Source organism: Cupressus sempervirens, chromosome 1 (assembly GCF_028749045.1).
Source record: "Cupressus sempervirens isolate cs-2001-9-10 chromosome 1, ASM2874904v1, whole genome shotgun sequence".
NCBI lineage: Eukaryota > Viridiplantae > Streptophyta > Pinopsida > Cupressales > Cupressaceae > Cupressus > Cupressus sempervirens.
Window position 1 is genome coordinate 895,176,598 of NC_143118.1, and position 144,179 is coordinate 895,320,776.

The 144,179-nt window shown below is 35.6% G+C and overlaps 1 protein-coding gene across 2 annotated transcripts; it reads left to right on the forward strand.

The window, feature by feature from the left end:
• The first annotated feature begins 42,847 nt into the window (after positions 1–42,847).
• On the forward strand, positions 42,848–105,455 carry LOC149580743 (uncharacterized). Of its 2 annotated transcripts, none has more exons than XM_089793346.1 (3): positions 42,848–43,007; positions 74,075–74,271; positions 105,013–105,455. In XM_089793346.1, exons 2-3 carry the CDS (start codon positions 74,092–74,094, stop codon positions 105,091–105,093), a joined length of 261 nt encoding a protein of 86 aa, XP_089649472.1. In that variant the 5' UTR covers positions 42,848–43,007; positions 74,075–74,091; the 3' UTR covers positions 105,094–105,455. The 2 variants fall into 2 exon arrangements, with proteins under 2 accessions (XP_089649472.1, XP_089649481.1); XM_089793355.1 differs by having other exon boundaries at positions 42,849–43,007; positions 74,080–74,271.
• The last annotated feature ends 38,724 nt before the right edge of the window (positions 105,456–144,179 follow it).

Genomic DNA, 144,179 nt, shown 5'->3' on the forward strand with positions numbered 1-144,179 from the left:
GACCATTCCCTTCAAGTATAATAGCATCACAATATTCTAAAGTACAAGACTGACAACAAAATTTCCAGAGCATTCTCTCCTTCTCATCATTGGAATGCCTTCCAAAGGCCTACAACCCCTACTTAAATACATGAAATTAACCATGTTTAGGCTAAAACCACTAATTACAAAAAAAATCTCTTTCAGTTGATTAAATCTTCATAATAAAGGGTACCAATTTATGGATTTGATTTTGCTCCAAAAATAGAGGTTTTTTTTAAACATATACCCTTATTTAACTAAGGGAAGGCGAGATTCTATATCTTTAAATATAGACTACCCAAATATAATATCAAGTGCTATTAATAGTGCAGGGGTCATATCTAATTTTGGGTGGTTGGTGGTTAAAGTTTCGATTCCCACCAACCCCTATGTACTCCCTTAGCGGACTTGTAAAGGTTTAGAAATGAATTCCCTCCAAAATATTTGAAACTGCTTGTGTAGTCTAGAAGTTAAAGCAATATTGTTGGTGCTACTTGGTTGTGGGTTCAAACCTCACTGGATTCCTTTTTTCCAACTGACGACTAGCTATCATGTCAACATGATGATGTCATGCTAATGTCATTAGGATCCCATTTTTTCAATCGCAACTTTCACATACAGACTCCAATTTTGACAAAATAAACATTGTTGGAAAGTTCTTAGTGAGCTCTTTAATTTGAAATCTATTATTGACCACTTTAAAGAAAATAAAAATTTACCTTTTGATGACCTTTATTCTTGGTTTGACCAAAATTTGACTGGCCATAACTTTTGCATCCAAACTCTAATTTTGCTAATTCAAGTTGTGTTGGATTCAGAATTGCAAACACTTCGTTTAGTAATGTTAATTCTTGGAGCTTTGAGGACATTTTAAATTTTACTAATTTTTATCCCCCAGATCAATAGAGACAATATTCACTAAGATAGTAGCAACTAATTATTCAAAGGAAGCATGGGATATTCTTGAGACAAACTTCAAAGGGACTAACAAAGTCTAAGCAGTGAAGCTACAGATGATCAGAAGGGAGTTTGAGAACCTTCAAATGAAGGATAATGTACCTATTGCAAAATTCAACTCAAGAATCTCTACTTTGATAAACTAGCTCAAATCAAATGGAGAAGAGTATGAAGACAAAATGATTGTGGAGAATATATTGAGGAGTTTACCTCAGAAATATGACAATCTTGTGATGACCATTAAGGAAGCAAAGGACCTCACCACATTGACAATGGATGAGTTGATGGGAACTCTTTAAACTCATGAGCATTGGATTAATAGGTCAACCACATCTTCCCAAAAGAAATCTTTCAAAGCTCAAGAAAATTCAAGAGGAAGGGGGAGAGAATAAATGGTTGTTGTAGAGGCTCAAGAAGTAGAGGTTGTGGAAGAAACGATTAAAGGAATGTTGGTGCAGAAAGCTTAGGATGAGCACATAAACAAGAGGGAGAAAGTATCTCTCAAAACAACTCTAGAGGAGGTAAGAAGAATTACAACTCAAATAAGAACAATGTATAATGCTACTATTGTCATAAGTTTGGGCATTATGCAAGTGAATGCTAGAAGAAGCAAGGTGATTAGTGAAGACAAAATGCAAATGTGGATGATGTGAATATGAGAAATGTAACCAATCCCATAGCCTTCATCATGTGTAACATTGGTGAAGAAGGCATCCTTGAGGTATGGTACTTGGAAAATGGTTGCAGCAACCACATGAGTGGTAATGAAAGTTTATTTTCTTTCATTGATAGAAATTTCAAGTATGAAATTAAGATGGGAAATAATGGAACCATTCCCATAGTGGGAAAAGGATATATTATGGTCTGTAACAAGCAAGGTGAGAAGAAGGACATACAAAATGTATATTTTTCCCTGGGTATGAAGTATAATTTGATGAGTGTTGGATAACTCATTCAAAATAGTTACCAGGTACTAATGGAAAATGACAAGTGTGTCATTCATTAAAAGGATGGAAGTAAGAGAATACTTGCAATAGTCCAAATGACAAAGAATTGGATGTTCCCCTTAAAGATAAAGACATGTTTCTCTTCTCAAGTTAGTGTTGCACCTCCCAAGTATTCATGTACATTAGTACATCAACAATCAACTCTTAGGAGCATGATTGAAGATGCCTCCAACTTAGGTATGGACATCTTGGCTTTGCTGGTTTAAATTTATTGGCTAAGAAAAGAATGGTAGATGGTTTTCCAAGCATTGTAGATTCATGTGACAAGTGTGAGGCTTGTAGTTTGGGTAAGAAACATAGGCTTCCCTTTAATTCTAGTAATTCTAGAAGGACTAGGGCACCATTAGAGTTGGTGCATTCATATATAGTTGGCCTTATGAAAACCACTTTTATTGGGGGGAGTACTTATTTCATGACATTCATAGATGATTTTAGTTGTAGGACATGGTTGTATTTCTTGAAAAGAAAATCTGAAGCATTTTATAATTTTTTTGAATTTAAAGCCCTAGCTCAAAAATAAAGTGGATACTATGTAAAAGTCCTTAGGTTGGATAGAAGAGCAGAGTATACCTCCAATTTGTTTGTAATTTTTTGTAGGAAGAATGGTATCAAAAAGAAACTTACAACCAATTATACTCTATAACAAAATCGAGTGGTTGAGAGGAAGAATAGGACAATTTTTGAAATGGAAAGGAGCATGATGAAAGAAAAGTGACTCCCAACTAAATATTGGGGAGAGGTTGTAGCAATATCAATATACCTGATAAATAGGTGTCCTACAAAGTCAGTCTATGACAAGATTCCTCTTGAGGCATGGTCAAGACACTGATGGATAGTTGAACAATTAGAGTGTTCGGATGTGTAGCATATGCACATGTGCCAAAGGAACAAAGGAAAAAGATAGATGACAAAGGTGTGTGAAATGTATCTTTATCGGTTATAGCTCAGAATCAAAGGCTTATAGGTTGTGTGATCTAATCACCAAGAAGATAATCATTTCAAAAGATGTGGAATTTCTTGAAAAATCATTCATAGGATTTCTCAGTGGATGAACCTTCAAGCACTTCATGTAAAGTGTTGACCATTGATGAAGAAGAAGATATTGGTGATCAGCAAGATGATGAAGCAGTAAACATAGATAGTTGTAGAAAAAGTCAAAAAGGAATGTAACCTCAAACATGTAGAATTTCATCCCCTACCAGCTCAATATAGCCTTGAGTTGGCATACAAAATAGTAGCAGTAGCAATACTGAAAATTTAGATCCTACTCTTGCCTCTCTATTACCAAGAAATACTAAGAGTCTAAGGGAGATATACTTAGAAGAAAGGTGTGATGAAGATTATGATGAGAGTGTTAATTTTGTATTATTTTCTCATAGTGATCCAATCTATTTTGAAGAAGCTATGAAAGAAGAGAAATGGTGTAATGTCATAGATAAGGAAATAGATGCTATTGAAAGAAATGAAACGTGAGAGTTATCTACTTTTCCTCGCAAGAAACAAGTAATTGGAGTTAAATGGGTTTACAAGACCAAGTGTAATGCTCAAGGAAAATTAGATAGGCATAAGGAATAATTAGTGGTTAAGGGGTACAAGCATCAGTATGGCAATGATTTTGATGAGACGTATGCCCTAGTTGCAAGAATGGAAACCATGCATGCTATCATAGCAATTGTAGCCCAACACAAATGGAAGGCATATCAAATGGATGTAAAGTCTATCTTCTTGAATGGTGTATTGAAAGAAGAAGTATATGTGGAGCAACCACCTGGTTATGAAATTACATGTGAGGAAAACAAGGTGTATAGATCAAAGAGAGCTCTATATGGGCTCAAGCAAGCTCCGAGGGCATGGTACAATACAATTGACTCATACCTTATGAGCAAGGGATTCAAAAAAAGTGATGATGAGCCCACTCTTTACATCAAGGCATAAAATGGTAAGGTTTTAATTGTTGTTGTTGGTCTTAGTTTGGTTTTGACATTTGAGTGTCAACACACTTGACCACTTTTCATATAGAAGCCAAGTACATTATGTATGCCGAGCTATAGTATGTCCCAAGCCATAATTCCAATAGGTTCCAAGTGACTTCAGGTGTCGAGCATTATATATGTCAAGCTACAGTATGTACCAAGCCATAATTCCAATAGGTGCCAAGTGACTTCAAGTGTCGAGCATTATACAGATGCTAAGTGATATATAGGTGTTGATTCACAGTTGATGCCAAGCAAGTCAGAATACAACATGTACCGAGTAAATTAGAGTCATACATGTGCCAAGAAAGACAGAGTGCAATAGGTGCCAAGCAACGTAGGATAGTATATGTGCCAAGCACCAATAATCCATTATGTGTTGAGTAACATAGAATCAGCATACAAGTTTGTGCCTTTACAAACTTAGATGCAAAACCATTTTTCGATTATTCATAAGATAAGATCGAATCTTTTGTTTTACCTATGTTATCAGCATGCAGCCAATCATAAAATTAGAGACAACATGCAACCAATAGGCTAAATCTAAGGATTTGAGCAAGAAATTTGAGTTTGTGATTTCATTGCAAACCCTAAGTCTATGAAGTCTTTATAAGAAGGCTTAGAACCCATGATTTTAAGTTGCTAAATAGAAGGTAAGGAAGTTGCTAAGTAGATAGCAAAATTATAGGATAGGGCAAACATTAGAGGAATCAAAGACTTAGTGAATTGAGCAGCAATTGCATATCCAGTTGACCAAAACTGAACAAGGGCTATGATCAGATATTAAATCAAGTAAGGATCACATCAGAATGAGCAGATCAAGTGCCTAAAATCAGCAATTGAAGATTGTAAGCAATCAAGTCAAAAGATTTCTAATACTTTCTAGCAATTGTATTAGATAGTGGAAAATCTTATGTTGATAGGTTAGCTTAATAGCTATTTTGTAAATCCTTTGAAGAGGTGACTAAATCCTTTAATAGGGTGACACTTCATGTAAAGTGTTTCAAATCCTTTAACCAAGTCACTATTGACACAGTGTAAAGACTTTAACAGGGTAGGTCTTTAACAGGGCAGACCATCAAAAGTGGTTAAACAATTATTGTTGTAGTGATTTTGTGGGTATCATCCCCACCCTAGTTTTACCTTCTTATTCTTGGAGGATTTATGGGTTACCAAATTCTAGTGTTATGTCTGTTGATGCATGTGCTTACTTTATGTTTATTCAATATGTGTACATGCATGCAGTTTACTTTCAGTTTTTTTTTTTAAAGGATTTGAAAAGGTTAAAGTGTGTTACTTCTAATTCATCCCCCCCCCACTTCAAAAGTACTCTTCCCATTTGAATATTCCAACAATTGGTATCAGAGCTAAGTTCTCACAAGGAGAAGCTTAACAACTTAGAGAAAAAATCTGAAGATGGAAGTCTTCAAACTTGGGAAGATCATAGACAACCAGGTGATTGATGTGTACCTTGCTCTACACAAATTGGAGGAAGCCAAAGAAGAACTAAGAAAGTCCTTGAAAAGAAGGAAGGATATAGTCATGGCTGAAAATGACACACACTACAAGGAGATTGACACCACGCAAGTGTTTTCCAATGGAGATTCCAAGGAATTTGATGCAGCAATAGTTGAATTGATGGAGAAGAATAGAGCACAAGTAGAAGAAATTAGAATACTCGAGCTTGAACAAGAATCACAAGCCATAATGCTTTGTGAAGTAACTGAATAGAAGAAGAAAGCCATTGAAGAAAAGGCTATAATAGATGATGACAAGAGAAATCTTACCAATAGACTGGAGGAGAAGAAAATTGAGTTTGAAAGAATCTAAAACATGTAGCTTGACACCTTAAGCCAAATGATGAATGCACATCATGAGTTGAATATGAAGGACATTGAGATCTCTGCATTGAAGATATAGAATGAACAACTCAAAAATGATCTGAAAAGAGAGAAGGAAGTTGTAGAAAGCTTCAACAAACCCAATAAGGCTATCAAGTACTTTGAGCAGTTACTAAAAACACCAAAGGCCAGTAATGATACTTCAGGACTTGGTTACACCATCATTGAACAAGGAGAATCATCAAATATTGTAGAAGAAAGGAGTAATAAAGGTAAGAACACTAAACCTATTTGTCATTTTTGTGGTAAAAAGGGGCACACTGCTAATGTATGTAAGAGTAAGAAGAATAATCAACATGATAAGCCTAAGAATGAAAGCTATTGTCACAAGTGCAAGAAGCAAGGACATAAAGCACATGAATGCAGGACTAGGACTATTAGGACACCAAAATTTGAAGGTCACTGCTTCAATTGCAAAAAGTATGGACATAGAGCTTTTGAGTGCAGATCAAAGCCAATGTCGACACCTAATCAGCCTATAAAGGGAAATAATCATGGTCATCACTACAATTGGGACTATAACACCAGGTATAGCTGTCACTACTCTCAGGAATATGGACACATTCTTGAAAATTGTATAAGAACACATTTCAGAGGGGACTACAATAGGTGGTTAAGCTAAACCACATGTTTTAGTTGTTTGAAGACTAGCCATATCAGCAAGTATTGCCCAACAAGGGCCAAGGCACCCAAGTCTGAAGTCAACAAGGGAAAAGATATAGTAGATATTGACCAAGTTAGAGAAGAAATGAATAAGACATGGAAGAGAAGGGATGGAGCCATCACATCAGATGAAGGGATCACTTCACCCAAGAGGTCAAGTGATCACACCTCATCCAACTAAGCAAAGGATAGGTGTATGGGACTGATATATAAAGCTATACCATAGATCAATCCCAAGTCATACAAGTACTAAAAAGAAGAAATCAGCATGAATAAAGATGTCAAGTCAAAACTTGAAATTTTTGCAATACTATCGAGTTGTCCTTAGATGTCGAGTAGAAGTCAATGCAAACCGAGTGAAGTGGAAATCTAGTTGATGCTGAGTGAATGAAAAGCAATGGATGCTAAGTCAAGTTGAAATCTTCAAGAGCCAAGTTTATAGTTGTATGCACTAAGAATTTAATGCTAGGTTTTGAAAGGTATAAGGTCAATTTTTTATCATTTTTATGCCATTCTAACGTAGAGCAAAGATGAGAAGAGTGCAAAAGCAATCAAATAGAAACCTTGAAGCCTTTTGCACTATTTTAATAGTGATTCAACATAAATTTTGTCAATCTAACGTATTTATCAAGTGCCAAGCCATGCAGTGTTAAATTTTTAATATATTGAAACTTGAGATCAATATAATGGCTTCTAGTTCTAAAAACCCCAAGGGAAAGGAAAGTCATGAGGTCCAGCTGGTTAGTAATGAAGTAAAACAACCTGAGTTTAGACCCATTCCCAAGGTAGCCTAAAAGAATGACCCTATCGGCGCATTGTCCATTATTCCACCCAAAGTCATAATGGTGCAGGATGTGAGAAAATGTTACAATTGCAAGCATAGGAATAGTAGGAGACCTTGAAATTTTTCAAGCGTATGATAAACTGTGTGACAATAGAATATTGAAGGATGAATTTCAAATAGTCAAGAAAAAGGGTTTAACCCATGCCCTAGTTTACCTTACAGGTTTTAAAACATAGTGGATAAGAATTTTTTTAGGTAGGATACACAATGATTGTTTATGGTTAGAAGGAGGACTCGTGAAGATAAAAAAGAGGATAGTACATAGGGTTACAGGTTTCCCAACCCTGGATCAACCTAAGACCCTGAGAAGTGATTCAAAAGAGGTCATTGAAAAGAACATAGGGGCTAAGTGGAATAAGAGGGGTATGACAATTGATACTATAACAAATCCCCTTCTAGATTTTGCAGTGTGAGTGATATCTCACAAATTTTACCAATCTAGCAGATTAAACAATGTACCATGCATTGCTATGGATGTAGCCTATAAGCTTGTAAAGAAAGATCATACATATGATCTATCAGAATTGATGTTGTAGTAAATAAATGAGAACCTAGGAGTAATAAGAAGGTCAAAGGAGCTCAATGCAAGTTTGGTTCAGTCCTTGTTTGCATATTTTTCTATGTCATGGAAGAGTTTCCTTCAATTGGACAAGTAAACTAGAATTCAAACAAGTATGCTATCACTCGAATAAATGAATACATTAAACAAATGGGTGACAACTTTGAAGCCCAAATGACAAGCTATTTTGAGGATTTTAAGAAATCCATGAAGCAAAGGGTTAGGATACCAGTTTCCCTAGTTGAAAAACATATCAATGACATATACTTCCTCATAGACACTAACTGCACTTATATCCAAGTAGTAGTTCCAAGGGTGAGATGGCTAAGGCCATTACATTATGAATTAGATGTGGATGAAGCATCAACAACAATAACTACATTGCTTGCAAAAGAAATTGATAAGGAGGCACCTCACTTTGGAACATATGATGTTGTGCATTCCAAGGTAGATATGGAACTAAAAACAACCTCCACCTTAAAGAAGAAGGATAAACTGGTGAAGAAAATAAAGAAGAAATTTGGTGCAAAAATTGAAAAGGCAGCAGGTGTTGAAGAGGAAGAAGAAGAACAAGAAGGTGAGAATGAAGAAGAAGAGCAAGGGCAAGGCCCAATGGAAATCACTCAAGGCTTAGGTGAAGATAAGGAGGAAGGTGCAAAGGAAGAAGAAGTTGAGGAAGCACCTACACAAGCTGAGTCAAAGAAGAGAAAGGCTAAAACTCAGCCTCTAGCCCAACCTAAAGCAAAGAAGGCTACAGAAACCACCCAAGCCAAGCCAACACCAGTAACAAGAGCTACCACAAGGGCCTCTACTCAAAATGCCAAGGAGCAAGTGAAAGAGAAGAAAAAGGCTATTGAGGAGATTGGTCCAATGTAGAAGAAGTAAAGGAGAAAATATGTAGCACAACCACATTTTGATGAGGAGGAGAAGACTAAATCAGAGGATATCAGCCAATTTAGAGTGGTAAGTCATCCTCCCAAATCAGCCATAGATAAAATCTGTTATAATGTTAGGAAAAATGTAGATTTTACTGATTTGAAAAGTGTTGATTTTAATAAGTTAAGTAGTCAACATACATTAGTTCTAAGATAAGTTAGTGCTGAAAAGGACAAATATGAATAAAGATGCAAATCAACAAAGAAAAACCAAGGTCAAATATTTAAGTCTTTTCATCTTACTTCTGAGAGAGAAAGTTCTCTTCAATTGTCAAGTAAATTCCAGTGTGTGTCGAGTTGTTAGTCAAAGCTAGTTAAAGCTGAGTTAGTAGTATCAACCGAGTAAGGGTAATTCTAATAGCTATGAATATTTATGCTTCTAGTGAGATTGTGTGAAAGTTTATAGCATCTAAAATTTCACACAATCTCACTAGAAGCATAAATATTCATAACATGGATTGTGGAAATCTGTTACAATTAATTCTAATAGCTACTGAGTGATGGAAAATCAGTGGATGTCGAGTGAAATAGAAATTATATAGAAGTCGAGTTTACAATTGTACATGCACTATGCATTAAATGCTACAATTTGAAAGGGTATAAGGCAAAATTTCACTTATTTTTGGTCATTACAAACATAGAGCAAGAGCAAGCAGAGCAAAGAAGCGATTGACGAGCAGAGATTGAAGCTTTTGCATAGATTCCAACAAAGATTAAGCATCATTCCATTGATCTAAAGGTATTCCTCACTTGTTGAGTTACACAGTTATGCAGTTTCATATCCATTGAAACCCTAGTTTGCAAAATGGCCTCTAGCTCTAGAAATCCTAAGGATAAGGAACCTTTTGAAGTTCAGTTGGTTAGTAATGAGGTTAAGCAACTAGACTTTAGGGCTATTCCTGAAGTTGCATATAAGAATGACTCGGCAGGAGCATTATCAATTATTCCACCCAAGGTCGTAATGGTTCAGGATGTAAGAAAATGTTATAACTGCAAGGTTGGAGGGATAAGAGACATGGAGATTCATCAGGCGTATGATAAACTATGTGAGAATGGAGTGTTGAAAGAAGAATTCCAAATTGTTGAAAGGAAGGGCTTAACCCGTGCCCTAGTTTTCCCCACTATTTTTAAGATTGAACAGATACGAATTATCTTGAGCAAAATCCATGATGGATGCCTATGGTTGGAAGGAGGACCTATTAAATTGTCAAAGAGAATTGTGAATAGGGTTATAGGATATCCAACCCTAGAATGACCCAAAACTCTAATGAGTGATTCAAAAGAAGAAATTGAGAAAAATACAAGGGCAAAGTGGAATAAAAGAGGAATGACAATTGATACCATCAAAGATTCACTTCTTGAATTTGCAGTAAGGGTCATATCTCACAAATTCTATCAGTCAAGACAACTGAATAGTGTGCCATGTATAACAGTTGATGTAGGATACAAGATTGTGAAGAAAGATCATACTTATGATCTTGTAGAGCTATAGTTCTAGCAAATCATGGAGAATTTAGGAGCAATAAGGAGATCCAAAAGTGCTCAATGCAAATTTGGTTCAATTTTGATATGCATATTCTTTTATGTACAAAATGAGTTTCCCTCTTTTGGTAAGGTAGGATGGAAGACCAATAGGTCTATGGCAGTACAAATAAATGAGTACATTGAACAAATGGGAGACAATTTTGAATCTATGATGACTATTTATTTTGAGGATTTTTAGGATTTGAAGCAATCCATGAAACAGAGACTGAGAATCTTAGTTTCCCTGGTAGAGAAGTACTATAATGACATATGTTTCTTGGTAGATATTGTTTACACTTTTATCCAAGCTGCAGTACCTAGAGTGAGATGGCTAAGGCCTTTGGGGTATGAAATCAATATGGATGAAGCATCAATAGCCATCACTACACTACTTGCAAAGGAAGTTGACAAGACAACAAAAATCTTTGGAAATTATGATGTTGTCAAATCCAAGGTTGAAATGGAGTTGAAATTTGCCTCAACTCTCAAAAAGAAGGATAAAATGGTTAAGAGGCTAAGAGCAAAATTTGGTGAAGGAGCTAAAGGTGATAATGAATATGATGAAGAAGAAGAACAAGAACAAGAACAAGAATAGGGACAAGGACCTTTTTCCCTAACCCAAGGCATGGGTGAAGATGAAGAAGAAGGTGTTGAGGAGGAACATGTTGAGGAAGCACCAACAAAACAAGAGTGAAAGAATAGAAAGGCTAAGAAACAGCCTATAGCGTAGCCCAAGGGTAAGAAGATTGCAAAACCAAGCCTTGCAAAGAGTACTGCTCTAGCCACAAGAGCAGCCATAAGGGCCACCACTCAAAAGGCTAAGGAGCAAATAAAAGAGAAGAAGGCTACTAAGAAAACAGGTCCAGTGTAGAATAAATTAAGGAGGAAATATGTTGCACAACTAGAATTTGATGATGAGAGGACCGAGTCAAAAGACACAAGCCAATTCAGAGTGGTAAGTCATGCACCCAAGTCTAATATTGAAAACATTTGTGATAATATTAGGGATAATGCAAAATTAATTGGTTTGAAATATATTGAATATAATAAATTAAATAGAGAAGATCAAAATAAAGTTGAGAAATCAGTGTATGCCATGATGGAAAAATTCAAGAACACCCCTCTTGAATTTGACACTATAATGCCCAAGGATTTATATTCAATTGTTGAGAATAAATGGCATTATTGCCTAAATATGGAAAAGGAAATAAGAGAGTCCACATTAGCACAAGTGATGCCATACTTCTCAATAGGGCAAATAATAGAGGCAAACAAGAAACATGGTAGCAAGTTTGCACCTAACTATAGAGCCTTCAACATACTTCAAAATAAGATTGAAGATGTTGTCAAGAAATCAACTCAAATGTGGAAGTTGATATATGGCTTGACTACTATTAAGGAAGGAAAGGAAGATCCCTTTGAGGGAAGGAATAATGGAGAAAAGGAAGAAAATGATAAGAAAGGTGAAATTGAGAAAGGAAAGGAAGGTAACATAGTGGAGGAGGCACAACAAAAGGGAGATGAAATAGAAACAACTGAGGAGCAACAAATAGATCAAAGTGTGCAAGACACACAATTGCCACCATTAAGCCCTCCACATGACACAAACACACCTGCAGAGATTGTAAAAGTAAAAGATGTTCCTGACAGCTTAGTTTAGAACATCAATCCACTAACTGCAGAGGATCTAAAGAAGATCCTTGACCAATCTACACTATAGGAAAAATTGTGTGACAATCCAGTATTGGTCAATGTAGATGAGTTATAGAAAGTAGTAGTTGACCTAACTAGGGATAAGGTGAAAACACAAGAACCACCTTTTTCCATCCCTACAGCTACCGGTGGACAACCTTAAGAGCAAGCATCAAAAGATACATCAGTAAAGGTTGATACTACAATTAAAGTTATCATGACTAAACAATAGACTAAGACTGCAAAGGAGCCCACAAAGGAACAAAAAAGACAAACAGAGGTGTATGTTCCTACTGCACAAACACAAGGTGCACCACAAATAATTGTGATTGATCAAGGAGGATCACAAGAAGAAAAGGACATTCCAAAGGAAAAGTTACAGAAAGCAATTCAAACATTAGTTAATTTACCAACTATTGGCACTCCTAAAAAAGTTCTTCAGAAGCTGAGTATTGATGTAATGCCACTTCAAAATTCAACATCGGGCTCAAGCTCATCAAAGGTTGCAAGGGTACTTCACTATGGAGACCCAACACTAAATGAGGAAATTTTTATACCAAAATATGACTATGCAACCATGAACCTTGAACAGATCAATGAGATGCAAGAGACATTGGAAAGGAAGAAGAACCAAGAGATACTTTGAAAAGAGTATAAGAAAAGGCAAGCACTGCATGAAATCAAAGACATCTTTTTAGATGCATTTAGCTTGCAAACACCTGATGAAAACAAGCCAATATTGGAACAATTGCCAGAAATAGTTGAACAAGTGACAAATGAAGACCAAAGAACCAATGAAAAACTCATGTAATGGTCTGAAAAGAAGTTTCAAGGTAAAGTAAATGAGAAAATATCTAGTGGAATAGCACTTTCACAAGTGGAATTGGCTATAAAGAATGAAAAAGTGAAGAAGGCACTAGAGAATATATTCTCACTGTACACCAAATTGTGTGACCCCACACTCTTCACACAAGAAATGAGCCAAAGGATTATGAGTCTAGAAAGAAACTTGAAAATATCTAGCATGCAGTTACCACAAAACCCAGCTCAAAGTGAGAAGCACTTTCATTCCACGCTTCACACACAGAAGGAACTAGTTGTATTAACAATAGAAGAGGCTAATACAAGAGCCAAGTTAGTTCAGATTCAAGCCTCCCTGACCCTTCACATGGAGATATTATAAAAATAATTAGCCTATGCTAAAATAGTACTAAAGACATATCCTAATCTTTCAACATTAGATGACTTAGTTCACCTTGTAGCAGAGACAACTATCCAAATCAAATCACTAGATGTTGAAATGGACAACTAGGATGTTGCTCTCAAGATTGTAATGGAAGTTAATAAGAACTTTCTGGATAAATACACACTTAGTGTATAGACCCTTTGACATCAGTGTCAAAAAGGGGGAGAAATATTTATGCAATGGGGAGACATGTAAAAGGGGGAGTTACAAAATAAACAAAGTTACAAGGGGGAGTAAACAACAAGAAACAGGGCATATCAGAACATATCAGATAAAGAGTATCAGGAAAAGAGTATCAGCCAAGGAAAATCTACTCAGAGAGATTTTGGATACAAAAAAGACATATTAACTTAAGGGGAGTTATAGAATTTTGAGGTATATAGTTCTTTACAAAATTTTGAACAAATTTTGAAGTTTTGTATATATGTTGAATTGGATGTATATTATACTCGAGGAGATTAGATTCATCATGTATAGTTAACTATTTTTGTCACTCATGTCAAAGGGGGAGATTGTTGATCTCAAATTAGTTTTGACAATTAAGTTTCAACACACTTAAGAAATTTACTAAGTACATGTCAAGCTAGTAACATATGCCGAGTATAATATGTATAGATGTCGAGTTGCAATGAGTGTCGAGTCACTCATGTGCCAAGTAAATAGTAAGTGCCCAGCAAATCGATAGAGCCGAGCAAGTTTCAAGTGCCGAGTGAAGAATAGATGCTGAGCAGTTCAAGTGCCAAGCTAGATAGAATTATAGTATGTGCCGAGCATCAGCATTAACAAGTGTCGACTAACATAGAAATGACCTAGTTGTTTGTGATGGCACAAACAACTATGTAAACCATTTTTGAGCTGACATATGGATAGATCTCGAAGCTTTGAAGATAAGATTAAATCTATTTGGATTCCCTATGCAATCAACATGCAACCAATTAAAAAAATGGAAGGAATTGAGCAGGACTATTAGATGAATCTCAATCATAGATTCATACCTAACCCTAAGCCACCAAAGTCTTTTTAAAGGGAGACAAAGCCCCATAATTCAATGTGTGTGAGAGAGCATTAGAGAATGTATGCAAGGAGGTGATATTATCGAAGATTTGAAGGAAGTGAAAGGGATGAATTGATTAGTATACGTTCAAGGTGACTTAGAAGAAGGACAGAATTGCAGAATCAATTATTAGAATAGAGGATCGAGGTTACAGCAATTCCATATCAGATCAAAAAGGATTAAGAAGGACTAAATTGGGATCTGAAATCAACAATATCAAATTGTAAGTGTATCAGATCAAACATTCTACCGTACTTTCTAACAACTGTATCAACATGATGAAATCCTTTGTATTAAGGTTGACTTAACAATCATTGATAAATCCTTTAATAGGGTTACATTCCAAGTGAGTTTTCTAAAGTCCTTTAGCCAGGCACACTTTTAACAGGGTAGGATCTAACAATCCTTTGTAAGCCTTTAACAAGGTAGGCCCTTCATAGGGTAGATCATGAAAATGGTCAAATCATGTAACCTTAACAGGTGAACTTTATTGCTGCAGTAGTGAAGAATTGTGGGTGTCATCCCCACCCCAGTTTTACCTTCTCATTGGAGGGTTTCTGGGTAATCATATCCGGTGTCAAGTTTTTAGGTGGATACATTTACTTTACATGTTATTTCAATATGTTTATGCATGCATTGCTTTAAAGTTAAAAGTTTTATCGGTTAGAGATTGGTACTTTTGATTCACCCCCCCCCAGAAGTATACATTTCCCATTTGTATTTCCTTCATGTTTTATGGTTGATAGTGACAAAGTATTCATTCTAGGTAGTTAGACCAAGGACAGGATGGGTAGAACCTCTTGGTTATGAGGTAAACATAGATGAAACCAAGAACATTATTGAGGCATTGATTAATGAGCTTGTTGACCCTTTGCATACTTTGGCACTTATGATGAGGCAAAGGCTAGGATTGAACTTGAAATCAAACTCCCTTAGGCAGTTAACAAAGGAAAGAAGAGAATTGCCAAACTAAAAACTAGTTCCACTCTTCTATTAACTAAAGGAAAATGAGATGATATTGAAGATGAAGAAGCAAAAGATGAAGATAAATTAGAGAATGAAGGGCCACTAAAGAAGAAAGATAAGGTAATTATTACCAACCCTACCAAGTCATCTATTGTTGTGTTTACAAGAAGATCATCTAGGGAGAAAGTGGATAAAGAAGGAGGAGATGTAATCTTTAAAAGGCCTCCACCTACTTTTAAGGAAAGGATGAATGATTTAGAATCAGGATCTGGCATAACAAATTTCAAGGCACTAAAGTATGAAATTAAGTCTACAGAAGAGAAAAGGCAAATAGAAGATGTGTTAATATCTAAAATGGGTAAATGGAAGTATTCTCCAGACCAACTTGTTTAGCAGATTCTGAGTGATCTAATGGAGAATTCCATGAAAACTGCATTAGACATATATGAGAAAACCCTGAGGCAACTCATGCAAAGTTTAGATGACAAGGAGGTAAAGGAATCTCTGAAGAAAAGCTTACTTTGATATTCAAAACTTATCTTATATTGTTGAATGACATTGAACATGTGGTAAGGAATGCTACAAACACATGGAAGAACATTTATGTTCCTCACAAGCTGAGTGATTTTTTTGTCAATGTCAGTGACAAGGTTGAAGGTGATGATGAACAAGAAAAAGATGAGGAAATTGATAATGAAGAAGTTACTCATTATGACAATGTAGATGATAATGAAGAGGAACATGGGCAGTAAGATGAGGAGACTGACCTAGTAAAAATTGCTGCAGTAGTCATTACCTCACTTCCTCATTCTCCAAGCAAAGCATTGAAAACATCCAACTCAAAGAAAGCTTTAGCAGGATTGATTGTGACAAACACTAAAAGCACAAGCACTCAGTCAATCTTTGCATCCATCAAACTCAGTACTTCATTAATTGAAGTGACAAGCACTTCATCTACCGAGCAACCAACACTTCCCTCTACATCAGTTTTGGTAAATCTAGGTATTTCTACTATAAGTATTTCAGAAATAAGTGTAGTATCTACAGCTAGTCCTACTATTTCTACTATTGTTTCTATTCCTAGCATGCAATTAATAAGTACAAATATAGTTGAGACCAAGTCTCAACTGAGTACAAGATTTTTGGGTAAAGGAAAAGAGAAGGAAGAAGACATTGATCTTGATGAGAAGATTGTGATTCTAAATTGGGACATCTCAAATCTTAATCCTAATTAGATGCATATTTTTGGAGAAATTCTTTAGAAGAAAGCCAAGCAATAGAGGCTAAGAGAAGCAAGGAACAAGGAATTCCAAATAATAGAAGATGCAAATAATATCCTTGCAGAGGCATTAAATATAGAGGTTGATACTTCTCAACCAATTTTGAACCACTTAGCAGAGGTAGTCCAAAAATTCAATGATGATTTAAGTGGACATGAGAAATTGTTACAGAGAGCTAAGAAAAAGTTTGAGAATAAAGTTTTGGAACTTATTGCTCAACAAATTGCTATCCATTAGGTAGAACTATCTACTATTCTAGGCTCACTAGAGACCTCTTGCAATAATGTGTTTTCTCTATTTGGTAAACTCTGTGATATTTCAAATTTCACTAAGGAAATAAAAGATAAACTATCAAAGATTGATGAAGATCTAAAGGCAAGTGCATAATAGTTGCAACTTGACCCGAGCTACAACTCTACCCATTACACCAAGATCAGATTCCTGATGGATATGCAGGCAAAATTGTTGAGAGAAGAGGCAAGAATTAGAGCTACATTGATAGATATATAGGGTATGATTCTCCCAAATGTGGATGCATTGCAGAAACACATTGCACATGCTAAAATGCTCATCCATCACAACAACTTCTCCATTGCAGACCATGTGATAGAACTATCAGTAGAAGTGTAAATTGCATTGCACATGTGCAAGATGTTGCAAGAGAATTGGGAAAATACATTGGCATTAATTTTGAAGGTACATTTAGATTTCTTGTCACATTTTGGCATTAATGTCAAAAAGCAGGAGAAGATGTATATTGTAGAGAAAATGTATATTGTGTAAAGAGGAAAAGATGTACAAAAATGAAGAGAAAATATATATATCAGATGTAAAAATATGTATTGTATACTATATGGGGGAGTATTATAATATTATTCATGTACAGATACTCCAAGGTATATTTCTTACAAAACCAATTTTGAAAAATCTCAAAAACAATGTACTCTACCGAGTTGGAGACATAAGGTAACGGATAAAAGATGTTCTTAAACATTTTGAATTCAGTTTTGACTAATAAATGTTTTTGTCACTAATGCTAAAGGGGGAGATTTTTGACATTACAGTCATGTTTGTTATTAGTGACATACACACATTCAAATTGTAAGTATCTACCAAGCACATTGTACAGTTAACAGTGTTAACCAACCATTTTAGAATCTACGAAGTTCTACAGTTGCTACCAAGTCCAAGGGACATTATTTAGTTTGTGTCGAGCAGTTACTACCAAGGTGTTGATTAGTAGTATAAACTGAGCGTCTCAGTATATGTTGAGTTTATCAATGCAAACCAAGTTGTGTAATGCTTACCAAGTTCACATTTGATGTGATGTGAGTCTAGTGTTAATTGAGCTACTCAATGTTAACCAAGTGACTTAGTTTATACCAAGCTCGTAGTGATAGCATTGATCGAGCTATGCAGTGTGAATCGAGTGATTCAGTTTTATGCCAAGTTTCATAGTATTTGTCGAGTTACCAATGCAAACTGAGTTCAAGCCTACTTGGAAGTGATCAGTATGGACTGAGCTTTTACGTCTACTGAGTGCATGATGATGTCAAGCATTGACAGTGGATGTCAAGTATTAGAACCTCACCAAGCTAGTCTTCAAAACCTAAGTTCCTGCAGTTGGGCCGAATTTGTGGTTTTTCTGTAAACTTGTATTGTGGCCAACTTTGTAATTTGTAAATTGGATTGGTATATATGCAACGTATTTTATCACATCCAATGTATGGAATGCGATGGTAAAAAAAGTATTGTAATAAGCAGAGAATGTTAGAATCTGAAAAGATTGATAACCCGAAAAACTAGTGCAAAGAATAGATATCTAAACTATGAATGCAAATGATACAAAATCAAAATAGCAACATAGAGTTAGTCTCCAAGAGAGTAATGCAAATGTTAGAAGAAAAATAACATTGAGAGGATGCAAAAGAAATCGATCACAAATACAAGCTAGCTAGCATACTTATATAGACTAGGAAGAGGGAGGAGGTGGCAACACCGACCAATGAGGAGCAACCATCTATCAGACTAAAGATAGCAAAGTATCTTCCTAAGATAGCTAATGGATGCTCGCATGTAGGAAGTTGACACCTTGTAACCACTTTCTAAATAAGACATGCTTTATTAACCTAAGAAAAATTATTAAAAGTGTAAGAAAAACCTAGCAATATAGGGAAAAATAAATAACCAACTAGGAAATTAAAAAACTACACTAACACCCCCCATAAGCAAAGCTTAGGTGGATGGAGAAATGGGTCTCGACAAGTTAGGCTTGATGAGGTACCCATGTACATAAAACTCCCCCAAAAGAGAGAGAAAAGAGACTCCCCAAAAAAAAAGGACTCCAAGTAAGAGGAAGAGGCTCCCCCAAAAGATGAATCATCTTGCACTCCCACCAAAGCTCGCAAATTTTGTCTGATAGATCCACTTACATTGAACAAGTTTTCTTCCCTTAGGAAGAGGGACAACATCCCAAGCGTGGTTCCTCATCAAGGAACTATACTCTTCCTGTATAGTTGTATCCCAATCAAGAATACCAGAAGCCTCATGAAAGGACTATGGATCTAAGGAAATAGCAATGAAGACATGTGGATCATCTTGGAATTATGAACGAGTCCGCTTGGTGTCTGATGGATCCCCAACCCAATCACCTGTAGACTGAAAGGTCTGTCTAGCCCAAAGTGGACTAGAAGATGGAGAATCTGGAGGAGAATCATCAACTTGTGAATGATGACTAGGAGAGGAAGGAGGTGAGTCCTCTGAATTACTCTCTACATCAAAAGTGGAGGTAGAAGATAGCTCAAGTGAATCTGACTCATCAGAAGATTTGTCATGTATTCCAAGTGACTCCAATGTCAAAGTAGGAGTTGGAGAAGTGATAGAAAGGGAGCTTGATGGTCCCTCCTCAAACTAAACACTCCTCTTAATGGACAACTCATGTGTAGTAGGGTGAAGCAACTGATAACCCTTCACACCATCAAGATAACCTACAAATATGCAAGGTCTGCTTGGTGGATCCAAGGCCTTGCATTTATCTATAGGAATGTGGGCCCATGCAAGAGAGCCAAAAACTCAGAAGTGCTTAACTGATGGTTTTTTACCATTCCAAGCTTCAAAAGGAGTAACTCCCTTCAAGGCTCGATGAGGCACATGATTTTGGATATAACAAGCACAGTTAATGGCTTCTACCCAATACTGTGGTGCAAGAGATCTAGAGTGAATCATATAGTTTGGCATTTCCTTCAAGGATCTATTCTTCCATTCTACAACACTATTCTACTAAGGATTGTATGAAACTGAATGTTGTAAATCAATCCCCTCTAATGTATAAAATCTTTTAAACCGATGGTTGACATACTCACCACCATTATCTGTGCACAAAACTTTGATGGCTTTCCCGGATTGCTTCTCTACAAAAGTTTTGAAGTCCTAAAAATGATCGAGTACCTCTGACTTCTGTTTGAGAAAGTACACCCAAGTATATCGAGAAAAGTCATCAATGAATGTGAGGACATATTAGGGCTTGCTGAAAAAAGGATGCTGAAATGGACTAGCCAAATCATTGTGAACTAATTCTAGTATCTGTGAAGCTCTCCATGCCTTACTTTTGTTAAACTTTTCCTTAGGATGCTTACCAAGAATGCAACCTTGGCAAACACTTCCTGAGAACTGAACTGAAGGCAACCCTATGACCATGCTTTGCTAGTTGAACTGATGCAAATAGCAGAAGTTAAGATGGCCAAACTACTCATGCCATAATTTACTCACATAATTAGAGTGAGTGAGAAAAATAGACGAAGGAGGATTAGGAATAAAGTGAGAAAACATATAGAGTCATGATTGATGATCTACTCTTCCAACTACAATTGTAGAATTAGTGTGCAACTCACATATCTCCATTGAATCAGGAGTGAACTCAACCTGCTTGCCTGAACCTATGTGAGTGATCTGGTCTACCGATAGGAGATTAGTTGATAATGAGGGTACAGAAAGAACATCATGGAATGTGCCACCCCCCACATCAATAGACCCTCTCCCACACACCTCAACATGAGTGTCATCACCCATCAAAATAGAAGGCATAGTACACAACTCCAAGGATGCAAGTTCTTCCTTAAATGAAGCCATGTGATGTGAAGCACCCAAATCAAGAACCCAAGTGGATGGTGAAGAAGCAACTGCAAAAAGGGCCTTGCCCTTTCCTTTCCCCTTGCTATTTTCTTTTTCCTTGTTAGACCCTTCATTAGAACTTCGTTTGATAGACTCAGGAACACTGATATTATTCTTCTCAAGAATGTATGTCAAGTGATCAATTTGTTTCTTCAAACATTTATGTTCATCATGACTAGGTCTTTTACAATAGGCACATTTGACCTTTTCTTTCTTAGGCTTATTGCCCTTGGAAGATGGGGTATCAATAGTTACTTTTGAAGCAACTGGTATCTGATCCTTCTTCTCCTTGCTATTCTATTGTTGTTACTACTTTGTCCTTTTTGTTCTTTTGTGCCTTGGTTGGCAACGAAGGCATGTGACTTAGAGGACTTAAGAGTGCCCATCTAGATTAACTTATCCTATTCTCGAGTGAGATTGACAACAAAATCATCTAAAGATGGCATGGCGAATTGAGTACCAAGTGCACCCTTAGTAGCTTAGAAGGTAGAGACAAACACAAAATATTCTAAACTCAGCTTAGAGAGAATATTAAGAATCAATTGTTCATCTTGCTTTTCAATTCCACATTGTTTTAATTGCAACCTTAGTGAAGAAATCCTAGATTGAGTTCATTTTCCAACATATGACCCCTCATTGAATCTTGTGTGCCAAATAGTGTTTCTAGCTTTAACCACATTTCATTTGGTGCATTCAAAGATTCAATGTGAAATAACAAATTAGGAAAAATAGACAAACACAATGTTCCATTTGCCTCATCACATTTGTTAAACCACTTAGGCTTATCTTCGTCTTGATCAGGTTCAGTTTCAAGTCCCATAGTTATCTTATTTAATCCAGCTTTCCTTAAGTGAATTGTCATGCATGATTTCCACTCAAAGTAATTCTATGGAGTTAGGATGGACATATTTGTTTGATCCATGATGAAGAAATGTAGAGAAGAAATGCCAAAAAAAGAAAACCCAGCCACAATAATGCCCCCCGTTTTTACTCAATCAAAGACCCCCCCCCCCCCCCCCCCCAAAGAAATATGATTTGGCACTTTGTTTTAGTGTTTTTACAACTACCACTAGAAATAAATACTTAGTGGTCTTGATTTCAATACATTACAAACTCTCATGAAGAGCATATGCTGAAAGTGAAACTTGGGCACAATAATCAAGGAAACAAATAGCACCACTGCGATCTACTCAAAAAAATGCACTTTCAAAAAAAGAATTGCCTCGATATGAGGTTGTATGAGAAAGTTATGATCCTCCAAAGTTTCCAAAATGAGAACTATGCACAGTCATGGCCAAGAATCTACAATTTTTGGAAAATTTATGCATGAAAATCAAAAAACAACTCCATTAGTGGATAGAGCACAAAAAAATAGCCAAGGTCATAACAAGAATCATCAAAATTGGAGTTCGTAAGAGCAAGAATGAGGCATTTGGAAACTACGTTCAAATGTGTGACTACCAACGGAGAGGGGTACGGTTGTAGCTTTCCATGCTTGATTTTACAAAATATCTAGATTGCATGCAAAAACTAAAAGATACCCAGATGGTTTTTCAATGCTGCAAACAAAACCTAGAAAGCATTTTTCTTGGTAATGTACAGAAGATGTAGTTGTAGCATAAATCAGACACCTTTAACACTAAAAAATGGCTCCAAAAACCAAGAAACAACCCTAGCAACCAAAAGATGACATGCAAATTTTGAATCAGCTTCCTAAGTCCATCAATGGCATGCTAGAACCTGAAATACTAATTGAAAACTCCAAATATGCAAGTTGGTTGTCAGATTTGAGATTGAAACCCCAGAGATTAAAAATGTTTTTGTCAAAACTTTTATGATTCTCAAGATCATCCAAAGATGCAAGAGAAGAGCATACTTAATTTTTCAAAAAAACTACAATAATATTTATTAGCGCCCCCCCCCCCCCCCCCCCCCCCCCCCCGAATCTCTCAAATAAGGAAACTAAAATCTACTCTTGCACATAGAAAAGCTTTGATACCAAGTTAGAATTTGAAAAGATTGATAACCCAAAAAACTAGTGCAAAGAATAGATATCTAAACTATGAATGCAAATGATACAAAATCAAAATAGCAACATAGAGTTAGTCTCCAAGAGAGTAATGGAAATGCTAGAAGCAAAATAACATTAAGAGGATGTAAAAGAAATCAATCACAAATACAAGCTAGGTAACATGCTTATATAGACTAGGAAGAGGGAGGAAGTGGTAACATCGACCAATGAGGAGCAACCATCTATTGGACTAAAGATAGCAAAGTATCTTCCTAAGATAGCTAATGGATGGTCACATGTAGGAAGGTGACACCTCGTAACCACTTTCTAAGTAAGACATGCTTTATTAACCTAAGCAAGATTATTAAAAGTGTAAGAAAAACTTAGCAATATAGGGGAAAATAAATAACCCACTAGGAAATAAAAAAACTAAACTAACAGAGAAGAGTAGGAAAATGAATTACAAAGGCTACAACAGTATAAGGAGCAACAAAGATTTATCTATCACATCAAGGTGATTACTATATTCAAAGGGATCTCATTTAGAAAACCAAGTTGTAAATCAGAGATCAACTACTACTTCATACTAACAAGTGGATCAGTTAAATCCTTTCACAAGGTTGACTTAACAGTCTTATGTATATCTCTTTAATGAGTGCATACTTCATTGTATGTTTGTAAATCCTTTTGCAAGGTGGACCTAGCAGTCCTTATTGCTCCTAATAGGGAAGATCATTAGAAAATATCATTGTAAGACTTAACATGCCAACTTTATATTGCAATACTAAAACCTGTGGGTATCATCCCCACCCCAGTTTTACTTTCTATTTGGAAGGTTTATGGGTCACCAAAATTTTGTGTCAAAGTGTTATGAATGCTTTAATGCTTTCAATTTCTCATGCATGCAATTAGATTAGAATATACATAAAGGATAAATTGCTAATTATGGATTAAGTTTTATTGGTTACTGATTTACCCCTACCCTCTCAGTAACTTAGCCTATCATAATATTTCCAACACGATATTCAACTTATGAAATGGCTATGAATTCTTATGATAAGACACTTAAAAATAAATACAATATAATTATCTTATGTTTATCAATTTAATTAATGACAATAATCTTGTTGATTGCATAGACATTGAATTCAAATTACTATTTTATATTAAAAAAAAAAATCTAAATAGGTATCAAGAACATTTAAAATGTAAAATCAATAAAATAAGATTAAAACAAAGTAACTTTCATTCCAACATTCACTTAAATTTCATCCAAAGGTGTCTACTGAGAATGGCATATTAATAAGAGATCTCAAGAATATTGAAAGTATAGGAGATCTTGTTTTAATATTTCCTACCTAAATAATTCTAAAGATTAAGAGACTCTAGATTATATCTTTTTATTAGATATCATTTTTATTTATACAAGAATGTAAAACATGTCTCCCAATATGTCTTACATGAAGTGTAAGATAACAACTAATTAAATGAATAAGGGCCCATTGAAATTTTGACATTTAAGTTACTAAAATGTTGTATCTTTGTAAGAGTATTAACAAATATTCATTCAGTGTGTTAATAAGTTATTTTTTTGTCATCTTTCAAGTAATTTTTTTTTTTATCAGTAAATGGCTAAGGCCATATGATATATTTATTATTGAAAATTAAATACAGAAGCATTCCTCCGTTCAAACGGGCATTGGTAGAAAAGAATGGGGAAAGAAAACCTCCAGTCTTGCCTAGGACAATAGTCCAATATTATTACAGATTAAAAGGGGCATACCCCAGTCAAAATATCTATAAGTACATCCCAGCAGTAAGCTGTTAATATTTAAATTAAATACAACATCAACCATTATCTTCTCTTGGTGAAATCTCCATCATAAGATCAAGGCGACCCATACTAGCAAACCTGTCTAATTAACTTGCAATCAAAGGTTAAAAATGAAACCAGAACATCATATAAAGAAATGTTCTATCCTAAGTAGATAATGATGTTAACCATCATACATGGTTTTAAAAAAATTACTAAGAATCATCTTGCTTATTATATTAGATTCAAGAGGATAAACCAAAACATAAATGAAACCTTGATAACGAAATAACTAATAAATTAATATAAGTCACAAAGCCAAGACCAAAACTACTTAAAATACAAGTCTAACCAGTTAATAAAAGCTAAAACTTTAACTTGCCAAAACTAGAGACCATGAGCCAATGCTGCATACAAAGATTTAGAGAACACCCACAGCATCGACATACTCAGAAGTCATGAAATCATAGACCCAAATCATTCGAGTTCCAGCCGATTATTAGTAGAATTGCATTATTAACTATTACCTTCTACCATTAATGAGTAAGATGCATACATAGAAAAATGAGATTGTGACCAAGCATTTAGGCTAACAGCAAAAATCGCATAGAGGATCATCCAGATCCTTTTAATCACAAGCAATAGAAATCCATGTAGTTAATCAAATGACTTACTAACGAGAAACTGCATATTCTTATTGGATTAACTAATTTAGAAAATCTCATAGTCTAATACAAACAAATCTCACAGATATATTATTAGAAATTAGAAACACTAAATACGCTTTCCATTCATGCTCTAAGAATTTAAAATGGAACTTGATACTGTGAGAAATAAGGTCAAACCGAACCACCCAGTAATACTAATATAGTTTTTATTGATAATAACATTGTTTACAATACCATTATGTACGATAATCCACCATCAACAACATCCAAGTTCTAGAAATATGACAAAATGCTTTTAAGCCTGCTAGAAATCTAATATAATGACAAGATAGCTAATACCAAAATTTAATAATACTACTATGGAATTACCCGAGAGACTCAACCTAATTAACTATCTCCATCCCAAGCCTTATTTGGGGAAAACCATAATGACCTTAGAAATGTCATTAGGGTTTTCCATATGGAAATTGGGGGAGAATTCAAAGGCGTATTTTGCTTTGCTAGTCTTTTTCGCATTGGGGGTGCAGAAAATAAGGGCATCCAGATTGTCTAAGGATAGTCCAGAATGGACGTAAGCATGAAAAACATTGAGATATTCAGTGAGCCAGTCCTTGTTTTCCTCCACCACAATACCCCTCCAATATAGAATAAATCACATACTTACCACCATCTTAGGCCACTCTTTGCAAAAGGCTAAGTTCTCCCGGATGATCAAGGATGGACATCAGAACACAACCTCCAATTCTAGGTGCCCTAGTGGCAGAGCCATATACCTCTCTAGAAGTGGAATTCAAAACTTATCGTCTATACTCCTAATTGCTTGCTCAATCCCCTTCCTCTAGGTTGGGTGGAAAATGTCACAACAAAGATGAATTATATCTCCATGCTCCACCTTAGCTCGAACCAAACAACCAATAAATGACCCAATAATGTCGCACTTTGTCCTCCAGGTAAATTTGTAGTCAAATACTCCTTTGTCAATTGCCCTACTCACTGCGAGCCTAGTCATATCATCTACAGAGTTTAGAAGCCTATTCCAGTGTTCAGGTTTCACTTTACCACGAAAGGCCATCGTGCGGGACTCCTTAGTGTGGAAAACATGCACATTGGATTCCATAGCAGATAAACCAAAATAGAATGCTCCCTAAAAATGACAATTGTGGACCCAACTTTGAAGCCAGCCAAATACCAATAGAAAAACCTTCGAACCAAAATATCTAGAAGCTCTCTCTATCATGACCTAGAGTCATGATGACATATCTGGCTTACTTCATGAGGAAGACATGAAAAGCCCAATCCATCCCAAGTCATAATCATATAATCATTATGACTAACACTAGCAGATGAAACTCATCAACTATGAGGAATCATTAGAGGGAGAGGTAAAAACTAGGGAGGGGTCATGGTTGCGATCACATCATTCAAAATTAAATATACTAAAGTTAAAATACCATAAAGTGAATCCAAGCCTATGATAATATATATGAAGAGGGTAAAAAAAAGAAGGTCACTATGAAACATTGACAAATTGAAAATTAATGGCGTTTGCTCCTAAGTTGGCTAATCGATCTGCTTTTTAATTTCCTTCTTGGAATATATGATCTATCCTCCAATCCTCTAGCCAATCTATCAGATTAAGGACCTCGCTAAGCTTTGAATTAAGAAGCCAATTGGGGGTGGTGCACTTTATAATTGCATTAAGGATGATCTTTGAATCACCCTCTATAACAATTATGATTCCTATATTTCTATTCCCATGGCCAAACGAACCCTTAAAGTTCTAGATTTACATCCTCATGCAATCTGGGAACATAGCTAGATGCCCCACCAAAGTTTAAAAGCCATAGATCTCCATCACAAATCCAAATTCCACGAGTAGGTCCAAGAAAATATAAGAACATGTCACTTAGAGAGAACAATTAATAATTCAAGAAACACTCATTATAATAATTCTCTGTCATTAGCTCTCTTTTTGGCTCCATGTTTTACTTCCATACACACTTCTAATGTATTTCTCATCCTTTTTTTTGAAAGACAATGTTATTCATTAGGTTGGCGCTACTCATGTCATTCTTTACGGTGAGATGAAGGGTTTGGTGCCAATTTAGGAGCAATGCAATGTCTGTATTGACACTAATTTTTGTACCTATGTTATTACCAAAACTAACATAAATAACGAGTAAGCATTGAATTAGGTTCTTATTGAAGTATTCATTTACAGGTCCCAACACTATTTTAAAGTCTCTATTTGTAGGCACTAAACTAGGCCGTATGGTAAATACCCCAAATAAATTACAGCTATGAAAAATGGTTGTGATCTTGCAATGAAGTGATTTTCACAACCCATATTAAGTAACCAATGAATAATATAGGTTATTAATGCATGGAGGCAAGAAAAACATTACGCTATGCCACTATGTGCTATGTTGTAATGAACTCCTATGTATAAATAAACTACTTGGTAACACATTGAGACAAAAAAGTTCCTAGTGTGCCACTACATGCTAATTTAGATGACAGGATGTAGCTCAATAACATAGGAAGACAAGAAAAATGTTATACTGTACCATTGTGTGTGACCCCAATGAATTAGGACGTGGTTATCCTCCCTATAAACTACTGACTAAATTTCACAAAAATGAGAAACACAATTTTTTTTTGAAATTTTCAGCATTTAATCTTCATGATCTATATATTTTGTGATCGAAAACAACAAAATTTTTGAAAAAAATTTGCTATGTTTTCGTGAATCTAAAAAAGAATCATGTTTGGCTTTTTTTTGTTTTGTTTTGTCTTTGGTTCATTTTTTTTGGAGATTAGCCAGTGCCAATGAATTATACACGTGCATTTTTAAATGGGTTGAGTTGTTGCATCCTTGTAGACATAAATTATACTTTAAGGAAAATGATTGTGGGCTTGCGATGAGATAATTGATCATCCAGGTTGAGTAATTCACAACCTTAACTTTTAAGTAGGTTACTCAATTTTTTTAATAATATATTAAAGAAAGAAGTGGCGATAGGAATAATTTGAGAAGAGATGTCATGATTGATGGAATGTTGTAGTTTTTTATCTAGAAATATTTCTCTTTCCTAAAAATAATTCCCGTATAGCTCATACCTCAACCCTCTGAGTGTTACATTTAACTGTTATAAACAAGGAAAAAGGCCACAAAGATAACTCTTGTGACTATTGGGATAGGTGTTGATTGAAAATCATACAATGACATTTGATGATGGTTTTGATACTATGTTTCTCATTGATGGAAAACAACTATACAAGGAGAATAAGTTAATTGGAGGTAATGACAACGAGTAAACAAGTAATACACTATCAATGAAAAGGGACTTATTGATAAATAGGCATACAATTATCAATACACACAAGCTTCTAACATCTTTGCTTGGCAATTATTTTATGCCTCATAAGAAATGTTGGTCATTTAATAATCGTAAATGGTATCCTTCCTTTCCACTTGTATTTCTCTCTTAATTTGCATTATTTTATGATACATTATTCCTTTTGCGATGTGATATTTTTTTTCATGCAAGACTTGAATGTATCCTTGAAAAAAAAGTTTGATACCTCAAAGGAAATATTTTTTTTCATCAATGATTATCCATAGTTCATTCTTTCTTTCTTTGGTGAATCGTTTACTTTATATATGACATCTTTTCTAGCATATATGCTTATTTTATGAGTTTTCTCTAATTCAAAACTTATTTTTCTTGGAATAGTGTATCTATTATCAAATAGATATCATTCAAGGTATACTATATATTTTTATCTTGCCTTCATACTGAGGTGCATGGTTGTTTGTATATTCTCTCTTTTTTTTTAAAGGATCTACTTTCGTTGGCATAGTGCCACTTGTTTATCACGTGACATTCTTTTCTTATAATTAATTGTTGTTTTGGTTGGGAATCTCTCTTATACAAGAGGTGTGAATCATTGGTCATCACCTTTTCATTATTTGTAAAACTATGTTCATTGTAGATGACTTACCTTACTATGTAATATTTTTTTTAAAAAAATATTCTTTATAAAGAATCCCTATTTCACCTAGTAGTAGGGGGATAAATATGTGCATTCTTGATATCTTCCCCCTCTTTGTATTCCTTGAGGTTATTCTTGTTCAAGGACTCCACTCGAAGGTATAAGTCTTGAATTTATAAGATATCTTCCTTTAAAGGGTCTCTTCTCATAAGTGAAATCTCCTTCCACAATTGTTTATGATGTTCTTAGATTGCAAGAGTGTGCACTCTTAGCTAAGATTGTGTCAGACATTTCTCATTGAGGATATCTTCATGTTTATGGAAGTAGGCATCCTTGATTCTCTTCCTTATAATGTCTACCATGTAGGCATCATAAGGAAGGGGGCATATATATTTCCCTCATACAATCCTATGCATTTTAATTTTTATTTTGTAACTAGTATCTAATGGGTATAAGTAATCCTTATCCATTCCTAGGATGCACATTTATAAACAAATCTCTATGGATATAGTGGATTCAACTCCATCCATGGAGAGAACAAAAATAATCAATCTCCATGGGGTGTACAGACAAACCAAACCTTATGATGTAAGAGGTTCAAATCACTCATAGGAAGCACACACACACATGCAAGAAAAGTTGTTAGAAGGTGCATTTTATTATAGGATTGACTAGCATACCACATAAACTTGTACCTAAAAATTTCAATCATTTCTATTGTGTTTTTTATAGTAAGACCTCTCTCTTTCTCTAGTATCATGCTAGATAGATTATATCATGAAGTTAGTATTAAAGTTGTAAATGCTCTTGTTATTGCTATATGACCACTTGTTCTCTTTCAATAGCTTTTCAAACATGATACTAGAGAACGAGGCATTTCTAATTGAGGTCTATTTCACTAGTTGATTAGGATTTTTAGTTTTTGCTCTTTTCTATCTTTTTCATTCATTTTATTTGGCTTTTACTCTCTTTTTTTTTTCATGCCCTTATGTATAGATGTGGAGTTGGGATGCTTAGTCTAGGGGGTTTTGTCCTTAGACTTAGTGATCTCTTATCTCTTTTGCAAATTTTCTGCAATAATCTCTCTCTTTCTTCTATCTCATACTTTACCACAAGCATAGTCTTGTACTGTACTCCCTAAAGTGGGGACTAAATACATCATCAAAAAAATTAAGCACTTAATTTGTGTCCTTTTTAAGACCTTTTAGCTCTCCTTAGTCTGAACCTTCTCATTGAGATCTTGCATTGCATTTAATTACATACATTATATAATCAAGTTCCCTTCCTCTCCTTAAATATTTCTCAAAGCTCCACGTTTTCTCTAATTTCTATGCACAATCTCCCATTTATTGATCCATTTACCTCCATTCAATTTCCCTCTCACAATATTATAATATTTGAGGTAGGATTAAAATTAATACATCCTCCTTTACTTTTCCCTCTCCATCTAGTACAAAAAATCATGATAGGATCTAATCTTTACGCATCCTCTAAGCTATTTTCACTCCAATCAAAAATTACCTAATGCCATAGGCCTATATTGGTTAATTCAAGATTCATTTGCCTTTTTTATTGTTTCTATTGTGTGTCTTTCTAAATTTCCCCAAACTACTTAAGGTTTTATTGTTTCTCGTACTGACACCTTGGTATTTGTGTCATCCTAGAATGGGTCACCTAGGGGAGACCTATACCTAGTATAGGCTACTTGGGGGTGATCTATACTCTTGAGGTCCCCTTTCAAGGGTTTTGGACACGATGCAACATTTTATTTTCCTTTCTCTCCCAATGGTTTACATTCTTGCAAAAATTGACCCTGAAATTGCTATATAAAAGGAGGCTTCCTCTCTTCATTTTCATATCCACAATTCATGAACATTCCTATGAGAAAGCTATTGCACATTTAAGGAGTCCAATAAAGTAAAATTTTATTAAAGGAATTCCATCCATTGTCATCAAGTATGCATTTTCTTCCATAGATTTAGCTTCTTTCTTCATTAGAGACACAACAATTTTGCCATCATGGTATGATATATCTCATCATTGTTTAATCTCTACTACATGATAGTATTTCCTTAATTTAATTTATCATTTTAAGATTAATTCCTAAATAGTGGCTTGACTAATGAAAATTCACCCCCCCACAAACAAAATTCCCTTTATCTTGTGCACAAGTGCAAACTTGTGGAGTTTTGAATCCGAAGGTACATATTTGGAAGTGCAATCTTTGTTACAGTCCCAAGACCTCTATTTTCAACTCTCTTAGGTATAGCTCAACTAAATGTGATCCATATATGGTATAGGTTACCCAAAATAAACATGTTGCTATGACACTCAAAATTTGGCAATTGAAACTTGTAGGTTTTAGGATTTTGAATCTCAAATTGCTTCCAATTTTGACACAGTTTGACAAGGTTGATAAAGACCTAAAAGTGAGTCCTCTACTAGCCCTTGAGGTGCTTGTACATCTTTATTCCTATTCCTTTTAACAATTTCCTTTAATGTATTAGATAGGATGTTATCTTATTATTTAATATTTCTTTAGTATATCTTCTTCCATTTTTTTCATTCCTAATTACGTGAAGGAACGAAAAACTTGTTATCTCCTTCTTGGATTAGATCTTGAATTTGTGCATCCCTTTTATTCCTTTGGGTTATACAAATCAGATTTGGGGCCTAAGGATCACATTTTAAGTTTCCTTCCTAGTGTATATATAATTTAATGGTCTACAATTGATGATCACCATTTTTTTTAAGGAACCACCTGCATGCCTATAGATTTGTAGGATGAGTGTTGTCATACAGTCTCTGCAACACATGTATCTTGAGCCAAAAAAAAAAATTGGTCAAGAATTTGGATAAGGAAGGTGTCAACACAAATGGAGTGATGCCTAGTCTTATGTGGAATTTTAATATTTTAAACTAAGGTAGAGGCATTATGCTATGAGAAATTACACGAGGTATAATTTATGATCCCACACATTTACAATACACACATGGATAGAGTTATGGACATTTCAACTCTAGATCAAAGGACACACAAAATGGTTTATAGTGAGATACTCTAGGATTCTCGAGCTTATTATTTGGTAATTTTGAACCATCTAATGATCAAGAAATATTAGAATCAAAGACTTGGAAAAAGGCTATGGATTAAAAAAGTATCAATTTCCAATGAAAAACAAGACTTGAGAGCTTGTTGATCTACAATCTAGTAAGAAATAAATTGGATGTAACTGGATATTAAAAAATAAGTATAAGTTAGATGGTAGTATGGACTAATATATGGCTAGACTTGCAATTAAAGCTTATGCTTAGAAAGAAGGAATTGATTATGAGGAGACATTTGCTTCAACAATAAAAATAAAAATCATTAGAATATTTTTCACTTTAGTCAGTCGATCTGGATGGAAATTGTATCAAATATATGTAAAATATGCATTTCTTAATGGAGACACTAACACTATGTAAACAAGAACATCTATACAAACTTGTTACATCCTTATATGGTCTCAAAACCTAGTATATTAAATTTGATGAATGTTAGCTATCATATGGTTTCAATGACATTCATATGATCCAAATCCTTACCTTGAAGATCAAGGGGGAAGATTGTGATAATTAATGTATATGTTGATGACCTCATTATCATAGGTAGCTCAAAAGTAATTATCAAGACAACAAAAAATGAACAAACCATGTTCATTCTCAAGATTGTTCATATCTAGTATTTGATGAATAGACCAAGGTTATTGACATCAATTATCACTTATATGAGAACATGTTAAAAAAAAAAATATTCAACTCTATTTTTTCTCAACTTAGGAACAAAGTTTTCACATCTTCACTAAGTCTCTTACACATGTGAAGTTTGAATCTTTTTAGGATTCTCATATTAGTACTGTAAGAATTTGGCTTAGGCCAGAATTCACCCAAGAACTAAAGAACTCAACACAAGCACACAGTAGACCAAAATAGGCAGAGTGTGATCAAAATGACGATATTCATTCAATAATTGGATACAAGAGTACACTGGGAGTGCCTGAATATAAAGGCCTCGGGAGAGCTTCTAGAATGCATAGAAGTCAGCATCATGATATGTCATACAACAAGGCACATGTCCACCAGATATGGATTATCCTCCATTAAGCACAGGATTAAGTGCAATGATGTGAGGATAAGCCTACAATAGTGTAGCACGCAAATCAGTGGAGCAGACAACATGTGCTAAATGAGGAGTGCAGATAACTGTGTTGTCATCATGACAACTCAGTGAATGATGCATACTCCTGTGTTGTAGACACCATGTGCATAATTAGAGTTGCGTAACTCAATGAGAGTTCACAAACTCCTAAGGGTCTCACCTAAAATAATAATAAAATAGTGCAAAATAATTAAATAATGCATTAACCTAAGTAAAACTTAAGTAAGTGTAATAAGTAAATACTTATTTACACCAACACCCCGCCTTAAGTGCAAGTTAGGGGAATGCCCTTAAGCTTACTAACTCTAGGATGAAATGCAATATGGGTCCCGACTACTAGGTCATATTAGGTACCCATGTACATAATGATATGCTATCTCCCATAAAGTGGGGAAAGAGGGAAAACCTCATGGGAAAAACCCTCCCCCAAAAAGAGAGATAAAGAAGGATGTATTGATGGATGGAGTAATCAAGACCCCACCCATGATGACATACATCCAATATATACATAAGAGAATAATGAGAAGAGGAAGAGAGACAGGATGGGCTCCCCCCCCCAAAGAAGAATGCCGAACAATGACTGCTCCAATGAAGAAGCTGATCCAAGACTACAGAATGGTGTTCCTCCCCTTAGGAAGAAACAATGCCAAGGGTACAAATGAGATGCTTCCGCTGTGTGTGGAAAGAATCCCATGGATAAGTGATGTCTCTAAAACTTGCTCAACTGGCTGAAGAACCTGTCCCAAAGAAATGTTTGTCCCTGCAATTGATGAAGAACCCTGCTGCAATTGTTCATAAGTATCCACAATCACTTCAACCTGTGATGATTGATCATGTAGAGGATGAACAAGAGAGTTTGGAACCCTCGTGACAAATGAAGAAGGTAATTCTGCATCAAGAAGAAGAGGTAGATCATCAATACTACCCCTGAAATCTATCACTGAACCTGTATCTGGAAAACTGAATGTATATTGCGGTTCTAGACCTATCACTGTGGTGATGTATGCATGCAGATTGAACTAAAGAAGTGAAAGTACAAGGCTAAGATGTCTGTGCCTTGCATCCCCTGGAAGATCTCTTTGCCCATGCAAGACAACCAAAGACTTTGAAGTGTGTCACAATAGGTTTTCTGCCACACCATGCCTCAAAAGGAGTTTTTCCATCTAAGGCTGGATGAGGAGAACGATTAAGAATGTGAGTGGCACAAGAAATTGCTTCGACTTCTAATGATGGATCTAGAGACTTGGCATGAATCATGCAACTTGCCATAGACTTAAGAGTTCTAATCCTCAAAGTTGCAACATCTGTCTTATGCGAACTGAATGCTGAAGGAGTCTGAAGATCAATGCCCTCATGTTTGCAAAAGTCCTTAAGTCTTCTGTTCACATCCATGTTACCATTATCCATGCGGAGTATTTTGATGGCCTTTCTGGATTTTCGTTCTACATGAGCCTTGAAGTCTAGAAATGTGTCCAACACTTCATTCTTACTATGCAGAAAGTAGACCCAAGTGAACCTTGAAAAGTCATCAACAAAGGTGAGTATGTAGCGACTCTGGCTAATTGCAAAAGGACTTGCTAATACCATGTGAACCATTTGAAGAACACCAGTTGCTCTAGAAGACTTCCCTCTTTGTAACTTCCCTTCTGGATGCATATCCACTGAATCTATTGAACATTTACCCTTAGAAAAGTTGATTTGAGGTAGAACTTTCACCATGTGGTATGTGCAAAGTTGCTTAAGATAGCGATAGTCAAGATGACCATACCGCTCATGCCATACTTGCATGCTTGAATGTGATTGAGTTAACAAGGCCTTTGAAGGAGACTTGGGTACAAAGTGCAAGAAAGAGTACAACCTCTTGTGATCATTCACTTTCCCCACTACAACCAAGGAATCATCTTTAAAACTGTGCACCTTTACTAAGTCTGGAAGGAACTCAACTCTATGTCCATCTCCAAGGTGACTAATTTGGTAGATTGATAGGAGATATGAACTTAGGTTTGGAACATAGAGAACCTCTTGAAACTCTTCATTCTCCATTTCCACATTTCCTTTTCCTTCAACTTCCATTTTTCTATCATTCCCCATAAAGATGTGTGGTACCCTTGAGTGATTCATTGAAGAAAAAACCTCCTTTGAAGAACCCATATGATATGAGGCACCTGAGTCAAATAGCCATTCTTTTGAAGAGTTTGCATTTGCCATGGGTGCTTTCCCTTTGCCCTTTGAATCTGAAGAAGATCCCTTCTCCTTGTAAGCATTAGGCAATGGAGCATTATGTTTCTTCATGATGTTGGTTAATTCATCAATCTGTTTGAGATAACACTCATGCTCTTCATGACCCATTTTCTTGCAATAAGCGCACTTCTTCTTCTCGTTATTGTTGTCCCCTTTCTTGTTGGAATTTGAGGACTTGCCTTGTTGATTAGATTGAGGTGTTGTCTTTTCTGCATCCTTAGATTTGTTGTTCCATTTCTTCTTACCCTTTCCTTAATTTGAAGATTGTCCAGCTGAATGTTGAGAACCCTCATTGGCTACCAATGCTTTGGATTGAGGTGATTTGAGAATCCCCATTGTTTTCAACTTCTTTTCTTCATCATCCAACAATTTAGCATATTCATCAAAAGTGAGTTTCTTGTAGGCAGACCTTAAGGTTGTCTTTGAGGTGTTAAAAGAAGATACAAATGTGGAATATCCGGATGGCAGCTTGTTATGGATGAGATAGATCAGTCTGTCATCTTTGATAGAACTCCCACAATCAGTAAGCTTTGTCCTTAATTCATTCACCTTAATGATGAAGTCCTGTATTGAGTCATATGACTTAGGATCTAAGGAAACAAGCTTATCTTCTATTTTGAACACATCCTCTTTAGACACTTTACCATAAAGGATTTCGAGGGTATCCCAAGCTTCCTTAGATGTAGTACATTTCTTGATTTGATACATGATTTTATCATCTACCCCTAAACATATATCACCTAGGGATTTCCTATCCATGGCTACCCAATCTAAAATATCACTTATTGATGCATTAGCACCTGCTGGTTTAGGAAGAGTACCATCTACATATTGTGAAACTCCATTATGCATTAAGTGATACAACATTTTGATTGACCACGAAGCATAGTTATGAGGAGTTAATTTAGGAAACTTAAAGTTGCCCATAATGCAAAAAAGGAAAGAAATATGTAGAAAAGAGAGAACACAACACCAAGAATGCCCCCCCTTTTCACTAAATCAAGAAACCCCCCAAATTAGATGCTTTGGGCACTTTATCAGTAGTACGATTACAATGAGCCACTTGCCAATTTTGGCCTTTGTGGACTTTTGATTTTTCTTGTTACAACCTCTTGATGGAGTACAAATCTGAAACTTTACAATGTGTTACAATTCTGAAGCATTATAAAGCAAATAAAGGCCCTATTGTTGAAAGTGACAATTTTGTCCACAGAACATTATAATCTGATACTAGATCTGGAAAGTAGACGAAAAAATACGCACTTTCAAAAAAAAGGAACCTTTTTTCGACTCCAGATGTGCCCATACAAAGTGTTTGAAGTTGCAAAATGTAAGATCATCCAAGTATAATCGCCAAAAAACACAATTTCTAAACAATTCATGCACCAAAACCAAAAAATAGCTGCACCACTGAAAAATTTAGAAAATTTTACCCAATTTCAAAAAAAATTGCACCTAATTTGTAGTCTGGATGTGCAAGTTATGGCCTCTTGAAGTCGGACTACAAAAACCAAAATCAATTTGGTGAGGGGTTGTACCAGCAAAAGAGGGGGTTAAATTTGATGATCATACGACCATTGGAACGGTTATAAATTGACCTAATTTGACGTCTAGATAGACGTCAATTTTAAGCTCATGAAAGGATGACATCAACAAATTTTTGAGCCCTCTGATGACGTGGCAGCTGATGTGTCACTGCCGTACTGTACGAATTATCCACATGGATTGTTGACTGGGTGCCAGTTGGATCTAACGTGTTTGGCTGACGTAGTACTGACTGTGTACTATTGTGGCAGTCCTGTCACTGCTAACTGGACAGACTACAATCTTGTCCCTTCGGCCACGTGTCTCATATTGAGTGGGTCGATGGGTTTGTGCTGTTAGAACCGAGTTGGGTACGCTATCTTTGAGGAGGCACTGCCACGTGGCTTAGGTGGACGTGGATGGAGCTTTTTGGAATTCCAAACAGCGAGTGCTGCAAAATTATTTTCAAATACTGAAAAATGTTGTGCACTAGGATCTTTTCGCCGAACATTGTTGGAGCTCGAAGAGTCGTCGCCGGATTGGTTTTGCAAAATCCCACATTCGTGGGGTGTTAAACTACTATGTAGTTTAAAATAAACATGCTGTAGATGAGTGGCAAATAAAGCTCGTTGGGTTGTAAGGCATTCACCGAAAATAAGCAATTCTCGTCGAATTTGTGTTGTGGTCGGGCTGGGGTAAATATGTGGCTGCCAGGATTATGGTAGGCTGCGCCTCAAAATGAGATGGCTTGCAGATGCATAGGGAGTACGGCTTCGAAATTTATTGAAGCCAAAAATTAAACAGTTAAACCTTGCGAATTAAATAATCCACCAAAATATAGATCCGGGATTTGATCGCCCAGGTTTGTAAAAAAATTTCTCTGACTCTGTACTGTAATTAATCCGAAAATATTTCTGAAAATACAAATATGGAAATAAGAGAAGTAAATTAAATCAGATTTGAAACATAATAATCAAATCCGAAAATGATCATACCTAAATTGCAAATCAGTGCCTTCGGGTGCCGGTTTGCAAAATTTTTTTGCCTCACGATCAACTTTCACCCAAGATAGGTGAATTTATAGTCAATCTTCATCGAATCGACGCTCCAGACACAATGGAGAGGTCAGATTTGGTTCTAGACGCTCCCAATTTCTGCGAATCTTCTGGAATCGTGTCGAGGTGCTGAAGCATGAACGATCTCGAATGGCTACGTGATGAGAATCCTCCTTGGCTCTGATACCATGTAAGAATTTGGCGTAGGCCAGAATTCACCCAAAAATTAAAGAACTCAACACAAGCACATAGTAGACCAAAATAGGCAGAGTATGATCAGAATGACGATATTCATTCAATAATTGGATACAAGAGTACACTAGGAGTGCCTAAATATAAAGGCCTCATGAGAGCTTCTAGAATGTATAGAAGTCAACATCATGATATGTCATACAACCAGGCACATGTTCACCAGATATGGATTATCCTCCATTAAGCACAAGATTAAGTGCGATGATGTGAGGATAAGCCTACAATTGTGTAGCACGCAAATCAGTGGAGTAGACAACATGTGCTAAATGAGGAGTGTGGATAACTATGTTGTCATCATGACAACTCAGTGAATGATGCATACTCCTGTGTTGTAGACACCATGTGCATAATTAGAGTTGCGTAACTCAATGAGAGTTCACAAACTCTTAAGTGTCTCACCTAAAATAATAATAAAATAATGTAAAATAATTAAATAATGCATTAACCTAAGTAAAACTTAAGTAAGTGTAATAAGTAAATACTTATTTACACCAACAAGTACTTTAAAATAATGATGCAATATAGGGTAAATATTGACATATTCATAATTTGTTCCACAAGTTAATTTTGTATGTTCTAAAATGTTACACTATCTAAAATGTTGTGATTATTGATTTGTTTTGAAACCTTGAGTTCATAACTTGTACTTATTCTATAACTATATAAATACTTATCAAAATGTAGTGAACATCAATGATCTTAACTTAAACTTTGATAGTCCTAATTATCAAAACCTCTCTTGAGAACAATTGATTGTCTTGTATCTCTATAAAAATGTTAAAATAGTGGGAAAATATATATATGCTCATAAATATGATTCATTGAATAAAGGTAATAGTTGTAGAAAATGTTGGTAGAGTTTAACTGCTTTATATTTCCCAAATAAATTCTTTTGTATTTTTTTTTTAAAGAATACTATTAAGAGATAGGCAGAAATATGATTTAGATTATAAGATTAATAAAATAAAAGTTCACATTTTTGAGAAGAATACACATAATGGACTATTATGATTTCACCTCTTTATCAAACAATGAAATAGTTCTCATCACTTGTTACTTGAGAAAATAAATGAAAATATCAAGGTGAGAGAAATATATTGTTAAAATAGGAAAATATTGAAAGACAAATGAGAACTACTAGAGATTATTAAATAAATGAACTATTGGTCACATTTTTGTTTTAACATATCATTGATAAGTAGGAGATAGTTTTCACAAGTACAACCAAGTTATGATATAGCTATCAGGATTCAACTATGTAATTATTGAGTTGAACTCAATGATCCATGTTTCATAAGTATTGGTTCACAAGAACCCATGTCTCATAAGAATGAATGGAACACTTGATACTCATTGCATCTAGGCGATGCTTATAAAGGTGAGACATTGAGACTTCTCGAAAGGTCACCCATCCTATTACTACTCCAACTCAAGCATGCTCAACTACAAAGTTTTCTCCAAAGTTAAGCCCACTTTTCTTCAAGCTCCATTTTCAAAACCTTCAACAAGTGTTGTGTCTTATGAACCACTTATTACAAAGCCCCTTAAGCTTATTAGTCAACAAACATGCAACATTTTTCCACAACAATTCACATTGTGATATTTCCATCAAGATTTAATTGTGTAGTTTTTGAGTCCAACTCATTGACTCATGTTTAATCAGTAATGGTTCACAAAAAAATCCATCTCTTACAAGAAAGAATAAAACACTTGATACTCATTTCATTTAGGCGATGCTTATAGAGGTGAATCATTAGAACTTCCTGGGAGGTCCCATTTCAGTACTACTCCAGCTCAAGCATGCTTGACCACATTCTCCAAGATTGAACCCTCTTTTCTTGCAACCCCATTTGCAAAACCTTCAACAAGTGTTTTGTCTTACAAACCATTTATAATAAAGCCCATTAAGCTCATCAATTGATAAGTAGGAGATTTTCTACACAATAAATCAATTTGTAATATTTAAGCCGATAGGCTTATATGTGGGAGCTTTGCTCCTGGATTTTATGAATATTTGCCTGAAGATGTCAACCTCCTGCCATAAAAAATAATTGAGGTTATTTTGAATTGTTTTCTGATTATTTTAATTTCCTTTCATTTCTCTTTTATTTCATTTAAATAACTTTCTATTCTTATAAATTATAAACTTAAGTAACTGTATGATCACTTTCTAATTTAATTTTAAAACTGACATGTTTCTAATTGTAGCATCAAAAACATGCTTTTTAAAAAAATGTATAACAATTAATTGAAAAAAAAATTCAATAGTATCACAGTCTTTAAGGCTATCTTTAAAATAGAAACCAAAAAGAAATTTAGAAATTTCTAATTTCCTCACCTTTCTCAAAACTTCCATTGGATATTGAAGTTTCTTATTTTGAAAAAAATCCTTTAAAGATGGAGTTTCTAAATGTATTAATTAATTTGTGTATATCTTTCAACCTTGGCTTCTTTGAAAATGTTGTAGGATAGAGCACAGGGCCAAGACAAAGACTATATGTCAACTCCATGAATTGGTTGGAATAATTCGTTCTTCATTTTGTCATGATATGATAGCTTAAAGATGTTCTTCATAAAAACAATATTTTATGCATAACCTCACATTTGTATTTATTATGTGACTTTATTTGCTAAACACATTTTGAACTGTAATAATGAAGTTCTAACAAACTCTATTTATGTTCTTAACAATTATCACTCTGCACAAGAGTAGCTAGTGATTTGTCAATTGACCTATTGATTATGAATTTTTAATATATTTTCATAGTCCTCTACAATCTCATAGAAACTAGGACTCTATACTGCTTCATTTGTTGGAGAAATGCAGTTTATGGTTGTTAATTTTACCAAGATGAATTGACTGGATACTAATGCTTTTTTTAAAATTACAAATTAGTATAATTGGGTGCCGTTATAGTTCTTAACGTAATTTTTCCTTCTTAATTTTATTATTGTCATTGGATTTTTAATGTAATCCTTTTTTGTTATAAGAAATAAATATAACAACATCCTTTACTTGTCTAAAATCTATGCAATACATTTGTAAAAAATGCAATACATCTATAAAAATGTATTTAGCTAAATCCTACATCCCTATTTTGTCCTCTCATTCCATATCTAATTTTTTTGAAATTTGTTGTAATCCTATAAAGATGTGTTAAATCTTTACTCCCTTTCAATTTTCCATATAGATGTTATTAGATTGTAAAATCTTAGTCATGTGCCTACTGCATAATTGAATTAGCTTCACTAAGGCTTCTTAGTTGAATGTCCTTGTCGGTACTAACTAGCAACATAATCATCTCATAAGCAATTTCAAAATCCTATCAACTACCTAGCAATCTTCAAATGCTCTCACAAAATCCTCATGGTTTATGCTATCATGCACTATGATCAATAATAATTAGGGCTCAAAGATGTGATGGACACAAAAATGTGTGATACTCTGTATACAACTGTATAGATTTCTCTAAGGAATACACAAGCTATGGCTTTCAAAACTTGTCATATTCAAGAATAATGTTGCTTGAGAAATTGTTCTTGTCTGACATGAGACAATAGGAAAATTCATATACCACAGTTGAATTTCCCTATATACAAGATCTAATTCAACAATGTGCTTACATTAACATGCAAAATACAACCCTTGGATTCAAATTTGATTCCAAAAACAAAAAATAAAATTCACAGAGTTGTGCTTCTTTAATATAGGAAGTCAATATTAGAGGTTAAACTAACAATAATCTGGAGAGACAAATAAGGCAAGCAGATAGAATAGGATATTAGTTTAATGGGAAGATACCGATGCTATGATACTGACATAATGATACAAAATCAAGTCTTCCACCTATTGAGTATTCCAAACTTTGTCAAATCTAATTCAATTTATCATAAGACTAAATTAAATTTGATGATGCTCTATGCACAATGCACTATTGTCCTACACAAATAAATTTATATATTTTATTATTTCAAAATGGAGTATTACTTACAAATTATCATTATATACCATTTCTATTGGCTTCTCATTGCATGTACAAAAATGTGCAACTGCTAGTGCTATTAGGGTTCAACTATGTAGTTTTCAAAATCAAACTTAAGTTCACAAGAATCCATTTCCTACAAAAATAAAAGAAATACCCATCTCGTCAAATTTAAAAATTTGTGTTATTATTAAACCTATAATATTAACCCATACATTTGTCAAATGTTTACAATACTAAAATATTTTGTTTTTGAACTTTAGGAAAAAATTAAATCTAAAACGCTAGAGAACAAATATTCATAATCCTCGATATCCGCAACTAAGCCTAATGCAATTTTCAAATCCAATTATAAATTTATTCGAAATCTATATTTGAAATTAAAGGTCCTCAATTACTATTTCAGACAAAATTCTTACCAGTCGTTCGTTTCTCAGGTTCGATCAGCAATCAGGAAGCGCAATTAACCAGGTACGCACATTTGTGTTTTCCCCGATAGATCATTCTCTTTCATTTATTTTGTGTGTACATTGTGGATTTATACCTTAGTAATATCTGTTTAGTTTGTCACCTGTAAGATTTCTGAGTCATCTGCCGCAAAAATTGCAAAATGTCCCGTTGGATCGATCGTAGATTCCATCTATTTTCTTCCATCTTGTCAAGCGGAAATGAACCACTTGGAAACCTCAGCATTTTGAGAGCTTTTTATCCGCTGATTATACTAATATAAATTAGGGTTTTATTTTATAATGTAATTCTGTGCATCGCATTTTTGTAGTCGTGAGGATTGCATAAAATTCGAGCATATATTTGGCGTGGGTTTATCCAAAAACAATCTTCAACACTAATATATATTGTGATCCATACAATTCTATCAAAACAAAATCTACACTTGCTGTCACCAAACGATACAACCACACCTCAAACATAACAACAAAACGCCGAGATCAGTCTCGAATCTTGATAGCCAATAGAGATAATCCAAAAAAGAATACTAGATGGTTGCCCAACTACCTTAAACAACGTTGGTTAGAAGTATGTATGAAATATCAATACTCGAACGATCATCTTCATAACCGAGTCTGTCAACAAGGATAGACATACACACATAATACCCAGTCGGATGCCAAGTAGGAAAAACAATACGCTTAATACCTAGTCGGATGCCGAGTAGGAAAAACAACACATTATAATAAAGATGCCAAGATGTGTGATAACGGTCCTATAACACGATATAGCACAAATATAGCATGCCACGAAGGTCCAAACATAAATGGCACAAACGGAGAATACATAAACGCAGAAGATGAACAATGAATTTCCATTAAATTGATGCCAAATCAGCATCTATCTCATACTGGATAGGAAACACACGATCATAGAAGATTGGAGAAAATGGAACTAAGAAGAAAATGTAGTGGTAACGCCAAAGTTTGAGCACCATAGGAATATTTGAAACAAAACAATACCAAAAATATGCTGAAGATCATAAACAAATAGAGTCACAACCAGAATAGGAAAACAAAGCTGAAGAGGAAGGAGTAGGTACAAAATTGAAAATACTGAAGCATCGAACAATAGAAGAATCTCAGTTAGTTCTCAATAAACATCTAAGGTAAAAGATCTGTCTTGCTGTTACACAATTCAACACTCTCTCATAGCAAGAGAGATCTTCAAAATGTCATCTAATGACAAGTGCATATAACTGTAACAAAAAATAATGTCAACACAAAATCTCACCGTAGATTTTAAAAAATTGTCATCTTAGCATAACAATATTCACCATAGCTACTCCTAGAGGGTGAATCATAAAGCTAAAAATAAAGTCATGGAGTCTTACTCATAACTTTATCATGCCCGCTCACAGAGGATGTATCAAGGGGTTTCACCTCATACTTCTCTCGTAGAGAAGAACTCAGCAACAAGGGATTGCACCTCAAACTTCTTTAATGGAGAAGAACTTATTATCAACGAAAAATCTCATCGTAGATTTTCAAAAATTGTCATCGTAGCATAACAATATTCACCATAGCTACTCCTAGAGGGTGAATCATAAAGCTTAAAATAAAGTCATGGAGTCATACTCATAACTTTATCATGCCCCCTCACAAAGGATGTATCAAGGGGTTTCACCTCATACTTCTCTCCTAGAGAAGAACTCACCAACAAGGGATTGCACCTCAAACTTCTTTGATAGAGAAGAACTTATTATCAACGGATTGCACCTCAAGCCTCTCTCATTGATTCAAGAGCATCCTCGGGTAGTTGCAATCCTGCATATTGGAGTGGCATTTGACCTTGGAGTTGGTGATGCTCGGTCACTAATGGGATAGTTCTCGGTTGTAGTTTCTCTTGACAAGCTCAATGACTGAATGGGTTTGGTTATGCTAGTGGTGCTTGGTTGGTGTTTATGCTTAGTGGGACTTATGCTTAGTGAATATTTAATGCGATATGCTCAGTGATACTTGGAATGGGTTTGGTTATGCTGGTGGTGCTCAGTTGGTGTTTATGCTCAGTGGGACACATGCTTAGTGAATATGGAATGTGATATGCTCAGTGATACTTGGTGTGCTCAGTGGTTATTGCTGTTGCTCGATATTTTGGTTTACTGACTAGGTGTTGTTGACAGATTTTGATTAGCCAACTTGGGTATTTATTTTGTGCTGCGTGTGATCACTACGTGGATCGATCGTGGGATACGTGAGGACCTATTAGGGACTTGGTTATTTCTCTTGGGTGTATTTAATGATTGTTGTAAGCCGACTAAGGCATCTTGTATTTATTTGGGTTCTAGATGATTCTATTTTTAATAAGCCAAGTTGTGGTCGTACAATTATAAAATGAGGGGTTAGGTAGTATTGTAGGCAAGAAAAGTGTGGGAGTAGAGATTCAAGGAAGGAATTTGGAGTTGCGAAGTTGAGAGCATAGCTAGTAGCTGAGAGTGGACTTGGAAAACAAGAAGGTTGCTTGGTGGCTTGCAAGCACAAGTTTAAATCTTTCTTGGGGTTTGTACTACATTGTTGTGCTGTTACAAATTGGGGCTAGCTAGGGTTTTTTGGATCTTATGGGATCTTGCAGAACTGTTGCTATAATTGTTTGGTATTTGGCCGTAATCAGGATGGCCTTACAGCTTGACACATTACATGTAATTGGTTGTTTGTGAAGAAAAGAGTTGGATTTTCTATCAGATCTTGTGTTGTGTGTTGTGTTCTACTGTGGGGTTGTTTGCAAGGGGCTTGGTCACCTCCATTGGGAGTTCGCTTGGCCTTGCACTGCGTCACTCGCTTAGAAGAACTCATTAACAAGGGATTGCACCTCAAAGTTCTCTCACATAGAAGAACTCATTAACGAGGGATTGTGCCTCAAACTTCTATCACAGAGAATAACTCATTAACAAGGGATTACACCTCGAACTTCTCTCATAGGGAAAAACTCGTTAACAATATGCATAGAATCATTGAAGCTGAGATTTTCTCTCAACAAGATAATCATTTTCCGCTATGCCAAGCTTATTTTGGAAGTAGCAAAACTTCAATCTGAGAAATAGCTTTCCTTTGAACCATATCCCTTAAATAATGGTATTTAATATCCACATGTTTTGTTCTGTTATGAACCACTGGATTAACTGAAAGCTTCGCACAACTTTGGGTGTTACACATGATTACAGTAGGTTCCAAAGGTTATCCAAATAAATATGCAAGTAATTAATGAAGCCACACAACTTCTTTTGCAGCCATTCATGTTGTTGATTTGTCGTGGCTGATCAAGAAAGTACTGTACACTTTTCATAAATCGTGGCTTTTTTTCTTGGTTAATTTGTCAAGCATTTTTTGAGTTGACTTGTAAAACTTTTCCCACCGTTGACTTGTCAAGTATGTTTAGGGTTAACTTGTTAAGTTGACATAAGTCATGTAATATTGGCTTAGTATTAGGGATTTCTAAAGAGAAAATGTAGCTTCTTGCAGTGGTATTGAGTTGTAAGGGAGAGTGAAGATTAGAGCTGGTTGAAGTTATTGGATAATGATATTGGACTCGCTGTTTGGTGGACGTAGCCCAGGGATTGGGTGAACCATGTTAAATTTTTGTATCTTTTGTTTATTTATGTGTGCTTTATTCCTTTGTGATATTGGTTATATTTGCATGCAACTATTATTTTATGTCTAACTAATCCTAACAACTATAACATACTCTGCTTTAGTTGTACTTTGAGCCACACAAGATTGCTTTTTGCTCAACCAAGAGACCATGACTAAGCCTAGGCTGAAACAACATCCTTAAGTACTCTTTTTGTTAGGTAAACACCTTGCACATCAGAATCAGAGAATCCCTGTAATTTCAGCTCAACATCTGAAAAATATTTTAATCCATATTCTATTGTACCACAAACATTTCTCAATATATGTTTGGCTGCCACAAGATGAATTTGCCTTGGTTCACACATAAACTAACTCAATGTATTAACTGCATAACATTAAAGAACCAATAAGCTGCATGTACATGGTAGGATCAGCTAAATCCGAAACAGATGCACCCTCATGTAATTTTTTTAGATTTGCTTCGCTAGGAATAACCATAGATTTACACTCTAGCATTCCAAATCTTATCAAAATATCTATTTTTTTGGATAGGTAATGGGCCAAAGCCTAGATTATTTATTATTATTTATTGAGATTGCTTATTATTATGTGTTAAGCTTGGGTAGATTTGAACCCAAGACCTCTCAGATGAGAGGCTCACAATTTACCGTCGTGTCGTAGGCTGTTGCCTCTTTTCAAAATATCTGTTTTATATATACCTTGATTTAAAATAATTTCATGTGTTCTTTGCCATACCTAAAGTCCAATGAAATAATGCAACAAACCAAGACCTTTCATTTCAAATTCTGAAGTTAGTTCTTCCTTACACTCAAACAATGAGATTGTCATCCCCAGTAAGGAACAAGTCATCAGCGAAAGGTACAAGAATCAACACCTTGTCATCATTTACCTTGAAGTATAAATTTGGATCAACATCATTGTTATTAAAACCCAAACATAGAAGATAGTGATCAATTCTCTCATACCAAGCACGCGGAACTTGCTTAAGACCATATAATGCCTTTTACAGCTTGCACACATGAGACTCCCAATTATGAATCACAAAATCTTCTGGCTGCTTGATATAAATTTCTTCCTCAATTACTCCATTTGGAAATGCTGTTTTTACATCCATTTGGTGATCTGATGGAAGAGTAGTGAGTTGCAGGTGCAAAGGTTTCTTCATAGTTTATGCCTTCCTTTTTTGAAAAACCTCTAGCAACAAATCTGGCTTTATATTCTTCTATACTACCACCAGCAACATGTTTAATCTTAAACAACCATTTAAAAGAAACTACTGTTTTACCTTTTGGTGTTGGAACTATATCCCACACATCACTTTTAATGATTGACTGATACTCTTCCATCATGACATCTTTCCATACTTGCTGATTAGAATCTTGTTCAACACTGGAAGGTTTAGATGCGATAATGTGGCTCACTAATGCTACAGAACCAACATACTTATGAGGCCTTTTACTTTCTCTGAAAGTTCCACACAGGGCTGTATATTGTTCAGTTTCTTCCACAATGTTTTTGGCCCACAATGTAACATACCATTTTTCATAGGCTGGAAATTTAGAGATCATAATCTAAAAATAACTGATTTTCATAACAGAATGACATGAGATGGTTATATGCATTACATCCTTCAAGAAAACTATTAACTGATTTCATTCCACAAGATAGAACAGCAACTAATTTTCAAATTCACAGAAGGAAACTAATTTAACTCCCATAACTAACTTCCACAATTACACTTGATAGCAAATTAATGATAATAAACATATAAATGAACATGCATTTCAAAAGTACATGAAAGTAAGTATAAACAAAGATTAGAAATCATACATGTATTAAAATAGTTGTCATCGTGTTGTGCAAGCCTTGGCATCTGGTAAAAGAGGAGAAGCATTGACTTAGGCTTAACCTCTCAACCACTAACCTTAACATATCCTCACACAATCTCATACGAGAAAGACCCTACCTACCACAGGGTTAGGCTTGGGGCACCATAGTCCTGCCACCCGAGTATTCCGGTTTTAGAGTGTCGGCTAAGCAGTAGACAAGGCTATGGAATTCCTCCATCAACCTCCTCTCTGTCAGCTAGCACCCTGATCTCTAGTGATCAATTATGGCAAGCAAGCCTCCAATCTATCTTGGCCAAGGATTTAGATGGGCATATATATAGCGTGATCAGCACCGCTTGACTTGACAACTGGATATACTTGGACAATCATGAGCTGACTTGGTCTAACAGTTTTCAGTATTCATTTACTTTTGTTACTGACATTCAATTTGTTCTTGCAGGGATACCTCTCCACCTCACCATTTATGTTTGACTCTATTGGTGTTGGGTGCATTGCGGGAGATTTTGTGGTATATGTATTCAGTTTTATCAATCAGAATTTATCATTACCAATTCTGATTCTATCTCCTTTGATATATGGATGGTACCTTTGTATAAATCAGACATATGCCCCATGAAAAAAAATAAAGAAGCCATCTCTATATAAATCAGACATGAGTATACATTTCACAAGTGTTTTTTCTTTGATTACAACGGAGTCAATTTCGAGCTTGATTATGTGGGTTTGTACTACCACCCGATATGCATGGATTAAAGGAACCAAAATAAAAAGGAAAACAATTCTTATGTTTCCAGGATTCATTACACTCTTGAGCCTTGGTTATGGCTAGTATGCTCATCCATAATTGTAAATATAAGTTACCATAGCATTCATTCATTGCCGTAATGGAAATTATTTCTAGAAAAAGAAAACATTCGAAAAAGATAGAGCATATATGAATATGAAAGGAACTTGATTAATGATTTCATGACTTGAAAAATGATGGTCAAGATCAGCAGTTGTGGTCGGACAACACAACTTAAGCATGTAAAATTAAAAAGAGCTTAATGGTATGACTTATACTATAGCTGCAGTATCTTGATAAGAACAGGAATGAATGATGAGTCTCTGAAGGGAGTCGAAAGTAAGGAAGATCACTTGCTGCCAAAACTCAGAGAAAAAAAATGCAAGGATAAATGAAACCACCGAGCTTTCACTTTAGCCGCACGATGAAATAAATCTTTCGCATACTCCATCGGTTGCAAAGGAGTTGAGCAAGGCCAATTGTTGTTACAAGAACTCCTCAAAACATTTTAATTTAGAACAAAAAAAAGAATAAGGGCCAAAATGAAAGGTGGCATTTGCTCATCGCCATGGAGCCAAAATGCAGACTTAAAGATTATATTCTCAAGGTTATAACAAAATTATATATATATATATATATATATATATATATTGGCATCATGCTATTGACATTAACTCTAATTGTACGTACACATATACATATATATACGTGTGTATAAATATGAGAGCACATATAATTCTTTTAATCAATATAATGATCGTGCATGCACACATATATGTACATATACATGCAGGTGCAATTTGTAAGTGTTAGCAAAGAAATAACACAGTGTCAATATGTGTGTGTGCATATATATGGAGTTAAATTTGACGATCACTCCACGTATATATGTGTAGTTTTCTCATGTTCTTAACTGTTTAACGTTTCTCTATATTTAAGAACCGACCGTGTAGCTCATGACTGCCCAAGGTATACCATGACTGTCCAAGATAGCTAGAACCCATAACTGATGGTTTGACAATGGACTTAATTGGTGCCCCATTCCTTAAATCCCATTTAGCAATGCTTCCCCCCTTCGTCTGCTCTTGCATCCAAAGAATATTTCCACGATAATAACATATTTCTCAATTATAACCAAAAGTATTCATAATTATCATAAATACTAACAAGCAGTTGTTGGATACAATTGTTCAATTGTGTGTTGTCTTTGATGTTACACAAATGTCATATCAGTTATCAGACAGAGTCTACCGAGCTTAGTTGGTCAGCAAAGCAAATTACAGAGTCTACCGAGCTCAGATGGTTAGCAAAGTGAATTACAGAGTCTATTGAGTTCAGATGGTTAGCAAAGTGAATTACAGAGTCTACCGAGCGTTCCTGAATATACTCTGTGAAAACAGTTTCTATCAAACTCACTCGGGCGTCGAAGGTTTCTGTGGCAGAAGTCAATTTCTATTGAGCTCACAAGGTCAGTGAAGGAAAGTCAGTGTTTACCGAGTTCACTTGGTCTCCAAAGTATTTTGCAGAACTCGCAGTGTTTACTGAGCTTCAGTTGCTTAACATTGGAAATCATTTCTGGAGCAGTGTTTATTGAGCAGGATTGACCAATGAAAGATTTCATTGTTTTGGGAAATAAAGTTTAATCGTTTCATGTAATGTTTGTAGCCGACTGATGTAATGATTATTGGTAAATGTAACTTGAAAATGAGCCGACTTGACAATTTGTAAGGTATAAATAAGAGGTCAAGTTGTGAATTCTAATTTGTAATGAGCAAGCATGCAAGTGAGTTGATTATGTGAAGAGGAAAGTGTGAGCGAATTTTGAAGTAGGATCAGATATCTTTGAGGAGCAGCAAAGTTATATTCGATCAAGAGTGAAGTAGAACAGAGATCTGTATCAGCAAAGTTCAGTTGCATTTCATTTAGGTCACTCATTGTTACTTTCTCACAATTGTAGCAGTGATTTCTAAATCTCTTAACATAGTTGGTTTAACAACCATTTTGTAAATCCTCTAACAAGGTGGACAATTCTGTTGAATTGTTCTAAAGTCCTCTAGCAAGGCCACTCCTAGCAGGGTGATTAAATCCTTTAACAAGGTCACACCTAACAGTGTGTTTTGTAACCTTTAATAGGGTTGGCTCCTAACAGGGCTCACTTCAGAAGAGTGAAAATTGGTAGCTAGTTATTTGGTGGTTTTTCCCATATTGGGTTTCCACGTTAAATCTAGTGTCTCTTGTATAGATGTTATTTGTCTTTATGCATGCATGTTAAATCTTTGTGAATGCTTAAAGATAAATAATAAGTTAACATACATCTACCGAGTTATAGCATTTTTCTGTGTGGCTATCGAGTGACAGCAGTAACTAAGTTTATAAGACATCCAAGGGATCTGTGAATTTGTTTTTGTGGTAACTGATTCACCCCCCTTCTCAGTTACTCCATCTATATTTCCAACACCAATAGCATTTACAACTTATTTTAATAACTTCAAAAGGAAATATTAATCATTCTCAATTATCTTGTAATTAACAACGAACAAGTCATCTTCATGAGAATCAAACAATCAACCAAAATTATCCATTTCCACGATCATAACATTCGACTGTTTTTAACTAACTACCATTCATATGAATTGTATGCGGTTACATGATCACTTTAAGAGACAAAAATATGGGATGTAACAACAGAATGGTATTTTCTTGTTGGCTGAAGTATTACTAGGACCTGCTGAAGTATCTGTAGGATCAAATGGTGCAGCCTATTCATCTTAATCTACATTGTCCGTTGGAATCTCAAAAGGTGGATTCGGATCAGCCATCATTGAATTCTGAGGATGCTCAAAATCGTCCCCATCAGTTTGAATGTTAGACTTGTTTGATATCTTGCAAGCTACATCTTCATTAAATCCTTGCTTATTTCAATTTGTCTTTAACCTGAAATATAAATCCTGAAAGTTTTTGAAGAATCATTATATCCAACAAAGCTACCTTTCTTGAAGGTTCTGATTTTGTTTTTGAAGAATCACTATATCCAACAAAGATACCTTTCTTTCTTGAAGGTTCTAATTTTGATCTTTTCTCTTTTGGAATGTGAAAATAATCTGGACGTTCAAAATCTCTAAAAGTAACTAATGTGTGGTTTGAAATGTGTGAAAGCTTCTTTAGGGGTCATGTTGTTAAAGTAATTGACGAGGTCAACCATTCTGAATATGATCTGTTGTCTTACATGCCTCAGCCTATAGAAAAGTTTGAAGGTTTTGATCATGAATCATTGCCTTTGCTGCCTTAATAATTGTTTTGTTCTTTCATTCAGCTACACTGTTTGTTTGAGGATTTTGGGGAACTAACTCTTAATCCCAACTTCAACAGAGTAATCATGGAATATACCAGAGACATATTCTCCTCTATTTTCAGACCTTAAGATCTTAATTCTTTTGTTAGATAAGTTTTCAACAAGTGCTTTACAACACCTCATCAAATTGCTTAGACTTAAGAAATTAGATCCAATACTAATGTGAATAATCATCTATGAATGTAACATAATACCAAAACCCACTAGGAGAAGCAATCAACACGGGACCACATAAATCTGAGTGAATTAATTCTACTATATCTGGTTTTGGTTCAGTTTTGGAAAACCAACTACAACCTTCTCCATAGTGGCTAAAGTTTTAAAATTTAAATGCCCAAACCTCTTGTGCCAAAGTTCATTTAAGTCTGATGTATTAAGTGCAAGTGCATGTATAAGACGAACGAAAAGCTTGTAGAGACTATCATGGCAAACTCCAATTTCATGAACTGAGTAAACACTGCAGTTCTTTTTCCATGCCAAGACTTTTACCATCAGCAAAAATAACATGATACCCTTTGTCTTCTAATGCTGATATACAAATCAGATTCCTCTTTATGCAAGGTACAAAAAATACATCACTTAAATGAAGAGGAATTCCAAAATCTATTTGAAGGAAGTAGAACCAACGCCCTTCACTAAATAACTTGCATCATCTCCAATTATGACTTGTAGATGAGAATCTTTTTCCTTCAAATTAAGAAGGTGCTCTTTGTATCTAGTAATATGATGAGATGCACCACTGCCAATGAACCATGTATCACTGTTTGTCGGAGCATTGCTAAAAAGTGCAGATATAAATAAGAATCCCTAAAATTTTTCACCAAACTCTTTTTGAGCAGATGAATTTTCTACATTTGTTGCAGCAGCTTGAGTCTTTGGCCTAGAATAATAGTCTTTAGAAAGGTGCCTATACTTTTTGCATCTGAAGCACTAAATTCTGGAAAGATCCCTTTTTCCTTTCTTGGGGTCAAGAGCTGATTCAAAGCTTTTGTGTTAGAAACTCTTGAAGTTTCCTTTCATGCCTTTTCCTTTTGAATTGTGAGCTGCAAGAATGTGATCATCTTCTTGATGATTTCTACGACCATTACCTTTTGCTTCTATCTGCACCCTTCTTGAATGCAATATGCTCTCAACCTGTCAAATTTTGGAAGCTCATCTCTTCCACTAATGCATTGAACGAAGGATTCCCAAGAATGGGGAAGTCAATTCATAGCAAGCATAAGTAGATCTTTGTCTTAAAATGTTTCACTAATTGCACTAAGATGATCCTTCAATTTTGTAATTTTCATAAAGTATAAAACTACAAATTCACTCCTTGCCATTTTTACAATGAACAGTTGATGCCTCAATCCAGGACTCTACTAGTATTATTAAACTTGTACAAATCCGTAAGAGCCTTGAATATTTCCTTGGTTGATTCCAATTTTGAAATGACAGGAATCAAATGATACTTAATAGAGTCGATCTTGATCTTTTTAGCCATAATATTGTTCTTCTTCGATTGAGTTCTTTCAACTTATCAGATGGCTCTGCAATGTCAGAACTGACATAATCCAAAAGATCATTTTCTTCAAGAGCAATCAGAACCTTGGGCTTCCATGAAGCAAAATCTGAAGAGCCATTTAAACTATCTTTTTTTTTGATTGGTAATAGTTTTTTATTTTATCAATAAAAGAGTTTTTACATCAGTTCAAAATAGGCTCCATTGGTTAGCCTTACTGTCTCCTTTACATTTCACTCACACATCTCCTACCTAAACATTCTATAATTTTATACATCGATTGCCTCTTTATCAGCTATAGCATTTACAAGGTTCACAAATTTATCTAAACTTTACAAAAACAAAGGTCTTTAAGCCTTTATGCCGGCTGTCCTTCTTTTCTTCCCCGCTTCCGTCATCTGCAACTCACATGATACTCATCATCTTCCATGAGGCTATTAAGATAATATCTTATACTTTCTATAATAGTCAACTACTTGTCTGTAGTCCGTCTTTCAGTCTAGATAGGAATGTTTCCTATCCCGTCTCTTTTTTCTTCAGTCCAGATAGGAATGTTTCCTATCTTGTCTCTAGTTTTGTTTCTAATTCCGTCTTCAGTCTACATTGTTTCTTTTAAAAACAACGTCCTTGTAATTCTTTATAAGGAACACATTTGTTCCTCTGTTAATCAATCAATCATCCGGAAATCCGTTAATCTGCCAATTCTTGAATCTTGTAACATGGTATCAGAGCCATTATAAGGAATTTTTTGAAAAATTTATAATTTCTTTCGAAATTATCAGCTAAATTTTTTGAAATTATTTCTAAGGATTTCTCTATAGCCCTGTCTAGGATTTCTTCTTCTTTGAGAAATTTATCTGTGCACATCTGAGTTTCGGCTAGGGTTTATGAATCTGCAAATCGCATCCATGCAAAATGAAAGTTGTTTTTATCTGCTCATGCTTGCTTCTAGGGTTCTAATCACGATCTTGTTATTATCGTGACTTGTCTTCATTCCTGCCCACACTTGGCATTCTATTCGTGCCTGCGCCTGGTCTTCATTGCTGCTCGCATCTGGTTTTCAGCTTGTGACTAGTATTTCCGCTCGCGCCTGATATCCTTTTTTCTCTACAAATCAAGACGGGAAGTTGCGTATTTCCTTTTTTGTTTGCCTGCATCTGCAAATCGCGCCATATCCATCTGTAAACTCGTGATTTTTGGAGGTCATTTTTGGCATTTTTTGTGCAAATTTTTTTTACGACCAACAACTTGCAATCTTGACCATTTGTGGAGTTAAAACTCCAATCTTCAGTGCGGCCTCTGCCTCTAATAGAACTCTGTAACAAAAACGACCATTTATTTCCAAGAAATTGCCATTTTCTTTGCTTATTTGACCTCCTCGGCCACCAACTGTTATTCTGCTCGAAACCCTAGTTTTTTGACCTTAGAATTTTTTTTTTGTTTTCAAATTCTTGGTGGGTTTTTCGAGAGCTCAACTGGGTTGTTGTCTGTTTTTTTTGGGTGCCTCGATTTTTGAGCCACTGGATCTAGAAAACGACAGCAGATTCCTTTTGGGTTTTTCGAGCTCTCTTCTGGGTCATTCTCTGATTCTTCTAGGTCTTCCGTATTTTTGCCTCGAAGAATGTGCCTTAACAGATTTTCACAGTTTTTCATTGAAAAACGTGCCATGGCATCTCTGACAAATATTCTGCTCTAACATAATTCCAAATTCAATGGTCACAATTATGGAACCTAGAAGCAGCGCATCATCGCAATCTTTGAATATCGAAACATCGATCAACTTGTTCTGGGTGTTGCGCAGCATCCGACTTCTCCGGGTCCTGATCAAGATAGATGGGATCTGAACAATCGAGAGGCAGTAATGCTTCTCAAACTATCCGTAGCTGATGACCAGCTTTCTCAGATTCCATCCGGCAAGACAGCTGCCGAAATCTGGACACATCTAAAAGGTCTTCATGAGACTTCTGACAGGAGCAGAGCCTTCTTTATGAAAAACACTCTGTTTTCTATTGTCGTGGATGAGCGCACCTCGCTCCAGGCACACCTGAATCGAATTCAGGAAATCCGTGATCAGTTACTTTCCATCGGTCGCAAGATGGAGGAAGAGGATATTGTGGTAATCACTCTTCGGAGTTTACCAAAATCCTATGAGCATTTTATCGAGACTCTCAACATCACATCTACTGGTGTTGATCTAAAGTTCATTGATCTCTGCACCCTGCTGCTTCAGCAAGATCGGTGGAAACAACAGTTTGGTAGCAGCTCCAGTTCCACCTCCACTGAGCAAGCCTTTGCTGCAAAATCCTTTCAACAGAACATTGGCAACCATCTGTCTTCTCAGCCTTCCTAGCATCAACCTTCTGCTCAATCCTTGGATGGCTCTACGAAGCAAAATGTACAGTGTAATTACTGTCACAAGTTCGGCCATATGAAATTCGAGTGCCGGAAACGTTTGGCTGCCCAAGCAAGGCAAAATGCTTCCCAGCCAACAACACAAGTTGTCGAGCTACCTGATCAAGGTGAAGTTGCATTTTTCGCCTTCTGAATTTGTTTCTGTTTTTTTGGGTTTGTTGATTTTCTCCTCAAAAATCATTTCAAGTTGTCTGTAATACGCAAGGTTGCGTGAGATTCTAGGTTTTACTGTTTTTCCCACAAAAACGAAGTTTTGTAAATGCAACTTATTTTGAGTCATAGCACTCTTCTGGCAAAGCTTCTTGGTTTCAGCATTCTGTAGATCCAGGGAGGGTCTAAGTTATCACAGAATGTTCCAACATCCGTACGTTGACCATTAAGGGAGGGTATTAAGATAATATCTTATACTTTCTATAATAGTCAACTACTTGTTTGTAGTCCGTCTTTCAGTCTAGATAGGAATGTTTCCTATCCCATCTCTTTTTTCTTCAGTCCAGATAGGAATGTTTCCTATCCTGTCTCTAGTTTTGTTTCTAATTCCGTCTTCAGTCTATGTTGTTTCTTTTAAAAACAACGTCCTTGTAATTCTTTATAAGGAACACATTTGTTCCTCTGTTAATCAATCAATCATCCGGAAATCCGTTGCCAATTCTTGAATCTTGTAACAGAGGCTGCACTACACTTCCATCATTTCTTCACAGCTTCGGCCTCTGAGAAAAAAGACTTTCCCACCATGCCAATTCCTGTTCTACATTGTCAAAAAACTTCACAAAAGAACATTTCCAAAACGATGTTGTAGGAATTCTTCGTTTAACGCTTGCCCTTTACAGATTTCCTTGTCTTTGTTTACGGGCTTGTGAAAACAAAAACAAAATAGAACAAAATTTCATCAACCTCTTATTGCCTCCCTTTCCCTTCAATCCTCCATCCTTACTGGGAATCTAACGCGCACCACCGGTTGTTTCTTCCTATTCCCTGCACTTCTCCGCTTCTTCGGATGGGCAATAAGGAAATCCATCACCTTCCTTCCCTTCCTTTCTCTGGATTTGCCGATTTCCTCCACTAGCTTTGCCCATGCCACTTTAATCTTGGCTTTATAGGTGTCTTTGCCAATCCCCGTTGGCCACTAGACAAACCCAAATTTTCCACGGTTCCTACCTTCCTCTATATTCTCAACGTGTTCACTATAGTCAAAACCCTATCCCGGCCACACCCATTTTAGCAGAGAATCAATCCCTACAATCAGGTCCGCAAGGAATAGCATCTTCATTACCCATTTAACCTCCTCCATAGGAAATGCCAATTCAAGGCCCCAAGCCATCACCATTGCTGCTATGTCGACATTAATCTTCCAATGTTGAGAAGAGTTTTGGAACAAATCCCCTACCGTTTCCTTCACTGCATCTACGACTCCTAGTGTGGGGCAATTCAACAACAATTTCACCACTGTTTAGATTTACTATTCAGAATGTTGAAAAAAACGACCTTTCTAACTTCTCTATTTAAAATCTGTCAGTGGTTTCCTTTCTTGTAAATCTTCCCAACACCACTGAAATTAATCATTCTTTTTTTCTGTTTGTGCATCCTTTCATTATAAGTTCATTTATTACAGATCTCTCAAATCTGTTTTTTATTTTCCCTTTTGCTGACCATCCTTCTTGACGTCAATTTCCTTATGCTCGCACACTCTCTAAAAATACATTAACTTATAAATGCCTTAGTCGTTATCACCTAACCCTTCGCAACGACTTCACTGCTCGAAACTTGACATTCCTTCCGCCAAAAAGCCTGCTGCCCATTTTGAAAGGTTTTCTGCTTCTTTATTAGCTTCTCTGTAGACATGACAAATTTTGAACTCCGCCAATTCATTTAACTCCTCATTTACACAAACCAACAAATTTCCTAAGTGCCATGCTGAAATCGAGTTGTTTCTTACAACTTGCACTACAACCATCAAGTCATCCTCCAGGATCACTTTAACTCCACCTACCTTTTTTGCACATTTTATTGCCAGCAGTGCAGCCTAAAACTCTGCTTCATTGTTTGTTCCACAAGGTAATCTTATTGCACTAAATGCCAATGTCTCCCCTAAATGGTCCTTAGTAATGCATCCCACACTTGATTTTCCAGGGTTTCCCTTCGACACCTCATCAAAATTAACTTTGATCCAACCTTCTAGGGCTTCCCACTTTGCACATTCCCTCTGATTTACCTTAGGAGAGTTCATCCCCTTCGCTCATGCCACTCCGATTTTTATCCTAGGTCACTCTTTTTGAATTGCTTTGTCGCAACTCATAAACACACAATTTGACATGTTTTTCCTAAACACTGCAGCACTAACAACTCCTTCTATTGAATGATTGATCCTTTTCATTAGTTGGTCAATTGTCTCTATCACTTCTTGGAAGATCCTCCTATTTCTCTCCTTCCACACTTCCCAAATGACAATTGAGGGGCTCACCCGCCAAACACATTCAAACAAATTTCTCCTCCTCATCCTTGGCCATGAGATAAAGAAAGCCTTAAGAGAAGGGCTCCAGGGTCCAGACCAACCCAGTTTTCCCTGAATATGACTCCAACATTTAGTTGCAATTTCATAATTCAAGAAAAAATGATCAGCATTTTTCTTCTTTTTTCCACACATAACACATTTTGTAGGTCCCTGGAAACCAAATTTCCTTCTTCTATCCCCTGTTAGGATTCTACCTTCAATTGCTAGCCATGAGAAAGTCCCAACTTTTAGAAGTGTTTCTTTATTCCAACCTAAATCCCCAGCTTCAAAACACACTTCCTCTTTATTTTCAAGTATTTCATAACCGAGTTTGACTGAGAATTTACCAGATACTGATGCACACCAACTTATCCTATCTTGTGATATTGCTATTAGGATTTAACTGTGCGATGTTGAGTCAAACTCATTGACCCATCTTTCATGAGTAGTGATTCAACATCAATCCATCTCTCATGAGAATAAATGGAACACTTAGCACTCATTGGATCTAGGTGATGCTCAAAGGGGTGAAGCACTGGGACTTCTCGAGAGGTCACCCATCCCAGTACTACTCCAGCTTGAGCGTGCTTAACTAGGGAGTTTCCTTCATGGTTAAACCCAAAGCTTGCAACCCCATCTGCAAAACCTTCACCAAGTGTTGTGCCTTATGAACCATTAATTAGAAAGCCCCTTAAGCTCATCAATTGATAAGTAGGAGATAATTTCCACAACAGGTCAAATTGTGATATTGCTATCAAGATTTAACTGTGTGATTTTGAGTCAAACTCATTGACCCGAGTTTCATGAGTAGTGATTCAACATGAATCCATCTCTCATGAGAATAAATCAAACACTAAGCACTCATTGGATCTAGGTGATGCTCACAGGGGTGAAGCATTGGGACTTCCCGGGAGGTCACCCATCCCAGTACTACTCCAGCCTGAGCGCGGTTAACTACGGAGTTTCCTCCATGGTTAAACCAAAAGCTTGCAACACCATTTGCAAAACCTTCACCAAGTGTTGTGCCTTATGAACCATTAATTAGAAAGACCCTTAAGCTCATCAATTGATATCTCCTATCTTCTCGATTAATGATGCAAATTTTTCTTGCGGTGAAAATTTCCCTCTGAGATTGTTGCTGTCCTTTAGAAAGACTTTCCACTCTCCAATCTTTCCACTCCCATCCTTTGCCTAGGGTTCCATTGTTTTCAATAACATGGTCCTTTACATTCTTTCCCCATAAATCACAGAGTTTCTATTTCAGCTCTCTATCCAAGACCTCTTCATCTAAAGATTTATAATCATTCCAAGAGTCCTCCCAAAACTTAGCATGATTACCATCATCCATAAACCATGAAATATGGTCTTTTATGACATGCCTGCATGATAAAATGAAATTCTAGATTGATGAATCTCTAATCGGGTTTGAATTGTTAAAATCCTTATGTTCTCATTCGAATCTAAATATTTGGCCTTTAGGATCTTTGTCCACATTTGATCTCCATCATTTGACATCTGCCAAACCAATTTAGCATCAAGGGCAATGTTCATAGTGTTCCAATCTCTAATTCCAACACCTCCAAACTTTTTTGGTCTGCAGATTTTCTCCCACCTAAGTAAAGGCCATTTTTTATCCTCTCCCGCACCACTCCAAAAGAATTTGCTCATCTGCTTTTCCACTATATTAATCACCTTCTTAGGAATTTTTAAGCACATCATTGAGAAAATAGGCACAATTGAGACTACAGATTTTAGCATCAATATTCTTCTTGTAGAAGATAACCATCTACCCTTCCATCCTTCCATTTTTCTAAAACACATTTCTGCCAGACCCTTCCACATTCACTTCTATTTCTCCGCTGAATAAAGGGATCCCCAAATACCTACTTGGCAAAGATCCCTGTCTAATATTCAGAATTCTACCAATTGCTAATCTTTTATTAATAGGGGTGTTAAAGAAAAAATTTCAAATTTCGCCTAGTTGATCTTTTGTCTTGAAACGTTCCCATATATTTCTAAAGTCTTTCTCATCAGTCTTGCTTCCTGCTCTGAAGCTTCCCCGGTTAAAAAAGTGTTATCCACGAACTACAAATGTGAAATTGGGTCCACACCCCTAGCAACTTTAATCCCTTTCCGTAAGCCTCTCCCTCTTTTTTCTCTGATCAGTCTCCCCAAGACGTCTGCCAAAATTATAAATAGGAAAGGGGATAAAGGGTCCCCTTGCCTAATGCCTTTTTCTAACTTAAAGAAACTTTGGGGGCTTCCATTTACTAGAATAGAGAATCTAATAGAACTTAGGCATCCCTTAACCCACTTTATCCATTCCTCATTGAAACCAATTTTTTTTAGAACTTTGAACAAGAATTCTTTGTTTACCTCATCATAGGCTCACCTTATATCCAGTTTCACCATCATTTTGCAGAGTTTTTTAATTCTTATAGAATGGATCATTTCATGAGCAATTATCACTCCTTAAAAAATAGATCTTCCTGGAGCAAATCCACTCTGTTCCTTTGATATGACGTCATTTAGAACCAACTTTAACTATTGGCAATCACCTTCGAAATGATTTTATACAGGATATTACACAAAGATATAGGTCTAAAATCTTCAAAAGTTTTACACTTTTCTTTCTTTGGAACTAAAGCATTAAAAGTATTATTTATACCTTTTAGAACAAAACCCCCTCTTCTGGATTCCTCAACCATCTCTCAAATTTCCTCCTCTATGCAATCCCATTTTAATTTGAAAAAACTCCCTGTAAAGCCATCTAACCCTAGCCTCTTGTCTTTTCCTAAACCCCATAGAGCCTTTTTAACCTCCTCTCTTGTGACTTCAGCACTTAACATTAAGTTTTGCTCATTTGTTACACAAACTGGAATACACTCCAAAACCTCATCTGCTAAGGTCTCCCCCTCAACCTCCACTCTTCCTCTTCCTTTAAAAAAGTCCATTGCTTCTTTCTTTATCATCTTTGGATCACTTAGCGCTACTCCTTCCACGCTCTTCATGGAGAAGATCTTATTATGAGCTTTTTTGATTTCAATTGAGTTATGGAAAAACTTTGTGTTCCTATCACCCTCCTTCAACCAAGTTTCTCTACATTTTTGCCTCCAGAACACTTCTTCTCTCAAAAGGATTTCTTCATATTCCTTTTTCAGCTTCTTTTCTTCTTGGAAAACCTCCTCATTCATCCCCTGTTGGATTATTCCTTCGTTCATGGTTTTTAAAGATTCTTCCAATTCACCTTTTTTCTAAAAAATATTTTGGAAAGAATCTATTCCAGACCTTTAGCTTACCTTTTATATGTTGTAGCTTCTTGAAAATTTTGAAAGCCTTATTTCCTTCCCATTCAAGGGCCTCTTTCTACCAAAGTTCAACCATCTCTTTATACCCATCTACCTTTAACCACAATTTGAAAGGGCATCGTTTAGGGGCACACTCTTCCTGAATTCTCAGGCTTATGGGAAAGTGGCCCGAACCATAGATAGGTAAAATTTCAGCTTCAACCATCCATTCCACCCTCGTCTAGGCCCCCCTAAAATGAACTTGTCAAGTTTTTCAGTTATATTAACAAACCCTAGCCTCGTGTTATTCCAGGTGAATTCCCCCTGTTTAAAGGGAATATTCGTTAGGCCATTTTCAATTAGAAAGGTTGAAAAGTCCTCTTGTTTGGTCGTTTTCCAACCTTTGCCCCCTTTTTTCTCTTCCAAGTAGAGGATAGCATTGAAATCCCCCCCCCCCCAATATTCTAATTTCATCTTGTAGAATTTTCATCTTGTAGAATTTCTAAAACTTTTGTTAAGGTTTTTTATAGTTCTCTTTTCTCTTGACTTTGAACTAGGCCATATACATTAAGAACATTAAATTCAGATCCCAATTGTTTTGAGGTTGCCTTAATCCATTGCCAATTCTTTCCCATTTGCATTACAGTTCCAGCCATTGTATCCAAATTCCATAAGACACAAATCCATCCCAAAGGTCCCTTTGCTGCAACCCACTCACTATGCCATCTACCGAACTTTCTCTTAACACCGTCCGCCTTTATCTTTTTTTCTTGCACTAGGACCACATCTAGTTTTGCTTGATCAAGACCTCTCTTGATTAGGCGCATTTTGTCAGAGGCATTACATCCCTTGACATTCCAAGAAAGGATCTTCGTCCTTTTTGGGAGGGGTTTTTCCCCCTTCCCGTTTTCAATTTGCTTTGCCCCCTCGCACTTCCTGCAATTTGGATCAACACATTATGTTCTTCTACCCCCTTTTTGGCTTTCCCCAGTTTGGGCTTTATGCTTTTTACTTTCTGTCTTTTCAATGGCTCTTTTTTCTTTGAGGGTCATAAGCCAAAAATATCTTCTCCCCCTTTAGCCCCCCTCTCCAAATTTTCCTCATTTGAGATTTTCCTCCAAGCTTGACTCCCCCAAGCCTCCTTTCAGGTTTCGAATTGGAGAGATTTCAATGTCTTTAAAAATCTCTTCCATCCCTCTTTCTGCTTCCCCTTTTGAAACTGTCTTATACCCTTCATCTTCCTCCCATCCCTTATGTGTTCCCTCCATCCTTTCAAACATCTCTACCTCCCTTACCCCATCTCCTTGTGGCATTTGAGGTTCTTCTTGATCCTTAAACCCTCTCCGTTCTTTCCTTATTGGAGACCTACTAACAACACCCACACCCAACACTGGCCCTTGCCTTAGCTCTTCCTTAGATCCATCAATTTCTTGTAAAGCCTTACCCTGCTGAGCCTCACCCCCTACCTTTTCTTGCCGGAGTTCCTGTTGTGAGACATTATCCATAGCCTTCCCAGGTCCTTCACCTATTCCACCTCCATTATTTCAAATATCCCTTTCCCATTCTCATGATAGTTATTAGCTTTAGTTTTCAACATCATTGAATTTTCCACCTCTGGATCAGCCCTTTAAAAGAAGTTTTTTGTCACTCCTTTCTCCTCTTCCCTTATTCAAGCCATCTCTATCACCTTATAGAGTAACCTTTCCTCTTCTTTACCTTCATGTCAGCCTTCTTGCTTACACGTTTCTGAATCGTGTTCCGCACACAAGCAAAACTCACACACCATCAGACCTTCTTCCAGAGACACTGGCTGTCTAAAAAAAGACCCTTCCGTTGAAGATCTCAACCATTTCAGGTAATAGGTGGGAATCATTCCACATTATGCATATTCTTGGAAACATTTGAAGTGTTTTTGTATCCACCATTTCTATAGCCTTAATAAATGTCCCTAGTTTATTTCCAATTGCTCTATAACAATGTTCCAGCCAATATTTCTGAGGTAGGTTTCTCAACCCCACCCTTAGAAGAAATTCCTTTATTATTTCCTTTGTAGGATCAAAGTTTGGGACCCATTTTTTAATATAAAACCCAAACCCTTCCAGAAAATATGGTCCACTATTCAGAATCCAATCTTTGTCTTGAGCCATTTCCACTGTAATAATGCAAAAGCCATTTTCTAAAGTTTTGAAATCTTTCACCTTTCCCCATTTCTCATCACACCAAGTTTTAATCTTACCTATTGCTGGCCATGGTCCTCCCCATTTCAAGAAAAAAGCATTTCCCTCCAGCAAATCTTTCTTCTCCTTCATAGGACCTCTATCCAACACCACCCTTTCTACAGTGCACCTTGTCATTTTCTGTTCCTCAATCAATTGCTTCTCTTGGTTTTCCACAATCTGCGGTTTCCGTGGTCTTTTGGCCATATTTTGAAAAACCACTTTCCCCCCAAGATTGACTGATGTGAATCTTTGCATTGGGTGACTTCTTAGGCTGTTTGAACTGTGTCTCTCTCTGTCTTTTTGCCACTTACCTCCATTTTGCTGTCCCACTCTTTTCCCCGAAAACTTTCTTGAAAGTTTTGGTTCCCATTCTGCCATCTCCTATTTCTATTTCCCCAATAGTTCATGCCTTAATGTCTTCTGAACAGCTTTGAGCACCCCCCATACTGACCAAACCTGCCATTATTTCTGTAACCATTCACTATTTTCACACATTGAGAATGACTAACTAAAAGAGAAACAAAGAGCACAAATTTAATAATACTTTTGGTGCTGGATAGAATTGAACCGTAAATAAAATATTGCAACAAATGAAATCACAAATACAAAACAATCAGATCACACAGCTTTTAACCTGGGAAAAACCCTCCTCACCGAGGGAAACAATCCAGCCCACTAAAATAAATCTTTTATTCAGTTTCCCAAACACATTATGTTGAATATTTCTTATGATTGAATTCTCCGAATTAATTCAATCGATAAACTTTTAGCAAATTCTATCAGTCTCTCAAAATCAATTGAAATATAAATACTATGATTAAGAGCTGATACAATAGTCTCACTTAGAATAAGCTCAGAATTACAACATGATATATAAATAACAGCTGCAACGCTAATATATATTGTGATAAATACAGTTCTATCAATTAACAAAAGCTACACTTGCCATCACCGAACTATACAGCCACACCTTAAATTTAACAGTTAAACTCTGAGACTAGTCTCGATAGCCAAGAATAGAGATGATCCAAAAAAACACAAAAACTGAAGGGTTGCCTAACTACCTTAAGTAATGTTGGTTACAAGAATGTATGAAATATTAATACATGAACGGTCATCCTCATAACTGAGTCTGCCAGCAAGGATACATATATACACGCATAATACCCAATCGAATGCCTTAGTATGAATAACAACAGATTGTAATAAAGATGCCAAAATATATGAGAACGGTGCCATAACATGATATAGCACAAATATAACATACTGTGAAGAACCAAACAAAACAGTACTAACAGAGAATACATCAATGCAGACGGTGAACAATGAATTTCCATAATAAACTGATGCCAAGTTAGCATCTATCTCATATTGGATAGAAAACAAACGATCATAGAACATTGAAGAAAATGGAACCAAGAAAAAAATATACGGTTGATGCCAAAGTTTGAGCACCATAGGAATAACTTGGAACAAACAGAAGTAACACCAAAAGTATGCTGAAGATCACAAACAAATAGAGGCATGACCAGAAGAGGAAAACAAAGCTGAAAGAAGTAGGTACAAAATACTGAAGCATCGAACAGTTGAAGAATCTCAGATAATTCTTGAGAATTATCTTGATAAAAGATCTGTCTCGCTGTTCTATGATTTAACAAGAAGAGCACACTGATCTTCACGACCTCTTCATGGATAGAGACCTTGCGCCCAGTGCAGTTTAATTTTCTAATTTATAAGGCATGAATCTTTTGTATTAGTTATAGCAACAGTAAATTTTTGAGTGCTAAAACTGTTTCTGTTCTAAGATATTTTCTTGATACTGGTTGTTTTCAAAGACTATTGTTTCAAAATGAACGGTTCCGTTTTTTGTATATATAGGCTTTTTGAAAAGCTAAAGTGGGGATGGTAGCTCTGAAAAGAAACAATGGGATATGGCCATTTTTGCTAGTACAATATATTGAACTTTTTGTCATCTTGTTTTAAGCATCTTTTGAAATGGATATATTTATATCAAAACTCTGTTTGTTATATTCTCTGTGTTGTGAATTAAACATTGAGTTATGATAGTGTTTCTCATAGCACTTGCCTATCTAATTTGGTTGCAACTGTTTTGCTTTGGAAACTTTGCATTCTAGAGTACTTATCCATTTGGGTTGAAATTATCCAACCTCTTTCTTTTCTACGTGCTATATAGTGGAATGAGTTTTGTATCATTTTATCTTCCCTTTATCTCGCTTGTAAATTTCTTTCACATTCGTGTCATGGTTATGTGCAGGTGTTAAATTGCCTTTCCTACTTTCTAGTGAGAAGGATACCTTAGAAAACCCACTTATATCATAAGAGGGAGTTGTACCTCTAAATTTCAAAGGAAGATCATCCATTCAATGGAGATCTCTCCAATTGCTGGCTCCCAATTTGCCATTCATTTGGGCACAATGAGTCATTTTTGAAAGTTATTTTAGAAGGGCAAAAATCTAGACTAACAAATTTTTGGTGACTTTGTTGGGGAAAGGGAAGATTGACGTGCTTTCTTGGCGCCTTCCCAAAAATAGAGGATGTCTAGTTTGTTTGTTTAAAAGACAAGAAAAATGGTTCAATTCCAGGCTGAGCAAGGAAATCAATACCAACCTAGAAGATGAACTATACCTACCTTCCAAGAAATACTCGAATGCCTTCATTCATTCTTGAATGACTTTAAAGAAAGTATCTGTGAGGCTGAAGAAGGAAATTATGCTTGCTGAAGATCATGAATCTACTTTTGTTAAGGGGCATGCATGATAGAGACTATTTACTCAAAGATTTGGAGCAAAAGATTCAACAAGTACAAACTTTGGTGGCACAATTGAAATTGTTGAAAGAAGAATAGAAAAGTGGAGGGGCTAGCATCTTATAGTTCTCTGGTCTTGGTGACTGAGATTTCGTACTGATCCTGAATGGACCAATCCCGTGCCATGACATTAATGAACAACAACGGAGAGTTTTGCATTAAGCTGAAGATAAAGAGTTGAAACCCTTCTTGACATGCATGCAACTGGGACAGATTGAGCGGTTGCCCATTTCTTCAAGGGAGGACGTATTATCAGAGTAGCTTAAAGTTGTCTTTCTTTCAGGTGGTATCTAAAAGAGTTAGATAATGAATTCCGCTATGGGATTGTAGACATAGATAGTTACATCTTGGAGGTGGAGATTAATGCAATTGCCAATCATTCAATAAAGAACCTACAAACAATACACTGTCTGTGCCCTTGCTCTCTTTTGAGTTAGAAACTTTCTTTTTGAAATAGAAGATGAGAATCAAGACCCAGTAGTGGATTTTTTTGATGATACCAATTTCAAATCCAACTAGTCTGAAAAAGAGCTAGAAGTGTGATGGCTGTGGATAAAGTCAATCAACTAGATTCTTTCATAGCTTGGCCCGAATCCTCATCTTTAAAATTTCTTGATCAAGGAGACACGAAGGAACACACAAGAAAGGTTGGTAAGTTTCTATACCCTAAAAAATACTTCGCTGGAGAAAGAAGCTATTCAAACACAATGGGGCCTCTTACAAATGGATGACCGATTAGTCCAAGTGAAGATGAAGCATCAAATAACTTAATTCATTTCAGAAAAGAAGAGCTTCCAATAATCAAGTTTGACCCCATACTTGTAGGATGCCATATTTAGTGGTTACAATCAATGATCATGCAAGAAGAGATTAATTCTCTGTTGACTTGGGAGAGGTGTGCATGGTTCCTTATGTTCCTTTCTTGCTACCTAAGCAAATTTATAATATTATGAAGGTCATGTATGAGGTTGAGAAAATAGCCCTTTATGATCCAAATGTTTATGTTGAGAAATGGCTATTTAGGCACTAGTGTGTTCACAAGTTCTCTTTGCTTTAACTCAGTTTGTTAGTTGGCATTAAATTTGTCATCTGGTGGAACCATGATATGCAACCATGATCCCCTGTTTTGCAAAGGCTCATACTTCTCACAGTTGTCAATGTTTACACAAACCACTTGGAATGTTCTTGGAGGTTTGTCCCTTTTACCTTAGTTTTGCGTAAATAAAATTTTGGGTGTGCTATAGGTGTAGTTGATCTTTGGTTTGTCTAGCATTTGGCTTTGCCCAGTTTCCCTTCACCCCTTATGTAAGTAGCTCCCTGTTTTTTGTTACCCCTTGACTCTGTGGCCCAAGGGACGAGGCACTAATCTTTGTTCAAAATTCTAGGATTCTCTTCGTCCTTCCAATCCTTGTCCGCAATTAGAGCTTCTTGTTACCCCAAAATTTTAAATTTCTGGTTCCCTTTTTAAGATTTAAAATTACTACTTTGTTCAGCTCTTCGTTATGTTTTTGCTCTTCCTAACACTCAGTCTACCTGACTTATTAGACTTTCACACTCAAACTTCGGTTTCCCAAAGTTTAGATTACCCCCAACTTTACCAACTGCTGTAACTCCTTGTTGTCAGATGATTGGGTGAAATCCCTAACTACCTAACCTTTATAGTAGTTGGAAGTATTGAATGAATCCCCAATCATTGGCAATATAGCTCTTGCCACACCAACTCTTGATCGTCAATAAGTTGGGGTAGTGATTGAATGAATGAATGTAGGATTTTAATAATGTCCACGAGGCCAAAGCAGCCAATGGGACCCGCCTGCTAACAACTAGCCTAATCCAGCTGTAATCCTTTGACTAATTCTTCTCTTCTTTGGTGTATTTTGATGATGAAGTTTGCGGTCTTATCTAATTGCTTTTCTTCGAAGAGGTGGTCCATACTGCTGTTTTCTAGGATCTCTGAATACCTGAATCTGATGTCACTGTACGCCGGGCAATCCATGACAAAGTAATGTTCTGTTTCAATTGCTCTTGTGTCACAGAATAGGCAGGTCCTATCTTCCCATTCCTCTTTTGGCACTTTCCATCTACCCGTCTTGCATCTCAACTGGTGAGAACTAGTTCTAAGCTGGGCTATAAGCATTTTGGCCTTCTGCTTAATTGCTGCGCCTAGATACACTTTTTCCTCGTGGATTGAACCTTAGTTTTGCTTACTTGGTTATTTATTCCTGCCGCCCACTGGCTCTTCAATTAGTCAGCGGGATGCATCTTCCAAGGCAAAATCTATTTAATTCCTGGGAAGGTACGACTCTTAAATGGTAAACTAAATGAGGTAAATTTTGTGAGGCAGCAATAAGATTTTTAACTGATAAAAAGTTATTATTATTTGTCAGCAAACCTAAATGAGCTTAAAGTCTGACTATGAAGAGAGGTGGTGACATTTCAGGGCAAAATTTTCATCAACCAAAACATTTTTCTTAAAGATGGGGCTTCTTGCATATAATGGAATGGGGAACAAAGAACCCATGCCTTTCGTGCAACTTGACTTCGATTGGCCTGAGGTAGAACAAATTGATGTCATCTCCCATCTACGCTCAATCACGTGGAAGGAGAAAACCAAGTATGCTGAATATCGCAGGGTAACCTTCATCTTGGAGGAAAATGAGCATGCTGAACTTAACAACGTTTTCATGGAAATACAATTTGAAGCGGATAGAGACCTTGCGCCCAGGGTAGTTTAATATTTCTAATTTTGCATGTATGGAATCTTTTGTAATTAGTGATAGTTTTGAGTGCTAAAACTGTTTTCGTTCTAAGATATTTTCTTGACAGTGATTGCTTTCAAAGACTGTTATTTCAAAATGAATGGTCCTGTTTTTGTATATATATGTTTTTAAAAAATCAAAAGGTGCGGGGGAGGTAGCTCTGAAAGGAAATTTTTGGGAGTATTTTATATCTAACTTTGTGTCGTCTTGTTTTAGTCATCTTTTGATATATATATATATATATATATATATATATATCTATCATAGTTCCAAAAATCGCCCAAAATCGCCGGAATCGCCGATTTGGCGAGTCAATTTGACCAAGCCAATTTTTTATGCCTTGTGAATAGGAATCAGCAATTTTTTGTCATGAATTGCCTGAATCGTCATGCCAAAAATCGCCTGAATTTGCCTCGTGAATTGGCGATCAAAGTGTATATCGATTAATATTGATGGTATTTGCAATATGGTGTATAGTACATTTGTCAATTGGGGTTCATGACACATTGGATGATGTTCACACGTAAAACTTTCTGTTTTAAACTGCACCAGGTCAGTAGACTAGATGGTGCTTACTCTTGTCCCCAAAATCTGCATTTGTATATATATGCCTCTGACCTAAAACTCATGAGTAGTAGTTATGTTTTAGTTTACCAACAAGAAACTTATTGGCAAGGCTTGCACTGCTTTGCCTATTCACTCCAGTTTTTAAAGGTTCAGTCAAGAGCTTAATCTTTTCAGTTTCACAGTTTCCATTGATGCTGACCACCATTATTTCTCCCATTATACCTTGAACTACCAACAGAAATATTATTTGCAAGGCTTGCATTGCTTTGCTTTATTACCCAGTTTTCAGAGGTTCAGTCAAGAGCTTAATGTTTTTAGATTTGCTGTTGATGCCAACCTTCATTATCTCTTCTACTATACCTTACGGTTCTTTAATCTATCTAAATATTTGTCAATTTAAAAAGCTTAACATTTTTGAAGCATTTCTCGATTACAACTTACCCATAGTTAAGAATTTTATACATCAAAGTGCAAACTGCTTGAATGACTCTGAAAATGTGTACACCATTGAATCAAAATTGACAATTAGATTAATTTTAAATTTAGATATTCTTGCCCTTACCTTACTGTAATCATAATGGTTCTTACAATCTGAATTTAGCACTTTGATTTCTATTTACTTCAGCTAGCCTACAATTTACATTTTACATAACATAGTTACGCATGTGATGGATTTTATGTTCCATGTTTATGTATGTTAAGTTTTAACTTCTATTTGATGATGTTATAGTGTGTTTAAGTTATATTCAATAAAGGGTGCATGAAATAAGTTTTAAATTGTTAAAATCTCTAAATTTAAAGGGTTTTTTTCAAATTTGCCGATTCATCGCTGATTCATGGGCGATTCACGATTCAATTCGGCCTTGCCGATTCCGATCCGATTCTGATTCTCATTACTTTGATATATATATATATATATATATATATACATATATGTTTGTTATATTCTTTTTGTGTTATGAATCAAACATTGTGTTATGACAGTCTTTCTCATGGTGCTTGTCTATCTAATTTGGTTGCAAATGCTCTTCTTTGGAAACTTTGCATTCTAGAGTACTTATCCATTTGGGGTTAGAAAGATCCAGCCTCTCTCTTTTCTATGTGCTATCTAATGGAATGTGCTTTGTATCATTTAATCTTCCCTTTACCCTGCCTGTAAATTTATTTTACGTGTCATGGTTATGTGTGGGTGTTAGTTTTCCTTTCCTGCTTTCTGGTCCAAAGCATACCTTAGAAAATTGAATTATATGAATATCATAAGAGGGAGCTTTACCTCCTAAATTTAGAGGAAGATCATCCATTCAAGAGATCTCTCCAACTGTTGGTTCCCAATTCCTCCATTTGGGCATAGTGAGTCATTTTTGAAAGTTATTTTAGGACAAAAATCTGAACTAACAGGAGGAATGTTTAGAAGCTTCATCTGGATTGGAGAAAATGGGCAAAAGTCTAGAAACGATGACGTAAAACCCAAGGAAGCTTTGCCCCAAAGCCATGGGCCTCTTTTGATTGGAAAGTAATAGTATCCTTGCTTGAAGGGGATTTACAGATAACTAGGAGTCACCCTTTTGCAAACAAACAATTAGTAGATCCCTTCTACTCGAATGACTTTTAGTGGAGAGTGAGCCATTCATGAAGCTTTGCTAGAGTGGGCCAAAAGTTTTGAAATTAGCAGATAAGAGTGACTTGCTTAGGCACTCTTATTGCTTAGTCACCCAAAAATCAGTCGTTGCATATGCTCCGAGTTATGTCTTTATCCAACATGGGCTCCAATTTCAATAGTGCTAAAATTCCTTGGAATATGAAGACCTTACTGATTACAAACTCCATATTGGCAAAGCTGGAATCATTGTCATCTTCAGTGCCCTTTTTTGGGTTTAATCTGTCTCAACCTTATAGTCCAAACATGCTCATTTAACTATCTACTTTATTTTATTTTTCAGCCACTTTTGAAGTCCTAAAATTAGGGAGCTAGTGTCATACGTTGCTATGTTGGAACTATGTCAAATTTCTATTATGAGAATGACAGTTACTAGTTTGGTGGAAGTCATGTGAAGAGTTGTTTTTTGGTAGTTGATGTTTGTGGTGGAGTTCACTTTTGACAAGTGGTGTGAGGTAGGTGGAGTTATGCTTTGTTGCATTGGAAGTTGCTATCTACAACTGTGTCATGGGTTCAGCAAGTTGACATAACATGCCTCTTTGGCATTGGAGTTGGTTTTGGAAACCATGGGCACTTTCTGGATGTGTTGAGCTCGATAAATATGTGGTTTCTTAGTTTATTTTGTATGATAGGTTGGATATCTTCCAAGAAGCTTTTATGTGCCAGATATTTGCTAGAATTCTCTATTGCTATATTTACTCTTGAAGAGCTGGCTCTAGGTATTGTATTGTAATTGTTGTCGTTTTTCATAATACAATTGAGTTTGGCTTTTGGAGTGTTTTTTTCCCGAAAGGACTTTTTTCCATGTATATCTATTTTTAAATCTGACGTTACATGCGTTTATATGATTGCAATAATTTAATGGTTTGTAAGAATTTTTTTGCATGATTTCTCGTGTTAGATTTGGCATTTGGAAGCATTTATTCCGCATTTGGCTTCCTTGAAGACTCACCCTTAAATTTGGGTTTTATCTGAAGTAGATAAGTTGTCACTTTAAGTTGATGTGCTCAGATGGAGAACCTGTCAATGTTCTTGTCATATCACTTGATATATGTAGGGAAACATTTGATAAATAGATGGTGTCTTAGAACGAAATGAAATGGCTGTGGAGTTGTTTGGAGAAAAGCGTGGACCTTTCACATTCTCAGGAATCCATCATTGTCAGTGAGCTTGTCTGTGTCTTTAGCTATTACCAGATCTGTCATGGGTGAAAGCTTTGGTGAAGCCATTTTGAGGGTTTAGGAAATTATATCAGCCAAGAGGGGATTTTTGGGAGTAACTGAAGCATTTGTCAGATGTGGCTTCTTCTGACATGTTCAATTTGTTTTTTGTATATGACCCTTTTGTTGATAAACTTGTGTTGGTAATGCTTATCTGATACATGCCCACACAATTGAAAAGAGACCCATGCGGGTAATGATCATAGGTTTAAACTATTTGCCTGGGTTTTTTGTAAGAAAATACAATTGGAGATTATCATATCATAAGGCTGTTTTTCTTTGTTCATTCAAACCTCATGATGATTTGGCTTGCCTGCTTCAGTGTCTTACCACTTTATCTTTTGTGGGCCTTCATGATAGAATATGACTGCAGGCTGTGTGGGTTTGTTGACTTTTCTTTGATTGGTTCAGTCTCTATTTCCTTTGTAAATTATGGGTATTGCATAATTGAATATGCTGCAACTTAATAGTAGATATGTTAAATATGGTTAAGTCTAATGAATAATGGTTGACAGATCAGCTGTTGGCAAGAATGGGTGGAGGCCATGGCCCTCTTCCTGAGGGAAAATACCCAGGGTACCCAACCAATGTGTGGACTATGACTGGAGGGTGGTTTTGTAGACCTAAGCACTGGAGGCGTAACACTGCAATTGCAATGGCTGGAATCTTCCTTGTCTGTATTCCCATTGCAATGAAGTCAGCAGAGCTGGAGGTTTGAATTTAACCTTCAATTTATACTATTATTTGGCTAATTTGAGTTTTTTTTTCGCTTGTTTGTTTTTGTAAAATTTGGGTTTGGAAGATAAAGGGGAGATGATTGATACCATATTAATAAATGTGGGTTCCACCAGAACCAATCATTTTGAAGAGGCTTATCACTAATGCTGTTATCAGCACAAACAAATTCTGACAGACACATAAAATTACTTCAAAGTGGAGATGGTTCAATGTATGTAGGTTTGTATAAATTGCTGTTGTCTTCTTTGTCTCAATCCAATCCAAACCCTCGGTGAAACAGAATCCTCCATAATAATTCTTGGAGGCTTATCTTCATCTTTATTAACTTTCAAAACTGCATCAAACTTGGGCTTGATGCTTTTCAAAATATAAGGGTGAAGACACCACTTGACAGTTTCTACCCCACACAAATCTTTGCAAAGCTTGTAACTGGACTAGAGTTCTTAAGCACTGGATAGTGTAACTAATGGTTTGGGATCCTTTCCTTTCTTGTGCTTAAGGGTTCCAAACCTTATGAATGCTAGTGGTTTTAGAAGCTTTAAGGGGCCCCTAATCATTTAAAACAATATAGATATAATCCTGGTTGAAATTAGTTTTCTCTATTCCTATAGCACCTATATACCTTCATGATTTAATTTCAATCACAATTTTGAGGAGATTTGCCTAAACTACCCTTCTAATTAAAGGTAAACAAAAATATAGGATGTAGTGTACCGACCCACCCTTTTATGTTCTAGGTACTGGTGGGTCCACCTACCCACACTTGGAAAATGATTAATTCGTGCCTGAGTTGATGTCCAAACCATCTCAGAATGGTAGTCTTCTCGTTTGTGAAATATTTATCTATTTTTTGGTGATTAAAGAGGTCTGTTAACATTCCACACTGTTGATGAACATGGGTTAGAATTTTGTTTTTAGTAGTTGCTGCTCCAGTTTATTTTGAAGCAGATATCTTTTAGCTTTCTGTCGAGTCTCAGATTTGGATTTGTAGGGTTTAAAGTCACACAGCATTACATTATCTATATAAAAATACAACAGCAGCATGCATGCGTGCATAAGAGACTCGTTTATTTACATGTAAGTCAAGTACCATGCAGCCTTTCCCCTGATTTGTCGAGTGACAGTCCTTTATAATCCTCAATTCCGACCTTTTTTCTGCCCCCCCTATATGCCTGCCCTTTATTTCTAAACCATTCAGTTATGACAACTTCATCAAAGTTCCACCCCTGAGGTTGTTATATGCTCGCTCATTTTTGGAATTTAACATCATATTCACTGAGTCCTACATGCATCATTGTTCTAAGGCCTTTAGGCCCAGCGACTGTCAATGGCATGCATATGTTCCATAAGATCATATTTGTCACATACTATACACTTTGTTGTTTGTTAATGATCTGTACCCATTTTCACATGCCATTTTATATATTAAACATGTGGCAAGACAGTCAGAATAGTGGTATTAATATTAATAGTTTGGCATACACTTTTGCGTTGCTTGCAGTAGTTTATGACATGAAAATTTCCAAGTATTAAGAATACCATATCCCAACAAATCTGGATTTTAAACCTGGCTTAGATTAAACATGATTTTCATCATTTCTGATGCATATGAAGTTATGAACGCTTACAACTTACAATGTTTTTAAAATGACCCACTTAAGTATTGATACTTGTCTCTGTCTTGAGGAAGCTGAGCAGTCACTTTTTAATTCTCCGTTGACAGATTTTATTAACCTGTGTTTAATATTGAAATCAACAAGTGACTATGGCTTTTTTATTCCACAGATAAGAAACAAAGACTCAAGCTACAGCATGAATGATAACTATAGAAATGCCAAATAGGAGTTACACATGGTTATTTTGTATGATTAATTTATATAGGTAGTATCTGAGAGAGTGAAACTGGCCAAGTAGCATTTATGTAACTTTCAGAAAAGCTTAATTACCCTATTGTACTCTTTGGTTTCTAGCATCTTATGTTCAGTTTGGTAGTTCCTGAACATGTATTCAATTCCTGTTTTGTTTTAGTTGTTGAAGGGTTCTTAGTTTCTGGTTTGCTAGGTTTAACTTTAAATTATTTGGTCAGGATCTATTGACCACAAAAAACTCCTTCCATAAGATGATGCGTTAACACAAGCTTCTGTCACCTGTTTATGATTGTCCTTGGTCAAAGGGTCTGCAATTGTTTACTGACCTCTTGAAGATCCTGCTAAAAATAGCTCAATATTGACTGGCGTAATGTATTGTTTGGTGAGTTGTGATGATCATATATCTAAATTTATATATATATAGTTTTTGTTCTCTTCTGAATTCTTTCCTTTTTCAGGCTTGGAAGACATAAAGACGTGTTTCAACTTTCATTGTCAATAAAGGAAATCTCGTAGCTTCTATAGAGAAGTCACAATTTATTTTTGTTGATATTCACTCTTTTGTTATCTGAGTCTATGGCTGAGATAAAATTCCCATTTGCTATTAGAGACATGATTAACCTAATGTCTAACCTAGAGCTCCTGGGTGGCAACTTTCATATCACTGTCATCAACATTGGCCTGTTACAAATTGTTTATTTTTGTCACCCTGAAGCTTTTATCTTTTTCACTGCAGGCTGGCAGAACGAAGGCTTTGATGCCAATTGTAATGTCCCCTTTCAGATGTACCTTATCATCTAAGTTGCCGGTTCAGATGCGGGTTTGAGTTTTGGATTCAACATTCGCTCAATTATTTTTGGCCTGGGCTCTGGTTCGTTTTGGGTTTATCCATACAAGATTATTTAATTATTTTTTTAATATATATGTAAAAATATGCTGCAGCAAATAATTTCATACACCACTACGCTAATATAGCAACTGAGCAAAATACACCACTACATATATTAATGGTTTAGTTCAAATGACATAACAAATGTCAAAATACACCACCATATCAATGATTCAGTTCAAAAAAAGTAATGTCAACATTACTAATCAGTCATGTGATCAAATATCATCAAAAATCATCATAATTATGCAGCTACAGATTAGATGCACAATTAGTGACATTAGCATCAGTAGTCTTAGGCACAGCCTCAGGATCAGCCTTAACATCACTATCTCACGATCACCATCGTCAATTGCAAGTGCATCAAAATGGGGTTCGAACTCCGTAGATTGTGGTTCAACATCCCAATGTTTTGCCTCCCCTTTTTTGTAAGTATTCTCTTTGTGAGGTGTGAGCCTGAGGTTTGAATGGGCAAAGACCGAATTATCTGCCTTCTTGGAGTTTAGTCAGTTGCATTTTATTGAGTGGATGAAGGAGTATGTGCTCCAATTCCTCTCAGATGATGAACTAGCAACCTATCAAGATTTACAAATTTGAAATTATAGAGTGAAGAGTTTTGAATATTTATCAACAAGAAATTATAAATTAGAATCTTAAGATTAAAGAACTTACCTGTGATAATATTTTGATGGCAATGGGTTGCAAGTGCTGGCACATTTGTCCATGGAAGTACCACCATTTATGAGCATCAACATTGTTTTTCTCTTCAAGAGCTTCAAGACCACAATCATCGTTGCTCGTAGAACTCATAAATTCAGACTTCACTACAAGTTGTAGGTGCTCGGGAAAGAGTCATCAAAGTGCTGCCTTGTACCCTTGAGCAACTTTAGGATCTTTGTATGGGGCAACTCTAGTGGTACTCCCTTTGAGGACCGATTGGCTATAGAACTTGGGGCTCAATGCAAAGACAAGTAGATGCAAAGGGGTAGTCATTTTGTTCCATCTCTATACAATGATTACATGCAGCTACTTGAAGAAATTTTCATCAAGATCTTCTTCTCTCTTATTTATGATATTTTTAATATCCTCAATCATGGAGTCAATGCCATCATATACCTCACGCAAGCAAGGGCTACCCATGTTAGTGTATCAGATCATGCTCAATATAGACTTGGTGATTCAGAAGGTGCCCAACACGATACCACCAAGAGTCCTAGTATCAAGGCCTTAATGGTAGTTACCTTGGCAGTATTTGATTGCTTCCATATGCTCCAACTAGCACTAATTACCATTCTAGACAATGCCTCTTTAACGTTGACAAGGTGCCTCAAAACTGTTGATGTATAGCATCTGTAGAAGTAATCTGTCATATGCAAACTTGTATCATACTTATCTGAGAATCATTATTGTTGTTCTCTCTCTCTCTCTCTCGTTCACACACACACACACACACACACACACACATATATGAGTTGTTAATGATTTCAATGAACATGCAATTGATACTATTGATGACAGATTAGATAATTGACAGACTGCCTTGTATTATTGCCGATGGCAGTGATGTATGTTGATGGCATTGTCGACTACTTGTATCAAGCAGTGTTGATTTAGTATTAACTAATCATTAGTTATGCCCCGTAGAGGCATGACCCTTGGCCATGTAGAGTCATGAGTCTACGGGTCATAACCGTTCACACTTATATATATCAAATGCAGATCGATAGGAATGACATCTATTCATGGCATCTCAAACCCAACGATCTGCATAACAAACATTACCAATACTTTTAGTACTTCTCTACGATCTAATCTGCAGGATCGTTATCATATACAATATACATTCCATATTAATCAGCAACATACAAAGAAGTAGATTCTATATATAAGCAATTCAAAGATCACCATTATTTGAAGAACGACTCTACACTACTGTGGTATAAGTAAGAGTATCTATTATTCCCATATTTATTGTAATAGTTTTATCTATCAAAGATGCACAAAACTAACATGGTATCAGAGCCATTCTGATAAGAAAAGCTATTACTCAGAATTAAAATCTAAAATCTCAGATTTTTTCAAAAGCTAAATTATATTATTAAAATGGTGAATCATGTGAGACTAGAAGATAGGCTTGAGGGTGCATCTAATTTCTCATCATGGAAAATTAGAGTAATGATAATATCAAGGGAAATGGAATTAGACGAATATATTGAAACAAACATATCCATGCTTGAAAATGAATCAAAGAAAGTAACATCGGAAAGACATAATAATAAAGCAATGAAAATTATAATAGATTCTGTAAAAGATCATATTCTTCCATCCATCTCTAGTCTCAAGACTGCATTTGAGATTGTAAGAATTTGCCTAAGGGCAAAATTCACCCAGGAACTAAGAACTCAAACACAAGCACAATTGTAGACTAGAAAGAGAGAGTATGATCAGAATGACAATATATTCATTCAATATGCATTGTTCAAGTACACTAGGAGTGCCTGTATATAAAGGCCTTTGAGATACATCTAGAATGCTTCGTAATCAGCAACATGATATGTCATACAACCAGGCACATGTCCACAAGAAATGGGTTATCCTCCATTAAGCACAGAAGTAAGTGGGGTGATGAGAGAATAAGCCTACAAGGTGTGACATGCAAATTAGGGTTGTAGACACCATGGGCTAAAATAGAGTTGCGTACTCCTGTGTTGTCAACATGACAACTCAAAAAGGTGCGCAAACTCTTAAGTGTCTCACAAAATAAAATAATAAAATAATGCATTAACCTAAGTAAACTTAAGTAAATACTTATTTACACCAACACCCCCCCTTAAGTGCAACTTAGGGGAATGCCTTTAAGCTTACGAAAACTAGGATGAAATGCATGATGGGTCTCGGCTACTAGGCCATGTTAGGTACCCATGTACATAATGAAATGCAATCTCTCATAAGGCAAAGAAAGAGGGAAAACCTCATGGGAAAAACCCTCCCCCAAAAAGAGAGATAAATAGGGATGCATGGATGGAAGGAGTAGTCAAGACCCCCCCATTATGACATAGATCTAGTATATACAAAAGTTAAGGAGAGAGTCAAAACCTCATAAGAGGAAAAAGTCCCCCCCATAAGAACGAAGAGGAAGAGAGACAAGGTAGCCCCTCCCCCCCCCCCCCCCCCCCCAAATGAAGAATGCCGACAAGTGAAAGCTGCTTTGAGGAAGAAGCTGGTCCAAGAATGTTGGATGCTGTTCCTCTCCTTAGGAAGAAACAAAGGCAAAGGTACAATCCTGAAGATGTATGGTGGCCCTGAAACCTACTCAAGTATCCTTGTGCTGATGCTGGTGGTCGCCCCTTCCAACTGTGCTGAAAAGAACGAATGCAGATCTAGCAAGGATGTCTGTTGAACCTGTTCCAATGAACCATCTGTCTCCTCAACTGACAAAGAGACTTCCTCCAATTGCTGTACATAAGGATCCACAATCACGCCAACCTGTAAAGATTGATCATGTAAAGAATGGACATGAGGGTCAGAGTGAGCCCTTGCAACAACTGTAGAAGGATCATCGTCATCAATGAGAAGATGCAAATCGTCAAGGCTATCTCCCAAGTCAACTGAAGTTGGAGTTGGAAGACGAGATGTACCATGTTGTGTTGGACCTTTCACTGTGGCAATATAAGCATGTGGATTGGACTAATGATTTGACCTTTCACTACAACTATCGATAGAACCCCATGTGTCCGAATTTGTTGAAGCACTATTGTTGGTGTCACTATTAGTTTCCATTGTGTATGAAGTGCGAAGAGGATTAGAGGATAAGCTAGGTGAACTTTCCTCAAAGTGAACATCCTTCTCCACAAAAATCTCATGAGTCTCTGGATCCATTAGTTTGTAAGCTTTAGCATTGTCTTCATATTCGATGAAAGTACAAGCCCTAGGTGTCGGTGCCTTGCAACTCCTGGAAGATAGATTAACTCATGTTGGACAACCAAAGACTCAAAAGTGACTCACAACTAGTTTTCTGCTGCACCATGCCTCAAAAAGAATCTTCTCGTCTAAGGCATTATGAGGAGACCTGTTAAGTATGTGAGTGGCACTGCTAATGGCTTCAACTTCAAGTGTTGGATCAAGAGACTTGGCTTTAATCATGCAACTTGCCATGGTTTTGAGAGTCCTAATCCTCATAGCTGCAACATCTGTCTTATGCAGACTGAATTCTGGTGGATTCTGAAGACCAATTCCCTCAAGTCTGCAAAAGTCTTTAAGTCTTTTGTCTACATATCTGTTCTCATTGTCCACCCTTAGTACCTTGATGGCTTTTCTTGACTTGTGTTCAACACGAGTCTTAAAGTCTTTAAGCTTATGAACCACTTCACTCTTATGATGAAGGAAGTAGACCCAAGTGAATCTTGAAAAGTCATCAACAAATGTGAGGATGTAGTGGCCTTGGCTGATTGAAGTCACTGCAAAGGGTCCTGCTAAAACCATGTGAACCAACTGAAGAACAACTAGTGCTCTAGAAGACTTCCTTTTATCATACTTCTCCTCGAGATACATATCCACTAAACATGATGAACACTCTCCCTTAGAAAAGTTGATATTAGGTAGACCTTTAATTATGTGTTTTGAGCAAAGTTGCTGAAGATGGCGGAAGTCAAGGTGACCAAACCACTCGTGCTATAGGTTGATTTGTGAAGTAGAGTGAGTCAACAAGGCTTGAGAAAGAGACTTAGGCACAAAGTGGGAGAAGGAATAAAGCCTCTTGTCATCATTGACTTTTCCCACTACAACCAATGAATCATCTCTAAGACTGCGCACCATCACTGAATCTGGAAGGAACTTAACTTTATGACCATCTCCAAGGTGAGTGATTTGGTAAACTGAGAGGAGATGAGAGCTAAGGTTTGGAATGTAGAGAACATCTTTGAATTCCCCATTTTCCATTTCCACATGTCCTTTTCCTTCAACTTCCATTTTAGTATCATCTCCCACAGAGATGTGTGGTACCTTTGATTACTTCAATGAAGAAAAGTCTCCCTTTGAAGAACCCATATGATAGGAGGCACTTGAGTCAAGTATCCATTCCGAAGAACTTGTGTTTGCCATAAGTGCTTGACCTTTACCCTTTGAAGAGGTTGGAGTTGAATCCTTGGAAGTACTTGGCACTTGAATCTTGTTCTTCTTGAGTAGGTTTTCCAACTCATCGATTCTTTTTGTTTTGCAATGATGCTCATCATGATTTGGCTTTTTGCAATATGCACAAAAAAGTTTGTCCTTCTTGTCATTACTTCCCTTCTTGTTGGAAGAAGAACCACCTTGTTGTGAGGAGGTTTGTTGCGTCTCAGATTGTGATTTCTGCTTCCATTGCTTCTTCTTGTTGTTACTTTTCCCTCCTTGACTTGATTGGTGCTCATCACTAGCCACCAAGGCTTTGGTCTTTGATGACTTGAGAAGTCCTAAATCCATCAAGTGAGATTGTTCGACAATCAACATCTTTGCAAAGGCATCAAATGAAGGCTTCTGGTAAGCAGATCCCATGGTCAACCTGTGAGTATTGAAACTTGAAACAAAGGAAGCATACTCTGAAGGTAGCCTCTTCAGGATGTGATGAATCAACTTGTCATCCTTCATGGGATTTCCACAATCTTTAAGAAGTGCCCTATAGTCATTGGCTTTGTTGATGTAATCCTGAATTGTGTCAAAGTCCTTTGGATCCAAGAGAAGTATATCATCCTCAATCTGAAATCCCTTTTCTTCATCCACCTTACCATACAATGATTTAAGTTTATCCCAAGCTGCTTTGGATTCTGTACAACTGGCAATGTGAAAGAAGAGATCTCCATGTACACAACTCCTGATAATTCCTAAAGCCTGATGGTCTTGTCTTTTCCATTCAATGAGTTCTTTAGCATCAATAGGTTTAGTAATAGTACCATCAACATAAAGACTATATCCTTTTTCCATTAATCTACTCCAAGCAATATCTTTCCATGTAGAATAGTTGCGTGAAGTTAGAGGTAGACATTTAAAACCCATGATGTAGAAAATCAAAAGAGCACAAAAGAGACACAAGAATGCAGTACACCCCCCCCCTTTTCACTCAATCAAAAGACCCTCCAAAAAAAGATGCTTTTGGCACTTTATAGTGCATATACAATGGGCCATTTGTCAAAATGAACAAAGTGAACTTTTTGATTTTGCTTTTACAACTACCTTTTGAGGCTCAAATCTGTCACTAAGCACTATAGCTCAGGTATACAACAATTCTGGAAAGAAATCAAAGCTTTACAATGCAGAAAAAGCCCTAGTTTTGAAAGTGAGAATTTTGTTCACATAACCCTAGAATTTGACTTCAGATCTGAAAAGTAGACGAAAAATAACGCACTTTCAAAAAAACAGAACTTGAAAAAATGATCAGATGTGCTCGTACGGAGTGTTTGAAGTTGCATAACACAGGATTATCCAGGTATAGTTGCCAAAAAACGCAATTTCTGAACAATCTTTGCACCAAACTAGAAAACAACACCACCACTTGAAAATTTAGGAAATTCTATCCAATTTCAAAAAAATCGCACTTGAATCAGAGTCCGGACGTCCAAGTTATTGGCTCACAAAGTCAGGTTGCCAAATCAAAAAGCAATCTGGAGAGGGGTCTGGTAGAAAAATTGCGATATTAAATTTGACGGTCAAACGAATGTCGCAACAATTGTAAATCGCTTGGTTTTGACAGTTAGATGGCCGTCAATTTTAACATAGCAAAATGTTGACGCATGCAAAAAATGGGCCCCCTACTGACGTGGTAGGGTGACACGGTGTCCATGCTATATGGAATGACACGTGGCAAATTTCCATACTGCTGACGTGGCACAGGTGGCAGTCTGCGTGTCTTAACACGTGGCAAGAGGTAGATGTGTCACTATATTCGTTGTCCATGTGACCGTTGTGTGAATCATTTGGTGAATAGGTGTCTGCGGGTGGTCTGTCTAGTCAAAGGTCCACGTGGCGGCCACTGGACTCCTGTGTGGCACACTGCTGGCTAGGGGAATCCGAGGTGGGCAGGGGTTCACGTGGTACTTGGTACAACTTGCGTGGCAGAGGCGAAGACTTCCAAAGGTAGACGCAAGGCGCTGTGTACAAGGGTCTGCGGGCGAGAATGCTTCCAAGGACGACGTGTGTCAAAGCATTGTGCAAATGCAGGTCGTCGGAGGAACTACGGAGGGCGGCAAAGTTTTTTGCGACCGCCAGGGTTGTGAATGTGGAAGCGGGCCGGAGACTGAATGCTGTTCATCGGAATATGCTGTTGTGTTCTGGTACCTTTGCGGGGCGGTGGGATTTTAAAAGTTTAATCCCACATGCAATGCGGGGCGGACTATGACATGTTTAAAAACCTTCTCTCTGTAGTGTTAAAACAAAGGGCTGCCGGAGTATAGACTTAGCTGTCGGTGGGTATTGACTGCTTGGTTGGAGTTGGAGACTTGCCGAATTTGTCCGCCAGTTAAGCTGTGTGGTGTTCGAAAAGTATTGGAAATTATGAGATACCCGCTGCGATAAAATATTCCCTACACCAAAAAAATAATGCTTCCAAATGGTAGAGCCGGGGTTTCACTGCCCGGTTCTGCTAAAATAATTTCTCTATTGGGTGCCCAAAAGGCAAAATTTTTTTTCGAGAATTTTGACGAAAAATTACAGAGAAATAAAAAAAATGTAAATTCGAATAATTAATTAAATCTGCAAAAAATGACCATAATTGAACTGCAAATCGGGGCCTCCGAGTGTCGATTTGCAATTTTTTTTGCCTCGGTCGACTTTGGGCCAAGGTAGCCAAGTTTATAGTTGATCTTCACCGAATCAGCGTTCCGGACACAATGGCGAGGTCAGATCTGGCTATAGACGCTCCCAATTTCTACAGTACTCCGGATTCGGGTTGAGGTGTTGAAGCAACAATGGTCTCGAATGGCTATGTGATGAGAAAATCTCCAAGCTTTGATACCATGTAAGAATTTGCCTAAGGGCAAAATTCACCCAGGAACTAAGAATTCAAACACAAGCACAACTGTAGACCAGAAAGAGAGTATGATCAAAATGACGATATATTCATTCAATATGTGTTGTTCAAGTACACTAGGAGTGCCTGTATATAAAGTCCTCTGAGATACATCTAGAATGCCTCGTAATCAACAACATGATATGTCCTACAACTAGGCACATGTCCACCAGAAATGGGTTATCCTCGATTAAGCACGGAAGTAAGTGCAGTGATAAGAGGATAAGCCTAGAAGGGTGTGACATGCAAGTTAGGGTTGTAGACACCATGGGCTAAAATAGAGTTGCGTACTCCTGTGTTGTCAACATGACACCTCAAAAAGGTGCGCAAACTCTTAAGTGTCTTACAAAATAAAATAATAAAATAATGCAAAATAATGCATTAACCTAAGTAAACTTAAGTGTAAATAGTAAATACTTATTTACACCAACAAAGATGTTCTCCACTATTTGAGATACATTTGAAATCAACAATACTAGTAGATTATTAACCCTAAAGCAAGATCTATTATATATAAAGATGAAAAATGGAGAATCTATAACTTCATACATTTTAAGGATTTTTGAACTAAAAGACCAACTTGCAACAATAGAAAATTGAGTTGATGACAAAGAACTCAACATGATAGCACTAAGAGGTCTTCCTCTATCATGGGAAAGATTCATTCGAGGTTTAAGCTCTTGACCCGAACTCCCTAAATTTGATTTGTTAAAGAATGAATGCATACAAAAAGAATCTAGATTAGTCTCAAGAGGACTAAGTACAAATCAAGAGGGAGAAGTTCAAGCACTTCATGTGAAATCAATCAAGAAAAGAAAATTCAAATACAACAAAAGGGAATCTAACAAATCATATAAGTAATGTGATTGGTCCAAAGTTAGATGTTTTAAATGTGATAAAATTGGTCACTCTCATAACTTCTGCTTTGAAAAGAAGAAAATTCAAGCAGCCTTAGTAGAAATCAAAAAAGAGGGTGTAGAGAAAGAAGAAAGAAGAAAGAGAAAACTATGCCTTTTACTTAGCCCTTTCAAGTGAATTAAACTCAAGCCACAACCCTTGGATCATAGACAATGGAGCATCCAGGCACATCGTCGGTTTTAAAGACAAATTTGAAACTTTCTCTAAACAATCCTCAGAAGAAGTTACCATTGGAGATAACACTACTCATCCTATCAAAGGAATTGGTTCCTGTTCAATTTACCTAAATTGAAGTATTACCCTACAACTCAAAAATGTTTTATATGTATCAGGAATAAATAGAAACCTAGTCTCTATTTCTAGTCTTGCTGATCAAGGATTTAGAATCACATTCCAAGAGGACAAAGTTCTATCTTGGCCCAAGAACTCTAATATTAAAAAAGCCATTTCCATTGGATTTATAGATGGAAGTCTTTTTAAACTTTGTAATAATCAAAACCTAGCTTTTAGTCATGAAGCTTCAAATTCCACCGAAATTTGGCATAGGAGGCTAGGTCACCTTCACTATCATACATTGTCATCGATAGGAAAAATCGTAAAAGGTTTACCTAATCTCGAAATTGATCACTTAAGTATTTGCAAAGGATGTGCTTTAGGCAAAAATACTAAACAATCATACCCTAAAAGTGTTCACAAATCTAAATCCATTCTTGAACTAATCCACATTGATCTTTGCGGTCCTATGTCTGTACATTCTCTTAACGTTTTCTTCTTCTCTGTAATTTTTATTGATGATTACTCTAGAAGAACTTGGGCCTATTTTCTCAAATAGAAGAATCAGCTAAAAGTTTTATCAAAATTCAAAGAGTTCAAAGCCTTAGTTGAAAATCAGTCAGGACTAAGGTCAGACAATGGAGGTGAATACATCTCTGATATTTTTAAGAATTTTTGCATTATTGTTGGGATTAAGAGGGAGTTTTCTGCACCTTATAATCCTCAACAGAATGGAGTTGCTGAACGTAAAAATAGATCAATTGTTGAATCTGCCAGAGCAATGATGCACGATCAAAACCTTCATACTTCCTTCTGGGCTAAAGCATCTAACACTGCAGTCTACATTCAAAACAGATGTTCACACTCACTATTAGAGAACACCACTCCAGAGAAAGTATTCACGGGCATTAAACTTAATCTAAGCGATCTAAGAATATTTGGATGTCTAGTTTATATCCACATTCTTAAAAAGAAAAGAACAAAACTAGAACCTTCCGGAAAGAAGGGGATACTTATTGGATATAGTGAAATAACAAAAAGATACATGGTCTTCATTCCAGGTCAAAGAACAATTGAGATTAGCAGAGATGTGAAATTTGAAGAAGATATTGCCTTTAATATTTCTAGAAATAGTGATGAATCCATTATTGAATCTATTCCCAAAATAGATGAAAATCTACAAGCAGAAATTAAGAGGGAGAATGATATTGAACCATCTTCTTCCACTACGTCTAATCATGAAGATTCTGAAAATGTCAACTATAAAAAGAGGCCACTTTGGGCGAGGAAAATGATAGAAGAAAATCAGGTTGAACTTAATGAAGTGATTTGAGAAAGCAAAAGAACAAGAAATCAATCATGTTATGTTACATTATTAACTGAACTTATAAAAACTGAACCTTCTAATGTTAAAGCACTTTCAAATCAGTCTTGAAAAGAAGCAATGATTGAAGAATATAACTCTATACTAAAAAATGATGTATGAGATGTTGTACCAAGACTTAAAAACAAATCATTTGTTTCTTCCAAATGGCTGTTTAAAATTAAACATGCATCTGATGGCAGCATTGAAAAGTACAAAGTCAGATTTGTAGCACGAGGTTTCTCACAGAAAGAAGGCATTGATTATGAAAAAAACATTTGCTCCAATTGCTAGATATACTTCAGTTAGAACCATCTTGGCTATTGCAGCATCCAAGGGATGAAAGGTTCATCAAATGGATGTCAAAACGTTCCTTAATGGCAAAATTGAAGAAGTTTATATCGAACAATCAGAAGGATTCAACACTCGTGACAATGACAACAAAACTCATGTTTGTAAATTAAAGAAAGCCCTTTATGGTCTCAGATAGGCTCCTAGAGTGTGGTATGAAAGGATAGACAACTATCTAATGAAGTTAGGATATTCTAAAAATGAAGCTAATCCTAACTTATACTTCAAAATAGATGGTGATGATATGATCATTCTTGTGTTATATGTTGATGATTTGTTGATAATAGGTGATGAACATTTCATAAAGAAATGTGAACAAAAATTCATAGCAGAGTTTGAAATGAAAGACTTAGGTCTACTTCACTGCTTTCTTGGATTAGAAGTCTGGCAACAGAATAACTATATTCTTCTAAATCAAGAAAAATATATAGTCGACATTTTGACAAAATTTGGAATGATGGAATGTAAACCATCTGCTACTCCTGTGGAAGTAAATCTATACAAGTTGAGGGATGATATGATCAATTTAGAACCTACAGATTCTACTTACTACAGGTAGATTATTGGATCTTTAATGTATTTGGTGAATACTTGTTCTGGCATATGTTGAGCTACTAACACCTTGAGTCAATTTATGTGTGAATCAAAGAAGATAGATCTACATGCAGCTAAATACATTTTGAGATATCTAAAGGGTACTATTGGAATGAGAATCAAATATGATAAAGTCAACATCGAACTTCATGGATATTCTGATTTTGATTGGGCAAGTAGTCCTACTGAACGTAAGAGTACTTTTGAATATTGCTTCAGTCTAGGATTTGGTATGGTTTTTTGGTCCAGCAGAAAACAAACTTCAGTTGCATTAAGTTCCACCGAAGCAGAATATATTGCATCTTCTTCAGGTGCTAGAGAAGTGGTATGGCTATGGAAGCTGTTAACAAATTTGTTCAAAAGACCTTTGAAGCCCACTGCGATTCATTGTGATAATCAAAGTTGCATCAAGCTTTCAACCAATCCAGTTTTCCACAATCGCTCCAAACATATTGAAATTCCTTACCACTACATTCGAGATGTGGTGAATCGAAGAATCATTCAACTAGAGTACATCTGTATTAATGAGCAAATAGCTGATATCTTTACCAAGCCTCTTGCTAAAGTGAAGTTGAAATACTTAAGAGAAAAACTTGGTATGATTAATTTGTAATATTGAATATTGAATTAAATTTTTTAAATTCATGTGAGTTTATGCTTCTATTGTTGTTTAGTCACATCAGATATGTAATGAAAGGTTACGATCTTTCATGAACATATTTATTTAGAAGGTAATTTTTTGCAAGGTGATGATCTTGCAAATGAAAGGCCCGTTATCATGGACATCTCTACATATTGCTTTGGGCAATTAGAGATCATAGATAACGAACTCATTTGTTACCATGGACATCTCTAGATATTGTTTCGGACAATTAGAGATCATGAGTAACAAATTTTTTATGTTATTACTATGGACATCTTTGGATATTGCTTCGGGCAATTAGAGATCATAGATAACACATTTATTATGATTACTCTAGATATTGTTTCGAACAATCAGAGATCATAATGTACATTACAATAGTGTTCATAGCTTGGTGATTTTTTTATTTGACCAGTCACTATTTTACAGTGTTAAGATTAGATAAAGTAATCAGATATTCTATTCTGAAATCTAAAGTATATTACTTCTCCCTTGCTAAGAGGGAGTGTTGATGTATAGCATCTGTAGAAGTAATCTGTCATGTGCAAACCTGTATCATACTTATCTAGATAATCATTATTATTGTTCTCTCTCTCTCTCACACACACACACACACACACACATATGAGTTGTTAATGATTTCAATGAACATGCGATTGATACTATTGACGACAGATTAGATAATTTACAGACTGTCTTGTATTATTGCCGATGGCAATGATGTAAGTCGATGGCATTGCCGATTGCTTGTATTAAGCAATATTGATTTACTGTTAACTAATCATTAGTTATGCCCTGTAGAGGCATGACCCTATGTGGGCAAAGACCACGTAGAGTCATGACTCTATGGGTCATAACCGTTGCACACTTATATATATCAAATGTAGATTGATGGGAATGGCATCTATTCACGGCATCTTAGACCCAACGATCTGCATAACAAACATTACAAATACTTTGAGTACTTCTCCTCTGCAATCTAATTTGCAGGATCATTATCATATACAAGATACATTCCATAATAATCAGCAACATACATAGAAGGAGATTTTGCATGTAAGCAATTCAAAGATCACCATTATTTGAAGAACGACTCTACTCTACTGTGGTACAAGTAAGAGTATCTATTGTTCCCATATTGATTGTAATAGTTCTATCTATCAGAGATTCACAAAACTAACAAAAACAATAGTGTTGGAGGCAAAGCAGGTCTCAACAACCTATTTTAAGATCAAAGCAATAATAAATTAAAAATTAGGAGTCAAGATTAAAATTAAAATTTAAAAACGTAGAAAGTTTTCTAAAGTGACTAGATTTCTAGAACAGGGTTAAATTTTAAACAATTGAACTTACCTTCAAGAGCTCCAGTTTTGAAAATTGTCTTAATATGGTTTGCGTCATATGGTGGTTCGCAACAAACATTTGGATATCATGTGTCTCTTCATACATTGTTTTATCCACTCAACCTTAGTGCCATTTTTTTGCAGCATTAGGTTGAGTGATTGCACAACACAAGGTGTCCAAAAAATGTGTTCATATCGCTCCTCAACCAATTAGCCGTCAACCCTACAATTCTTGGCGTTGTTGGTTACTACTTGAACAACATTCTTAGGGCCAACTTGCTCAATGACTTTGATGAGAATGCTTGCAATGAAAGGATTGTCCTTAACCTCTCCTTCACAATCCACAACTTTAAAAAACATGGCACCTTGAACAGACACTGCAATAACATTCATTGAAGGATGATTTTCACATCTTTCCATCCATCTGATACTATTGTCACAATTGTTTCAATCCATGAATCCTTGATGGGCAGCATGCAGCCTCTACACGGTCCACCTCATCATCCAATAACGTGGTGCATATCTTCTCATAACTAGGGCCCTTGAACCCTTTTGGAGCCTCATTAATTGCTACCACTATGTATTGCCAATACGGTGAGAGAACAACATTAAATGACAATCCATTTGCATAGACACATCTTGCTGATTGACAATGTCTCTCACTTCATTTTGAAATGATGTTTCGAAGGGTCCCATTGTTCTTACTTACAACTTGCTGTTGAGAACACAAGAATGGATGGCCCTTTGTGGGTGGTTCATTGGGACTGGTAGTTGAAGACATAGATGATATTTTCCCTTTCTTTGAAGGCCTACCACTTTTCAGTGGATGAGAAGAATTTGCCCTTCCAACAACTTCCTCTGCTTGTTTTTGTTCTTGAATGTACTTGTTCACAATGTGATTTGGAAGGAGGCTTTTAGGTAACACTTCGTTAACTCTTGGCTTCCCGGTACAAAATTTAATGCCTTTTTGAGGAATAAACACAAATGTGTGCTCGCTCTACTATACGAGCTACTAAATTCCTTTTTGCAATGGCTGCAAATTCACACATAACCTCCTCCACTTGGCATTGGTCGAATCCTTTCCACATATTTCCAAAGTGGAGAGCATCTATTGATTTTGAAGTGTGTTTCCAACGCTAGAAGCACTTGCAACCATTCTTTAATTCTACAAAGATTACACAATAAATAAAAGAAAAATGAAAAAAGCTCTTTTATGTACACAAACTGTAATGAATAGATGTACACAAACTATAACTGATGGATGTACAAAAAGCTTAGAAAAGTACCTCAATCAACAATGAATATATTATAGTATTATTTAGACTATCACAAAACACTACCTCCTTTTTATATTTGTCATTTTAAGAAGAAAAGCTGTCTTAGATTTGCAGACCCAAAAAAGGAATCGTTGCCTATAGTGAATGGTTGTTTCCCAACCTTGAAGTGCGAATGCAAGCAAAGGGAAACCAAAAGGACAAAGGGAAGTTCGAACACGTGCATATACAAATTGTTGCTTTCATAAAACTGCCTATGCAAACATACCAAAAAGTCTATTGTTTTAGGTCTAGGGAGTTTGTATAGATTAAAAGTCCAAAAAGCACTTAATGAAAAGTAAACAAAATTTGGCGTTTTCCCCCAAATTCGCTCTCAAGACAGCAAAATCCTATCCGGATTCGTCAATCAGTTTAAAAAGTCAGGCGAAATTCCTTATGAATTCAACTAGGGTTCAAAATATCAAATTCTCAGTGAATTTGTCATAGTAGAAATGAATTTGGACAGAATATGAACCAAACTCAAATTTTGAGCTAATCAAATTTCAACTTCGACCTTGTTGATGTGAGTTTTATTCCACTACAAGATGCAAAATCAAATACTTTATGTTTCAAGGAGAAACACCAAACACTCAATCCTCTCTTGATATAATAAGATCATCTCTCATGCTAAGCTTGCAAAGTAAGATCATGAAATGACTTCAAGGTTCCCTTCAATGGTGGATACTTGCTCAGTGATATAATGTGATTTTCTCGTAATCACTTAGGGGACTTGTGCTATTCATTCAATGGACATCAACTGCTTGCACTTCTAAAGGTTTAGCTTTACAATGTGCAATGAAAATATGGTTTGACTTTTCTCGTTTGGCTCCAACGTAAACTTCTGTTGGTAAGCAAATTGTTCTTTCTGATTCTAACTCTTAAATGCCCAAACTATGAACAATATCTGATTACAAATAGTTGAAATGTTGCTTTCTGAAAAGGCTAACTTCTCTCTGGATTAATAGGTACAACTCCCTATTGTGGATTTGCAATGAATTATGTTTTGTTCCTAAAACTTATATGGAGGTGTGTTCTTGACCCGAGAATAGGAGAGGTAAAACCGAGCCAGGCCTAAACCGGGTCTAACTCAGGCAAGAAGTGATTTCTGAAGAATTGATTAAGTTCATGAACCCACACATCTTATGAACTCACAAAGCTTAATAACTTGAAGTGGCATAATAACTAATACTAAACAGATTCAGCTAGAATCTAGGCTACAGAGAAAGAAAGATTAATTGAAGCAAAAAACATCTAATGAGATTTCTCTTTGAAAATGCAATGACACTACTTATCACATCCGTTCACTACTTCGAAACAGGGGAATGAAACTCTATTCGTTCCGTGCTCCAATTTAGATTAAAGAGAAAACATGTCATGAATAATTAACATAAATGGAACAGAAAATAATTGATACAAAATACCATTCAATTGACTCTGCAACATCAAGTACTTCACACCAAAAATTAGCCAACCTTTTATTAATCTTTCAATTTCATACATATAGGATTTTGAGACGATCGTTACCATAGAAGTTCAATCGGTTCATCTCCTCAAAAGAATGACAAATGGCAAGAAACCAGTTTGTCGTATTACAATGATTACATCAAAAAATGAAAGAGGCGGAACATGAATCACTTCGCCTTCTTTCCCTTTTCAACTTTTGCCCTATATGCCTTAGCAGCAACCATGATTGGGATTAGCTCTTCATGCGTAGGCACGTGTATGTTGGTGTATCTCAAGAGCCACTTAGAATGCTCCCTAGCTAAATCCTTCACAACATTCAATCGATCTTGCAATTCCTCCGTGGCCACGTGTATCCATCCGTCGAGTCTCTAGAGTTTCGCAACTCGGTTTTGATTACTGGAGGATATATTCGTTAGACTATCTATGAATTTGGAGAAATTTTCCTGCATGATGGTTATTCCAATGAGTCCTTTCCCTTGGCCACTAGTCTGCGAATTTGTATGCAATCCCCTCATGAGCTCAAAACTTCTGTCTTGGCCCTTCTTTACTTTCTCCTCTGTTTCCTTAAGTCCTTTCTTTGCTAATAGGATCATTTCTGATTTGAACTGCATGCTTTGAAGCCATTCAAACAAAGGTTCATCTCCCTTGGGCAAGATTGTTGCTTCGACAGCTTCCTTTTCCTTCATTTGAATAATCATCTTCAGAAGAGAGATACAATCATCACTCTTCACTCTTTCTCTGGCCAAAGTATTTCTATTTGCCAAGATGTTATCCTTCTCTACTTCTAATCTTAGGACGACATTGCCAATTTGCTCTATAATAGAGACTCCCTCTAATTTGAGCTTCTCAGTCTAGTCCTTATCAATTGGCCAAAGTGCCTATCTTCTTAAAGCTGAGAGATAAGGGCTTGAGCTTCGGTAGCAATAGGATTACTTGTTATTGACATTCCGAAGATACTTGCCAATGGAGTGACCAATTGTCTAATAAATCTGTTTAGCTCTTTTATCTCCGTCTTCATCCTAACCTTTGACAACTTGAGGCTCTCTAGTTGTCCTTCAATTACTTCATTGGTTGACTTCCACAAGCCAACCTTGGTGTTGTGTCTGGCCTCTCCAAGATCCACCGAGTGTAGAGTGAAATCATCTGCGGTCATATCTTCCATCCACCCATCCTTGGTGGGCTTCACAATCTCCATTGTTAGGTACCTAGTTTCAGGATCTTGTTGAAGGATAGACAAGGTCTTTTGCTTCTTAACCTTACTCAAAGCAGATCCAGAACAAACTGCAAGAGATAAGCTATCCTTACTGGGAGCACCTTCATCCTTCCTCTTTCTTTTTTTCTCCAAAGTGTCCTCCAACCAGGAATCTATGCCTATCACCTTAGAGGCCGTCCCAAGTGAGTCTATGCTAAACATCTTCTTCTTGATTGGAGTGATTGCCATCGCAGTCGAAGAGGGGTTCTTTGGGGCCTGAGAAATGAGCTTGGAAGAGCTCTGGCCTTTCTTCGCCTTTGAGGTTTTCTTAGCTGCCTCATCAGATCTAGTAGATTCACTGCTATTGCTCCTTCCATCTCCCAAATCCACTATATGCACTGGGGAGCTACTTGGTTGTAGAAGTGTAGCACTTACTTGTGGAACTGGGCTTTGATGAGGTGAGGGAATTGGGGTGACATGAGGACAGGGAACTGGGGTAATGGCACTATCGTTTGACTCCTCCGTCTTCTTCTCAGCATCAGTTTGGGTTCCAATAACTGGGAAGGAGCCATCCTGACAAGTCCTAGCCATAGGGGTGTTCTTGTTTGGAGGTTGGTCACCTCCCCCTGATGGTTGAGCTGGCCCTTGAGTGATGGCCAAGGTTACACCTATTGTGCCACCTTGAGAGAAGGAAGGAGCTGCAGCTGCTGGAGAAGCTTGAGCTGATGTACTTTTACTTCTACTCTTCGTAGTAGTCCATTCGACCCACTTTCTAGTTCTTTTGATGATTTGGTCCATCATGATGTCTAAATCCTCCTCAACATCTTTGTAAGGCTCCGAACTGATAGGAGTGCCTCTTAACTTAGTCAGATATATATTACTATACATATGTTGCTCATCATCCTGCAATCCTTCAACATCAAGATTGATATTATATGTTTTTATTTGCTCCACTGTGAGCCTGGTGAAAGCACAATCTCGACTTTCAAATTCATCTTTACAATCTTCTCAATAATCTTCAACAGTGGTAATGTGTTTGATCACACTCCCAATTTGCAACAACTCTCTAGCGTATTTGTTCAGATCAAACATAGGTCTCAGGACCTCATAAATCTCCAATTTGTATCTCATCTCGAACACTTTAAGCATATTCTTTGCGTCAGATCGGGACTCGCAACTGAAAGCTCCTACTTTCATAGGGAACTCATATCCCTTCTTCTTCAAGCTCCCACTCAACATGTTCACTTGGATCGCCTGCCTCATGATCTCAATCAGCACGATCATGTCGCTTAGATATCTGGGTAGCTTCAAAGGGAATCCATCGAAAGCTGCAAGGCGCAAATACGAGAAAGATGAGAATTGGATAAAATAGCTTCCAAACTGGCTAATAGCCGCCATTACCTTTGGGTTGAATATCCTCTCTAGGCATCCCTGAAGCTCCCTGCAAATTCTCATAGTGAATGCATCATTAACTTTGACATACTCCGCATAACTATTTTGCAATTGCAAACATGGATAGAACTCATAACACTTCACATCATCAGGAAAATTTTCTATCCTTGGGAGGCTCGGCCATAACTGTAGAGAAGCTAGCATGTAAATCAGAAAGGAAGACATATATAAGGTGTTGTAGAACTTGGCAGCACTAAGAGCATTGGAAAGATTTTCACTTACCTCATGAGCCCAGTCAATATATTGAGTATCTGAACAGATAACTTGTACCAAAAAGAAATATTGTTCAACGAAATATAGAGCTTCTACCTCACCTTTCAGTTTGTGCAAGAGAACTAGAATGTCTACAATCTAGGGTTTGAGATTGGTACCAAAAAGGGTCTTAGGGACCTTACTCTTGGCGCTCTGCGGTTTTTGAAACCAAGATTGCATAATCTCCTTCCTCCAAACCATCTTCTTAGCGGAGAACTTAGAAATTGCTCCTCCCATTGTCAAATCCGACAACTCTTCCCGTTCTGGAACTCAGAGACAATTCACTGCAGTTTGCCTATCAATAGAGATCAACATTGTATCACCTGGTAACACAATCTGTCTGGTATCTGAATTGTAGTGATTTATGGATTCATAAACCAATTCTGGAGCTTGGATTGCCACCGGGAAACCAGCTGCTTCCACTAGGCCACATCCTTGGAGCTTCTCAATTATGGGATGAATCGGCTCTAATTTCAACCTCCTTTGAAAATCTTGCATATCATAAAAACAAAGTGAAGTAGCTATGAAATTCTGCAATGTGGACTTGATTCCATTCAGCCCATCAAAACCCGCAAACCTGGTTGCCATTCTGTCTGAGAATGAAATGAGTTGAAAATTTGAATCTAGAAAAAGAACAGGATATTGAATTCACAAATACAGGCTATTTGAAAAAGTCATGCAATTTTAACAAAATAATAGTTCAAGAAAAAGCAGTAGTTTGAGTAACTGTTACGTTTCCATCTATATAGGAGTCTCAATTCGTCCGTTGATCTTCAAGATTCGCGCCACACGAATAAATTAAAGGATAAATCCGTTGAAACAGTAAATGTGGGACCTCTAATGGATATTTCAGCGTCTTTTCACTGTTTCTGTTGGCCCAACGGTAACTTTCTATTCTTTCATACCTACTTTCCCATTTCCCATTAAGTTTCGAGAAATTATAAACGGAGTACCCTGTAAGAAAATATCCCCCTAATCAAATTTTGCTTAGTATATCTTTCCCGCAATGGTTAGATTGTTTCCGTTATCATCTTAAGATGTTTTGTGTACAATTTCTGGGTCCAATCCGCTTACCAAGTTGATTTTCTTTTGAATGCAGAAAATCGTCCTCATGGATTGAAAACTTGCCGAGGAGAAGATGATTTTCATTTCTCCACCCAAGCTTTCTTTTAACTTTATCTTTTGAGTTAATATTTCCTTTTGGGTTCGGACAAGTTTAAAAGGACTACGAAACTCGAAAGGGACCCACTTCCTTGTTTCTTTTCCTTTACAATTGCCTTTGGTAGAAAACGAACTTCATGGGTTGAAAACCCATCAAGAAGTCAATTTTGAGTTTTCCGCTTGAGATGATTTTGAGCATTGTGATGAACCTTGAATGATTCCCAAGGTAGTATATCATAGTGAAAACATGAATTTACCATAAGATATCTCATTATCTTCTTACATGGATTCGTATGCATAGTTTGTTGCTCTTTGCGGGAAATTGCCTTCATGGGTTGAAAACCCGCGGAGGAGAAGGCAAAGCTCAATTTTCCGCAAGCTTCTTCTTTTCATGGAAAATATTGTAAGCCATGAGCAAACTCAGTTTTGTGAATAATTTTTACATGTTGCAAGAATCTCCATCGGATTAGGTACTAAGCTACCCGTAAGACTCACAACATAAAGGAAAATCCATTAGGCTATGAAATGTGGGGGAAGGGAAAGATGAAAAATCTAATAAACATTCTTTCCACCTAAGGGAACTTAAAACTAGACTTGGACATACCTAGGCTTAACTAAGACACAAAATTCTCCACTTTTGCAAAATGTTTTACAGGGTGAAAAGTGGGGCAACAACTTCTAACCTATATTTCTATATCTACTTCTACTATGAAGCAAGGAATCATGGATGGACTTGAACTCTACTAGATGTAGCTTAATCAATGACTCCACCACCTAGTGCAAGCTTCTAAGGATATACTCAAATGGTTTTCAAATCAATATCCACCCTCTTCAATCCCATCAATGGATGCAAACTAAAGATTGGATATCAATTGAAGTTAAGTACTTTCACTAGCTCACGACACAAGGCACTCCTACCATCAGTGAGAGGCTAGTGGCCTAGTTAATATTCGAGCCAAGAAAGTAACATCCACAATTCTTTCATCCAAGTAAACTACTGCTAAACAACATGAAATGAAATCCTAAGGTAAGTGAGGAAATATGGATCACCGTTCAATAATGCAAATTTGATCACAACAATTCACCATGCAAGACACAACAATGAAAAGTAGAGCAAATTTGACATTATCTTACCAACAAAATCTCCAACAAGTCCTGCTTTACAAATGAGAGGGGCGGGGTTTATATAGGAGCCCCAATTACAATGAACAACCAAGATTGATTTGAAATCAATGATCTAGATTAATCCATTACAAACCCTAATTAGTGCAACCAAAAGTAGCCAATAGAAATGAAGCACCACAAAATAAGCCAATGAAAAATTTCAATGGCCCAAGGACTGATAAGAAACAAGGAAGCCGCCTAGTCACCATACAACTCATCATCCAAGATGTACACTCCATTCTCCTCCCTTTTAGCTAAATCAATGCTCTTAAGTAACAGTTCACTGAGTTCCTTCATGTCAATACTAGGAATGCCTACATGTTGTAACTCCATGATCTCTAACTTCTCCATCCACCACCTTATCCTTGGGGATTCTTCATCGTTCTTGTACTTATTTCTCTTGGCTGGATGCACTTTACAATACTTGAAGCCTTGGTATTCCCACCTCCATCGTCTAGAATTCTTCTTTTTCATTGAACAGCCGCCCATCCGGCTGGGGCATCAGGCTCAACTATCCCTGTTGCGGGGAAAATTATAGGCTAGGCTATGGCTCTATGGGGCATCCTTGCAGGGGTGGGAGGAGAAGGGGCCCCTTATAATAGTAGGGTGCTGAGATCAATCCCTTGAACACATTAACTTCTTCTTTGGCATATTAAATTTTCCTTAATCCACTTCTTCGTATGGATTGATCATCATCAAGATCACTCCTCGGATGGGAATCTTGTCCTTGGATTCTTTTTGCTCTCGGCCTCAAACTTTTCCTTATGTCCTTGCTTGATGATGGTTTGATCTTGGGATAATTCCTTAAGCTTGATCATTGAATAATCTTTCCTTTGTTCCAGTTTCGAAGTGCATCATCTTGAAGTGCTGTCCTTTGAACTCAATCACTTTCAGGCTAGTCCTCTTTCATTTGCTATTCTTGGCCTTTAGCTTCAACTTGTCTTCCACCTTCCTTTGTTCACTTCCTTGTGAATGTCTCTGTTTTTTATCTGAACATGATTGCTGGTACAACGCTCAAAATTAGAAATGATTTAAGACAAGAATATATTAAGTCTAGTTCATGAAAGTGCTTGAATGTATCCGTGGATCAAACAATAAATATCGCACTTAGTTTTAAGGAACTAATCCAAGGAAAAAACAATCGAAATGCAAACAAACTTATGAAGTCTGATTTTCAAACCAGTCATGATAACATCCTCAAATCAATCCCATTAACTTATCAAATAACTCCAAGTCATGACTTAGGACTCCCACAAGACCTTGGAAACAAACAACAATCCAATCATGACAGAGAACTAGTTACTTGGAATAATTAAAACTTCTGAAGACAAGACTGCAATTTCATTTTAATTTCTCCTAAGATGATCTCAACGTTCCAGATTAAGCAAATTCTATGCCCATGGACTCATTAGTGAACAATAAACAAAATGATCAAGCGCTAAAACCAAGTTCATGATCAAAATCAACCAAAAGTTTTCTGAGGACAAGTTTGAAAATGAGTTGTAATTGATCGAAACCATGCTAGAAACCCATGCACAATAATTGTAAAGAAGGTTTGGAACCTAAGTTTGCACTAATCCGTGAGTTAGAATAACGATCCATCGGTTAGAAAAAAAGAATCAGCTGATTTTCTGAAGACAACCCATCTGAAAATTAGTTTCGAATAGGTCCAAACACAAGGCCAATCCAAACACAAGGCCAAACCTTTATAACCACACTACTACCAGGACAGCTCAAGCAGAAAATGAAAGAGGGGGTCCCTATTTGCAATGGGGCAATGGTGTGAAAACTTTACTATAGGCCTGTAAGGAACAGATATGTAACTTAGCTTATCATCCAAAAATAACAATTTCAACTAGTGTAACTCATCTGCAAATAGAATATCTATAGTAAAACTCTATAGTTGGTGATTGTAATGTCAATTTTTGGGAAAATCTTAACTTAGGTCTTATAAACAATATTATCAAACATCAAAGTATTTATATCAAGAAACTTGCATTCAAATAATCTCTATTAAAATCTGCTATCCTAAAATCATTTATATCTTTTTCATATCTTACTTTCCACAGTCAACCAGTTTGGTATCCGATGGAGAAGCTTGATAGGATGTCGGGAGACTGTCTTCCTCAGCCAAGTTGAAGGACATGGAATGAGCCTCCAAGTCATTTGGCCCCTTGGCCCACAAGTATGGTAGGAGCTCTGGTTCATCCATCTTGGGGTGGTGTGTTTGATAAGGGGGGAATGGTACTGCTGCATCTTCCTATAAAACATTTCACATTGATTCTAAACATGATCGGTGATGGAAATTGGGGAAATAATTACTTATCCCATATTTCTTGCTAGGATGTCAGGAGATTGTTTTCCTCGGTCAAGCCCAAGGACGTGGAATGAACCGTTCGGTCCTTTGGCCCACAATTATGGCAGGACCTCTAGTCCCCCAACTCGGGGTGGTGTATTTGATGATGGAAGACCAGTAATGGTGCATCTTTCTACCAGATTTATGTTGAGATAAATAGATTAATACAATAATACTTTGCCAATTCCTTTCCTTAATATTATGCTGTTTTTGAACTCTTTTTCTAACCTAAACCTGATTATTTTATTTTCACTTTATTTCTATTCCTGTTGCCCTGGTCGAGTGTTTGAAATTCCATATTTTTTAGTTTAAAATGAGCCAAAACATGCCTCACTTCAAGCTTCAGAATGGTCAGACTTTTATCAAACATTTAGTGATTTTATAATTCCAAGGTCTCTGTCTCGTTCCCAGCTTCATCTGACACTTAGAATTATTGAAATCCAACACCCGAGTCCCAAGTTATGATAGGTTAATGAAAGCTCTCAAAACACGTGTTTTCAATCAGAACATTAACCTTTAAACGTTAAGAGGTCAAGAAATTGGGTTCAAAACACGTAATTTCATTCGAATTCTTAACCTCCCTACCCAAAAAGGAGTTAATTAAAGCACTTCAAAGTTCAAACACCCATTTTGAACACCAAACATTGACCTACAAAACCAAGCGGGAAGCTCTAAAACACATTTTGCAGCCCAAATGTTAACCTGGTTTGTCAAATGAAAGGAAAGAAGTTAATAAACCTCTATAAAAGTTTGTTATTTTGCAGTGCCTCATGAAGTAAGGAACTTTGTGAAACACAAGGTTATAAAGAAATGATCTCAAAGTACCAAACATACTCATGGTGACCCTGTTTCAAAACCATTCTCAGTTCACGCAGGCTTCTGAGTATGCTATGGAATGTGCCTGCACCCCTCCATATGATTGGTGTATGGTGAGATGTTTAGATGATTAATGGATGTTAAGACGTTGCAGATCTCAAATTGGCAAGCATGGAAAAAGCACATTGATCGTTTGACATTGCCTCAGAGGAACCCTGTCGCATGAAAAATGATAATTACAGATGTTATAGTTATTTAGAAGTGAATGGAAAATAGCAACGGTTGCGGCTGAGAAGGAATGCAATATGTTTGACAAAATTCCCCTTTAAAGTAACAGTGCTGACTCCATTAGCTTAGTCAAATCTTGCACCAAATGTCTTGTCCCTGTCAGCAGTATGGAATGTACCCGCGATCCCATGGAATGATGCCTCAATGTTTAATAGAGTTTATCGAATAGAATTGTTGTGAAGAGAATCTCATCAGCATGTATCGATCACCTGGTAACATGAAGATTGAGACATTTGAACAGGCAATTTGGGTATACAGCTGCGGCCAAACATGTTCCTTCTGTAATGGAGCACGACAACCAAAGTTCCTCGGTGATCAAATTCAAGGGATAGTGAGCTGTGTGACATGATGCGCATGGAGAAGATGGTAGGTATCTTGAATCTTGATTGATGATCCAATGATCTCAAAATATGTTGATCCCCCTTTTATATCTTATGTTTGAGGGAGTCACAAATCTTTGTTTCATGCCCTTTGACCATTCATTAAACTTAAATAAGTATATAATATATTGATTTTAGATTCTTTTATTCTAAAGATTCTAATTTATTATTTGTCATTTGACATTTGTAATGAAATCCTTTTTCAAAAAGGTAACATTACGGTATGATGTAACACCATTTTGCCTCCAACTCCTAAGTACCACGACATCTTCTGTCTGGCCACTTGTTTTTGGCTATTGTCCACCTTTTTGGTTTCACATGTAAGCTGGTGTGCAGTAGTTCATTGCTGATCCATTAACATTTTTGCTTTCCATTGCATTTCTGCTTCTACATAGTTCTTTTGTGCAGGGTCAGATGAAGGATTGAAATGATTGATATAGTAATCTCTTTTCCACCTTGCTCACAAGCTTTCTTTGACTATTTCTTGCATGTAGTTTTTGATTGCCTGATTGTTATTTGGGCACTCTTTTATGCTATTACCCCACATTTCATTCACTTATGATTTTGTTTCATCCATATGCTCTTCCTTCTATCTATTTTGTCTTCTGCCACCATTTTGGACCATTATGACACCTCCATTTTCTCTAGCCTCTTTAGATATCTTAATCTCCCGTTCATAGTTGATGCCTTTACAAGAAAGGCACCAGCTTCAGCTAAGGCAAATCTCATAGTGAACAAACAATTACATTTTGAGGCTACTTGTGATTAGATGTTCTTGTAATCCCTCTATTTGTCTCCACTTCGTTGTTAATGTGTTACTGCCCCAAACTTCAGACTGTAATACCACCACTAGCGACCCTAAAGAACTTTCTTCATCTTCCAATCCCACAATTTGCAGGAAATATTGAAGTTCTTTCTAGCATTGAGTTTGTGCAATGCAAGTTTTTTTGCTACAGGTAGCTGATAAAGTCGTCGTAGCATTTTAAAATTGCTTTCATTGAGCATATATGTAAGAGTTGCTTCATTGGATAGACTTCAATAGATCCGTTAATCTAGATTGTGTCATGGCCCAATCAGGTTTACCTGTTTTTTGGATCATGGCTTCCCAACTGAAGACTTCTGGTGACCAAAAGTTTCAACACCTTATCAAGTGTGGTAATTTTTTTCCTGACATCTTCTTTGAACATCCTATTGGCCATTCAAGGCAATTTCCTCATCAATATGATCCATAGTTATAGAACACTGCTAGTGCGTGCAGAACTTGTAAGTATTAGTTTGAGAAATCTGTAATTGAGCAGCCATGACAAAAAAGCTTGCCATTGTGTCTATAAAATCATTAAAAAAAGCCAAAAATCACTGGTAGTTGATAAAAATTGTAATTGTAAACGACTCAACTAGACATTTCTGACTGCTAAAACATTTTTTTAACAGCTTGTTTGCAGTGTCCATGCTTCAAAGATGAAGAATGGGTATTGTTCCAGCATAAAACTCCATCAATGTTTCTCTGCCTATTCCTCCTATCTAACCTTATTTGACATCAGTATTTCTCTGTTAATTAACATATTGATTTATGCAATGAATATGTTCCATTTCCATATCTTTGCAAATAGGGCTCCAGATTATTTGAAGTGAAATAAATTAATTCCCACTGAGAAATATGAGTTTGGAGGTATTTTCTTTTCTTATTTTTTCAAGTTTTAAAAAATACAAGAATTTTGTTTGCTCAATATGTACATGGACACATTAATTTAAATTTATAAATAAAGAACTATTTTACTTGTTCACTTTATTTATTTATTATTATTTAAGAGTCTGTTTTACTAATAATAACATTTACCTAATTTACTCAAAGGGGACTGGTGGAGATTAAAAGGCTCTGTTAAGAAGGGAGTAATACAAAATATATGTGCTGTGGCAATGCATTTTTATTTTAGTTTAATAATGCACCTATTTCTGAGGGTTGTTTGGCAAGGGTTATGTCAGACAAGACACACCTTTTGCAATGATCCATCAAACCTTGAAACAATTCTTGGATGTTACATGTATCATGCATTTGACTTCTGACTTTTAGACTTCGAAAAAAATTAATGGAAAACAGCTTCACAATAGTGGTCGTGAGTGCTCCAGCCTTACGTGGGTTCCTGTGGATTTTTCTTTTGTCAATGCTTTATATATGTATTCACAGCGTTCATAACTCTGAAGAATCTAGAGTGAAGCTTCTGCTTCGTCTCTGTAGAGAGGATAGGCCTTATACCAACAGTTGTATGAACATGCATTCAGATCCGTCTAAATTGACGCATTTCATGGTTGAAAGTTGAAACTTAAAGGTTTTTCTATATTTGTGTATATCTAGAAAATGATTCTATAATACAGCATCTAACGTGTGAGGATCAAATTCATTTTATACAACAAAAATATGTAATGTCAAGTCACTTTTTAATAGCTTTGGATGTGGTCAATATCCATATTTGTATTTAGATTTGTCATTTCTTGCATATCTGTATTTAGTTTTTTTATTTCTTGTTTTGTGATTCTATTGATTGTCTAGTATTGCAGAAGTCTCCCTTCATTTTGTATGATTTTTCTTATCTTTGCAGCAACGTCCACATTATCCAGTTCGTCCAATTCCATCTCAGCTGTGGTGCAAAAACTTTCCAGAGCCACCAGATTCAAAATAGATGTATGGTTAGTTGCAGCATTTAGAAATCGAACATGGTTTTCATAGATTTGGAGCATGTATTGTGAATTTCTCAAAACAATAGTCTCTCCAGTCTTAAGAATTTCTCACATTTGCTAAGCTAATTCGCTTGTTTTCTATGTTGAATAATTGTTAAAAGGTCATAATTACTTAAGAATGGAAGATCTTATTTGAAAACATATACTCTACTTCACAAATTGTTAATTGAGGGAAGATACATAAACTCCACAGTATTGAGGAATACTCTCATTCTTTCCTTGTTATTACGTCTTTAAACATTGCCATTTACATAAAAGGCTAGGTTTGGATTGAATACCAAGAAGGGTGCTTATTGCATAATCACTAATTTCTCTAATGGTTATACTTCTAGCATGCCGCTTCATGATTTTTTTTGTGTTAAATTTTAATGACCTCAAAGGTCCTTCCCTTGCTGGAAGAGACCATTAAAATCACATTAATTCTTTTTGATCGTTTTATGAAAATGGTTGACCCCTTCTGATGGGAAGGTATTCTATCCTTCAAAATGAAATCACATCTAGTTTTCCAATAATAAAGGGAAGCTAACTTTATGTTTGTTGCCTTGGTATTACCTTGTTCCAAATTTTAAAATTTCTTTACTCTAGAAGTGGAGAGGAACATCTAAGTTCAAGCTCCGAAACAGATAGGGGTTTATCCAAAATTTGGTAGTTGTTTGAGTCTAAAATCATCCGGTTTGTTGTTAGCTACGTATTGCCTTTTGAATTTCTACAATTGAAGTTCTGAGCTAAAAGGCATGTGAATTTGAAGTTGAGGTGCTATTTTTCAATTTTCTCACAACACAAAAAGTGGCTTAGTAAAAAAGTTAACGTCTTAACTAAAAGGTTAAGACCTTAACTAAAAGAGGTTAATGGTTAAGGGTCCAACTTTTCCACTGTCGAGTCAATATTCCCCCTCTCCCTAACCTATGCACACTCTCCCTAAAACCAGAACTTTTTGAAAGGTTAAGGTTAAGAGGTTGGAGTTGGGATTTTGAAGAGCACAAATTGAAGTTAAAAGTTTTCTCTTGGACAACTTTCCCCCTCACTAACCTATGCACACCCTCTTTCTAAAACCACAACTTTGGGACACCCTAATCCTAACCTATTAATTCAAGAACCCCAACTCTAACTAAAATCAAAACCTTAATTTCATAAGTTTTTGAGTCTCATTCTTGAATGGTCATAACTTTCCCCATGGCAGTTTGTCAACGATGACAACTTGCGTATGTATTATTTCAAATTTGGTTTCTTTGGTAGTTGAGGTACTGGTGATTGAAAACTTATATCAATTTGTGATAGGGCAAGTAAGCTTTCAATATTATTAATGTTGATGTGAATACTTTGAAAGAGATGTATATATACAAGCCACAAACGATTTAACAAATCCCTTAAACATATATCTCATGGAACACTGTAATTGCGAGGATATTGTCAAATGCCATTAAATAGCCACAAGATTATCTATGGATACACTTGTAGATTGTAGATATCAAATCTATGACACACTTATGCTTTGTTTGATGAAACGCTTAAATGAAGAACTTCTCTCAAAATGTGGGCACAAGTCCATTATGAATCAATGTCATGCAAAGAATTTGATAATGAACATGATATGTAACTGAGATGGCATATGAAGCACACAAAATTTGGGGTTGCAGGTGTCGTAGTCGAACTTTGAATATAAACCTGCTTGCACACACCTACTGAATAAAAGCATTTGCAAGGTCTGCGAATCATTTGATAGAATGTCCCCATACTTATCTACGCTTCAACGCCATTAGGATAGCGCCCGAGGCACACTGCACCTGAAGTATTTGACAAAATGCCTGAGATGGATCCCTTTTCATTAGATGGAGACGAATGATATTGAAAACGTTTTATAAACCTCACATGAACACAAATTGGTGGGATGTAAAGCCCAATTCTACAATCTCAATCATGTAACACCCCGCTTGGGAACCCAAGATAAATAAATCTAACATTTTAAAATGTTTATTGAGCTATTTGAAAAAAAAGTTTAAATAACATCAAATGATAATATGGAAGCAATATACACATACACATACACATCAAGTGCACATAAGTAGTTACAATTATAGTTTCCACTCAAGGGTTCCTTCACGTTGAGTCACTTTTAAGAAGTTTTATATTAATTAGTTAAGTCTTCAGTACATGTTCATGAATCGTAAGGAGATAACATAGATACATTATCTTATAAGCAAATGCATATGTACAATTGATACAATGAAAATACATCCAATCAATAACATCCACTGCACATGTCACAGGGTATGCAAGAATAGATACAAATACATAAGAATACAAGATACATGATAGCATATATACATAAACTAAATAGAAGTATCTAAGATAAGAATAAGAATGATAATGGTACAACTGCATCCACAAGCATCTAACATTTGTCAAATTGAGGGCGACCCAAATGGTAAGAAGACACTATATCCAGACCACGTGGTCACCTAGTCAGACTTTCACTCCCATCACATAGGGAAGATAATGAATGATACACAAATGACTAATCGAATCATAAAACAACCATAGGCAATGAATCCTAATAGCCAAAACCACCTCAAGGGCAACACAAACTACTCAAGAGGAAGATATAATCAAAATCAAAAGGACATTCATTCCAATACCAACATCACATACAAAGTCAATATCCATATAACAAATATAATACAATATCAAATCAAGATAAAGTCAATGAAAGGTATTCACCTTAAGTGAAAGACCACGTCCAAGAACAATTCAACAAATAACAACTGTCATCAATAAAAGTAAATCACCAACAAGAAGTGCACCAACAATACATAGCTGACACTCATCAATAAAAGTCAATTGTCGAGAATAAATGACATTCAATCAATAAGTAAACAACTCACAATAAATACACCATCAAAAGTAACATCCAACAAGTACACCATTAGAGGCAAATAAGAAAAAATTATGAATGAGACTCAGGCTACATATTAGCAAGTGTCATCACATGGTCAAACTACTTGAGTTACCCTAGATTGGTCTCTCATTGGACCCTAGACCCTCAAGTGTTGAGTTGCCTTGGATTGGTCACTCTAGACTCCAGACCTTCAACGTGACACATGTAGAACCATAATACTCTCTCATGAAGACGAGACAATCAATCATACCTCTTACTAGGTATCATCCCATTCTTATCCTTAGCCCGTACAAGCGCTCAAGGCATGGGCAAAGTGAAATCTTTAATTTATCTTTTTAACATTTTAAATTACTATCTTATCACTTATTACACAACTTATAATGAGCTACTTTGGGAGCTACTTTGAACCTTGGCCCCCATTGCAAGCCACTCCCATAAACATGCATCTTAACTACCTTCCGAAAACTTTTTTGAATTAGAAATTCAGACTACAATGCTTGGTGTAGAACCAATGGTATTGTGACTAAATAAAAGGAAAGGAAAGGGGCTTTTGTAGTCCATGACACCAACCATAGTTTTTGGGTTGACGTATGGTGACAGTGATATGAGACTACCTCATACTCCTTTTCGAAAGGTACCTAATTGCACTACAAACAATACGTACATACTCTAACCCCCAATGGGATTTGAACTTGTGAACTCTTTTTCAAGAGTACATGTTCTCCACCACAAGGCCAACTCAGGTTGTATTCTACCAAGTGAAAGCAATTAAATTGCAATAGTAGATGTTTCTGCAAGCCAAAAAGTGATTCATTCATTTTGAAAAAAGAGTTTATACAAGCTTGATGGATCCCAAGGGTCACCATTTTTCCTTGGAAATGAAAAGGAAAAATTCACAAGCTAATTAATTATGAAATAAACTACTACAAAAATCTATATAAAAATTATGTCTACTTGTAGAAGTCATAACTTTCTACTCGTAGATTGAAATCACGAACTGTCAGAATTTCTGGAAATATCTTTTAAAGTTCTAGTTCAATGTTCGAAGTCTTAAGTGTAACTACGACTTCTTGGCCCTATCGAAGCCCATAAATGCCTTGGAGGCCTTCAAAAATGCAAAATATTAGAACATAAAAAATATCAAATTTTTTTTTTTATAGATTTTTCTCATTTTTACTTATGAAAACATCCTCAGCATCTTCGTGGACTATGTTTTGATCAAAAATTCACAAATTACAATTGTGTCACATACTACAAAAGTAATATTGATCGAATTCAATTCCTTAATAGGCAACTTGAAAATAACATTGGTTCTCAAAACCCAAGTTTTCATAAATGCAAAATAACATAAAGCTTATAAAACAGAAATCTGAATTCAAATCATAAAGTACATTATGACATCAAGTCAAATAATCATAAAAGAAATCTCAAAAATGCCTTTGGTGCACATCCTAATTTGGCCAACTAAACAATGCACAAATAAAAACATCATAAAAATAAACATCACAAGACTATAAATAGAATATAAGAAAACACAATTTTTTCGGCCATATGATTTAATTCTATCAATTTCTTTTGTTTAGTTTGGGTCATAAGAATGTGTTTAAAAATAAAATAAGAATATATATGTTAATATAAATTGATATGGTAATATACTTATTTACAATAAATATTTAAATGTCAAATCTCTTTGTGCATATAAAATATCATACAATATTATCATGTTATTAATTTAAATAATCTTAAATCATAAATGATTTAATTAATAATATAAATGTATATTATTAGATTAAATATTAATATCAAAATGATGTCTAACATATCAATTTAACTTTTATTTAAGTCCAATATTAATATTTATTTATCCTTCAATTCATAATGCAACTAGAGACAACTCAAATTTGAAATTATAATTATAGTTAAGTTATCTAAAATTTCTTTCATAATATTAAATATTGATAATTAGATGATTAGATAGTGAACTTCACTATAATTTCTCTTAAATTATAACTAAATCATAATTATATATTTATTAAGTTATAACTCCACTTCCATCAACAAGTATATAACAAGTTATAACCTACTAAGAGTTTTAAAAAGAGTTAATATTAGAAATCTACTTATAAGAAAATAAAGTATTTATTTATTTAATTTTCAGAACAAATAAATAATATATATTCTTTTAATTTTTTTTTATATAGAAGTTTCAAAATTAATAAAAATCATAATAAAAAAATAAAAAAATAGAAAATTAAATTATGGTTTTAGATAATAAAAATAAGCATACAATTAGTATTTTCGTAAGTCATTGATATATCAAATCATGCACCCATAATATGTTTAATTTTCTATTTTTAGTATATTTGTTTTCACATGTATGTATAAATTTAGTTACAACATGCTTTCATCAATTAATCTTTTGTTTTCTTAATAAATTTTGCAATTAAATTATTTTAGATTTAAGAAGAATATTTATCTTTATTTAGAAAATTCATAATAAACACATGGTTTTAATCACAAATTTAAAGTTGAAATCGTAGATGTTCAATTTGTTATTTATTTATTTAAATTTTTTAAAAATGAATTATTATTATTATTATTTTTTTGCCAATTTTTTATAGTTGAATTTTCCTTATATTAGAAAAGGGTTTAGAGGGAATACATTCATAATATTTTTTTACAGTTTTTCTGCAGTCTAGTTTTATTGATTAATAAGTTTTCCTCTTCAGAAACTACAACATAATTCTTTATCAAAAATTAATACAGTAAATTAATAAGCATCATACAAGCACTTAGGAAGATATAAAGTAGACACATTTTTCAATAAAATTCTACAATGGGTTTTCAAACCCTTCCTCAAAACCACAACTAAAATTTGAGACAATAGTGAACGTATGCAAATCCAAATTTTGAAACTTTCAACAATTCATTTAATCCAATTCCGAATTTTTCTCTCTCAAAACTTGTGTCTCTCAAATGAACTACCAACCCCTAAATAAAGAACTATAACCCTAAGTAGAGTTCCTATTCTCCAATATTTTAAAAGCCAGTTACTTTATTAAAAATATTAATATTTTAATTGTTTAATCCTTTCATGCACACTTAAAAAACTTTTTAATTAAATTTTTTTTTCCCTCCACTTTATTAATTAATGCAAACACCATTTAAAGCGTAGTTTATTATAAAAATTAATAATAAAAATTAAAGCTCATTATTAAATGCAATTCTAATTTAATTATTATTAATTAAATAATTATAATAAAATAATATTAAATCTTTAAGCTTTTAGTCTTTTATGGCCGGTTTGGTTGCTAGCATAGGAATTGAGAATTAGAATAGAAAATTGGAATGGGAAGGAGAATAGAAATGGAAAATGACAATTCCATTCATGTTTGGTTCACCTGGCATTCGATTGAGAATATGTTAATCCTTTGTTTGGTTGAACCAAATTGGAATTGGAATAAGGTAAAATTTATTCATTTTAAAATACTCTAAATCAATAAATATTTGCCAAAAACTTCTAAAATTTTATATTGATTTAATCTGCACAACTTCAATGAAGTTCTACTAAAAACTAAATCAAAACAATCAACACAAATTCAAAACCGCTAGAACAATATGCACAAATGCAATGGTTACTGATATGATGGCAAGGATCATGTCAACAGAGCCAATGACAAAAAGAGCGAAATGGAAGCATGCTACTATGAACGTCACAATCATTTACATCAATTGGGTGTCATTTTTCGACATTTGCAAATTGAAAGTGAGATTAATTATAGCCACTGCCAATGAAGCTACTAAACTCAAGCAATCCAATTAGAAAGATATGTTGAAGAAAATGGTGTTGCTCAGAATAGCCTTTCCTCAATTGTTGTGGCCTCCGATATTGCTACTGTGAGTGCTAAGCTTGATTAAAACAAAATGATCGTCGCCTATTTAGTCTTGGACAAAGATTCTGAATTTTTTTTTTTCGAGGAAGGTTTTGTTGCAATCGAAAGATCTTCTGATTGATCTACCTTAGCAACTACTTCCCTTGCAGAAGAATTTCCCTTCCAAATAAACAACCAGATCGTTACATAAAATCTTTAGAAAGAAAAAATCAAAATTTGGGGCATACAAACTGTTGATTTAATTGAAAGAACAATTTGTGCAATTTCAACATATACTTACCAAACCTTGTATTAAATCAATAACATTTGTACAAGTTCAAACGAGTAGAAAACCTTACGAAGCTTGAAATTTTATTGGTATAGGATAAATTATAAAAATTTGAATTGAACTTGAAAAAGAGTTATGCGGCCATCATCTCTGTGACTTGCGTAGAGTCCAAGCATCTTCATGATGAAGTAAGACAATATGAACCATGGACCCAAAAAACTATATAATTTGAGAAAATCAGATTGGGAATAGGAATAACCATTCCAATAATAGGTTTTTCTTTGGCATGAACATATGCTCATTTTAGGGGCAAAATGGGAATATGTATCCCTATTCTAAATTCGGATTTGGCGTACCAAATAGAGCATGCAAAACATATTCTAATTTTCTCTTCCACTTTCAGTTGTATTCCAACAACCAAACGAGCCCTTAATTCATTTTTTATCCAACTTCTTAAATTAGACTTATAAATTAATTTTTTAAAAATTGAAGCATATATTTAATTAATTAAATATCATCATATTCTAATTTCTCTTTAAACAATTTTCTAAATTAGACTTCTAAATTAAGTCTTTTAAATTAAAGCACATATTTGATTACTTTAATTAATTAAATATTCTCATATTTTAAATTTTTTAAGTTAAATAATATTTAATAATTCTCAATATTATATGATTAACTCAAATATCATAATTAAATCATTTACCAAAAAAATCACGAAGCCAAATCCACATAAAAACAACATTACCAAAACTGATCAAAACTAAAAATTAAAAAACATAAGCAAAGATAAACTCGTGTTTAAAAAGTGTGGAAAGCCAAATACATGTCCTCCTTAGGACAAGTAATTAGGCTATGGCTAGGGTTGGACCTGAACATTATTTCTCCATTGATACCATTGAGTTATTGCGATAGGGCATGCTCATCCTGCCAATTCAGGGAAGTCGATGCCCGATACTTGCAAATCTATATAAAAGATGAGCATATACATATGCATATATATCTAAGCTAAACAAACAATGGTAGGAAGTTGTACATTGTGTAGATCCCAACTAGTAGGTGTCAACAACTCCCTTCCTCAACCATATCAACAACGTTAAACATAAATGTAAATTAGATACACAAACACACCATACACATGCAAGTATGTGGTAACTATAATAGTAAATCCTAAATATAAATAATATCATATTCATACATGAATATCTTATTATTGTGAGGACATGATAAACATTTTTCTAAGACACACCATATGGCACCATCATAAAAATAATTTCATTAACTAAGAGAAACCAAAGCATCATGTTATTGCAAGTAGGAAATTGTTACAACCTGATGTAATCAATTAACATATCAAAGTATTGCATTTCATATATCAAATAAGGGCTAAAACATCTATAGAAGAGTCATATAGAACTTTAACAACTAAGTGTACAATGGTAGCAAAGGAGGGGTATTACAAATCACATATATCTTGCTTGCGCCAAGTTGAAAGACTCTCCTAAACAATATGCAAGGTACAACTATGAACCGATTTGCCCAAATATCTCAAGAAATTGTGATTTACTCTTAGTGGATATATGCACATGTATATCATCAAGTGGAAGAAATGGTTTCTTATAAGGTGTTGCTATGTGAAAGAATCATTCAACAAGGGACAAAAGTTAGTCGCAAAGAGGCTTTTCAAAATTTCATAATAGTAGCAATCATAGAATGACATTGAGAAGGCTTGTGTACATTCTCACAAGATGTAAAAGTAGAGACTACATACAAAATTTATGATAGAATACTGCCATCTTTGCTTGTGTCTTTTGGCATATGAATGTGAAATTTCAAACAAGTAGAGGATGTCCTTCAAAGCTATGGAGGAACTCTTTGTAAATCATTTGCATAGTTCTATGAATTAAAGGTAAACATCTACAAAATGAGTAGCACCAATTTCATTATGAATGACCTATTTCAAAGTTGTTGCATCACAAAAATCATTGCGAGGGTGCATGGAGAAGATCTGTTGGATCTCTATAAAGACATTGGAAAAATTGTTCACTTCATGATACTTGGAGCCCTATACCATTCACAACAATTTATTGATCAAATACCTTAGGTTGAACATGTAAAATGTGGAGTCATTGATGATGTACGATGGACCCATTTATGCTTCAAAAGTCCATCACTTCGTTGAAGGAATTGTCCGTAAGCCAAATTTGAAGGTTTAAACATGATGCTTAAAGGAAAGAGGATTTTTTTGATGAAATTGTACGAATCATATGATATAATGCCAAATACACGTTATCTAATGAAAATGAGATCTTGTAGGTAAATAAAAAGTTGGCTTGTTTCAAAATGCTTAAGAAAGTTGTTGATTGCCCAATTCTAAAGTGCAAGTGTGAGGGACATTTATGACACTCGAAAGAGTATTTCAAAGAACACATTGATGGACATATTGAGGTGTGGTCGGATACAATATTTTAGTGATAAGAAAATTGGCGAGAAAAGCTTATAAACACAATTGTTTTTGAAGGCTCAAATATTTTGATGTATGGTTATACTTTGTGGTATGGACAAAGAGTTGATGGTGGGATGATTGTACAAGCATGAGAAAACAAATGAAGATAGAAGGCCACCTCTACAAAACCATTTACATGATTATATTTAAAATTGCATATTTTGAGTTCTGGTTTTGTAAAAGTAACATGTCACTTTTTGTGACTCATAAGTTAAAATTTTAACTTTGACTTTGTAAAAAGTTGGAGTTGGTTGTAATATGCATTCCTAATTTATGAACTCTAACATTTTAGATAGTCATGCATCCAAAGGTGTAGCTTCTAGGTACTTATTTGCAAGAGTCTATAAATGTTGAGGGAAATGATCTCTGCAAATGTAATAACACTCCTCATTCCTTAAGTGTATATGTGAGTTTGTCTAATTGATAAGTAACCAATAACCATAGAATGATTATCAATTCAATCCGATTGAAGCTACAACATTAACACTCCCTCTTAGGTAGGGAAGATTTTTATAGAACACATTATTCTCTCAAGCATATAGAGATATATCATCTCAATATGATAAAGACATATCTAAGGATATCAAGTTATATCTACCAGAATAGATGTTATCTTTCAATATCATCTGAAATATGATTCAACAAGGAATATCAACCATATGATATTGAGGGCACAAGCCAAAAAAAAAAATGAACACAACATGAAAAGGGGGATACTATTATCAGAAGTGATATGCTATTACGTTCAGTACAATGAAAACAAAATCAATGACGTGCCCTAGGGGCTTACAATGTTGTCTGATTCTGGAGAAAACCCTCCTCACAGTACCTTCTCCCAAACTCTACTTGAATTGCGTTTACAATGCTAGAAATGACCTTAAGTAACCTGATTAGGTTTAGGGTTAGGAATACATTCTATGATATTCCATTTGGCATCTACCTCCAAAACAGAAGGTTCTAGAAAACATGTTAGAAGTCGGTGTAAAATTAGAAGAATCCAGAAATGGTAGTCCAACTTTTGGGAGGCATAACTTTTGATCTGGGACTCTGATTAACGAACCGTTTACATTTCCAGAAAGCTCTCCAAGCGCTATATAGACTTATGAACTAGCTATGCTCATCCCCCATTTTTTTGGGCTTGTATGAGGCCTTTTAGTGCCTCAAACATGACTTTGAAGCATTCTTAGGGGCTCTCCAGGCAAATTAAAATTACAATAACTTTCAAACCGTAAATCCTTTTGACCTAATTCTTTTTCTGGAGTGCTTTAGATTACAAGTATAATCATCCCTCCAACTTAAACCCTCCAAATCATCATAATTATGGCTAAATTAAAAAAAACCTATTTTCTACATTGACACGTATCCCAAGGTGCTAAAAAAATCTAACCCAGAAAATCAATAGCAGAACTATGAGAGTTGGAACCTTTATTTGACTCAAATGGGTATCCAAAAATAAAGAGACATTAAATAGAAACTACAACTAAGCATATTTTTGGGTGATATAGGATTGCTCTTACACCACTGGATGCTCCTGCATCAAACACCAAGGGTAGATTGAAAGGTGACCCTATCACTTTATAGTTGGTAGAGGAAAACCCATATGGGAAACCTCCACTATAGATATCCAAGTTGAATCTTCCACTAATCGTCCTTTCTACTTTACTAGGTATTCTTCATATTGCTTGTTTCTGGTACTCCGACCTACATGACTATCCAAAATTTCTTCAATCTCTTCCTTCTCAGAAGTAGGAATTGGACATGAATCTAGCATCAACTCCTCCTCTACACCATCATTATGATATTTTTTCAAGTCTTTAATATTGAAAACATGAGAAATATGAATACCATTTGGCAACTCCACCTCATATGCATTTTCTGAATGATGTTTCTTCAAAAGTTTGCAGGGATCAAATTTCTTAATCTTTAGCTTGTTGTAGGTACCCATTGGAAATCATTCCTTCCTCAAGTATACCATAACCAGATCCCCAACTTGGAACTCCTTAGGTCTCCTCTTTTGATCTGCTCTACCCTTATACTGCAGGTTCATCTTGGTAATATGTGCACATACCTCCTCATGTAGGTTCTTGACATGTTCAACAAAGTCTTTTGCATCAGCACTTGTCCTCTCTCCTTATTCCATCTTCCTCAACTATGGTGTAGTCCTTGGACTACTCCCATACACAATTTGGAATGGAAATCTACCAGTACTCCTATTCATATAATTGTTGTGAGCAAATTCTACTTGTGGTAGAATCAAATCCCATCCCTTGGACTTATCTCCTACTAAACACCTCAACAAATTGCCCAAAATTTTATTCACTACTTCTGTTTGTCCATCAGTCTGTGGATGACTTGCAAAATTGAACTTCAATTCTGTCTTCAACTTCTTCCACAAAGTCCTCCATAAATACCCAACAAATTTAGTAACTTTGTCATAAACAATACTTTTTGGGAAACCATGTAGCCTCACCACTTCTCTAAAAAACAAGTCTGCAATATGCACTGCATCATGAGTCTTGTGGCAAGGGATAAAGTGTGCCATCTTGGAGAACCTATCAACCGCCACAAATATGGAGTCATTACCCCTTTGTGTCCTCGAAAATCCAAGACCAAAATCCATAATTATGTCCTCCCAAGGCTTCGATGGAATAGGCAATGGCTGATAAAGTCTAGTATTTTGATTAAATCCTTTGGCTGTTTGACATACTTGGCAACTCTATATAAACTTCTTCACATCCTGCAATAGTTGAGGCCAAAAGTAATGTTCACTAATAATGGAAATGGTCTTATCTCAACCAAAGTGTCCTGCCATCCCTCCATTGTGTTTCTCCTTGATCAAGTTCTCCCTCATGGAACTCCTTGAAATACACAATTGACTTCTTTTAAACAACATACCATCTTGGATCATGTAATCTAGCCACTTGTTCCCATCTAGAGTAATAAGTTCTTTACAAGCTTTCCAAGCCTCTGCAAAGTGAGGATCCTTAGAGTACAGATTCTTGAGTTCATCAAACCCAACCACTTCAACTCATATTTTTGTCAGCAACAATTTTTTACTACTTAATGCATCTGCAACCCTATTAGACCTTTTTCTTTTATGTTTCAATACAAATGTATAGCTTTGCATATACTCTACCCATTTCAAATGTCTCTAATTCAATTTACCTTAGCTATTTAGGCACTGCAATGCCTGATGATCAATATACAAGACAAATTATTTTGGCAACAAATAATGCCTCCATTTCTTTAAGGCCTGAACTATTGCATAGAAATCCTAATCATAAACATGATACTTCTTCTTTGCATCATTCAAATTTTCAGTAAAATAGGCAATAGACTTACCTTCTTCTTCAACAATTTAAAACTCCTTACAGCTCCTGTAGTCCACTTGCACTCTTTTCTATCCCCCTTCATTGTTTCAGTTAGGGGTGCACATATACTACTGAAATTCCTAATGAACTTCATGTAAAAACTAGCTAGACCATGGAATAACCTCACCTTAGTGGTAGACCTTGGAGTAGGCCATTCCAAGATGACCTTCACCTTCTCTGGGTCCATTTTGAGACCTTCAACTGATAGAAAAACCCTTAAATAGACTAACTCATTTTTGAGAAAGCTACACTTCTTCAAATTAATCAAAAATTTCTCTTCCCTCAACCTTTAAAGGAAACTACGAATGTGCAATAAATGTTCATCCAAAGACTTACTGAAAATCAAAATATCATCCAGATAGACAATCACAATTTTTTTCAAAAATTTCTTTAGTACCTCATTCATAAGCCACATGAAGGTGCTTGGTGCATTGGTCATTCAAAAGGGCATGACTAACCACTCATATAGAGCCTCCTTGGTCTTGAATGTAGTCTTCCACTCATCTCCCTTTCGTATACATATCTGGTGATAGCCACTCTTAAGATCTATCTTTGTGAAGTACTGAGCTCCACTCAAGCAGTCCATAAGATCATCCATCCTTGGCAAAGGAAACTAGTACTTGATGGTTATTTTATTTATAGCCCGAGATTCTATACACATTATCCACTCTCCATCCTTCTTTGGTACTAGCACTGCAGGTATTGCACATGGACTCAGGCTCTCTCGAATTAAACCTTTCCTTAATAGCTCCTAAACTTGTTTGTTTAGCTCCTTAGTCTCAGTAGGAGTCATCCTATGAGTAGCCTTGTTAGGAAAACTAGCTCTAGGGACTAAATCTATTTGATGACTGATTTGCCTTATTGGAGGCAAACCTTCTAGAACATTATTAGAGATCTCCATACTCACTTAATAGACTTGAAACTTCAAGTAGAACATCACTACTACCTTCCTTATCCTTTGTAGGAATTAAAGCATAACACATATACTAATGTTTCATGTTATCCAAAAATTTTCTTCCATCAACAAGACATACCCTAGCACTACTGCATACCTTTTCACCCTCCTTTATCAAGGGCTTCAATTTGTGGTGAACTTCATCCTTTGTTAGAGTATGTATTTGCATGCCTATCAAACTGCCACGACCTTCCCAATAATAAATGGTAGACATCCATTGGGATGATGTCATAGAGAGCCTCGTCATGGTAACTCCCAGTCTTGAACTTTACCAAACATTGCTCGCTAACTAGGACCTTATGATCATCCTGCACCCAAGCAATCCGATAGGGATGGGGGTGTTTCTCCCTCTTGAGATTTAGCTTGAGACCATCTCCTTTGACACCAAGTTGTCAGTGCTCCTATCATCAATAGTCACATCACAATATTTACCTCACACTTGCACCTAGTATGAAATAAACTCCTCCTTTGTCCAAGTTCAGTCTCACCACTCAGCAAGACCCTTTCATTAACCAGAACCTCTTCTCTTTCTACACCCTTTGAATGTGATGGCTATGCATCATCATCCACATGAGAAACCCTTGCTTGAACATTAGCTCTCCTATCTGTCCTTCCTTGGCATTGAGGGCATTCATAGACATGATGACCTTCTTCATTACAATGAAACTAGGTACCACAAAAGCCTCCTCTTCCTAAGCCTTGGCCACATCCTCTACCTCTTCCTCTCTATTCTCTAAATTTTTGATCACAGGAGTGGTTGAAACCCTCATTCCTTTGGTTTTGGCTGGTACCCACATCTTCATTTTTCTTCTGGTTCTCATTTCGGCCTCCAAATGACCTACCAACATCCCTTCCTCTTTGCCTTCCATCAAACTTTTTGTTTAACTTCTCCTCAACTCGCAAGAAAAACTTGTATGCCTCTTCAATGCTGGTCATTCTAACTAGACTTAACCCCTCTTGAATGCTAGGTCTTAACCCATTAAGGTAATAGGTAACCTTCTCCCTGTTTGCTTCCACATGCCTCGCCCTAATAAGGACTTGGTAAAACTCCTTTGTGTATTCTTGGATAGATTTTGCTGCTTGTTTTAACCCTTGCATCTTCTTGAACAAATCAATCTCATAATAAACATGAATGAATTGCTTCTTTAGTTTGTCCACCATGTGATCCCATCTTGTGATTTCTCCTTTCCTCTTCTATTTGTTTCCAACTAAATCTCTTGCCACTAGATTTTGGCATGGGTTTTCATTTTGGCCTTCACAAACTTAACCCCATCAGGGTCCCCAATATCCTCATACTCAAAATATTCCTCTAGCTCATTGATCTAGTCGATCAACTCATCTGGGTTTAGATTTCTCGAAAACATGATGATGTCAATTTTAGGTCTTTTTCCTAGCTTGGTAATGGCCCTAAAAAGGTTCTCCTTTTCCTATTTTAGGAATTCTCCTTCTCCTTCCCCTTCCTACACAATATTTCCTTCTTCATTTTCCTCCTCACTTTCGTCGCTTACGAAAATATTCATCTCTTTACGGATCTCCTCTTGCAATGCCTAAACTTGTCTCTAGAGGGATCTAACCTCAGGAGAAACAACTCTGAACCTTCCACCATGCTCCCTTCATGGAGACATCTTCTCGCTATATCAAAACCCACAACCATATAGTCTTGGTCCAGATTGCCTCATAGTTGGCGCTCTGTCTACACACTCAAGAAAACCAACTCTGATACCACTTGATGAGGGCACAAGCCAAGAAAAAATGAGCACAACATGAAAATGGAGATATTATTATTAGAAGTGATATGCTATTACATTCAGTACAATGAAAATAGATTCAATGATGTGCCCTATGGGCTTACAATGTTGTCCGATTCTAGAGAAAAACCCTCCTCATAGTACCTTCTCCCAAACTCTACCAAAACTTCATTTACAATGCCAGAAATGACCTTAAGTAACCTAAATTAGGTTTAGTGTTAGGAATAAATTCTAGAATATTCCATTTGGCATCCACAGCCAAAACATAAGGTTCTAGAAAACACGTTAGAAGTCGGTGTAAAATTAGAAGAATCCAAAAATGGTAGTCCAACTTTCGGGAGGCATAACTTTTGATCCAAGACGTTGATTGACCAATTGTTTACATTTTTAGAAAGCTCTCCAAGCGCTCTATAGCCCTATGGACTATCTATGCTAGTCCCCCATTTTTCGAGCCTGTATGAGGTTGTTTAGTGCCTGAAATATGGCTTTGAAGCACTCTTAGGGAGTCTCTAGGCAACTTAAAACTGCAATAAATTTCAAACTATAAAGCCTTTTCACCTAATTTTTTTTTTAGAGTGCTTTAAATTACAAGTATAATCATCCCTCCAACTTACACCCTCTAACTTATCATAATTATGGCTCAATACAAAATAACCTATTTTCTACATTGACATGTATCCTAAGGTGCTAAAAAACTCTAACCCAGAAAACCAATAGTGGAACTATGAGAGTTGGAATCTCTATTCGAACCAAATGGGTATCCAAAGGTAAAGATACATTAAATAGAAACTAACACTAAGCATATTTTTGGGTGATACAAGATTGCCCTTACACTACTAGATGCTCCTGCATCAAATATTCATCATACTAATATTCTCTTAGTATGTCTACTGACATTAGGTTCATGATGGCTACCAAAAGAATATGTTATTTCCTAGAAGGATATGTGTTATTTGATCTCCAACACATTCTAAGACAACAACTAAATGTAGTATACTAGATAGCAATCATGATCTCAGAGACAATAACTTGATGCAGTCTCTATCATGAATATCAATTAGGTTTCCATGATCTCAGGGACATTATCCTAATGTAGTCCATCATGACAAGTATCATGATCTCTAGAACATTATGAGACAATAAATTAATTTAGTCTATCATGATACGTTTTTTGTCATGACCTCTGATACATTCTGAGACAACAACTTAATGTAGTCCATCATGATAACAAGTCAAGCCATTGTTAAGATCGTCGTCTTAGAATAATGACCTCACAAACACATTAATGAAAGATTGACACCTTTCATGATGTTTTCCAATAGAATCATGTAGAAACTCACATGATATCCACCATGAACCATGCCAAAGGGTGGATCCGCCATAGTTGCTCCTAGAGAGGTGAAAAAGGTTTTTGACCTCAACCTTCTTTCTCACAGAGAAGAATGCATTACAAGGAATTTCACCTCAAACTTGTTATCTTTTTCCATCTAAGGTTTCTTTTGATGGAATGTCAGACTCCCTCTAAAATTGATATCAACCTTCTGACCTCTTAATATAAGGTTCCCTCTAATGAAGTATCATGCTCCCTTTTGATATGGAAGGATATTCATAATCTCAATCATCAAAGATATTCGCTTCACGAGTCTCACTTTATCTAGCCCAATCATCAGATGACTATTGAATCATAGATCAAAGTTTCTTTGGAGCTACTATCATAAGATTAAGTCTACATAATATTTGGTAGCAAGTGTAAAGTACCAACTTTCTTTTCTTGCAAGAACATCCGTACATATACAGGAATAGATCAAGGCAAATAACTCTAATGACTACTTATTTGTGCATCCTTGATACAAGTTTATCTAATGAAGGTTTATATTTATCAAGTTAGAAAATGCCTCCATATAAACATCCGTCAAACAATGGAAATGAAAAATTAGTTATTATTCCCCCCCACAATGTGAAGTTCCTACTCTTATATTGTCCAATAATTAATATCATATTCAATTACGAAAAACTTCTTTCTATTCTTCTTTGCAAAGAATCATCCTTGGGGATCAAGGCAAAGGATGAGAGCATATTAAAGAAAATGACTGTTATGTTACATGCATAGTCAAGAGATTGAGTACGATATGAAAAATAAATAGTATTGAAGAGTGAATAACCAAAAATACTTATGTAATGAATCATTAACATTGCTAAAGAAATTATTCTCTTCCTACAAATATATCCTCAAGGGACAAGGTGAAGAACAAGGAAAATTAATCATCTAGAAATAAAAATTAAAAGGTTGACCAGAAGGACAATACTGAAGATAAAAAAAGACTTATCTCATTTATTTGGTGCAAATATCCAATGATATCCTTTACAATGTGAGTCCTTTATATGAATGTGAGTCTAATTTTTAGTTTCTTCTAGCATCATAATGCAAATTGTGGTAATCCTCCCTTACTTCTTTTGTGAAAATTTGTAGCTTAATGAGCAACAAAAAAAATAAATTAACATCCCCGTATGAACATAGTAGTTAATAATTTAAAACAGAATGAGAAAAATAGAGTATCAACATTTCAGTCTCTAAAAATTGCTTTATATTTTGTTAATAATAGCAGTATTATTAAAAAAATAATACAATATTTTAAAAGCCTAAAGCTAATTATTGGAGAAAATCTGATGTTTAATTGACACATCAGAAAGTTAACCAAGACTTGGAATGATGTATGGCATAGCATTTTAATTTAATAGAACTAGAAGTAGTGATTTGTATGGTGATCCAAAATTAATGGCTAAAAATTTGGCAGAAGCACGAGAAAACTATGAGTTGGAGTTGGAATTAACCATTAACACCCCCCTTAATTCTAACTAAATATTAGCTTGAGAAGAGAAAGATTAAAGAGGGAAAACCCAGTGGGATGAAAACCCCCCTCAAAATTGATGCTAACAAGACAAGAAAACTACTGTATTACAATGTCTTTCACCCCAAGAAGATCTTGGAGAAACTAGAACTTTTTCTCAATAAAGGTCTTTGTAAAAATGTCAACAATCTGATGAGACATGAGACAATATTGTAAATCAATGATGCCATCATGGATGAGATCTCAGATGAAGTGCATATGGATCTTGATGTGCTTTGTCTGCTGTCGCTGTATTGGATCTTTGCAAACCTTCAATGTACTTTGATTGTCACACCAAATGATGGTTAGTTGAGGAAATGAGATACCCAACTTAGTGAGGAAATTTTGCATCCAAATAGTCTGAATAGTAGCATTGAGAATGCCTTTATATTTAGGCTCTGTGGATGAGAGAGCAATGGAAGATTGCTTTTTGCTTGGCTGGTAGATGTAACCAGAACCCAAATTGAGAACATAACCTGAAGTGGACTTCCGATCAATGCTATCACCAGCCCAATCAAAATTAGTATAGCCAATAAGATCCAAGGTACATCCAATTGAATAATGAATCCCATTGCTAATAGTTCCTCAAACATAACAAAGGATACACTTGGCAGCTTTCTAATGTAGCTCATGAGGCTCCTACATGTATCTTGAAACAACACCCACAACATATTATAGATCTAGACGAGAATGAGTAAGATAAAGAAGACTTCCCACAAGCTGATGATAGAGTGTGCAATTAGCCAATGGTGTTTTTCCATCTTCTAACTTGACCGTAGATAGAAAAAGTGTGGGTGCCGATTTACAATCACTCATGTGAAATCAAACCGAGAGATCTCTTGCATACTTGGATTGAGTGACTGTGACACCAGATTCATTCTGACTGATTTCAAGACCGAAAAATAAATTGAGAATACCCATGTTTGTCATAGCAAAGGTATCATGCAAAGCTACCTTAGTTGCCACAATTGTCAAGCATGAATCGTCTATGATTAGTAGATCATCTACATAGAGTACTATGAGCAACAAAGGGTCAGATGTTCTCAACATATAAACATTTGGATCCGATTTACATCTCACAAAATTTTGAGACAAAAGATAAGGATCCATTTTAGCATACCAAGCACGAGGTGCCTGCTTGAGACCATAGAGTGATTTCTTGAGCTTTCATACTAGTGAGGAATTATGTATATACCCTTGTGGTTGCTCCATGTAGATCTCCTCCTTTAGATCACTGTGAAGGAAAGCATTCTTCATATCCATGTGATGAATCTCCCACTATTTTGATGCTGCAATGGCTAGAGCTAATAAAATGGAATCCATTTTTCCATAGGAGAAAAAGTCTCATCATAATCAATACCTTGAACCTTCTAAAAAACTTTGGCTACCAACCTTGCTTTATATCTACTCACTTGACCATTTTCTATTTTCTTTGTTCAATAGATCCACTTGCACCTAACAATCTTAATATTGGTTGGAAGTGGAACCAACTCCCAAGTTTAGCTTGCAATAAGAGAATTGTACTCCTCGTCCATGGTAGCTTTCCAATGAGGATTCCCTGTAGCTTCAACATAAGTTTGAGGATCCAATGCTTGAAGAAGATAAGAATGCATTGGACTAATGGAATCAGTAGCTAAAAATGCGTGAGAAGCATCATATATATTAGCCAAGTTCCATGTTCTTTGTGTTCTCATAGGAGATGTTAAATCATCACTAGAATCCCAAATTAGACATGCATGTTCATGTTCATCAAATTCAAATGAACCTAAAATTAGTTTTGTGGTATCTCCATCATCAACATCTGTGAGAGGAGGAAGCATAGAAGTGTTAACATGTTGCATTTGAGATGCTAGCATGGGACTTTCATCAAAATATACACTCCTCTCAATGAAGAGTTGTTCTGTAGAAAGATCTAGCAATCTATAATGCTTTACACCATCAGGATAACCAACAAAGCTACATTCCTTTCTTTGAGGCTCCAAAGACTTCCTTTTATCAGTAGGAATGTGAGCCCATGCACGAGATCCAAAAATAAAAAAATGAGTGACCGCTGGTTGTATGCCTCCCAATGCTTCAAAAGGAGTTTTTCCTTTAACGAATTTGTGAAAAGATCTGTTTTGGATATATGAAGCATAGTTGATTGCTTCAACCCACAATTTTGAGGTAAATAACCTAGCATGCAACATGCAACTAGCCATCTCCTTTAAAGATCAATTTTTCCTCTTAGCTACCCCATTATGTTGTGGGGTATATGGAATTGTGTTCTGCAACTATATTCCTACTTCATCACAAAGATTTTGGACATCATTTTTGACATACTTCCCCCCATTATCTGTGTGAAGGATCTTGACCAATTTTCCAGATTTCTTTTCTGCATTGGCTTTGAAAAGCTTGAGATTCTCAAACACTTATAGACTTGTATTGAAGAAAGTATACCCATGTGTACCTTGAGTAATCATCAATGAATGTAAGGACATATTTGGATTTTCTCATGGAGGGCTCAAGAAAAGAACCCATTAAATTACCATGAAACGTTCTAGAGGAGAAGAGACTCTCCATGAGATTCCCTTGGGAAACTTTTCTTCTGGATGTTTTCCAAGAGCATAGCCTTCACAAACTCCATTAGATAATTCCATGGTAGGCAAGCCTTTTACCATCCCCTGATTGCTAAGTTGCTGCATGTATCTAAAATTCAGATGTCCAAATGTTTCATGCCAAATTCTACTTTCATCATTTGCATGTGTTAGAAGTAAAGTAGAATATGATTTTGCAACAAAATTAGAGAAAGTGTACGATTGAGATTGATGATTCACCTTACTAATAATAATTTTGGAGTTTTCTTGCATGTCATAGATCATGACAAAATGTGGTGTGAATTCAACTCTCCTCCTAGTTCTAGTATGTGTCATTTGATACATAGAAAGTAAATTTACAAAAAGTTTTGGGATATGCAAGACATTCTCAAAACTTCCAATTCTAAGCTCTACCTTCCCAATTCTAGTTGTTTCTATAGGAGATCCATCTCCCATGAGAATAGGAGAACCAAAATATAGTTTCAAAGATGAAAGAGCATCTTTTGTGATTGCCATGTGGTGTGAAGCTCCAGAGTCCATGATCCATGCATTTGAGGAAGAATGAATAACTATCAAAGCATGAGCATTGCCTTTGGTTTCTGATTCTTTTTCTTTCTACTTCTTGGCACTCTCAGGAATAAGACGACCAATATTATGCTTTTGAAGTGTCTACACCATGAGATCAATGGTCTTCTTCATGCATGATGATTCTAGATGATACCCATAGTTGCAATAGGTGCACTTTTCTTTTCCCTTTGTGTCCTTTTCTTTTGAGCCTATAGACCCATTTGAAGGTTTTGGATTACTTTCCTTTCTTGGATTTGAATCCTTTTATCTATTTTCCTTTTAGATTTTTGATTGGATTTAGAGTTTTTCTTCCCAGTTGTATGCACAATGAGTGCACGAGCTTTGGAATTCTTCAAGGTACCCATCTTAATAAGCTTATCCTACTCATGTATTAGAGACTCAATGAAGGCATTAAGTGTGGGTATCTTCCAATTTTCTCTTATTATGAGTCTGATTGTGTGGAAAGAAGAAAAAAATACTACATATGCTGGACCCAACTTTGATAGAATGGCAAGAATTAACTTTCTTTATTGGACTTATCAATACCATATCCTTTCAGCTAGAGAAACATAGCTTTAAACTTTGTGAAGTAGTCTTGAATATTGTTAAAACTCCTTAGATCTAATGAGATAAGCTCATTTTCAAGGATATGACCCTGCATTTCATCTTGCTTTCCAAATAGGGTCTCCAAGGTATTCCAAACTTGACTTGGAGTTGTGCATGCCTCAACATGGAATAACAGTTCTTGAGATATGGACAAACATAGAAGACCAAATGCTTCATCCATAAAGGTTGAAGTATTTAGATTTCTCTACTATTGAATTGGGTTCAACCTTTGTATTCTTAACTATTTGATAGAGGCCTTTATTCCAAAGCTAGATCAAAATTTTAGGCTTGCAATCAAAGTAGTTGTATAGTGTGAGAATAATAGAGGCTGGAGAATCCATTTTTAGATCTAATTTTATATACCACCAACAATTTTTTTTTTGTATTTTTCCTTTCTTATAACCTACTCTGATATCATGTGAAATTTGCAACTTAATGAGCAACAAAAAAAAGAAAAATTAACATCCCTGTATGAATATAGTGGTTAATAATAAAAAATAGAATGAGAAAAATATAGCATTAGAATTTCAGTCTACAAAAATTGCTTTGGATTTTATTAACAACAACAGTAGTATTATTAATAAATAATACAATATATAAAAAGCCTAAAGCTAATCATTGGAGAAAATCTGATGTTTAAATGACACATCAACCAGTTAACCAAGACTTGGAATGACGTGTGGCATAGCATTTTGATTTAACTGAATTAGAAGTGGTGATTTTCATGGTGATCTAGAATTAATGCTTGAAAATATGATAGAAGCATGAGAAAACTATGAGTTTGAGTTGGAATTAACCATTAACATTTTCAGCTTATGTATTATCCACTCTTATCAATGTGGTGGGTAAAACTATCAATGAGAGAGTACATTTGTACCAATACTAGGTATGCTTTCCAATGTATAACCTGAATCCTTTTTAACTATAATTTATACATCTTGTAGTTAGTTTGATTGCTCTCCTCATTTGCACCTGTCACATGCACTTGTAAGGTGGAGACATGTTGAATCAATCACTACTTTTATTTATTTATGACTTCCTTTGATTCTTTGCCATTAAATGTAAGAGTGAACCTTGCACAATGTATCCGCTTGGAATTAAACTTTATCCAAAATCCATGTTTCCTACAAATCTCATTTCTTAAGATAGACATTCCTTCGATGTTGTTATTGTCTCTTGTTGATCATAGTGCTAACTTACAGTTCATTATTGACTGTGTCAATCATTTGCACTGGCAATTACTTGCTAACTATACTCAATCCCTTGTTATTATCCTCTAAAATCAACAATCTTTTCTCTCTCATTTCATGTCCTCAAATTCTTGTTTGCTACTTATAATAAAACTATCCATTTCCTGCTCTATAATTGTTACCAATTCATTTAAATGAGTATTGCACTAAGTAAGTTGATGTTTGAAAGTGTTATCAACCAACATATCCAATTTGAAGATGTCTTGTCTTAATGGCTGACTTGGTTATCTTTATTGCTTACCATAGATAGGGCCATTAGTTGGATTCTCCTCTCTATCTTGGTCCATAGTAGATACTTTAATACTTAGAAGGAATAGTGTTTATTTTATTTGTTGGCACAAAGAATATTAAACATCTTTTACTATTTATATGTAGGTCTTGACTCAAATGACACTCAAACCACCCATGTTTGCTATCCCTACATTGCCCGATTATGCTAGCATTAATCATATTTTCTATTAAGGGGCCAAGCAGTTTGAAGTGCCATCCTATTTAATATGTATAATAATCTATGCAGTTCCTAGCTAAAGGTTATGGCAATTGGAATTCCAGTCAAAGCAATGTATTGTAACATGAGTAATGGGGGACAAATCTTGCTTGGATAGGAAAAATGAGAGATATGAATCACCATATTGATCATGGCCATCAAAGAGTCTTCCTCATGATGGAGATAAATGTGCAATTCCCTTAGTCAAGTATTTGTAGGAAAAATTCTTCAAATTGTATGTTGTCATTGATGTTGCATAAATGTCAATATTAACTGAGTAGTTACACAACAAAGAACATTCAAAATTCAACATTTACCAAGTAGTCTGGCAATGAAAGGTATTTAGTGTTAATTGAGCATTCAGGAAATGAAGGGCTTTTAGTATTAACCAAGCATAGTCACTATTAATCGAGTGGTTGAGCATTAAAGGAATCTCAGTGTTGATTGACTGATTAATCCCAGTATTGATCGAGTGTCAACAAATTACAATTGTCAATTAATTAGCTAATTGAGGCCGACTAGTTGGATGTTTGTTAGTTATTTGAAAAAGTATTCAAGTCGACTTGAAAAAGCTTATGATATATAAAGACCAAGAAGTTAAGAGAAAATGGAAGTGGATGATGTGGAATAAGATGGATATGTGATCGAAGGAAAAAGAAGAGTAGACAAGTGTGGAAGATAAGAAAAAAATATTATTCTGATTAGTAAGGATCCAGAGGTCAAGCTAAAACATAGATATGAATCTGCAAAAGAGTTGCTTCATAAATCAGGTCAAAGTACTGTTACCTTTTAATCATTGTAGTAGTAAAGAAATCTCCTACTACAATTGACTTAACAATCAGATTGTAAATCCTCTAAAAAGGTGACATTTTAAGATTGAAGTGTTTAAAGATCTCTAACTAGGCCACGCTTAGTAGGGTTGGCTCCTAACAAGGCTCACTTCAAAAGAGTGAAAATATTGTAACTAGTTGCACGGTGTTTTTCCCAAATTGGGTTTCCATGTTAAATCTTGGTGTCATTTGTGTCAATGGTATTTTATTTATGCTTTAAGTTTATGCAACTAAGTTACTAAAGGTTAAAACAAATTAATTATCATAAAATTATTTTCTTAACTAAGTTACAACAAGAACTTAGTTTTAACCAAGCTGGATAAAGTATTTGATTATCAGTGAAAAGTTTGATTTGACATCTAGGGATATGGAATTATTTTTGTGGTAACTAATTCACCTCTCCCCTCTCAATTACTCTCTTCATTTCCAACAATTGGTATTAGAGAATTTGGTGCTTGTAGGAAAGATTTCAAAGACCTAAGCTAAAGATCAAGATGTCATGCATAAGGGAGATTCCTCAGTTTAACATAGATTTTTTTAAGCATGATAGGAATTGATGAAGCTACACATATCAAGCATTGGAGATACTGGTTTGTTCTTCTTGGAAAATAGATATGTGCCACCACCTAAACCTATCATTGTGGAATAGATGAAAGATGCAAACAATCATAATATAATGATGATTGATATAGCTTCCTCTCTCAACTATTCTTAATTTGATGAAGTTAAATATTGTCCAACAACGTATGAAATGTGGGAAAAATTGCAGAAAGTCTATGGAGGTGATTAAAATGTACAAAGAGCCAAGACAAAAAATTTAAGAGTATAATATCCCTGTCTAGCTTGAGTTAGAAATTTTACACAATTATCATAACATTTCTTTTCTTGTCATGAACTAAGATATTTGATATTATTTCAAGAGCTTAGGAGATAATGTTATGGATAATAAGTATAATTATTGGTTTTGAAAGTTTTCTTATAAGTATTGTTATTATATTGGAAATGAATTAATTGAATAAGGAAATTTGATAATACTCCCAATTTAACAATAGAAATTATGTGATCATGTGATGTTATGACCCCTATAGTGATTTAATCTTTCTATTTATATAACTGATTAAGATAGTAACACTTAACATTGCGATGATGCTGACATACATATACTATGTTGGAGACACTATTATTTCCATAGTGGTTGATTTGTTTCAAGCACCATTGATTGTCAAAAAAAATCTTAATCATGTCATATAAACTATAGTTTTTACTATGATCTCTGATCTCCCCTCTATAGATTTCAATCTCTCTTTATGATCTACAGTAGACAAATGATAAATTGTATTCTCTTTTTCTAAATGATCCACTACTAGGAATGGTTTTTATTTGCTTCTATCCTGATGTCCTCTTTGTAAAGTGTGCTCTATCATTTATATCTTTTCAAGATAATTGGTTGCATGCCTTTAAGATGAGACACCATCCTTACCAAGCAGTTTGTCTTCATTTTAGATTGGGTTTATTCTAAATGGATACTTATGCCATCGTGATTTCTTGTGATTCACCACATGTTACAGGATTGACTTGGTCATTGTATTTCCTCCTTCAAATTACTACCTTTATAACTCTCTTTTCTGAAGTCTTTTCTATTTGCTATATTCTTTCTTAATTTTTGGCGGTTCAATATTTTTTATTACAAATTGAAACATGACCAAGATTGTTGATTGGATAGTCATTATCGGAGTTGGATATTAATTATTTTGAGTTCTATGTAGGATCTCTTCATTTCTAAGTTCACTCTTAACTATTCTTGACTAGATATTTCCTATTCCCCTTATCTAGTTTTCTCTCTATCCATCCTTTCTATCTATTCTATTCAAATGCTCTATATTGTGTTTTTTTTAAGGGTGGTGTTAGGTTGACAATGTATATGGTATCTTATCGCCCAATCTTCACCCGATAATTGTATGCATTCTTCATAATATATTATTATAATATATTATTATGATATAATAATAATATATTATAATATTTTATTTCTCAAAGTAAAACATTACTTATTTATTCTATTATTATTTTCTATATTATTAAATTCTATTAGAGGAGAATAGGGGACATGATAGAGAGGCAAGTTTGATCAAATGAAAATGAAAGAAGATGAGAACATTGTCCAATGCAGTAAACGAATCAAATAAAGTGCAAGTGCAATCAGAGCTGCTGGAGGAGAAATAACTAATCAACAAAGTACTAAGAAATCTTCTTCCTATTTATGCAATTAAAGTTTCAACAATTCAAGAGATGAGATTCAATCCTAAGAATGATATAACCTTGGATGCACTTGTGGGAAGATTTATTGTTGAATTGGATACCTTTGATAACTATGCTTCTAATCCTAGCAACTTTGAATCTGCATTCAAAGCCAAACTAACTCTTGGTAGAAAAGGAGGAAACTCAAAAGGAAAACATGTTGATAGTGAAGAAGAAGATGACATTGATGATGATCTTGAAATCCTTGAAGCTCTGCTTGTAAAACGATTACCAAAAGGGAAAGGTAAATTTAAAAGGAAAGTTTCATTGATTTGTCTCTCATGTGAAGAGGTTGGTCATATTGCTACAAGATGTTCAAACAAAGAAGATAAAGATGAGAGAAGAAATAATAGGTTCAAAGACAAGAAAGACTTCAAGAACTACAAGGACTACAAAGACAAAGGTAATAAATCTTGTTACATTGCTAACGATTTTGATAGTAATGATAATGAAGAAGAAGTAGTCTATAATGCTGTTAAGGATGGATCCGATAATGAAGAAAATGAAACGATGACAGTTATTTCTCACTATAAGAATTTTCTTGGGGAAAAATTCACCCAAGACCAAAGAACTCAAGCACAAGCACAACAGTAGACCACAAGAGTATGATCAAAATAATAATATGATATTCAATTAAATGTGAAAGTACACTAGGAGTGCCTATATATAAAGGCCTTTGGAATACTTCTAGAATGCCTAAGAATCAACATTCAGATAAGTCTTACAACCAAGCACATGTCCATCATAAGTGGATTATCCTCCATTAAGCACATGAGTAAGTGCGATGATGAGAGGATAAACCTACAAAGGTGTACCATGCAAAATTATGTTGTAGACACCATGTGCTAAAATAAGAGTGCGAATAATTGTGTTGTCTACATGACAACTTAGTTAATTATGGAAACTCTAGTGTTGTAGACACCATGTGCTGAATTAGAGTTGCTTACTCCAGTGTTGTCAACATGACAACTCATAAGAGTATGCAAAATCCTAAGTGTCTCACCTAAGAAATAATAAAATAATACAAAATAATAAAATAATGTATTAACCTAAGTAAATTTAAGTAAAGTGTAAATAGTAAATACTTGTTTACACCAAAACCCCCCCTTAAGTGCAACTTAGGGGAATACACTTAAGCTCACGAAAGCTAGGATGAAATGCATAATGAGTCTTGGCTACAAGGCCACATTAGGTACCCATGTACAAAAGACAATGCAATTTCTCATAAAGTAGAGAAAGAGGGAAAACCTAATGGAAAAAATGCTCCCCTAAAAAGAGAGATAAAAAAACAAGATGCATGGATGGATGGAGTAATCCAGACCCCCCCATTACGACATACATCAAGTATATACAATAGAGAAGTAGAAGGACAAAACCCCATAAGAGGAAAAAGTACCCCCAATAAAAGATAAGAACAAGAGAGACAAGGTAGCCCCCCCTCCCCTAATGTAGAGTATCGATTAGTGATAGCTGCTCCAATGTAGAAGCTAATCCAGGACTGCTAAATAATGTTCCTCCCCTTTGGAAGAAACAATATCATAGGTACATATGAGATGCTTCCCCTATGTGTAGAAAGAATCTCGATGATGAATGGAGCCTCTAAAACTTTCTCAACTATCCCTATGTCAATACTGATGGTTGCCCTTTCCAATACTATTGAAAAGAAGAAGTGTAGATCTAGCAAGGATGGATGTAGAACATGCCTCAAAAAAAAATGTCCCCTCAAATGATAAAGAGACCTCCTGCAACTGTTGTACATAAGGATCCACAATCATATCAACTTGGTAAAACTGATCATGTAGAGAATGGATAGGAGGGTCAGAGTGTGCCCTCGTGACAACTAAAGAAGGATCTTCTTTATCAAAGAGAAGATATATACAATCAATACTGTCTTCCAAATCTGTTATGTGTGACTCCACCAACAAACCTTCAATGTCTGTCAAGAAGTCATCCACTGATGCTGGAACTGGAAGACAAGGTGTACCTTTTCGTGCTGGACCTATCATTGTGGCAATGGATGAAGTATTCACCTCAACAAAGAGAAGATGAATATCATCAATGATGTCTCCCACATCTTCAATGTGAGACTCCATGAATAGACTTGCAATATCTGGAAGGAAGTCATCCCATGAGGCTGAAGTAGGAAGACATAGTGTGTCTTGCTACATTGAATTAGAAGCACTTATAGCTAGAACTAGATTAGTAGTAGCAACAGGAGCATTAGGAGGTGTGATCTCATTTGGAGGTGAAGGAACCATAGCTGAAGTGACTAATGATAGAATGCCTTCTGGAAAAGGAGGAATTGTTGGATCTCCATATTCTTTCCAAAGAGCCATCCGCATATCATAAGGGAAAATGAGCTTTTTAATGATAGGCCAACAATCTGAACTGATATTCAATATAATCATATCCAAAAGTTTGTTAACAGGTGGTTGTTCTTCAGTGTCAGAGATCAGTTCATTGAACATAAATAAGGAAATACTTCTTATGCTCACTTCTTAGATGATCAATGATTAAAGAACTTTTTTTTGTAATTGTTCCTTTTTGTCAACAAGGGTCTAATTTGCCAACATGTGCAATAAAAATCCTCCATGAGATCAATGAATGTAAGCACCCCCTAAAATATAGAAATAATCAATCAACCACCCCTAATATATGATTTGGCACTTTATAGGTAGTGTGATTATTAAGGCCAATTTAGGGCCTATATCTGAAGGTAGTATTTCTGTCTATAGAAACTTATAATTTGATTGCAGATCTGAAAAATAGACAAAAAATTATGCACTTTAAAAAAAAAAGAAACTTGATTATGTGTCCAAATGAGCTCGTACTAAGCATTTGAAGTGACAACAATTAAGATTTGCAAGTTGCAAAAACTTCAAGAACAAAGATCTCAAACCACTTGCACCAATGTGTAGATCATGAAATTCTACCCCAAAAAAAAAAAGCTTGGAAAAGGGAGTCCGTATGAGGGAGATATCATTGTCTGAAAATCACCTTTGTTATTATTTTTCTTGAATCGCCACTGTCATGCCTTTAAAAATTAGATGACTTTAGATTTCACCTTAGATGTCCAATTTTGGTGAAACAAAAGTCAATTTGGGATTTTTTTGACCTTTTGAATATGATGCCAATATCTAATTAGCACCAGTAAGCTCCAATCTTTGCTTGCAAAAAATCTCTTCTATTGGCTTGATGGCTAATTTTTTTTTGAAAAATAATGTAAATCCTAAAAAAAGTAGAGATTCAAATGATAAAATATGTAGATCTAAAATTTAAATTCAAAGATCTGAAATGATCAATACCAAGTCTGCAAATTGGGCCTCCGGGTGCTAGTTTGCAAATTTTTTTTGCCTCAATTTTGACTATTTCTTAACATAGGAAAATTTATAGTCAAAGTTCACCAAATCAATGCTTTGGATGTTATGGTGAGGTTTGCCTTGGCTCTAGACACTCCCAATTTCAGTGGATTCTTCAAATCTGGGTCAAGGTGCTGAGGCAAGAATGGTCTCAAATGACTATGTGAAGAGAATCTCCCTCAGCTTTGATACCATGTAAGAATTTTCTTTAGGAAATAATTTACCCAAGACCAAGAAACTCAAGCACAAGCACAACAATAGACCACAAGAGTATGATCAAAATAATGATATGATATTCAATTCAATGTGAAAGTACACTAGGAGTGCCTCTATATAAAGGCCTCTGGAATGCTTCTAGAATGCCTAGGAATCAATGTGGTGATAAGTCTTACAACCAAGCACATGTCCACCAGAAGTGGATTATCCTCCATTAAGCATAGGAGTAAGTGTGATGATGAGAAGATAAGCTTACAAAGGTGTATCATAGAAAATTATGTTGTAGACACCATGTGCTAAAATAGGAGTGTGAATAACTGTGTTGTCTACATGACAACTTAGTTAATTATGCAGTTAATTATGCAAAATCTAGTGTTATAGAACCATGTGCTAAATTAGAGTTGCTTACTCTAGTGTTGTCAACATGACAATTCATAAGAGTATGCAAAATCTTAAGTGTCTCACCTAAGAAATAATAAAATAATGCATTAACCTAAGTAAACTTAAGTAAAGTATAAATAGTAAATACTTATTTACACCAACACTCTTGTTAGAAAAAATGATACATGGATCATAGATAGTGGTTTTTCTCATCACATGAATGTTGACAAAACTAAGTTTGAACATTTTTAAAACTATGTTGGTGGAAGTGTTAGGTTTGGAAACAATGAACCTAGTTCAGAACTAATTATGAAAGAACCAAAACTTGCAAAATATGTCAGAACACATCATGCACCTAAAAAAAAATTAGAGGAGAGAAATATGACATACTGACAAGGAACAAATTAAAAGGTACATTCTTACTTAGTGAATTTGAACCTAGATTCGTAAAAGATACTTTAGAAAATGAAGGTTGGATAGAGGCAATGAATGAGGAAATTGATAAAATAGGAAAGAAAAATACTTGATCTCTTGTACCTAAACCTAAGGATAAGAATGTTATTGGTACAAAATAGATATTAAAAAATAAGTTAAATGAGAAAGGAGAAGTAACAAGGAACATGGAAAGACTAGTATGCAAAGGATATACACAAGAAGGTATTGACTATGGAGAAACATTTTCCCTTGTTGCAAGACTTGAAGGAGTTAGAATACTACTATCATACATTGCACACAAATGATTCAAAGTATATCAGATGGATGTAAAATCAATCTTCTTAAATGGAATCCTTGAAGAAGAAGTCTACATTGAACAACCTGAAGGTTTCATTGATCCAAACAAAAGAGACATGGTATGCAACTACAAAAATCTCTATATAAAAGGAGTAACTGAGAGGGGAGGGGTGAATCAATTACTACACAAATATTTCCTATATCCCTTAGATGTTAGTACAAAATAATCTTCTAAAAACTAAACTTTGTTGATGCTTGGCAAACACACTAAAAATGTTGTAACTCAGTAAACACTGTAATTGCTCGGCAAACACTTAACATGAAAATCATAAGATGTTATCTAATATTACTTATTACTTTAACTTAGTTTCAAACACATAAAGGAAATAACATGAACACATTTTAATCAATATTTAATGTGAAAATTCGATTTGGAAAAAACCACCAATTGCAACTAGTTACTGAGTTTCACTCTTCTGAAGTGAGACTTGTTAGGAGCCAACCCTGTTAAAGGTTACAACATACACTATTAGGTGTGACCTTGTTAGAGGATTTAATCACTCTATTAGGAGTGGCCTTTTTAGAGGTCTTTATACAATTCAATAGAACTTCCACCTTGTTAGAGGATTTACAAATAGTTGTTAAGCCAACTCTGTTAAGAGATTTAGATCACTACTACAATAGTTAGAGAGTTACAATGACATGATCTGATTTGGATGCAACTGAATTGCTAATTACAGATCTCAATTTTGGCTTGTATACTTGAACCTTCCTAATCAAATATATCTTTTTAGCTTCACAAGGATATTTTGCTTATCCTTTTAATTCACTTCCTCTTTGCATATTAGATCTTCAAAATCTTCCATGCATTCACATACTTCACACTTTTTCTCTTTTTATCTTTCAACTTGACCTTTTATTTATATCTTTCATATTGTCAAGTTGGCTCAAATACAACTTACAATAATTAATATTCATCTTCTTAGTCGGCTAGAACCAATAAAAAAATTAATTGAGCTCAATATGCAGAAACAAGAAAATGCTTTGTTAGTCGATCTTGCTTGATATACACTAACTCAGAAATAAATTTCTTGCATTAACCAAGTGAACTCGGTTGACACTACATACATGCAAAGTTCCTTTGGTAACCGAGTGAGGTCAGTTAGCATAGGTTTCATCCACCATTTCCTTCATTAACTGAGTGAGCTCAGTTAACACTCAACTTCTGCAATCTTCCTTTGATGCTTGAGTGATTTTGGTAGACACTGTCTTTTGAACTAAACAAACTCTGGAATGCTCGACATCCACAAAAAACTATCTTCAATCCCTGAGTGAGCTTGACATACACTGACTAGTAATGATATAAAGTTTTGTGTAACATTAAAGAAAATACACAATTGTTCCAACAATCTCTCTCTTTGGCATTGATGACAACACAACATGTCATAACACAATTTTTTTTTGGAGTAAGGAACATATCCTTAGTTTCATTCTAATTCTCATCCATGAGAACTCCCTCTGTTAGTGTGAACTCTTTCTACCTTTAGTTTCTCCCTCTGTCAGAGAGCTTCTATCTACTAGCTTCTTGCCAAATTCTTTCTCCCTCTTGACAATTCTCTCTATGAGATATGATAGCAAACTTCTCCTTTTTTTCAACAAAAAATTCTATGAGATATGACAATAAACTTCTCCTTCTTTGAAATTTCATACCAAAGACAATAATCAGTGAATATTAATTTACCTAGATTACATATTCATTTGCAATATGCCCTTGCCAATTATGCATCAATTGATTGATCTTCAACATGCTCTGGTTGATGCATCACTAAACTTCATTTAGTGAGCTTTAGATAGGGGAATGACCCCTAGCTTACCTCTTAGATACAAAAATGCATCTGTAGGTAAGACTTGGTGAATATGTCTAGAATTTGTTCTTTTGTATTTACATATTCCAATATGACTTCTTTATCTTGCACCAATTCTCTCAAGAAATGATATTTTATAGCAATGTGCTTTGTTTTGGTATGCATCACTAGATTCTTTGATATATTGATTGCACTAGTGTTATCACAACATATGATTACTAGATCCTTGATCTCTACCTTCATACCTGTCAATAGTTGTTTGAACCAAACAATATTAGAACAATGGACTGCTACTGCCACATATTCTGCCTCCGTTGTGGACTGAGAGATACAATTTTGTTTCTTGCTTGTCCAAGACACTAGTCTTTTACCAAGAAAGAATTCTCCACCACTAGTGCTTTTCTTTTCATCAATACTTCCTGCCCAATCAATGTCTGTAAATACTTTAAAGTCCAAATTGCCTCCTATTTGTACCATAAACCATATTCTTAAGTATGTTTTAGATATTTATGATTCTTTTGACTACCATCATGTGATTTTCTTTTGGATTTACTAAAAATCTTGCCACCATACTGACTGCTAATGCAATATCAACCCTTGTATGCACTACATACTACAATTTTCCAATCATTGATCTATATGTGGTCTGATCTACTTCTTTGGAATCATCATTCTTGGAGAGCTTATGTCCAGTAGACATAAGGGTTCCAACTAGTCTTGAGTCTTCCATTCCAAATTTATTTAGTATCTCCTTGATATAGTTGGATTGAGTAATATAGATACCATCTTTTTTCTGTTGAATCTGCAAATCAACAAAGAATTTTTTCTCTCCAAACATAGACATCTCAAATTATTTACTTATTTCTTCTGAAAATGCTTTGCACAAGTCATCATTTCCTATGAATAAAATGTTATCAACAAATATTTTTGCCAAAACAATCTCCTTGTCTGGTCCTTCTTTGATATACATGCTACTGTTATCATTTGTTCTTTGAAAACCATTCTATATCAAGTAGTTATGAAGTCTTTCATAACAAGCTCTAGGAGCTTTCTTGGGACCATATAATGCCTTGTGTAATTTGTAGACCATGTCCTTTTTGTTAGGATCTACAAAAAATTTTAGTTGTTCAATGTAGATTTCCTCATCAAGAATTCCATTAAAAAATGCATATTTTACATCCATTTGATAGACTTTAAATCCTCTATGAGCAACATAAGCTAGTAAAGTCCTAACACCTTCTAATCTTGCAACAGAAGCAAAAGTTTCACCATAATCAATACCTTATTTTTGAGAATAGCCTTTACATACCAACCTTGCTTTGTTTCTGGATAATTTTCTATCTTCATTTAACTTGTTTCTAAATACCCACTTTGTACCAATCATATTTTTGTCCTTGGGTCTAGGAACAAGAGTCTAGGTTTTGTTCTTCTCTATTTGTTATATTTCTTCATTCATTGTTTCAATCCAACTTTCATTATCCAAGCATCTTCAATATTTCTAGGTTCAAATTTAGCAAGTAAACATGTACCTTTCAATTTTCTCCTTGTCATTGTTCTATTTGATTTCTCTCCAATAATCTGATTAGGTACATGAAACCTTTTGATATATCTTGCTAACACAGGTTCTTTGGATTTGGAATAAGTTTTAGTACTTTCATCATGAATTTTAGTAACAAGCTCAAGTCCTATTGTCTGTGACTTGGGTCCATCAGACTTGGTTTGCTCTAGCTCGGTAATCTCTGACTTAGGTCCTTCAGACTATGACTCAGGTTGCACTATCTACAATTCGGTAGCTATTGGAGACTTGGGAGGTGAAGCCTCTTTTATTTTAGATAGATTTGGTAGGGTATCAGGTTCATAGTAAACAAATTTTTTATAATCGTTAGGCTCTTTTTTGCTTTCTTCTTCACTTTTTTCTACAAACTCATCAATTCTCACATGTGCACCTTTTATGATTTTATGAGTAGACAAATTTAGACATTTATATTCTTTACTTCTGTAGGAGTATCCTATAACTATGCCTTCATCGCATTTGACATCAAATTTTCCTTTTCTAGATTATTTCAAGATGTAACATTTGTTATTAAATACTTTCAAGTAACTTACATTAGGTTTGTAGCCATACCATAGTTCATAAGGAGTTTGATTTGAGTTTTTCTTCAACTATACTTTGTTTAAGGTATGAATTGCAGTAGTGATTCCTTCCTTCTAGTATTTGATTGCAACATTCTTTTCTATCATCAATGTTCTTGCACAATCCATGATGGATTTGTTTCTTCTTTCAACTATACCATTCTGCTCTGGTGTACTGGGGGTTGATACTTGTCTTTTAATTCCCTTTTCAATGTAGAATTTATTGAATTCATTGGAGATGAATTCACCAGCTATGTTTGATATCAAACATTTTGATTTCTTTTTAGTTTCTTTTTCTACTCTTTCTAGATACCACCTAACCTTTGAAAAGCTTTTGATTTTTCTTTTAGATATATTACAGACATTATTCTAGAGTAATCATCAACAAAGAGAATGAATTTTTTTTCTCCATTGTAACTTTCTATTCCAATAGGTCCACATAAGTCTGTATGCACAAGCTCTAATACTTCTTCAAAATGATAGTTTTTGCTTTTGAAACTAGTCTTTCCCATCTTACCAATTTGACAATTCTTGCATAGACCCATATCAGGTTTCCTCAAGCTACGAATACCTCTTACTCTTTTATGTTTGCTTATCTTAACTAGATTATCAAATTTTACATGACAATCTTTTTTCACACAACCAACTTTCTTCTACTTGAGCAATAAAACATGAACTTTCATTGAGATCAAGATAAAATAGATTACCGATTGTTTGTTTGCTAGATCCAACCAGATTTCCTTTTCCATCCAGCAGTTTGGCCTTCCCATTCATAAATTCTACCTTGAATCCAATGTTGCTCAACTGTGTCACACTCAGTAGATTATGCTTTAACCATTCAACCCAATAAGCATTATCACATACAAGTTCTTTAGTAAAAAAAATACACCCTTTTCCTTTTATGCAACAGGGTTCATTGTTTCCAAATCTCAAACTACCACTATCATAATATTCCATATGCTTAAATTTTGTTTTATCTCTAGTAATATGATGTGAACAATCACTATCAATAATCTATATATCATTTTTGCTAACACAATAGATAAGTAGATTGACATTTAACATACCTTGTCTCAAGAATGGCGAGTGGGAGCGGAAGCAGTCAGGGGAAAGGACAAGATAGTGTACCTTTTCAAAATTTGAAACCTGTACTGGGTGGGATTCCATAGGGAGGAGGAAATCAGAAACCTAGAATGAAGGAGGGGTTTGTGAAGTGTCATGAGACTGTAGAGGTTGGAGCTAAAATGAAGAATAGGGATGGGGACTTGTATGAATAGTGCAGAGGTCCGAAAAAATCTGTTTCGCTACCCAAGGTGGACCAGTCTAGTTTTTTGGTGAAATGGTCATCTCTTTTTGGTGTTAAAACCTCTAGTAAGTCTTCCTTCCCTAAGATTCTTTCTAGGTTGGATAAGGGGTCTTGTGTGATTGCTATTCCAGATAAGCTGGTTAATCATAGTATTGCCTCAATGGCTTCTACACTGGTGGGAAAGTTTATTTGGCAAAGGCCAAACATAAATATAGTGAGATCTTTCACTAAGAAGAAATGGAAACTTAAAGGACAGGTCAATGTTACGACTATGGCTAAAGGCTTCTTGTCTTTTGATTTTACTTGTCAAGAGGATTTTTTCTAATATCCTATGCGGAGGACCTTGGATTATAGGTCAATTTACCCTCGTGCTTTAGAAATGGTCATTGAAACTCAATTTGAATGAATCATTCTTTGTGCAAGCACCAGTTTGGGTTAGACTTCTAGAGATTCCATTGGAATTATGGAAGAGGATGTGTTTGTGGGAGCTGCTAATTCCTTTGGGGAACTTTTGTCGATAGAATCGGTTACAGCTTCAAGAAGCAGACTAATGTATGCAAGGATATGTATTGGTGTCAGAGAAGGAGATGATATGCCAAAATTTGTGAGCTTTCACTCTAAGTTTGGAATACATACTCAACAACTTGTCTATGAAAGTATCCCTTTTGCTTGTTTTCACTATTTAAAATCTAGACACACGGTGAATCAATGCCCAAAGGTTAAAGCGGAAAACAAAAAGTTTTTTTCCCTTTCCAAAGGAAAGGAGAAAAATATCAAGAGAAGGAATGGTTTAAAGGGGGATTAGAAGGATGAGGTTAACACTCCTATCATAGGAGGAAATAAACTAGCTCCCTTGACCTCTAGGGTAGACAAGGACATTATGCCAGGAACAAAGATTGATGTTCTGGCTAAACCAACATCAAAGACTAATGGGTCTGCAGAACCAATTAGGACAGTGGAAGATCCAAATAAGATAGTGAAAGCCCTTGTTGATGGAAGATACGAGATGTTCCTTTGAGCATCAAAGGTAGATGAGATAGTTATTTTGTCTATTCTAGAGGAGGAAGATCTAAGGACAATGGAAGATCTAGAAAAGATAGTGGAAGTCCCTTTTGATGGTAGCAAAGAGATAGTCATTGGAGAAACAAAGCTAGTTGAGATAGTTATTTCATTTGATGGAGAGGAGAAAGATCTATCAATGGAGGAAGATCTATCTTTGATTTTTGGATTTTCAGAGAAAGAAAATCTAGGATTAGATAAGGAGGCAAATGGAGCTAATTCAATTTTTTTTCATATTATGAGGGAGGACTCTAGGTATGAGGAGGAAAATTATTAGTTGCAAGAAATGGGGGCAACAATCTCTTTTGAAGGGAAGATAGTGAGGGAAAATGAAGAGGATGTCTTGGCTCTCCCCTCGTCTCCTAAGAAGGATCCAAATGCTACATGTAATCTAGAAAAGGGAATAGAGATGAAAAAATCATTATCTCCAAAGCCTAAAAAGAAAAGTAATCAGGAACCCTCCCTCGTTTGACCAGCAGAGACTAGGAGTCATAGTAAACCAGACTTGGGTATAAGGTCTAGATCAAGAGGAAGGAGACATGCTAGCCAAGTTAGAGAAGATAAGACCAGAAGATATTTGGCAGATGGGAGTCAAAGAACACTTCTAGAGTGTTCCCCTAATTTTAAATGAAGATAATGTCTTGGAATATAAGGGGCCTTAATGGTGCCCATAAGTAGGGAATTATTAGGAATATTGTTAGATATTGGAGACCTGATATTCTACTGATTCAAAAAACTAAGATGAAAAAGAGAGTTTGGGTAAAATATCTTTTAGTAATAACATGAGTGGGGAAGCTTTGGATTCTAAAGGAGCATCTGGAGGATTGCTAACCCTTTTTAA

Coding starts and splice junctions, on each gene's coding strand:
- LOC149580743 (XM_089793346.1), top strand. CDS start 74,092: ATGGGTGGAGGCCATGGCCCTCTTCCTGAGGGAAAATACCCAGGGTAC. Junction 74,272..105,012: donor TGAAGTCAGCAGAGCTGGAG/GTTTGAATTTAA, acceptor TTATCTTTGCAG/CAACGTCCACATTATCCAGT.